Raw genomic sequence first — 144179 nt, 5'->3', positions numbered from 1 at the left:
GGTCCATAGCTGCCAGGCAAGCAGGAGATACTCCTCTAGGGTTCAGTGGGCCAAGTCTGGCATGCAAGGGTGCAGAGGGACTTGGGAGTGGGAACCATGTCTCTGCAGGGTGGTACATAACCTAGAGGGCAATGTCTGTGTCAGAAGCACCAGGGTGCAGGCTGCCTGAGGCTTGTGGGTAGGTGTGCAGAGGACTGAAGCATCTGCTTGCCAACAGGGTGGCAGGAGAGCTGAGATGTGTGGTGTTTGCTTCAGGAGTTCTGAGGAGAGGGTTACTGGGTTGGGGCTGGGACTGTGAACTTGCTGAGGGACTGCACAGTCTTGGCATGAGGCTGGGCCACAGCGCCCCTGCATGTCCACTCACACCTCTCTCTGTCAGAAGGCCAGTGGGAGCAAGAAGAAAACAAAAATGCAGTACACAAGAACCAGGGAAACAGTCCCTTTCTGTGATGTCCCTCTACTGAAAAAAGGTTAGCATTGTGCTTGGCTTGGCTTTTTTGAGTTTTCAGCTTGCCAGCTCATCCTGTAAATCTCAGGACTTGTCAGTCTCCATAACTGTGTGAGCCAATCCCTTACACAAAATCTCTTTTACACACACACACACACACACACACACACACACACACACACACACTGTGTGATTCTGTTTTTCTGGAGAAACGTTACTAATACAGTTGGGTATAAAAGAACCCAAGGAACGAACACCAGACAGTATGGATGGGCAGCAAATGGGAGCTATGTGTATGTTCAGGGAGTGATTTTACTTCTAAAAAGAGGAAATTCTAGAATATATTAGTATGCTAATGGCAATGATCAAGAGGAAGCAGAGTTGGTCACATAGGTTATAAAGGGTATAATGGTATATGTTACGAGGGAGTGGAAAGTTGCTAGGTAGGGCTAGTACTTCAAATCTTTGTAGTAAAATGGTGGTATCCAGCAGAGAACTTCTTGGAGCAGGGGATCTACCAAACCTTGCTTGATGGTGAGGTGAGGATTTGGGTATTGCTCTTGAGAGAACACACTGCCCTTCCCTAGAGGACAGAAGGGGGTAGGTGAACCTTATAAGTGCTGATGACAGGATGCCTGTTAGCACCCCTCATTCTATCTGTCATTATATTTCAAAGAGTTGACAGCAATAGAGTGAAACTGACTTCTTTCCAAATTAGCCATTCCAAACTAATAACAATTAATTAAATTCTTGTCTGACAATACAGGACAAAATATTTGGCTCCAGTTTCTTGAAGTTATTATCTGGAAAGTGATTCGAGAAGTGATTCACTGAAGCTACCTTTTCAATTCTGGTCTGAGTATTCCCATCTTTTTTTTTTTTTTTTTTTTTAAAGATTTTATTTATTTATTTGACAGAGAGAAATCACAAGTAGATGGAGAGGCAGGCAGAGAGAGAGAGAGAGTGAAGCAGGCTCCCTGCTGAGCAGAGAGCCCGATGTGGGCCTCGATCCCAGGACCCTGAGATCATGACCTGAGCCGAAGGCAGCGGCTTAACCCACTGAGCCACCCAGGCGCCCTGAGTATTCCCATCTTGACATGAAACCTGCGTCACTTGGGCAAGTCCCTTTAGCCCCTTTAGGAAATTGCCTTATACAATCCTAACCTTAGAATAACCTTAAGATAACCTTAGGAATGGGACATTAAAGAAATCAAAACCCCCACATAGTATCAGCTCCATAAAACCAACACTCTCCAAAGATATCAAATGATAAGACATTCTTGTGGTTAATAAGTCCCAGCTGTGCAAATCACAGGACTTGAATGAAAGAAATGGGCACAGAGTGGAACACCTTGGACTTGGGACTCTGTAAATTGGGGCTATGTCCTGAAACAGGCTATGTCCTGTGCCCTGCTTCTCTAGGTAACTGAGGAACTTTGTTCTTCTCAGTTTACTGCTTGAAAAGCCAGATGATAATAGCCACTTGGGTTCACAATCAGTTTCTAGAAAGATTCCCTGAAAAAACGTGCATCTCAGAGGAAGAGTCTGTATATATTTATTTGTGCCCTCATAGAACAATACTAATTCATACTTTGGTATTTTCTCAATATGTTACCATCCTTAATGAAATATTTTTATGGCTAGAGTTATCTCTTACAAGTGCAGTTCGTAACATAGAGTGATCACTGAAGAAATGATCTGACTTAAGCATGCTTTGTTGCAAAGATACTTGAACTGGATCTAATTGAATCAAGAGTGAAGTGGAGATTATGGCCACATGTTTGGTCAGGAATCTTGGGTTCCCTGGTCAGTGTTAATCTTCCTCTATGTGTTAACACTTCATAGTTATGAACCTGGAGACAAAGGTTCTTTGTTAAGGAGAAAACCCACACCTAGTTATAAAAGGTTATTTAGCAAGCTAGTGGGTCATTAATCGGAGGAAATACAAGGTTTCTGTCACCCCAGATTTTTTTTTTTTGAAAAATTTAAAACCTACCAAAAAAAAAAAAATGTAAGAGTTGTAACATGAGAACATCCTTCAGCAAAATTCACCAATTATCAACTGGGGCATCTGAGAGTCAAGCTCAAACAGGAAGGTACCTCGGCCCTATTGCTTTGACATTCATCTCCTAAAGTATTGCCCGTACCATCTCCACACCTATGAAAATTAACATCAATTCACTAATATCACCTGTATGTGGTCTGTGTTTACAATTCTTTAACTGTCCCCAATGCAGGGATTGTGTCTTTCTTTCCAACCTAGGACCCAGTTGAGGGTAACACATTACGTTTGGTTGTGACATGTATTTTGTCTCTTAATCCCAGGCTGAATGAATATCCTAATCCCTAATAGCATTTCACCTAGAAGTTTTAGCACTCGTTACTGATCCTTACCTGAACCAGATATTACACCAGTCTTTCAAAATTGATGGTTTTATAATTCCGCCACTTTATCTGTATTTAGTAGCTTGCATTCTCTCATAAAGAAGCATTTTCTCTCTCTTTCAGTATCACTATGGACTCGTGGATATTTTGGGGAATGGAAGTCACAGTCTATTACTACTATTATTTTTTTTTGATGGCCAAATTGTCCCAAATTTAGCAATGGACCTCCTACATGCTACCTCCTCTGTGTGTGTGTGTGTGTGTGTGTGTGTTTGTGTGTTTTACATGACTTCATTAGTATTTTGTGAGTTTATTTTGCTAATTTTTAAAAAAGATTTTATTTATGTATTTAACAGAGACCCAGTGAGAGGAGGAACTTAAGCAGGAGAAGTGGGGGAGGGAGAAACAGGCTTCCTGCCAAGCAGGGAGCCTGATGTGGGATTTGATCCCAGGACCCTGGGATCATGACCTGAGCCGAAGGCAGAGGCTTTAACTTACTGAGCCACCCATGTGTCCCTAATTTGCTAATTTTTTTTAAAAAAAGTTATTTATTAGAGTAATTTTGGGTTCACAACAAATTGAGAGGAAGGTACAGACAGAGCCCATAAAATCTCCAACATGCTTAGCCTCCTTCATTATCAACTTGTTCCTCCAGAGGCAATATTTATTTCAAATGATGAACTTAAATCCTTATCACCCACAGTTCGTAGTATACCTTAGGGTTCACTCTTGGTGTTTTATATCCTGTGGCTTTGGACAAATGTATAATGACATGTATGAATCAATGTAATATCATATGGAGTATTTTTTTAGAAAAGGAGGGAGTGTGGTAAGGAGAAGAAGGAGAGAGAGAGGGAGAGAGAATCTTAAGCAGGCACCATGCCCAGCACAGAGCCTGATGCAGGGCTCCATCTCACATCCCTGAGATCATGACCTGAGCTGAAATCCAGTGTTGGACACTTGACCGACTGAGCCACCCAGGTGCTCCTCATACAGAGTATTTTTATTGCCCTAAAATTCTTCTGTGTTGTCTACTCAGCACCACCCACCCCCCTCTTGGCAACCACTGATCTTTGTACTGTCTCCATAGTTTTGCCATTTTCAGTGTGTCATATAGTTGGGATCATACAGTACGTAGTCTTCAGATTGGCTTCTTTCATTTACCAGTATGACATTGAAGTTTTTCTATGTCTTTCTTTCCATGGCTTGATAGCTCATTTCTTATTAGTGTTAAATAATATTCAGTTGTCTGGATGCACTATAGTTTAATTATCCATTCACCTACTGAAGGACATCTTGGTTGCTTTCAAGTTCTGGCAATTAAAAATAAAGCTGCTATAATCATCCATGTGCAGATTTTTATGTGGCTTTTATGTGCAGATTTTTATAACTTTTCACTTGGATAAATACTGAGTACTGTGATAGCTGGATCGTATGGTAGGAGTGTGTTGAGTTTTGTAAGAAATTGCCAAACTGTCTTCTAAAGTGACTGCACCATTCTGCATTCCCATGATGAATGAATGGAAGTTCCTATACTTCCACAGCCTTGCCAACAATTGATGTTGCCAGTGTTATGGATTTTCACCATTCTCATAGGTATGTAGTAGTATCTCATTATTGTCCTAATTTGTATTTTCCTGGTGACATATGATGTGGAGCATCTTTCATGTGCTTATTTGCAATATCTATATCTTCTTTGGTAAGATGTCTGTTAAGGTCTTTGGAACATTTTTTCATCAGGTTGTTGTCTTACTGTGGAGTTTTCAAGAATTTTTGTGTATTTTGGAGCACAGTACTTTAATATATTTTTGCCTATAAATATATACATATATGTATTTTGTCTTTTGTAGTGAAAGTGAAATATAGGTAAAACTTTGAAAGTTTGGCCACTATTATGCCAGCATAAATGAACCAATTGTGCCAGAGAAAATGGAAGAGAAAGCTTGTGCTTTCCCTTAGGTATAAGAGGAGCATAAATTTGATTGTACTTATAGCTCTATAAAAAATTTTTTCCCATTGCATTCTAACCTCATTAAGATTTATAGAAGCAGAAGGAAGTGCAGGCTGCACTATGGGGTATTTAGGTCAGGTCTAAAGAAGAATTATTCAAATTGATCTTTATTTAGTGGTCCCTAAACAGTACAGTGGTTACCAAAAGAGGTACCCTCCTGGGACTTGCAATTACCACATTAAGCAGCTGCTGTGTGGATGGCGAGAGAAAGTGGATGATGATCATTGAAGAGCCACTCTTACATCTCTTATGGAGGGCTCATATGACCATGGAGAAGTTCTTTGCATTAGTCTGTCCATAAATAACACTGCATAGTTCGGTCTGAAATTTCAAATTGACCCCACTCAAACCCTTCTGCAGCTGGAACAGTAATTATAATCCTGGCAGGTCTCAGAGTTCTCTTTGTTTTTCACTCTGAGCCCAGAACACCCACTACTCTAGGACAGAAATTCAAGGCTCTGGAGTCAGTTCAGCTCTGCTTTCAGCCCTAGGACAGCAAGCCTACCATGCATCCAAGACAAGACAGAATGAACACCCTCCTCTCAGTGGGGACAAAAGGGCAGCAGAACTTCTGGGCCAAGAATCAATAATCAGGTTGGTACCCTCACTCCTCAAGCCACAGCCTGCAGCGTGAGAGACAGGAAGGGAACAGGATGAATGGGCCGCGGAGCCAGGCTGGGGAAGGGAAGGGACAGCCGACCCTTTTTAGTAGGAACTCTCGGGACCTATTAGCAGCGTGACCAACTTGGGCAGGTTACATAGCTTCTCTTAAGCCTCTGGGGCAATTATAATATCTTCCTCAAAGGAATGTTGAGGATCTAATGGCAAAATGGGGGTAAATGTCTTGGTTCAGACACTGGCCTATGGTAAGCCTTTAATGAATAACAACTAAATTATTTCTGTGGCTGTTGCCGTCGTCATTATTGTGTTGTACTTGTAACCACCACCACCCCACCACCGCCACCATCAACGACCTTGTCTCCATGAGCAGCCCCGCCTTGCCCAGCCCAACAGCTTCAGGCTCAGGTGATTCATTCATTCCCAGGATAGCCCTCTAAGCGACCCTTTCCCCGGGTGACTACTTCTCAGGAGGCAGAAAATCCCCTCTGGAAACCCTTCTCTCTTTCTGTGCCTCTTCCCCTCTGCCTCTCTATCAAGCCCACTCTCGCTCTCTGGAGTTCAAACTCCTGCCCCTGGACCCAGCTCAGCGCCGCCGCCCCGGGTCCGCCGTCAGAGGTGCGGCCGCCTTCCTGCACGCCGCTGCCCCCTGGCGGACGAGGTCGTTAGCGCCCTGGCCCCGGGGTTTCAGCGCTCCGTTTCTGCCCGGCGGCGGCGGGCGGACCCTCCCTAGGCTGGCCGCCGCCTCCGCCAGCTCGCGCGCTTGCCCCGCTCGCTCCCTCCTCTCTCGCTGCCCTGCCACATCTTCCTCTGCCTCCCACCCGAGGGACCATGTCGCGGCTCAGCTGGGGATACGGCGAGCACAACGGTGAGCGCCTTCTGCAGGTCCGAGGGAGGGCTTTGCTCGGGGGGCGGCTGTGGGGGACAGAGCACCCACTGCTGGTCCCGCACTTGCGAGAAACTTTTTGGTTCCTCTTTAAATGGGGCGGCTTTCCCCAAAGCTGAATGCAGGAAGTGGAGGGAAGGCTTAGTCTTGTGTAGACTGGAAAAGCGTCTTTTGGCGGGTGTTGATGGTGGGGGTGAGGGTTGGCGTGCGTTACCCCCGTGAAGATTCCCCGGACCCCGAAATCTTCGTCACGCGTCCATTCACTTTCCTTTGAAAAGCCGAGCGCTTTCCCTAGTAACTACTTCTCAGTAAAAGGCACGGAGATTAGAAGTCTGGTGACATACTTTAATGAATTGAGGACAAGTTCGCTTTCAGTTTTTTAATTATTCACCTAGAGGAAACAAATCATGCAAAACATTTGAAGCTATACTTAAGAAATTTTAATAATTGAATTGCAACCCTGGAGATTGAAGTTGCCTTCTTGGCCACCAAAATACCGCAATTTTCTTAAAATTGTTACTACAAAATATTGCCATGGCAATTTGGTACTATTAGCTTTAGGAAGACTTAGGTTCTTTCTGAAAAAAATGAAGTTATACTTCAGGCTACTTCTTCACCCTTTCTCCCTCTCCCACACTCTTTTTGCAGAGACAGGATCATTCAAATTTTAGCATGTTGGTGAACATGTATTAATTGATGGGAGTGACAGTTATAATAAAATGTATACTTTTTTCTTCTATATACTATATCATCAATATAACCATTATTTGAGGGGCACCTGGGTGACTCACTGGGTTAAGCCTTCAGCTCTGGTCCTGATCTCAGGGTCCTGGGATTAAGCTCCCGCATGGGGTGTGGGGGGGGTGTCTTTGCTCAGTAGGGAGCCTGAAGCCCTCCCCACTGCCTACTTGTGATCTCTCACTCTCTGTCAAATAAATAAAATCCTAAAAAAATTATTTGAAATAATTTTTCAATTATTTGAAATAACTGCAAAATGACACCAAGAAAGCCTGATGGTGAATCACTGTCAAAATTAGATCTGTGAATAATAATAATAATACTTCCTTGGATTAACATGTATATTATTGGACAGTACCATACAGTCAAATTTTATAGAAAGTTTATTTTCACAAAGAAACAGAAAAGCTTCATTTGTCATTGTAGCCTTTTTGAGGTTATGATTGACTTGCCAGTTTAAAAATGGCAGCAGGTGAAATTTAGAACTTTAATAATAAAAGGTGTAATTTAGGTGAATTTTTTTTGACTAAAACTATAATTATAATCTCATACTTTTGCTACTTTTCAATTTATGTTTGGGGGAAAAAACACAAAACAAATTTCTTTTAATTTCCCTCTTTGCTGAAATGGTTTTAATTTTTGTTATTTAATGGTTACTGGGTATCGACAGTACCCTCATGATAGTTAGGAAGAAAAAGAGTGTTTTCAATCAGTGAGTATTGGTTACTCTTTAATATGTTTATATATTAGAAAATAGTGGCTCCAATGGAGCTCATCTTCAGAAATTTAAAAAATTTATCTCTGAAAAGCCACTACCAAGGAGTGATTTTATATTTCTGCTAAGAATTATAGGGTCATTTCCAGCTTTTAGATGCAATAACTTTCTAAGGACCATACCTGTAAGTAGATCAACTGTGACAAAATCCTACTGGAAATATGTTGAACCTGACCGGGCAAGTTTGGTTGCTTGTTTTCTGTTTACACTGATAGAAGCAGTGAATTAGCAGTTGAAAGCAAACTTAAACTGGGTGTAGTAGCAATGATAAAACGGAGTTGAGGCATTGGGAAGGGGGGACCACCTTCGCCAAAAACTTAACAGTTCTTGCATTAACCTGTAATAGTTTCATTGGTTCACGTTAGGGAATGTGACACTGAAAACTACATGTCTTGAATCAGGGGTGCCTGGGTGGCTCAGTGGGTTAAGCCTCGCCTTCCGCTCAGGTCATGATCTCAGGGTGCTGGGATCCAGCCCCGCTTTGGGCTCTCTGCTCAGCGGGGAGCCTGCTTCCTCCTCTCTCTCTGCCTGCCTCTCTGCCTACTTGTGATTTCTCTGTCCAATAAATAAATAAAATCTTAAAACAAAAAAAGTTCTTGAATCAGTGGAAGAATCACTATATATCTCTACTTAAGAACTATGTTTAAATGGGTTTAAAGTTGGATGGAAAAATTTTTAAAAAGGTGGTTAAACTATGGCGGTTAATAGATGATATTGAATAATTTATGCAAAATGGGATTATTTTTATATTATTTTGGGTTGCCTCTGCTTTTAACATATTCTTGTTATAAAGGATTGGCAATAGGAGAGTAAAGGAATTAGGAAGAGAAAGAAAAAAGTAAACAACATTTTGTGATATATGCATCACATATTCAAAATCTAATTCTTAACAGGTTAAACCATACTTGGTGACAGTGAGATAGGAAAACTTTTTCACTTAAAGCAAGGACTAGATTGCACAGAGAAAGTACTAGAAAGGTAAACTGGAGTACTTAATAAATCAGGAAACGTAATGCTTTTTCTGTAATAAGTTGTAGGCAAGGGCTTTTGATGTTCAAGTTGCTTTGAAGTCCAAAGTGTCACTTCATAAGAGAAGAGTTTTTAAGTTGTGTGTATAGTTACATAGTCATGCTCTGACTTTTTATACCTGAAGCATATGTGAAGAAAAGAGCATAAGCTTTCTCCTTTGCCAAATTGAAGAGTAATATGGAGCATTAGGTTTGGAGATTGAAGCTGGTGATAATTGTGATGTATTTGCATTTCTTGAAATGTCATTCTAAATCTTACCTTTAAAAAATATTTGTTGTAGGGCACCTGGGTGATTCAGTTGGTTGGGCGATTTCCTTTGGCTCAGGTCATGATCCCAGTGTCTTGGGATCAAGCCCCATGTCTGGCTCCCTGCTCAGTGAGAAGCCTGCTTCTCCCTTTTTGCCCCTCCCCTACTCATATTTTCTCTCTTTCTCTTTCTCCAATAAAAAAATAAAACCTTTAAAAAAAATGTTGTTGTTGTCAGTAACAAATGTTTAATTGTCATGCTGTGTCATTTTAATAAGTACTTGAACGTTAGAGAAATCTAGTGAAACAGGGAGAAGCTTGGTCAGTAGCCCTGTGCTCTGCCGCCCTGGTGGTTATTGCGTGAATTGCAGGCATACTAGACAAGAAGAGCCTCTAAACTATAAAGTGACTACTCATGTCTGAAATGAGTTAGAGGTTACTTGAAGCTGCAATCTTGCTCTTGATTTGGGGAGGCAGAGCTTGAATCAAGTCTCCCAGATAAATGAAGAGTGTAGGCAAGGGAACTGCCCGCTTATTGGTTCATGTCAGTTTACCAAGTATGTCTGGCTTGGGAACTAGATGCAATTTTGACTTTTTGAGTAGAGGATCAGGATGACAATTGTCCCTTGTGTAGGAATTCAAATGTAACACTGGCAAAATAACCTCAGAAGGCCCTTCGAAATGTAGAAAGAAAGAAAGAAATTGTTACCTGACTCCCCTGAAGATAATCAACAATATTACATTTCCTTATGTGGTGCAGCTATTTTATTTGGATTATGCTGTATAAAAAATTTATATATTTCCTTAGTGTTCCTGTTGCACATAAGAGGCAACTGAGTGAGGCTTGGGTGACACCTGAGGACAACAGTGAGCGATAGAAGAAAGAAATAGGAATAGAACTGAACCCTTTTTTTTGCTACACAGCTTTCTCAGTTCCATTAATTCTTTCATCCCATGAACTTGTTGACCACTGGAGCTACGGCAGATCATTCTTGGAGCTGAAACTGAAAGTCATTGTTTTCAGTGATGAATTGTGCTGTTGTTTGTAGTTTGGTAGAAAGGTACCTTTGGAAAGTATTTTTTTTCCCCTAAAGATTTACTTATTTTAGAGAGAGAGAGTGAGAGAGAGCACACATGTGTGCAGAGGGTGGAAAGAGGCAGCGGGAGAGGATCTTAAGCAGACTCCCTGCTGAGTGGGGAGCCCAACAGAATGGGGCTCAATCTCATGACCCATGAGATCATGAGCCAAACCAAGAGTGGGATGCTTAACTGAATGAACCACCCAGGCATCCCTAGAAAGTACTTTTTAAAACGTACATGCTTTTTGTCCATAAGGGTTAATTGCAAATGAATTAAGGCAAACCAGGAGGTTTTCATACCCATAATAAAAGCAACTAGTCTTATTTAAAAAAAATTAGATATAAATGCCCTGAAGATGATGATCTAATTTGTTTTTCCTTCAACTGGAGCACAGTGCACTTGTTTGGTAAAGGAAGTAACTTAATTAGTTCTTTTCTTTTGCCTCTATATATTTAAGGTCCTATTCATTGGAATAAATTTTTCCCTATTGCTGATGGGGATCAGCAATCACCGATTGAAATTAAAACCAAAGAAGTGAAATATGACTCTTCCCTGCGACCTCTTAGTATCAAGTATGATGCAAACTCAGCCAAAATCATCAGTAATAGTGGCCATTCCTTCAGCGTTGACTTCGATGACACAGAGGACAAATCAGGTTGGTTCTTTTTTTTTTATTTTGGTGGGAGACGAGGGTGTTGGATGATTATGATTTCTTATCTTTCATATTTAAAATACCTATGGATTGTGTGTTTCTTATCAGTACTTTACTAGAGCTTGTAATAAAAGTTTTATTAGACTGTTTCATAGGATAATGTCTTTCACACTGTGAATAAGTCATGGACCAACTGAATAAAATTTTAGTTTACTTGTTAATTTGATAATTAGATGAAGTAGAAAAAGAGAATTTCCCAAAAATGAACATTTAATCCTTCTTCAAGCATTATCAACTCCCAAGGAATGGATGATATCCAGTTTAAAGTTTGGATGAGAGAGAAATTAGAGAGAATCAAATTTTGTAATACTTCTTAAGGCTTCTGACAAATTATTTTTTAGTTTAATATTAGGATAATGCTGTATTTGGTCTATTAATGAAAAATATATTTAAATTATAAAAATTCTAAATTGGAAGAAGATTTATTCATTAAGTGATATTTAGGTTAGTAATAATATTCTGTATTTATGTGATACTATATCATTAGCAAAAATTATAAGCCCACAAAATTTCTCATATATGTCAAATTCATAGAAGATATATTTTCATCAATGCATTGAGGAAAAATGCACAAAGAAAGATTAAGACGTATTTTTAACTTGCAGGGGGGGAGAGGGGAACTCGCTTTTTATATACTATATTCAATTGTCTTCAAGCCCTCAGTTTTATGAAACTGTATTAATAGATATGGTTGATGGGTACATTGTAAATAGTCCAAGCTTCCTGAGTATAAAGTTTATACCATCCATAATCATAGTTTGTTACTGCATATATCTCAAGCATAAAAACTTGAGACTATCCACTCCTAGTTTTAGAGTAAGAAGTGATTAATTGTCCTTCATCTAAAGCTTTAAGCTTTTTTTTTTTTTTAAAGATTTATTTATTTTAGAGAGAGGGAGCGAGAACTCATGAGTGGGGGGAGGGGCAGAAGGCGAGGGAGAGAATCTCAAGGAGACTCCCTGCTGAGCGTGGGGATTGATTTTGCAACCTTGACATTATGACCTCAGTTGAAACCAAGAGTCAGATGCTTAACCAACTGAGCCACCCAGATACCGCAAAGTTTTTTTTATTTATAAATGTGAGCTGCCTTAGTCATAAAAAATTCCTGCTCTAATTTATTTGATGATGACTAAGGTTTACTCTCTCCCTCTCTTTTCCTTCCTCTCCCTCCTTCTCTCTTCCTCTTTCTCCCTGTCTCTTTCCCTCTTCCTCCTGTTTTCCCTCTACTTTGGGTTAACCCAGGGGAATCAGTTTGTTTGTGTTTCCAGATTTGACACTGTGTCTGTGATTGGTAATGTGTGCCCTCTCCCCAATGTGAAGGTTTCTCTCTTATCTAGATCACAGTGAAATTACCAGGGTTAATTGGAAATGTCTGTGAAGTACTCAGTACCCTCTGAGACAGAAACTACATAAATATGGGTCACGATTCTCATTCTTTTATCTCAAGATAAAAGAATGTTTCATGGTTATTCTGGGTATTAAATCAGTGAAAAAGTAGAAACCACTATAATTAAAATAAATTGTTAGCTTTTCTTTTTCTTTGGTAAACTACAAAAACACAAAGATACTTTCTGTAGCAAACCACTTTGATTTGAAGAAAACAGTTTCCATTTTGTAAAGAAGACATTCTTGACCAAAATTAACTCTGAATCCCACCAATAAAGAAACCAGACATGAAACCTTCCTCATGGTCCTTGTAGGGCTTCTTTGTCTGGGAAGTTGCATTCCATGTGGTTAACCTCCAGTGCGTCACCCATTAGAATTTTAATAGTCCTTTATAAAGGACTTTATAAATTTAACTTTATAAAGGCGGCAGGGGCGCCTGGGTGGCTCAGTTGGTTAAGTGTCTGCCTTTGGCTCAGATCCTGATGCCAGAATTCTGGGATCAGGTCCCGCATTAGGCTCCTTGTTCAGCAGGGAGGCTGCTTCTCTCTCTCCCTCTGCCTGCCCCTCTGCCTGCTTGTGTGCTTTCTTTCCCTATGTCAATAAATAAATAAAATCTTAAAAAAAGGTAAAAAGGGGGCAGGAGGATATGAAATTCTGGGGGAAGAAGGCCTGTTGGCTGTGGTAGAGGAGAAATAATAATCTGGTAAGGAAAGACAAGGGCATTTTCACCGTAGCTTCTGGGCTTTCCGTACTCAGACAGGATCTCAGCTCTGGGAATCTCACCTGACTGGCCCCACAAGTCTCCCTGTGGCACCTCAGACTTGTCCTATCACAGAACTTCCCACATTGCGTTGTAACTGCTGGTTGGTTCTCTTCCCACTCAGCTGAAGACTCCCTGTGGGCAATAGCTTTGTCTTATTCATCTGTCTAGTATGGTGCCATGCACACAATAGGTACTCAGTAAATGTGTGTTTCAGTTAACATTTTTTTTTTTTTTTTGGTATGATGTTTCATGGAGGACAAAGAAAATTGATAAGGCATTATGGTACAGGACATGTTAGTCTACATAGGTGAAGTCCCAATAAAATTACAAACCACCAGAAGACAATTAATACTTACCATTTGACACCTAAGTATTAGTGGATTATTCGTTGTTTGAATATTTAATTTTTAAAAGCTGTTGTACTATTTATTTATTTATTTATTTATTTTTATTTATTTATTTTTAAAAAATATTTTATTTATTTATTTGACAGAGAGAGAGATCACAAGTAGGCAGAGAGAGAGGAGGGAAGCAGGCTCCCTGCTGAGCAGAGAGCCCGATGCGGGACTCGATTCCAGGACCCTGAGATCATGACCTGAGCCGAAGGCAGCGGCTTAACCCACTGAGCCACCCAGGCGCCCCTATTTATTTATTTTTAAAAATATTTTATTTATTCATTTGACAGAGAGAGAGATCACAAGTAGGCAGGGAGGCAGGCAGAGAGAGGAGGAAGCAGGCCCTCCGCGGAGCAAAGGGCCCAATGCGGGGCTCGATCCCAAGACCCTGGGATCATGACCTGAGCCGAAGGCAAGGGCTTTAACCCACTGAGCCACCCAGACGCCCCCTAATTTTTTATTTTAATAAATGAGAGTTCCTGGCATATAGTAAGCACTTAACAATATTAATAACTACTAATAATAACACAGAACACATAACAGGTCTGTATCCTTACCATATACGAGATATGTTGTGCTGAAATTTTTTAAAGATATCAAAAGGAAGCTGATTTCTCATTAAGAAAGGCCTCCTAGGAATACCAGTGATTTGATGAGTCCAGTGTTTATTCTTTAATTTTCACCTCTAGAAATTATTAATTTCTCAGTTCAGTCTAGTTATCAACGTCTAGTTACGTTGTTCTAGGTAACTACGTGAAATCAACCAAATTCACAAGATCTGAAGTTATACGTTAGAAAAGAAAAGAAAAGAAAACAAAACAAAACACAAAAACATCTGGGGGAAAGATATCTTAGTTGTGTGATCCCTCCCAGAAGCCCAGATCTGCAGGAAACGGAATTGCTGATTTGTGACAATGTAGACATTACAAAGCTTTAGTGTAATGATGTTTCCCTTCACTAGATTGTAAGTTCCTTGAGGGTAGGGATGACCTTACTCAGCATCCCATACTTAATTAGCCTTGAACATAGTCGCAGGCCTGTAAGTAAGCTCTTTAGAATCATTGAATGAATGAGCAATGAGAGAGTAACGTGGTGTGCATATGCTCAGAGCAAAAGAAGCCAGATTGAATGAAGACTTTCCTGGTTCCATAAAGAATTCAGGCCCCGGGGACCGGAAACATTTATGGCCTTGGTCTCTCTCTCACAGTACAATCCTGACAGTTTTGTGCTGTTTAGTTCCTTTTTTCCTAGATGCAAGCAAAATACAGATGTGCTGTTCACGTAGCTTTACTTCAGATAATTGTTTAGTGATTAGGCTATGACTTTCATTAGAGTCAGAGTCATAAGAACATGTTCTTTAGCAATTCCTAGGTCACTTACTCAGGACCCACTTTATAAACCAAAGTCTATGGAGAAGTGCTTCTACAGATGAGGTCTTTTTCCTATTCTATGTTAGTGGTTTTTACTGATGCAGACACTGTCCTAGGCACTGAAGATGCAAAAAGAACAAGAGAGATTCTGCCTTAAGAGAGTTGGTATTTTGGTGGAATAGGCAGTAAATACATGCATAGACAAGTGTGTTAATTATTAATTTTTTTTTCTGATTTTGTTGCAAGCCTTGCCTATCATTTAAGACCACTGACAACAGTGTAGTTTCATGAAATAAGTAGGGTTAGCAAATTTCTGACAAAGTAAATTCAAGGGAGTAACATATACATTTCTAGTTTCACAACATTGTTGGTCTTTGCAGCATATAACAAATGACAAGGACCCTTTTACTAAGATATTAAAAATTTCCCAAACTTTTATGGCATTTAACTCAGGTTTCTTAATCTTTGTAGACCTCTCATATGAGTATTCTATTTGGAATAGACTTAAGAAAAATTCTGAATGAAAGAATAAGTGGACATGTATACCAAGGGTGATTTTGGAGAAATGATTATTCGTTTTCACATATAAGATGGAGACAATAATATTTATTTACTCATCTCATTTGCAGAGGAAGATGAATGATTTGACCCTTGAAAACACGAAGTCATTCTCCTTAAAAATAATTCTTGTTGCCCGTATTGATTTCATACTATAGTTTCATTATTTTCTTACAGACTATCTCAAAGTCAGTGATAAATTAACCTTAATATTTTGACTCACTTTTCCCCAACCCGTGTTTCTCCAAAAGAGCTCTGCTTCAAGAGAATGTCTTCCTTCATAAGTAGACATTTGCTGATTATGGTCCCAGTTTGGATATTGTAGATGAAACACTCACATGTGGAGTAAGATATGTAGAGTGTAAGGCAATCTTTGTTGTTTAACTAGCAGAGCTATGCTAATCTGGCTTTAAACCCTGGATTCTGAGTAGGCTTTCCAGAGATCAGCCATGATCCTTGGATGTGTCCCTAACCCTGTGTGTTTTTGGTATCACTTTCTTTCTCTTGAGCCAGGTTGTTTGCATCTTCTCCCAAAGTTAATTCCACATTGATGACTCTAATCTGCTTTTTATCTGTGAGGGAATGGCTTTTTATTTCAGCTCGGATCTTATTATGCTACAGTAAGTGGGGAAAAAAGGACAATAGAATTGTTGATTTCTTTGGCAATTATCACAGGCTGTCACTCATATGTGAAATTTAAGAAACAAGGCAGATGAACATAGTGGAAGGGAAGGAAAAATAAGATGGAAACGGAGAAAGAGGCAAACCATAAAAGACTCTTAACTACGGAGAACAAGCTGGAGGGGAGGTGGGTGGGGGGAATGAGCTAAACGGATGATGGGCTTTAAGGAGGGCACTGGAAGTAATGACCACTGGGTGTCATAGGTAAGTGGTGAATCACTGAATCCCAATACCACACTATATGTTAACTAACTGCAATTAAAATAAAGAAAAAAGAAAAAATTTTAAAAAATGATTTCTTTTTATTTGGAATGCCATTGTATCCATGCTGAATGGAGTCACTTAGGCAAATGTGCCTTTTAAATTAATTCATCTGTGAATCATCTTTGACTGCCTGTTTAAAGACAGATCAAATATTTTATTCATTCATTCATCAAATATTTATCATGCATCTGCTCTGTGATAGTTACCGTGCTTAGGTGATGGGTCCAGCAGGGACCCAGTCAGAGTTTCTGCCCTCATGATCACTCTTAGTGGGAGACTCAAAGCAGTAAAACTACTCTGTTTATAACAGTGCAACTAACAAAAGAGCAAGTCCTCGAGTCTGATATAAATGCTTCTCTTTTATTTTTCAGAGGTCTTTGGAAATAGCTTTCTTTATTGTAAAGAAATCTGGATCCAAATAGTCTAAAGAAACCTCCAGTCATTCAACATCCTCCCAAATTTTATTGCACATGTTCAGTATTTTTCCTTGGTAATTTTGATAATTATAGAAGTTAAGGAGCATCAGTCCAATCTCCTAATTAAAAATAGACAAACGATCACAAATAGAGACGAAAAAGCTGAGGCCCACAGAGGCTTAAGTGAGTTTTGGAAGATCACATAATTCAGTAGCTGATCTGGGACTATTCCCAGGTTTGCTGATCGCAACCACACTAACTCTTCATCACTGATGTTCAACTTCGCCTGAGTCAAGTTGAGTAAGGAAGAAATGAGTTCAGTTGTACTGGTTAATACAGATAGCAGTCTCGATCATTTCTCTCCCACGAGGGGTGTGCTTTAGACAAATGTATTTTCCCTTTTCCCCCTTGCTGTGTGTAGAAAACTGCACGTGATACACCTTAACATCTTTTGCTTCTGTAGGCTCCCTGTGGAATGTGGGACTTGAACTCAGGACCCTGAGATCAAGAGTCACATGCTCTACTGGCTGAGCTATCCAGGAGCCCTGTAACATCTTTTGTTTCTTATCTAATTAAGATGGGTCATTTCTGACAATTTTGAGATATCTCTAATTCTGTACCTCTGTTTCCCTATCTGAAATCTCTGAAGAGGAGGGTCATTTAAATCAAACTATTATTAAGGCTGCGGCTCACAAGCTAACACTTCTGTCAGGTGTTGATGGGAGATTAGTAATGCGTATAGTATACTGAATACCCAATTCTTTCTTATCCCCCCATATCTTTTAAACATGCCCAATAAAAATTAATTAGGAGGAGACAGTTTAGAGCTATGTTTTCTCTTAAGAAGGTTTCTGTATACTTAAGATATGACTCTGTTGCCAAAAAAAAGAGTTAATTTTGCCCTGTATTCCAGGTTTCCCTGGGAAGTTAGAATTCAAGTACAGAAGATGGGCTTCTTGGCCAATTTTTTGTAGTCCTCCTAAAAACAATAGAATAGTAATATAGCTAACATGTCCAGTATGCTGGTTGTGTACCAGGCATGATAAGTTCTTTGTATTGAACTTTTCTTCTATTTTCAAAACAGCATTAGGAGGAGGGAGCTTTAGTATCTTGAGGTGACAGACATGAAAGGGATAGCTTTGAAGTTAGAGTTGATACAAGATCACAGAGTAAGAGCAGTCTTCTCAGTGCTGGAACCTGTTCTCTAACCATTGCTTCTGGGCTACTTCCCCAAGTTCAAGGTGGCCCTCTTGACATATCACATCCTTATTCAGAGAGGCTGACATCCTCCAATAAACAGACTCATTCTTTACTTTAGGAACTCCTAATTTCTTCTACTTTCTAAACCACTGTGATTTCCCAGATGTCCCATAAAAATCTGTATCGTGGACTCTCCAACCTTTTAAAATGTTTGTATTCATTCCTCGTATACCTAAATTGTATGCCTGTCTGCAAACTGAATGACACATTTGTAAAAAAAAAAAAAAAAAATTCCTTGGTGGACATGGACTTGTTGAATAATTCAGGGAGATGATGTGGATTATAGCGGCATGTATGAATATTTTCTTCTTGCTAACAATTTGAAATATATTGGCGTTTAGTTCTGCGTGGGGGTCCTCTCTCTGGAAGCTACCGCTTGCGACAGTTTCACCTTCACTGGGGGTCTGCTGATGATCATGGCTCTGAACACGTGGTGGATGGAGTGAGATATGCTGCAGAGGTAAGCCATCGGACACATATTCATGACTCAGTGGTTTCCTAGGTGGTGGGATATAAGGAACCCAGCTGACAACTCTCTTGACTGCAAATTGATCCTGAGCCAATTTGGAATCTGTCTGATATTGCTTTATTCCATCAATAGGAGAGTTTATCAGTATGAGAGCTATAAACATGGTCCTTCTGAGCCTTACACCAACTCTGGGAGATTAGGGTTATTGTGCTCCTTCTAGAAATGAGTAAACAGCCGGTTTGGAGAGATTAATAATTTACCCAACTAGGAAGCAGTTGAGATGGTTTTAAACTCACGTCTGTCTGATACCAACTTATAAACTCTTTCTAGAATATCTGTTGTGTTTCCTGAAAGTCCAGGGAGAAGGCAGAGAAAGAGACATTTGATTTGGGTTCAACTGTGTACTTATTTGGTCCAGACACAGGAGTATACTAATATCATATTTTGTAGAAGTGATATTAAGTGGCGAAGTTCCTTACAGGGAAAAGAAACAAAGACACGAACTCTTCTAAACTCTACCGTACAAAGACAGGAACTCTTTTAAACTCAACCGTACCTCTATATATTTACAGGTATAAAAGGGAATCTCTGTTAATTATTGAAGTCATAATGCAATTAAGCATTCATTGACTTTTTTTTAAATTGGGAAGTTATTCCTTTGTAATTACATTCATTAATACTACTCTACTTTTTCTAATCCTCTGTTAAATGACAAAGCATAATATACTTTAAGTTTTAATACTGTTAAATATTGCTAACACCCAACTTTTCTATGAGATGAGAATGAATTATTGTGTGATGCAACCAAAGCTTTTTAAGTGACAGTAATTTGGCTTATGAGTTGTCTAGGTGAAACAGAGCATTACCAGGCAAGTAAAGTTTTTCTTCATTTTCTCATGGCTACTAAGCTGTGGAGTTGAGACACTCCTTTATAGTTCTGCTGTTGAGAGAAATCCAGCCAAGAGAGCTTTCCAGTTTTGCTCTTCCATTAACACGTACATCTATTCTTTGAGCCTATCAACGAAAACATCTATTTGTCTACTTAAAACACTTGTTTGAGGCCAATTGCTTAGGATATGGGACCTGCTCTGTTTTCAGGAGGGAATAAATTGTATATCCAAAGTGTTCCATGGCACTGGATAAAAGATGCCAAGAATATAGAAAGTGGGACTCCTTAATCTGTGTGGTGCCTCAGTTTATATTATCTGCTGAATAGTTTTCATGTTGCTTTCTAAAGTTTTATGTTCTGAATTGAACACGTTATTCTAAATCTGAAAGTTTCTGTGGGGATTGAGCTGGCTTTGGATTACTGCTTTGTAATTTTTCTAAGCAACTAAAAAAACTTAGTCACATTGGTTTATAGTTATACTTCCTCGTGTCATAAACTTGAAAGTATACTTTCTTTTTTTTTTTTTTTTTTTTTTTAAGCAAACTTTTATTGAAGCTTAAATTGTGGTACAGAAATACATTTCAACTGATTTAAATCCAACACCATGAAGAGAGAAATAATGGCACCAAAATTTTCCCTCTTCTATCATACACACTAGGATTAATTTCAATTACTATTTAATCTATAGTTTTAATTTTTCTAGGCTTTATTCCATACAAATTTGTGCAGTTTTTCAACATTAGATAGAAATCTATTAGGAGAAAAAAAAAATCAGACCTCAAGCCAACAAATGTCATCAAATCTACTGGGACACTGTTCAAGAACAAAATCCACTTTGAGCATTGGTCCTCGAAACAGTACCAAAACATCAGGTACCGTGTGCTAATTACAGAATCAAACTGATCCACTGACTTGAAAGTTTCTTCAATGAAACTTCGAATTAACATGCTTAAAATAAAAGTCAAAATTTATGTTCCAACCACTTGATTTCAAACCAAGTAGATTTTATGTTTAGAAACACTAAAAAAAGTGTTTCATTTATAAATACAGAAGGAACAAAAACATCACTGCATCAATCCAGAAAGAATCAAAAAAATTTTGTGAGGACAAGAATATAAAAAATTTATCAACTTCGGTGTTTTCTCAGCTGCTTAAATCTCGTATTTGCAAATATAGCTAAAAGATGCCAACTCCTCAAAGCCTGTATTCCCATTGACCAGTTTGGAATTTTGTCTTATGGATAGCATTCTGCTTCATTGTGTATGTCTGAATAGCCTGAACAGTTCTCATTCTGGGAAGTTTCACCCGATGCTATGAAATCATGGTGAAAGCAACACCAGGAAGAGAAACAGTTCAAGTCAGAACACTATCATAATACATGACAAAGTCCAAGAATTTAAGTCACAAGAGGACAAGGAGAGACTCCATTTTCAACCAAAGGTTATGGTATATTATGAATGAAGAGGACTGGAGATAGCCACTAAAGTAAAAGTCAAGGTGAATGATCTGAGCTGACTTACAACCTTTATTCTTAATTTCTTTGCTAATAAACTTAAGTGGTACAATTATACACGTACGTACTAGCAAGTTACTGAATACACGGTACTCATGAGAAGCTAATCTCATTTAATGGGAACACAGAATGGCATAGTTTCTGGAACAGTTCTGCCAGTATACCCTAATATAAATGGATGTGTCGTCCTTGCTCATCAATAGGTTTATTTCTGTCACTATCTCCCAGAAGAGCCCATGTCAATATAAAAGGAAGCTAAACTCTCTTGACTTTAAAAAGAAAATTAAGCCCAGAGTCCACTCTCCCTTCCCCCTCCCGGGTATAAGATTAGTATAAACCCACAGTGTAACAGTGTATTGCTTTATTGGGGGGGGGTGTTTGGGAGGCAAGACACCATGATGAGAACAAAATCAATTAAAGGAAGTACACAGGTACAGGAAGCAATAATGTTAAAACAGTAAGACACAAAATGGAAAACTGCAATCATTTTCTTAAGAGGACTTGACTCGTGGAAGATAAACTTTAATCGCTGTTGCAAAAAACATCTGTATGAAATAGAAACTGGTTTCAGTAATATTAGTAGAGAATATGTTCTAGAAAGTGGAGGTAACTGGATGTAAAATCCTGGCAGCAATTTAATAGAACAGTCCCAGATGATTAGGCTGAGGCCAACACCTAATGAGGACGAAAGCCTTGTCTGTGGGGAATTTTGGATGAGACCTGGAGAAATATTACACTGTGCGTAAACCAAATTGAATTGTTCTCACAAGTGTTGTAAAGTTTCATATAGTAAAAGTTTTTTTCTACATGCACTTCAATTTCACAGCAAGAGTGGCATAGGATACCTAAACACAGAAGAGAGCATTCATGCAAGATATCTAACTCCTTGATATAATAATGCATACAATTCAAAATGATTACACTATCATTACATCTAGGGCTTTCTGCAGCTACAAGGTGGTGGTTATGGAAAGCATGGCCCCCGATATCAATATCTAAAAAGCAGCCACCACCTCCTTCTATGTGTGTTCTCTTTTTGCGTTTTTTCTTCATTTTTATTAATCAACTCTGCTGTTGTTGCTGCTTCTTAGCAAAACTGGTAAAAACAAAATTGTAATCATTGAACATAGCGCTCTGGCAATCAAGACGTTTAAAGCCGTCAATCTTCTGGGGTGAAGAAAGCACTGTGCGACATTTAGAACTCTGATTTACAAACAGGGTGGTCACAAATTTTCCTGGCTTGAAGACTTCCACAACTTTCCTGATCAGGTCATCATAGGAGGTCTGACTTAAGTTTGTTTCAAAGCTAACATAAGAAAATTCTGGTTCTGGAGTGATGTGAATAGTCCAATAAGTTCCATCCGATTTCATTCCATTCATCGAATACCCACAAGGATTGAAAAGTGTGGCATCAATGACAGAACCTGGTATCAGGTCACGAATTCCACTCTCACGAGTGACATCCTTTGCAGTAACACCATCTTTCATGTAGAACTGGTCCATAACTGCTGGGTCAAGCTCACTCATCAGAATTTCCAGGGTCTGATCTGGCTGACTGATTACCCGAGTCTCTGGGAAATCCAAAGTATACAAGTACCAACAGTCAGAATTCATACGTCCCATACAATATGCTGCTCCATTTGGGAAAATTGCATTAAGAAACTCTATTTCTTCCTGGAAATTCCGGTGTGGGTACCCTTGGTGAGACGGCTTCATGAAATTCTTACGAGAATAAAAGAAGCTTTGAATTGAATCGAACCCACTGTAATCCCTAGCAAGTTTCAACAGGGGAACCAGTGCTTTCAGCAAGAGGGTGGTACCACATGTCTTCAAAATGAAACGTCTCTTGGAGACAAACATGCTACTCTCACTGAGTACATAAGCTTCCTGCTTGTCAGTTTTTGTCACACTTATGATTGAACATTGCACATCCTTCAGAAGAATGTCCCACTCAGATCTGGGGATGGTGCGAAGATCTCCAGATCCTTGGTTTGCGTCGGGCTGCTGCCTGGAGAACCAAACCTCCAGAAGCTTCTCGGTCCCTTCGAAAAAATGTGCAGCTTCCATCACCGTGAGACTAGCGAACAACCAACAACCACAGAAAATCAACTAAATTAAATCTCTTCTCCCGCCGCTGCCGCCGCCGCTGCGGATTGTTCCAGCTGTGTTACTAAAGTTCAGGTTCCTTTTTTTTTTTTTTTTTTGCTATAATTTTATATTAACTTTTTTTAAAAAAAAGGATTAATAAAATTTTCCCGGCTTTTTTTGTGAGCGAAAGTTGAACGTGAGTCTGTTGGAAATAGAGGCAGATACAGTTCAGTCTCTTGTAGTCCGCTGTTTCCCCGTTAGAGAGAGTAGAGCGAGCGCTAGCTAATGTCGCCGGCCATACTGTGGAAGCCGAAAGTATACTTTCGAGAGGTTTTATCTGAGCTGGCAGGTTGTTTCTTGAAAAGGACAGTCCTATCCTGAAATTTTCCAGTGGCTCAGAGTCCTGCCTACAGAACAAGATATCTTCGTAGACTTTCCTTCTTGAAACAGATAAAGCTTTGACTAGAGTTTCGTATATTCTTTAATATGTGTTTAAGGCTGTTTTTTATTTTATTTGTTTATTTATTCATGAATCATTCACTCTTTAAGAAGTCATTGTGACCCCACCATGTCGCCCATCTTTGTCCAGCTTACTCGTGCTGGAAGGAAGTAAGGATGAGCCAGGGAATGTTTTCCTGGGAAGAGGCCCTCAACCCTAAACCTGAAGGATGAGCAAGAGTGAGCCAGGCAAAGGGCAGAGACAGCAGGGGCCCTGCCTAGACTCAAGTGTGAGGACTTGTGTGGGTAGTCACATAATGGAAGAACAGAATGACCAGTGGAATTAGCACACAAAGAACGAAGTGGAGAGATGCCAGAGGTAAAGTTGGAAAGGCTGGAGAGCCTGATTTTACAAAGATCAATCATGGTAAGGCTTGTGAACTTAATTCTAAATGGGTGGGAAGCCATTAACTCACTTTGAATTGTGAAGTGATCATATTTGCATTTAAAAAATATTCATGCTACAGTTTGAGCATGAATTGGGTTGAAGCAGGAGTGGATAAGGAGAGTCCGTGAGGAGGAGGCTTTGTGGGACGTTCCGGATAATAGATGATGGCTCAGTTAATTGGAGTGCTGGTGGCCAGTGCAGCTTTGGTGGGATTTGTTGATTGATTAGGTTTGAGAGAGAGGGAGAGGAGAGGGTCCTTGTTTCTGGTGGGAGATAAGAATGCTGATGGAGAATGAGGAAGTCTGGGTCAGACCTCAGGATTGATGGGGTGTTGGAAGCAGACAATAAACACATAAGTAAATGGTATATGGTAAATTCTTTGTTAGGAACAATACTATGGGATCTGGTAGTATGATTAAAAAGTTAGGAAAACTCACCATGAGAAAATCTATACAGCTTCTCATCAAATCTATACAGCTTAACAGCAAATACAGATGACCTCGTGCAGAAATGAAGTTGGCACATTTAGGAAGTGAAAGGCTTTGGCTCCTGGGATTGGAATTAATGAGAGGAGGTTATAGGCTGTGTCCTAGAGAAGCAGGCAAGGACCATGTCTTATTGGGCTTTGTAGGGCATGGTAAGAAGTTTGGAATTTATCTTTGATGTATTGAGATAAAGACAATAGAAGGCTTTGGGCAGGGGAATGTCCTGTTCTACTTTATATTTTATAAAGTATAACTTGCTCCTGTGTGGAAAAGATGTCAGGCAAATGTTAAAATGGGGAGACAAGTTAGAAGTTTATGGAAGTATTTCAAATGAGCAAGGGTGGTGGTTTGGTCTATGGAAGTGGTGGAGGTAAAGGGGAGTCCGGGATATGTTTGGGAAAGAAAATCCATGGGACTTGCCAATGAAAAGGGTAGCAAGATTGAAGAAAGAAGAAAGAGGAATCTAGAAACATTCTTAAGACTTTGGCTTGTACAAACACGAGGATCTTTCTGCCACTTACTCAGATGAACAAGTACAGGAAGGAGCAAGTTGCAGAGAGAAGCTGACTTTCTCTTGCGCACACATCAAGTTTGAGGTGTCCATTAGACCTTCTAGGCTCACATTCAAGAAGGCCATTAGGTACAGACTTGGAGTTTAAGGAAGACGTCCAGGCTGGAGATGGAGGTATTTGGGAATCACATTTGATTTCAGGTTAAAAAGAATCCCTTTGTGCTCAGCTGTAGAAATGATTCTTAATTAGTTTTTCCCACCACTTTTGTACCTAATTTCATGACTGTCATCGAGTTGTACCCACTTGAAAAAAAAAAAAGAAGAAAAGAAATGAAAGGAAGAAAACATTTAGACTGTACCATATAAAAATTTAACTTTGAGTCTAATCTCATGACCTGTGACATTAACAGAGAGATTAAAGTGTTCTAAATCATGGAAAAACCTTACCCTAAGAGTTGTGTGTCTATAAAAAGTAGGCTAATAATCCACTCCCTATTTAAAACTTCATCTGATTACAGTTTGTACAGATTATATAATAAGCATATTAAATATGTAGTTGATAGTAAAACTATAATTTTAATATTAATGGTGATTTTTGGTAGGTTAAATATAATTTACATATCAATAGTATGCAGTTAAAATGCTAAAGTTGAATAATAGTATAATTTAGAAATTATTGGGGTACCTGGGTGGCTCAGTGGTTGAGGGTCAGACTCTTGATTTTGGCTCAGGTCATGATCTCAGGGTCCTCAGCACGGAGTGTCCTTGAGATTTTCTCTCCCTCTCTCTGCCCCTCCCTGTGCTCCTGGTCTCTCATGAATAAATAAATAAATAAATAAATAAATAAATAAATAAATAAAATCTAAAAAAAAAAAAGATTATTTCCAATAGGGAAGAATCTTCTCATTTCCAGTTTTGTTGTGGCTATGAGTTCTTGCGATTGGCTTAAATCACTGAAGCTGTCATTGTTGGTCTGGAAATGTGAATTTGTTATTTGTCTGAGTTTTAATTCAAATACAAATGGTGGGGCATCTGGGTGGCTTAGTTGGTTAAGTGGTTGCCTTCAGGTCAAGTCCTGACCCCAGGGTCCTGGTGCTGAGCCCCAAGTTGGGGGAGGAGGTATCTATACTCAGCAGGGAGTCTGCTTCTCCCTCTGTCAAATAAATAAATAAAATCTTAAAAAGAAACTCCCAAACGCTGCAAAAACAAATATGAATGCTAATACAAGTTGTATCAGTCCCTCTGAAGCTGTTGGTGCTAATTAGGCAAGGTGTGTGGGAGAGAGAAAGACTTGGAAAAAAAAAAAAGATATTTCTTGCTCTAGTTTCCCATAATATTCTAAATAGCTGTTGTTTTTTATTTATTTATTTATTTTTTAACAATTTTATGTATTTGAAAGAGTGAGTGGGAGCACAAGTGGGGTGAGGGACAGAGGGAAAAGCAGTCTCCCTGCTGAGCAGGGAACCCAACACTGGTCTCGATCCCAGGACCCCAAGATAATGACCTGAGCTGAAGGTAGATGTTTAGCTGACTGAACCCACCCAGGCACCTGTAAATAATTGCTGTTTTTTAACCAAGAAAAGGATATATAGATTCATCTCTCTTTAGTTACATATTCCTTTTCTAATCAGTTGTGAACCTAAAGACATCATTTCACTTCTTTTTCTTTCTTTGGTGTCATCTCTTACAACGTGAGCTGATGGGTTGGCACAGAGCCATTTAAAACAATTGTAATGTTCTTTTCAGCCCCTCCCTTAGAGTGGAATGTCTTGTGAGCCAAATGAATTCTGTTTCATCATCCAGTGTCTTCCGGGTTTCGTTCCTCCTCCAGCTATCTCACACCAACTTAGAACATGGTACTGCAGGGGTCCACCTTTGTATTTTCCATCTGTATATCCCACAGTCTTCCTTGATTGTTTATGGGTGGTGGAGTGTTTTAGCTCACTGGTTGTGATAATTCTTATTTATCCAGAAATTCCCCCATATTAGTTGCCTATGAAATAGGAAGTTGTATTTAAAGCATGGGATTAAAACCATGACTTTGAACATACTCAGTTCTCTCTTTTAAGAGACAGCTAGAAAGGTGACTTGTGCATGAAGCCCTTCATCTGTGTTTCCCCCTGAGGTGCCCGAAGGATTCACTGAAAGGAGATTGTATCTGAGGTCAGTCCTTAGTACAGGGGTTCTTGGACAGCATGGCATGCTCCTGATTATGGCCAAATTGTTTGAGTGTGGCACATTGCCCTTTGGTGTCTATTGTAGTGTGTTCTTCCCCTTAATCAGGAATGAAGATCTCCCCAGGGTGGTTTTCTGCCTTATTGTTATTCTTTCACAGTTGTTTGTGTGTTTGGGACACGGTACTGTGTACAGTCGCAGAACTTTTAGGACCCCTTTGGATTTTGTAGAACGCCACTTGCAAGAGGGCAGAGTTATGAAGTAGGTGTATTTTCTATTTTCTAGAGTTCCAGGTCCTCCAACTCCTTCCCTTTCCCCTTCTTTCCTTTCTCCCCCCTCAGTAGCACCAACTGCCTCTCATTTTCATCCTCAGATGTGCCTGGTTCCTAATTCCTGTTCCTAGACAAAGTCTCTTTGTCCCCGTTAAAACTTGCTATCAGCAAAGGATTGGAACATAATTCTAGAAGGTAACACATGTGTGAATACTGCTTAAGATAGTTCTGTTAAGGAGAATTTGCTTTTTCCAGTCATAAAAAGTCTTCGGGTATGGAGATGAACATCTGACTAGGCAGTTTCAAGAACAATCAGTACTGTCCTTAGCAGCAGGATTGTTACTACAAACCATCAGTTGACTTCTCCCCCCTCCTGTGAGCCTAAGCTTGTTTCCTGGACTCTGCTACCAGCCGAGATCTGACCCAAGGCTGCTCTGTTGCATTTCCACCCGTGGGAGGAGACTTAAGTCACTCAGGAGCAATGGTTGGAGATTGCTTGGACCAGAGGGGCTTGGCAGGATGCTCCAGAATGTTCTAACTAGTGCTGTAGACCTTCCTATAGTATACCACAGACTCCAAGTGGCCATGGTACTTGTCTTTGGCTTTTAGACAAAAGCAAAAAGGAAGATTCTGTGAAGAAGACATTATACACATGTGTGCACAAACCCAGGATATCTATATAAATATTTCATTTTCATTTATGTTTTTAAAGATTTAAAAAAATTTTTTTGAATTGTGTCCCTTTCAGCTCCATGTTGTTCATTGGAATTCAGACAAATACCCCAGCTTTGTTGAGGCAGCTCATGAGCCAGATGGACTAGCTGTGTTGGGAGTATTTTTACAGGTGAGAATCTACCAATTTCATTTTAAATAATTCCTCAGCCATGTTGGATAAAGAGTTTCAGTCATGGAAAATGTAACCTTACCATTTTTAATAGTAAACTCCTTCTAAGTTTAATGTTTTTCTTTGGAAATTATATTAAACATTTATGTTTTAGTTTATGATTTATCTAACAGCCCAGAACTACCTTAGAAGTATTGTCTTACATCTTCTCTTATTGTCCATTGATCATTTTTATGTGAACAGAAACAGCTACAGCCGCAGCCACAACAATAGTAGCAGGAGTAACAACTGAGATTCGAGAAGGAAATCTTTATTCTAGTCTCTTCCTGATGACACAGTATTTAGAGATACAGGACCGAGTGAAGTTCAAATTCCTCAATCTTGGAGCACCAGTTTTACCACAGTGGTCTGTTGTCTCAAACACACTGATCAGTTTTTAAAAACTGTTGTTGTCTTTTCCTTTGTCTCATATTCACACGTGGTGAAGCAAGTGTCCTTGTTATGATCCCCGTGGGTGGGTTGGGCCGTTCAGCTCCCACTGTGACCGCATTCTTGCAGGGCCGGCGCTTTTGCTCTGCCACTGACTCTGTGCAGTGTTGTAACCCCTTGGGGCTGGGCTGGCACTGGGAGAAATACAGGGCAGAACAGAGGGTGGGATGAATGGCAGCAGCTGGCTTCTTCCCTTTGGCGGCCAAGTCCGCTGGTGGCAGTGGAATGCGAGTGAGGCAAGAGATTATGTTTTAATCCTGAAGGATTTAAAAGCTTAGTTAGATTCAGGACATCCATAATAATGAAGAGAGGTACATATATTTTTCTGATGATGATTTCTACTCATTGATAATATATCATGTTGGTTCAGGAACTTAAATCATTTTAGGTGGTAAGTGGGAGATTTTTTTCTTTTCTTTTATTTATTTGAGAGAGAGAGAGAGAGAGAGCACATGCAGGGGAAGGAGCAGAGGGAGAAGGAGAGGGAGAAGCAGGCTCCCCGCTGAGCAAAGAGCCCCATGTGGGACTGGATCCCAGGACCCTGGGATTATGAACTGAGCCAAAGGCAGATGCTTAATGGACTGAGCCATCCAGGTGTTGCTGGAGATATTTTCTTTTAATGCTTTGATGTCTCAAGAGTCAGTTTGGTTCTAGGATCTGAAGGTCACATCTGGTTGAATAGTATTATGTTAGAGTTTCCTAAGGGAGTTTTCTCTTAAGTTAACCTGTATCTTAAACATTCACAAAGCTGAAAAACTATGTAGCTATTAATACTAGTTTTGGAATCAAGCTTAAAATTCAGCCAAGGAACCTGTAACATTACCTTGTTCAGATTCTTCTAGCATGATAAAGTCAGCAGGTGAAAGGCAGCTTCATTATAGAACAATCTCTGTTTGTTCTGGGCTGGTGTAGTTTTTTTTTTTTTTTTTTTTTTTTAAATTCAAAACCAATTATTGAAATGGAGTGAACCAGACCTGTTCTGCTACAGTAACCATTTCTTCTGAAATTTTGTGCTTTCAGATTGGTGAACATAATTCTCAACTGCAAAAGATTACAGACATTTTGGATTCTATTAAAGAAAAGGTAAAATGAAATATTATTTGCTAATGACTAATATATTTGTTGTTCTCTCCTGAAGTTTTTTACTTTCTTTTAATAACTTAGACATATGTTCACATGGAAGATATGCTATCTGCTTTGAAGCAGGTTTGGAATACACTTGATCAATAGAGCAGAATCAACCTATTACCATTTGTCTTTTGAAAATTATGAGGGGGGTCTTAAATTACCTAAAATCATTACTAACAAAACTATGCATGATTAGTTTCTGGTATTGGAGTGTTGCATAATCAGCATCTAAAACTTGCAACACATTTTAAACAAATCTTTTGTTCTTAAATAAATCATAAATCTAGAGAATGTGCTACTTCATCTAAAATATTTAGGTTAAGACAGAAACCTTTTTTTTTAAGATACAAAGGCAGATACTAAATAATTCCACGAATTAAAGAATTCTAGCACAATGGTCTTTCATTGGATTTTTTTTTTGGGGGGGAGGGCAGTGTCAAACTCTCCCATTTTAATTTGTGGGAATTCTCTTTTCTCTACTAGGGTAAACAAACTCGATTCACAAATTTTGACCCATTATCTCTGCTTCCTCCATCCTGGGACTACTGGACATATCCCGGTTCCCTCACTGTCCCACCTCTTCTTGAGAGTGTCACATGGATTGTTTTAAAACAACCTATAAATATCAGCTCTCAACAGGTATGTCGCTTCTTCAAGGTAGATCCTGATTTACCAGAGGAGAACTGGATCAAAACTTAAAAAAAAAATCCTGCCCTTAATTTCTGGGACATGATGAAGGCTGTGTTTTCCCTTCATTAATCAGATAGGTAGTTGGACTGGGTAAAACTCATGTCCCTTTCTTATTTGACCTTCTGTGATTAGATGATTGCTCTCCCTGTTCTTTGAAATGTAACGTGCATACAGACACTGAGGAAGGTGACTTTAAAGGCTATACTTGTTTTCTTTTATGGGCTGAGATATAAGCAGGCTGGTAGATAAACAGGGAAATTAGGAGAAAGGCTATTCTTAAAAGGGGACTTTCTTCTTTTTGACCTCAGTCCTGAGACCTGTTCCTCCTACAGATGATGTCGCAGTCAGAAAGTGAGCAGTGTGGGGCACCTGGGTGGCTCTGCCTTCGGCTCAGGTCATGATCGCAGGGTCCTGGGATTGAGCCCCGCATCGGGCTCTCTGCTCAGTGGGGAGCCTGTTTCCCCTCTCTCTCTGCCTGCCTCTCTGCCTACTTGTGATCTCTGTCTGTCAAATAAATAAATAAATAAAATCTTCAAAAAAAAAAAAAAAAGAAAGAAAGAAAGTGAGCAGTGACACAGCAATGGGTTTCTTGGCTTTTGCGGACAGAACTTTTGTGGGTCTGCTTGAGGGGCTGTAAGCATTTCCTGAGATGCTGTTGGGTGCCTACCTGTGCTGTTCTAGTGAAGACAATGCTTCACTTGTTTTTCTGATAAACGTACGGAGTCCCCACGAGAAGCCATGCCATCTGCAGACTCGGACTGGCTTGGATGCCCAGAAACTCGGCTTGGGTCTATGACCCATGTGACTGACCTACCAGACAGGTGGATGTGATGTTTTCTGTGGATGTTGTGCTGAGTGGGTTTTCTTTGCTTTTTGTTTTCCTTTTTAAATTACTTGCCGCACCATCTTAGCAAGAACACAGGCTGGTAACTTTTGCAGGTAATCTGTTCTGGGCTTGCCCACCTGCCTAGCTGTTTCTGTTTGACCCCCAAAGACTAGAGCTCGTTCACCTTTGCCAAGGTCATGTTAGGTAACATTTTTCCTTGGCGTGTTGAACACATCCAACTTATGTTGGCCTTATCTTTAGGATTAAAGCCAAATAATAATCTGGAACATATTGATCAAAACATTTTGTAAAAGTGTGGATTGAAGTTCAGAGCTTGACAGACATGGAAATTCCTGTGACTTTTCCCCTCATGAATAAGGTGCCTCGTGTCATAAGAAAAAGGACCTGTCACTGATCCAGTGGCTTTTCTAACAGAGTAAATTTTTCTTTCCTCCATGTGTTAAACTGTTCACTTTTACATTCCTTTCTTAAATTTGAACAGGGTAAGGGCAACAATTAATAAATTATATCATCAAGGTGGTAATAATAAGAGTTCATGTTTTTCCTCATATTTCAAGGATATTTTTATCTCTTAAAACCAGTTGGAAATTAACTTTTTAAAATCCACTTGCCATTTAGAACAGAATATATCAAAATATATAATTTAGTTCCTTAAAATACTTAAAGCTCTTAATCAAAAATGACTCTCTCTAAGTTTAGGAATTATGCCTGCCTAGCTGTGGTTTCACTACTGTATCTAATTTGAGGCTCAGTTAATTAAAAATAATTATTAATGTGGTTTTTATAAGGTAGAGTATAAAAAATAATAACTATACTTTAGAGCTTTAGTTTGATTGATAATTCACTGAGATCTACTTAAATTCACTTACATCTACTCTAGCATGGATAGTTTTAGACATTTTCATTTTTAAAAAATATTTTATTTATTTGAGACAGAGAGAGAGAATGAAAGAGCACAGTAGGGGGCGGGGCAGAGACAGAGGGAGAACCAGACTCCCTGCTGAGCAGGGACCTGGACATGGCCCATCTCAGAACCCCAAAATCATGACTTAAGTTGGAGGCAGACTCTTAACCATCTGAGCCATCTAGACAGGTGCTCCAGACATTTTCATTTTTAATCAGATGGAAATGATTATCTGAATAATAATTCAAATTATTTTAATATGATATTATGGTGATTTTAAGAGTTAAAGAATGAAGCAAAAGATATTTCAGAAGTCCAATCCCAGTTTAACCATGAGAAAAACATCAGATAAAGCCCAGCTGAGGGAGGTTCTGCAAAATAGCCGGTCAGTGCTCCTCAAAACTGTCGAGGTTATCAAAAGCAAGGTAAATCTGAGAAATTGTCATCATCAAGAAATGCTCAAGGAAATATGATTACTGAATGCAATGTTCTTTCCTGGTGGGATCTGGAACAGGAAAAGACATTAGGTAAAAACAAAGGAAATCTTAATAAAGAATGGACTTCAATTAGTGAGAATATATTAACACTGGTTCACCAATTGTGAATAATGTACCACCCTAATGTAAGAGATTGGTAATAGGGCACATGGAGTGTGGGGCTTATGAGAACTATTTGTACTGTCTTAGCAATAATCCTGTAAATCTAGAACTATTCTAAAATAATAAGGTTATTAAGAAAATCTAAAACATGAGAGGGTTGAGATGATTATTCAGTGTTTATCTCTTTTATATAAAGTGAAATGAACGTGTCTTTCGAGTATACCATGTAATTAAGAATTAATTTCTGAAAGATAATTTCTGATCCCAATTTTGGCTTCTCTTTATTTTTGAAGTCCCTGAAACACATTGTTTTGTGTATTTTCCAATTCTACTATATAATGTCACTAGCTATGAAGATTAAATTCTTTTTTTAGTTAGTTAGTGCCAATTTTTTTTCCTAGGTTTTTTTCCACTGCTATTTCTTGCCCAGTCACTGTTTGACCAGAAGGGCAAACACATGGTTTTCATTTTCTTTTATTTGATTCAAGCCCATTTTAGTTCCCAGAGTCATTTATTGGAATGCTTAATTTAACTGCCAGACCAGTAAACAGATATGCTGTTTTCAGATAGTTTTGATAATAGATCTGTCATTCTCTTTGGAAGGCTAGCTGTTCTGCTAAGTTTCTTTGGGTTATCCTAAATTATCTAAATTGGCTCTCTGCTGAATTCAGTGTGCGAAATACTTGGTTTTAATTCTATGCTCTTTTGAAAAAAAAATTCTCTTGGTCTTTTGTTATGAGATTGCCATACGGTAAAATTCATGAGTTTAATGTGCAGTTGATGGTTTCTGTTATCGTATATTACCATGCAGCAACCACTGGATCAAGATATAAAATAGATCCCTCTGCCAGAATATTTCCTTATGCTTCTTTGCATTCTACCTCCTTCCTCACCCATGGCCCTGGGCAGTCTCTGAGATGCTGTCACAAGGATTCTGCCTTTTCTAGAATTTTATTTAAATGGAATCATATAGTGTGTAGATTTTTGCGTTTGACTTCTTTTACTTAGCATAATGTTTTTGAGTTTCACTGATAATTTTTGTTACTGAGGAATATTCTATATCCCTAGAATATTCATATTCTATGATATACGACCTTACTTTAAATTTATTCATATTCCATGATATACCACCTTTTAAAAAAATCTATTTACCAATTGATGGATATTTGGGTTGCTTCCAGTTTGGGGCTATTCTGAATAACAGCTGTACATTTTTGTAAGTTAGGGATAATTGACACGTACAATTTTGTGTGGGCACATATTTTCATGTTCTATGGCCATAGCTAGCACTTACATGTTTAATTGTATAAGGTACGGCCATATTGTCCTTTAATGTGGCTGTTCCATCTTCCATTGTTACCAGCAATAACATTAGAACAGGTATTTCTGCTTACTGGGGTTGCTCTTATCTTGCCCATCTGTACCCCTCGGAGATTTCTAAGTTCCTCCACATCCTTATCAGCACTTGGTGTTGTCAGTCTTTTGAATTTTGGCCATTCTCTTGGGTAAATGTGATTTTTCAAATTTGCATTTGTCTGGTGAGTAGTAATGCTGAGCTTTTTTTCAGGTGTTTGTTGGCTGTGCGCATATCTTCTTTTGTGAAATATCTGTTGAAATCATTTTTTCCTTTTTAAAAATTGGGTGTTTGTGTTTTTTTTTTTTTTGACAAGTGTTCGTGTTTTTATTATTGAATTGCAAAGGTTCTGTATACAATAAGGATAACACCCTTTTTAAAATACATGTTTTGCCGAAGTTTTCTCCTAGTCTATTGGTTGCCTTTTTTTAAAACTGTCTTTTGAAGAGCAAAAGTCCTTAACTTTGATGTAGTCCATTTTTATCAGTTTATCGCTTATAGTTTGTGCTTTTGGTGTCCTGTTTTAAGAAATCTTGCCTAACTATAAGCCACAGATTTTTTTTTTTCATACTCTAAGTAATGGTTGTAGCTCTCACATTTCATGATGATTTATGAGTTAAATTTTAGGTATGCTGTGCCCCATTTTCTCTTTCCTTTCCTTCTGATATTTCAATTACACATATATTTAACCTTTTAATAACATCTAACAGATCCCCAAGATGCTATTTTAAAAGATATTTTTTATTTAAATCCAATTTAATTAACATGTGGCATATTATTAGTTTCAGAAGTAGAGTCAGTGTTTCGTCAGTTGCATGTAACCCAGAGCTCATCACACCACGTGCCCTCCTTAATGCCCATCACCCGCTTACCCCATCCTCCCACGACCCTCCCCTCTGGCAACCCTCAGTTTGTTTCCTATAGTTAAGAGTCTCTTATGGTTTTTCTCCCTCTCTCATTTCACCAAGACTAATTTTTAGATAATTTTTTAAAATCTCTGTTCTTCACTATGGGCAATTTCTATAGATCTATATTTAAGTTCATTTGCTCTTTCCTCTGTCATGTCAATTTGACTGTTAAGTCTACCAGGTAATTTTTTGTTTTAGCAATTCTCTATTTTAGTTCTACATTTTCTATTTTCTTCCTTTTTATTATATTTATTTTTCTGCTGAGACTTCCCACTACTCTGCATTAAAGATGCTTTGTTTAATATACAAACCTCAGTTAGTTAAAGTAGTCATTAAAAACAAACAAACAAACAAACAAACCCTGTGTGTGCCTGAGTGGCTCAGTTGGTTAAGCATCTTGCCTTTCAGCTCAGGTCATGATCTCGGGGTCCTGGAATCAAGTCCCGCATCAGGCTCCCTGCTCAGCAGGGAGTCTGCTTCCTTCTCTTCCTCTGCTCCTTCCTGCTGCTTGTGCTCTCTTGCTTTCACACATACTTGCACTCTCTCACACATAAATAAATAAAATCTTTATTAAAAAAAACAAGGGGCGCCAGGGTGGCTCAGTGGGTTAAGCCTCTGCCTTCGGCTCAGGTCATGATCCCAGGGGCCTGGGATGGAGCCCGGCATCAGGCTCTCTGCTCAGTAAGGAGCCTGTTCCCCCCCACCCCACTCCACACCTGCCTCTCTGCCAACTTGTGATCTCTGTCTGGAGCCCGCATTGAGCTCTCTGCTCAGCAGGGAGCCTGCTTCTCCTTATCTCTCTCTCTGTCTGTCTCTCTGCCTATTTGTAATCTCTCTCTCTGTCAAATAAATAAATAAAAAATCTTAAAAAAACAAAACAAAACAAAACAAAAAAACAAAACAAAACCCAAAACCAAACAAAAAAACCTTGTAAGTTCCTAATTTGGTTCATCTTGGGTCAGGCTGTTGATGTTTCTTTTTTTGAGAATGTGTTCCATTTTCTTGCTTCTTTGTTAAGTAATTTTTTATTACTTAACAAAGAAGTGGTAGAGATTCTAGATTTGGTTATTTTTTTCTGATGAATATTATTTCCCTTGTGTGAGTAGGTTGTGTTTGTTTGTTTGTTTGTTTGTTTTTCCAGCACTTATTTTCTTTCTTGTGCAGCAGCTCTGGTCTCAGTACAGCCGTGTATGGTTCTTGGGTATAGAGTTTGAGGATCCTCTCTCTGCCTCTGCTGCAACTTTGTGCACCTTGCAGACTCTACTCAGCTCAGGTGAAAAGCTGGGAGAGATAGAAACTCACTTGTAGAGCTCCCATCTGCCCTTCATGTGAGCACAAACTACCCACTTGAGTCCCCCTGCTTCTCTTTACTCTCTAGGACCTGTGACTTGTCGCTTTTTTGTATTTATGTCTGGGTTTTAGAGTTTTCTACAGGGAGGCTGTCTGTAGGATCTTAGTCCAACAGATTTGAAAGCAATACCTAGTGTCCTTTTAAAATAGTAAAATGCTATATTATGTAATTAAAGATAATGATCTAGGAATACTCTTCTTAACTTCTGCATCTTTAGACTAACTGGGAAATGGGGAAAGAATTCATTCACTGGAACATTAATTTTGACTTACATTTTTAAAAAACTAAAGTTCTAAATTATAGGCGAGTGCAAGTCAATTCTGGAGTTGTTTAATAATTGCTAACTCTTGCAAGGCATAATGCAAAAGATACAAAGAAGTGTTAAAAATGTCCCTTGTCCTCAAGTAGTTTATAATCTAACAGACAAGATAAAATAAATGCGTAAAAAACAGTAACACAGTAGCTGTGCTTGATATGTAAGAGAAATAAGGTGTAACGGAAGTTCAACAGGGGAGAGACTATTTTATTGGAGAAATCAGGAAAAGACTTCTTGAAAGCGCTGATATCTGGGCTAGGAAAAGGGCGGTGACGGGTTGGAGGTAGTAAAGGAAAAGGAGCAGTTTCAAGAAAGGACACCGTAACTAAAGGCAAGAAAAGGAGGTGCAGAAATTGTGGGTGCCTTTGTACCTAAGTTTCTCAGACTCTATTGTATACAACAATCACCTGGGGAAGCTTATCAAAAATGTGAATCCTTGGGCGTTATCAGAAATTCTCACACAGAATGTCTGGGGATAAGGATCGGTAACCTGAAGTTTTAAGAATCTCCCCAAAGTCTCTTCATTCAGGTACTCTGGGATCGCCCTTGACAAAATGGGCTCCGAGTGTCTCTGATTAGAGACAATCTAGTCAGTTGGCCCCTGCTGGTTCCAGAAGCCAGGCTAACTAGTTTTGGAAGCCTTATTAGAGTTAGACATATTACCTATTTTAGAGATCGATTTTGAAGTGTTTATACCTAAAAAGACATGATATTCAGGATTTGTTTCAAAGTAATCCAGGGTGGGCCTGAGGGGAGGCGGGAAGAGGAGAGTGTGGATGCAGTGAAGGTGCCTGTGTGTTCTTGACAGTGAAGCTGGGTGCTGAGTGTGTGGTGGCTTACGTGGCTGCTCTTTCTAGCTTTATGTGTGTTTGAAAGTTTCCATAATAAAAGGTTAATGAAAAGAGATTAGGGGAAAATAGAAATAAAAAATAGAGATGCAATATAGTGCTGTGTTTAGTGTAGGACTTACTTGCCAGATAGCTTCTTTACTGAAACTTCTTAGCTGTCCCTCAGGTGCTTCATCTTTAAAATGGGGATACGAGGTGTGTGTGAGGGGACTTGGTCCCATACCTGGCCCACCATGTTCTGGAAGGGACATTTTACTTTTATTATCCAGCTTTGGGAGGGAGTGGAGGACTATTAGACTTTTAAGCTCTAGAGTGGCATAAGCAAAGCGATTTACAAAACATTAGACAAAGTATTTCTGCTTACTAGGGTTGCTCTATAAGGATGTTAAATTTTCAGTATTAGAGCCAAGAAAACCAGCAAAACAGATCACACCCTCCTCAGCCTTCAGGCTCATCTGGGGAGACTCCTGCCAGGACTCGTGTAGATGCTATCAGCCCTCGTGACAGAGTGGTAGATTTTTCTGTCTGCAAGAAGCCCAGGGGCCCAGAGAGCGGCGAGACTGGTAAGGGCCAGCCAGCGGTGTGCAAGTTGGTGGTTAGTGCGGTGGTGAAGGACGCCAGAGCCGAGAGAAGCAGATCTGAGCAGGGACTGGCGGACGCAACGCTACCTAGCCTGACTGAGTGATCCAGAGGGAGATCCAGAGCCAGAGAGGGAAGGAGTTTGGTGAGACATCAGGATTGGCTCAATGAATCTCACCAAAATGTACAGGCAGGTCAGAGAAAGAACTAGAGAAATTCCTGTGAGGTTAAGGTGTTACGGAGGTAGGGAGCCATGACCAACTTGCAGAGGACTCAAAGGAGGGTGGGGGGTGGGTGCCTGGGTGGCTCAGTTGGTTAAGCATCTGCCTTTGGCTCAGGTCACAGTCCTGAGATCCTGGGGATCCCTGCCCCTTTCCCTGCTCCTTCTCTCTCTCTCTCTCCCCTGCCCCTACCCCTGCTCTCCCTTTCTCTTTCTCAAATAAATAAATAAAATCTTAAGAAAAAAAAAAAGCCAACCTCTTCAGAGGAATGGGCAGCATCACTGGGAGGCCAGCTGTGCTTGCTGAGGCCAGCAAGCTGGTGCCCTGATTCAGGCCTTGGGATTCCTGCATGGCCATTGGGAGAGGCCATTTTGGACAGACCTGATCCCCATGATCTGCAGAAGGCTGAGTGTTTTCCCTGTGGCTCTAGAGGTTAGATTTTATTTACCTCCACTGCTTGGCTTTCCCAGAGAATTATTCAAGTCTCATCTGGCTCTAGCTATAATCCGGTCTAATGAAATATGAATAATAGTAGGTTGTAAATATTTGTCTTATCTTGCCCATCTATACCCCTCGAAGTATCACCTGTGGAAAGACATGGCTGCTTTATATGATGCATGAACCTGTCTCTGTGGAGTGTGCTGACAGACCGTTGCCTGCTAGTTATGGAGGACCTCCATCACCTCTGCCTCCCCTACTGGCTAGTACTGTACAAGAAATATTTTAGTCTTCAACTAAATGGTGATGATGGAAATGTAATAGATGTGTCCTAGTGTGAATTTTTTAAAAAGATTTATTTATTTACATGAGAGAGAGAGAGAGAGCACAAACAGGGGAGGGGTAGAGGGAGAAGCAGACTCTCCAATGAGCAGGAGCCTGATGCGGGACTTGATCCCAGGGTCCTGGGATCATGACCTGAGGTGAAAAGGCAGATGCTTAACCAACTGAGCCACCCAGGTATCCCTATCTTAGTGTGAATTTGCTTGATTCTGCAATTAAATGACTAGCATAGATTAGAGAATGGAGACTAGTTTTTAAAGATTTTTTTTTTTTTTTTGGTTGGAGAAAGAGCAGAAGCAGGGGAAGCAGCAGACAGAGGGAGAAGCTCCTTACTGAGCTGGGAGTCCAATGCAGGAATTTTATTCTCAATAATTTAATAATTTGTCTTTGCTCAAGTGAAATAGGAAAAGAAACACCAGAAACATAGTTGAGTTAATTGGTAATACATTTTTGGTGAACATTTACCCAGTCTTCATTTTACTACTGTAGACTGGTGCTAAATCTTGATAAATAGTATTAACTCACCAAGGAATTGTTAAATAATTTATATAACATGCCTAGAGTAGAGAACTTCAGCAATTAAAAATAGTAGTGTAGATTTATGTTTATTGACATACAAAGATATATAGGATATCTATTAAGTAAAAAATAAGGTTTCAAAAGAGCATGATAGTTGAGCCATTTTTATAAGAAAAATTGTGTGTGCATTCACGTGTTTGTATACACAAAAACATCTGGAAGAGTGTACTCCATAAGGTTAACTGTGATTATATCCTGTGATGTGATCACCAGTAATTTTTATTTTCTTCTTGATGCTTTGTGTGTTGTATGAGTTTGTAAGACAAGTCAGCATTTTTTTTTGTAATAAGAAAATTTAAGCCCTTTGGATGAGAAATATGCCTATATCGCTAGAATTGTATTTAAACATTATCAGAGGTTGAACAATCCAAGCGTTTACCATAGTTAGCTGTTCAAGGCTCAAGTATGGTGAGAGCAAAATCATTGCTTAACGAAAACAGTACTTGAAAGCTCAATATTCTATAGGATGAACACCACAAGGTTGCCATGAAAATTGAGGTTCTGTGGTACTGGAGTACTAGTACGTGTTTGGTGTGATTGCACTATTACCTATTGAGAACATAGAACCCAATGCTTCACTTTATTGATGAGGTAACTGAAGACCAGCACCCAAGGCATTCCAACTGGTGCCAGACCGAGGACTGGGACTTATCTCTGGAAGCCAGTACAGTGTGACTTTTCCATGGTCCCGTTTTGCCTTTGTAGGTGACATTCTCTGAATCCTAGACATGTCCTCTTTGAACCACATTCTGTTTCCTCATATTACCTCTGTCCTCAGATGAAGAGTGCTTATGTACTTCATTTTTTGAACCCACAGGTATTTGTATAGTGGTGAGAACTTAGCAGAAGTGGTGTTTTCTTATATATATGACTCATAATTTAGAACAGTTTTATGGTAATATATTTTAGTTCCTGGTAGAGGAAAGGTTCTATGTTTCATAACTTTCAGTGGAGGGCAGTTCGGCAACCTTGGTGTGACCTTCTGTGCTGAAGCCAACACTGTTCTTTTCTTTAACAGCTGGCCACATTCCGCACTCTCCTCTGCACGGCGGAGGGCGAGGCGGCGGCTTTTTTGTTGAGCAATCACCGCCCACCACAGCCTCTGAAGGGCCGAAAAGTAAGAGCCTCTTTCCATTAAAAATTGTCACCAGCTGACCACCCCAAACAGGTCTGTGAAGAGAAGACAAAACACAAAAATCCCCCCAAACAGCTCTTTCCTAGAATTCTTATTGATTGGTACCATTTTGCTCTGAGCTTCAGCACCACAAGGAAGATCAGATCTCTGTAATCAAGCTAACTCAACTCATCCATCTCAGACTTGCACTCATGGGTATTCAAACAGTAAACACTGGTTGATGTGTGTTGAGATCCACAACATGCATCTACTTCAACCTGCGTGAAAACATGGCAGGCGTTGCAAAACCTCCGAGTCCATTAAAAATATTCCCTTGCCCTAGAGTTTGAATCAGCCATATCTCTCAGTAATGTTTGGTCAAACAATTAAAATCTTCTCCAGAATGACAAGATTGTGATATCTTTTTCTACATGAGCAAGTCTGCTTAATGTCTTGGTATCATTCCAATTCATAAAAAGTTGATAATATTTCCTTTTAAAATGAATTTTTTTCTGATTACGCTGTTGATCCCCATTGCACGGTACCTTTAATTAGATGAACAATAGAGCGTGGTGGGGGGTGGGATATAATCCTCACTGGGTCTACTCCACAGCTCAAAATCAACCCATCCAGTTTTGTTGGGAATCCCTCAGGATATCAGTGACTGTATAAACGTCAATGAATTATGCCCTATATCACATTCATGCGGTAATGTTAATGGTAAACAGATTAATAATTGACTAAATGCATTGGTTTGAAACTAACAGATTGGAAGGTACCTGGCAAGCGGAGAAGCCCAAGGGCCTGATGGATAGGTTGCTTACTTTTTCCCCGTGTTTTGTCAACAGAACAGGGATCAATCCTGTGTAGGTCACTGTTCTGCCAAGTGGTGGAAAATATTTACTCGGGTCTCATATAAATATACAATCCATCCATAAACCCTCCAACCCATTTCCCTGGCAAAGCCCATCTCGCCTTTTATGCACGTCCCTCAATTGCAAAAGTAATTTTGTAAGCTGGCTCTTGGTAATTCATTTTAACCTATAGTCCCTAGTGTATTTCTGTTTGTTTTTGGTGAAGGGGGTGGTGAACGTCCTTTTGCTCTCTCTGGTGCAAGTGGCGTGACACTATTAACCACATATAAGACTTGAACACATGGTACACTTCTGTCATCTGAGAGAAGTTTAGCCGAGTTTCCTTGATTTTTGTTAATTTGTATCAGACACTATTCCTCCTCTGGATGTAGATTTTGATAATTCAAATTATTCTGCCATAGTCTTCTTGATAGGATAACTGAGTATCAGCAAATTGTGTAATAATGCTGGACTCAGTTGCAGAAGATAAACTCCTGAAGTCTAATGCTGGTACCTTGGCCGTTTTTGTTTTCCCTCACAGCGTCTAGCTTAAGCCTTGCAGGAGATGGCCATCTAGTAATTATTTAATGAACTGAATGTTTTAAAATGTTTTTATTTGATATCTTTGGCGATTATCTTTCTGCTTGTGATTAAATGCACTCTCAGTAAAATAAAGTAAATAAATTTATGTCTTAAAAAATGCTTTTTTTTAAGTGCAAGTAAAATAAATTTATCTCTTAAAAATGCTTTCTTCTTAAAGGTATAATTATTGAATCTACTTGTGTAACCAGATGTTTTAACGGTTTTAAAAATACCAGTGTTGAATGGAAGGGTGTTTCTTTAGTTTGGGAAAGCATGTTGTGAACTATCCTGGTGGGAGAAAGAAGTCTGTTTTCTCAGAGAAAGTACATTGTTCTTTTGGAAGGGTTGTGTAATGAGGATTGTAATTACTTTGTGTGAGAGTGATTACTTTGTAATTTATGGTTTCTGCTACAGTATTGCATTGGTCTGTGCTACAAATTGGACTTAAGTAGACTAAAAACATCTACACAGCACCGATTCTCTTGAAGACTGTTAATTTATCTATCTCATAAGGGCGAAAGGTCTAGGTGTATGCTGCAGTTGTGATCTCTTAAAAAGATTAAAGAGTATAAATACTAGTATAGATCTCTCTTGTTTCCCACACATGTATTGGGTTTATGTTCATTAAACATTTTGTATTTTAAGTTGGATTCAATCACAATAAAGAAAATGAGACAAACTTTGAACTGTATCAGGGACCCCCGTATATACAAGACACAGAATGAGATTATATTTTTACACTTTTTTATATAGAAAATAATCCCAAACTCACAGAAAAAATGTAAACATAGTATATATTTTTATGAATTATTTAAGAGTAAGTCACCAACTGCTTTTGCTCTATCATCGCACAAACTTTAGTATATATTTTCTATGAGTGAGGACATTGTCCTACATAACTACAATATACTAAAACAACCATAAGAAGTAAAAGGCATCCAAATCATCAAGAAAGGAGTTAAACTTTCACTATTTGCAGATGACACCAAAAGACTCTATGTAGAAAACCCAAAAGACTCCACCAAAAAATTCATTAAAGTCACAGGAAACAAGATCAATGTACAGAAATCCATTGCATTTTTATACACCAGTGATGAACGAGCAGAAAGAAATCAAGAAATTGATGCCATTTACAATCACACCAAGAACCATAAGATAGCTAGGAATAAGCCTAAGCAAAGAGGTAAAAGAGCTATACTCCTAAAACTATAAAATACCTATGGGAAGAAATTGAAAATGACACAAAGAAATGGAAAAACATTCCATGCTAACAGATTGGAAGAACAAATATTGTTAAAATGCCTATACTACCCAAAGCAATCTACACATTTACAGCAATCCCTACTGAAATCCCACCAGCATTCTTCACAGACTAGAATAAATAACCCTAGCATTTTATGGAAACACAAAAGATCTTGAATAGCCAAAGCAATCTTGAAAGAGAAAAACAATGCTGAAGGCATCGTGTTTGCAGACTTCAACTTATATCATAAAGCTGTAGTGATTAAGACAGTATGGTACTTACACAAAAAGAGATAAAAGGAACAGAATAGAAGACCCAGAAACAAACCCACAACTATGTGGTCAACTAATCTTTGACAAAACAGGAAAGATATCCAATGGGAATAGGACAGTCTCTTCAATAAATGCTATTTGGAAAAATGGACAGCAACATGCAGAATTAAACTGGACCACATTATTACATCATATTCCAAAATAAATTCAGAATGGATGAAAGACCTAAATGTGAGACAGGAAAGCATCAGAATCTTGGAGGAGAACATAGGCATATTGACATAGAACATAGAACATTGACCTGGGGTGTAACAACTTCTTACTAGACACATCTCCTGAGGCTAGGGAAACAAAAGCAAAAATGAACTGTTGACACCAAATCAAAACAAAACACTTCTGCACAGCAAAGAAAACAATCAATAAAACCAAAAGACCACTATCAAATGGGAGAAGATATCTGAAAATGATGTCTGATAAAGAGTTAGTATCCAAAATCTATAAAGAATTTATCAAACTCAACACCCCAAAAACAAACAAGCCAGTAAAGAAATAGGCAGAACACAGGAATAGATATTTTTCCAAAGAAGACATCCAGAGGGCCAACAGACACATGAAAAAATGCACTGCATTGCTCATCATCAGGGAAATACAAATCAAAACCACAATGAGCTAACATTTCACACTAGTCAGAATGGCTAAAAACAACAACACAGGAAACAAGAGGTGTTAGCAAGGAATTGGAGAAAGCAAAACTCTCTTACACTGTTGGTGGGAATGCAAACTGGTGCAGCCACTCTGGAAAATGGTATGGAAGTTCCTTAAAAAGTTAAAAATAGAACTACCCTATGAAAGAGCAATTGCACTGCTAAGTATTTATCCAAAAGATTAAAAAATACTAATTCAAAAGGATATGTGCACCCTGATATTTATAGCATTATCAACAATAGTCAATATGGAAAGAGCTCAAATGTCCACTGACTGATGAATGGTTAAAAAAATAGGTGGTATATATACACAATGAACTATTACTCGGCCATCAAAAAAAAATGAAATCTTGCCATTTGCTATGACATGGAGCGAGAGAGTATTATGCTAAGGGAAATAAATCAGTCAGAGAAAGACAAATACCATATGATTTTACTCATGTGGAGTTTAAGAACAAAACAGATGAACATATGGGGGGGGGAGGCAAACCATAAAACAGACTCTTAACTATAGAGAACAAACTGAGGGTTGCTGGAAGGGAGGAAGGTGGGGGGGGGTGTTAAATGGCTGATGGGGATTAGGTGTGTTAAATGGTTGATGAGCACTGGGTGTTGTATATAATTGTTGAATCACTAAATCCTGCACTTGAAACTAATATTACTCTGTAGGTTAACAAACTGCAATTGAAATAAAAACTTGAAGAAAAAACAAAGCAAAACAAAACAAAAAAACCCGTAAGATTAACATTGCATTATTATTACCACCTAATCCATTTGAGAATAGCTTGTTCATGCTGTCATGTTTCCTTCAGTTGGGCACCATCCTTTAGTCTTTTGGTTTCCATTACCTTGACATTTTTGAAGATTATAAGCCAATTATTTTATAGAATGCCCCCCCTCCCCATTTAGGTTTGTTCAAGGTTTCCTTGTGAGTAGAGTCAGGTTATGTACCATTGGCAGGAATATCACAAAAGCAATACTGGATGCTGAGCTCTTCTCGTTCCATCATATTAAGCAACCGATTTTGATTTTTCCTCTTGCAGAGACTATTCACTTCTATCACTTGATTAAGACAGTGTCGGGGTGCCTGGGTGGCTCAGTGGGTTAAGACAGTGTCTGCTAAGCTTCTCCATTGCAAAATTACTCCTTTAGCCTTTGTAAATTAACAAATAGTTGTGTGAGGATTTGCCATGAGACTATGTAAAAACCTAGTTCCTCATTAAATCTTTAATTAATTTTTTTTCTAGCATGGACTTAGCAATTCCTAATTTATTCAATGGGCTATAATCTGTTACCATTATTGCTATTATTACAATACCTCATTTATCAACTTTTTTAAAAAAGATTTTATTTATTTATTCGACAGACAAAGATCACAAGTAGGCAGAGAGGCAGGCAGAGAGAGGAGGAAGCAGGCTCCCTGTGGAGCAGAGAGCCTGATGCGGGGCTCCATCCCAGGACCCTGGGATCATGACCTGAGCCGAAAGCAGAAGATTTAACCCACTGAGCCACCCAGGTGCCCCATCATTTATCAGCTCTTATTCACGATTATTTTTTTTTTAATTTGGTCAGTAGGAGCACTCTCAGGATGACTTCTGTGTCCTTTTGACATGTCCCTGTTTCCTGACTTTCTGACAGCAGTTTGATGTTCCTGGTTCATCTCAGTCTTTCCATACCCCAGGCTTGAGATCTACCATTTCTTCAAGAAATCCTGGCTTCTTTAAGTGGAGAATAGTATTGAGAAAACCAGTCTGGATACTAGATGATTTCATTTTTGTTGGAGTGTTACTACTCCTAGATCCTCTACATGGACAGAAGTTGGGAATACACACACATACACAAACATAGTGTGTATATACAGGTTCAACACCAATATTTCTATATTTATCGATATCACACTCATATGTCCAATTTCAATGCAACACTTCAGGGTTCAGTCTAGTTCTTCGTTTCCATATATTTTTTAAAAAAGATTTATTTATTTATTTTAGGGAGAGAGAGGGAAAGCACAAGTTGGCGGGAGGGGTGGAAGGAGAGAATCCTCAAGCAGACCCTGTGCTGAGCTCAGGGAATGACGTGGGGCTTGATCGCAAGAGCCTGAGATCACAACCTGAGCTGAAACCAAGAGTCAGCTGCTTAACTGACTGAGCCCTCTAGGTGCCCCATCCTATTTCCATATCTGTAATTCCCTTTTCCAAAACTAAGAAACCAGACTTCCATTATCCTTAACACTTTACTTATCTGGCCAGTTCTTCTGCATGTAACCAGTATCCCATCACCGCCTCCAGCCTCTCACCCCCACATTGCTTGGATACCCTTCTCACTCAGCTTGGGCTGTAAGATCCTGTGCTGGGCTGTCTTGACTCCTGAAGAGAAGGGAAGGGAAGAACCTGGAAGGGGAGGAAACAGGAAGGAAAGAAAGAGGAAGAACAAGATACATCTTGAAATACTCACTGGGCTGTTCATAAGGAACTCCTTTATTTCTAACACAAGTTATTGAAAATGTAGCTTTACCTATACACATTTCACCATAAGTGGCAATGGAATAGAATAGTTAGTAAAAAAAAAATTTTAATACTTCAGAGTGGGGCTGCCAAAAATGTAAGCCAAGAAATAGTGGTCTTATTACAGAGGCTGGGAAGGCATCCTGGGCCTTGGATAACTACAACTTGCTCTCGATTCAAATCCTACTGAAGAAGATTAAATTTTTTATATTAAGATTTCAACACCCATCAAAATGCATAATCCTCTCAGAGGATAATTGTTTAAGTTGCCACCAGTCATTTGCACTTGAAGGTAACTGACTTTGGATGAGATAGTTTTTGGTGGGAATAGAGTCTGTGACAGAAGGAATGTTAACGTGATACAAGACAGCCAATTACCTGAGTGTTAGGATAATCAAGGTGAATTCCAACTACTTCACAATTTTGGCTACAGGTCTCATACTTACTTATACCCTGACACCTCACCCCACAATTGATGTGTAGCAAACCTATTGTGAATAGAATGCATTAGTTGATGTATCATGGCATTAGTGCATGTCGATGGGCATCCCTGTGAATTAAATGGACAAAAACAATTTACAGTTAACCATGAGGAAACTAGGATGATTAAGACATGGCTCTGGGGCGCCTGGGTGGCTCAGTGGGTTAAAGCCTCTGCCTTCGGCTAAGGTCATGATCCCAGGGTCCTGGGATCAAGCCCCACATCGGGCTCTCTGCTCAGCGGGGAGCCTGCTTCCCTCCTCTCCTTCTGCCTGCCTCTCTGCCTACTTGTGGTCTCTGTCTGTCAAATAAATAAAGAAAATCTTTAAAAAAAAATTAAAAAAAAAAGACATGGCTCCTTCTCTTATCTCAAAATCTAAAATGAGTAGAAAAATAAATTGCAACATATGAAATGTTATTATTTTAAGTTCAGCTATCTGTAGAGTGATAAGGAAACATGGAGAAGATGGAAAAATTAATTCCGGATAAATTAATAAAGGCATGAAGATTTGCAAGTGTGATATTTTGGAAACTGGATTATCTAGTTCTCTGTGTAGATTTGCATTTGGCACTAGGGGGTGGGGAGATATTATCAGTGAAGACTCTTCTGTCTGAGAACAATAGGAACTCTAACACTACAGGGCTAAAGCAGTAATGTGAAGCTGGGGCTAAGATCAGGCCTCAATATCCCTCCCTCTTGGCTGTCTCTACCTCTGTGAGCTCCGTTAGCAGTCAGGCTGTCCCTTCGTAATGGAGGGTTGGAAGCCTGCACCTCTGTACCTAAACCACCTGTAAATCACACCAAGAGTAAAGGAGACCTTCTTTCTTCGAAAACGTCAGCACATTTTCTGGATTTCATTCCCATTTGCCTAGATTGAGTCATGTGCTCATCCTTAGTTAAGACATCATGGCCAGCAGACAGAACGTCGGTTTGGGGAAGCAGGAGACATTGGCCCCTTCCCAAGCCACACAGACTAAGAACAGAGGAGGATTGGCTCCAGCAAAGGAAACTGGGATCTAGTACCTGAGAAAGGGAGAAAAGATTCTGGGTGGCAAAAACAATAAATGTCTAGTCTGTACTGAATGAATGGCTGAAGAGAAGTCTAAAAGAGTAAAGCTCACGAGCTCATTGAGACCTTTCAGGAAATCACCATTATCCACCTAAAAGAGAGTGAAATTTCTCAAGCCAAATGCAAGGTCAACATTTGAATAAGGGCACAAGATTTTTTAAAAAGTTTTCCTGCTAGTGCTTTGATACAGTGATAAATCAATACTTTCCCACAGAAGTGAGGAAGGATGGGGATTGGCAGAGCGAAGGAGCCAACCTGGAACTGGCAAACCTGGCAGTTTCAGGGAGGAGGAGCTCCCTGTGGATCCAATTCAGTCGGTGTTCCACATAGGGCTCACAGGTGGCCGTGGGATTCGGATCATTGTGGTCTGTTTGTTGCTGGCTTCTCTCCAGTTCCAAGGGGGCAGAGAGGTCTCTGTTAGCTGTTGTCCTCATCTCTCTCAGCCTTCTCTTTCTAGCAACCAATGTGGATTGATCATGCCTACGATTCACAGTGCCTCGGTCTTTACAGGTGACTCAGGAAGTATTTGTTGAAAGCATTAATAAAGGAACATATGAGGGGCACCTGGATGGCTCATTCCATTACGCAGCCAACTTTTAGTTTCGGCTCAACTCATGAGCTTGTGGTCGTGTTATCAAGCCCTACGTGGGGCTCCACGCTCAGCAAGCGGTCTGCTTGAGACTCACTTTCCCCGCTCTGTCCTTGCCCTGTCTAAAAGAAATAAACAAATCTTTAAAAATAAATAAATAAATACAAACATGCATAAATAAAACATGAATGAGTATAAGTACTCTGATTACATGTAAAATTAGCACATCTTGGAATCCATTCTTTGATGAAATAACAAGTGTCCTTAGGTTACTCAAGCGGTTTGTTCCCTCAGGAAATGTTAGTTAGTTAGTTAGTTGTGAAAGTAATGCAAGACAAAAGGGGGTAGAGGTATATATTATAGTTGTTGCATTGTGATTAAATGGGCACGCCCTCCCTCAGGAGGGTCTCCAAACACATCATGCCCTTCCTTGTTAGGGCCACGGTCCTTTCTTTCCTCTTCTTTCCATCTTCTAGTGCCGTCATCTGGACAACCAGATAATTTTCTTCCATAACCTGTGCTATGGACCAGTGAGGTTCAAAATGCTTTGCAGACCCCCATGACCCCTAAGACACTTCTAGGAGGTCAGTGAAGTCAAAATTATTTTATAATAGTACCAAAATATAATGGGGCAACTGGGTGGCTCAGATGGGATCTTGGGGCTGTGGGATTGAGCCCTTTGTCTGTCGGGCTCCTTGATGGGCATAGAGCCTGCCTGGGGTTCTCTCTCTCATGCTGTGCCTGTCCGCCATTGCCTTGTCCACGGCTTTGACATTTGCACTGATGGTTAAAATTGCTTGTTTCTTAGCATGATTGAGGCTGTGGCAGTAATGGTGACCATAGTCATTTTTTTTTCTGTACCACCACGTACAGTTTTAAAATGCCAATTTTTCTTAAGAATGTCCTTGTTGTTAAGTAAAAATTATTAATTATACCCATATTATTGAAAGTTAGGTTAACATTAATAGTCACTCTCAATTCCCGAGTACACATTCTTTTACTATTTGGTGTAACATAATGGAAAATTTGCGAGAACTTTTGCTGCAGTTTTCTTTCGGGAAAGCATTTATGCAAAGGTTTGAGCTGCAAATTGAGTTAGACATCCTTTTTTTTTTTTCTTTTCTCTTTTAAGTAAGCTCTATGCCTAATGTGGGGCTTGAACCCATAACCAAGAGACCAAGACTTACTGAGCCAGCCAAGAGCCCAACACTCTTTTCATTGAGCATCATTTCTACTTAAAAGAGCAACTGACAAACTGGATACTCAGACTTGGATAAATGGCAAATATTTTCTTGGAAATGAGCAAAGTGAGCTTCTCATTTCAAGAAAAACAACTAAAGGCATTTGTTGGCAATCATAAAATTAGAACTTTAAAGGGAAAATTAGGATTTTGATAAACATATCTGCTCTTTAAGCATGCCAGCTTCTCAATGCTTAAAGATACTTTTGGTGAGAGCAGTGGTAATTTTTTTTAAATGTGATTTTTTTTGATATTGTATAATAAATTGTGCCAACACTTTGAAGATATGCATAACTTGGTGAACCAATATTTTCTAAATAAACAGTGCATGATTTTACAAATTCATGCACAGATAAAATATCTATTTGCAATGCAAGATAGACCCATATATTTTAGTAGAATAAAGCATGAAGAGTTTATTCATACAGTCTACTTTTATGTAATTTTTAAGAAAATATTTTAAGAAGATATTGTTAAATTTTGGTGTTTTACTAAAGAAGAATATCCACAATTATCCAAAAAGGCTTTTAATATACTCCTCCATTTTTTCTTTCTTTCTTTCTTCCTTCCTTCCTTCCTTTCTTTTCTTTCTTTAAGATTAATTTATTTATTTGAGAGACGGAGAAAGAACAAGTGGGGTTGGGGGCAGAGGGAGAAAGAAGTGGGCTCTCTACTGAGCAGGGACCCGGATGCGGAGCTCAATCCCAGGCCCCTGGGAACATGACCTGAGCCAAAGGCAGACGCTTAACCAACTGAGCCACCCAGGCGCCTCAACTCTTCCATTTTCCAGCTACGAATCTGTGTGAAGCTGGGTTTCCTTCAAGTAGTTCAAACATAACAGCTTATCATGACAGATTAAATGTAGAAACAGATATAAGAATCCAGCTGTCTTCTATTTAGCCAGATATTAGAGAGATTTACAAAACTGCAAGTGGCACTCACTACATTTTTTGTTTTATAAAACATTATTTTCATAAAATCTGTGATGTTCACTTATTATTCATTATATGAATCCATCATCTTGAAATGAATAAATAAACACTTTTTAAGAAAGATTTTATTTATTTATTTGACAGACAGAGATCACAAGTTGGCAGAGAGGCAGGTGGGGAGTGGGGTGGGGGGGAACAGGCTCCTTACTGAGCAGAGAGCCTGATGCCGGGCTCCATCCCAGGACCCTGGGACATGACCTGAGCTGAAGGCAGAGGCTTTAACCCACTGGGCCACCCTGGGGCCCCAATAAATACTTCATAATTTCTCACTTTTACTTCTAATACAGTGACTATCAATAGCTATAAGCCATAGTAACAAAAGTTGTTTGGGGTCTTCAGTAACTTTCAAGAGTAAAGGATCCCAAGACCAAAAGGATTTAGAGTTGACCCCGTGGACAATGCCATGATCGGGATCCCATCCTAAATAAAAAAGTAAGTAAGAAAGTTGTGATCAGATCTAGTAAACAATAGTTAAGTTCTATTAATGCTAAAATAAAACCAGATATGGATATGCATACATATTACTGAGATGTAAAAAGGTAAATTCTAGTCACACAGTCTCACATTATTTGACATGGGATTATTCATGCTACTTCAGGTACTTCCAGATGTCCTCCTTACTGCTCAACATCAGATCTAAGGCCAAGCAACTTGCACTCATTCCTGTTTAGGTGCTGAAGGAACAATGTAATTTCCTCTAAGTTTGGGTCACTTCTTGAATTCAAGTCCAAATGACTTACTGTAGTCACCTGAAGTCCCGATTTCATAGTTCCGTGGGTTCTGCTGATGGAAATTTCCTACCTACTCCTGCTGTCATTCCTCCTGCCATAAGCCCTCAGTTTTGAACAATTTCCGCTCAGCCCTTTGTCTTTTCCCTTTTGTGTATTATGGGATGGTTCTGACCATGAACTCCAGGATTCTTTATCCTTTCCCAGTTTCATCTTTTAGATTGATGGAACTTTCCCTTCCCCTAATCCCTTCTCTTCTACCCTTAGGGTATTACCTCCCCAGGGCCCTGCCTTCCAGTTCTTGCTTCTTCTCTTGGAAAAGAGCAATAATTTATCTTGGCACATGAGTTACAATGCAGCTTTCTTGCCAGGTCATAGCAGTGCAAGAGGGTATACATGGCTACATGTAGGCCAGATGGCTACTTTCTAAGGAGTCTCCTAAGTTCATATACCTTAATAAAGTTCTCCAGGTCTGGAGCCACGCCTTCAAAGTTAGAAGTCTACTTTGTTACTGCAATGAATTCCCTTTTCAGGTGCAGACTCATAATAAGTGAGGTCACAAATTTGACAGTATAAAGCAACAAAGTCAAGTTATCAATTTAGAGTGTTGTCTGCATCTCATACGAGTTGAAACACTCAGAGCACATGATTATAGTCAAAGAACATCTATTGAATTCCACTAGGAAGGTCACCACACAGAGAACACCAAATTGTGTTTGCTCAGCAAGTATGGAATTCGGGACAAAGAAGATAAATAGAAGTACAAGTCTTTTATCAGCAGACCTGGAATAGTTTTAACACAACCAGCTCACTAAAAGGGGTGATTTTCAAAGTGAGACGATAAAAAGGGAATTTTGTTGGCTGTATCTCCTAGCCATTATTTCCAAAATATGGATAATTTTGTCAGGAGGACTAAAATACTCGATCTGTTGGCAAATGGTTTCTCAACATTGGGTCATGTTTAGATAAACCCTATTATTATATACCTTTGTAGTTTTCATTTTCTAATTTTTGTGTGTGTGTGTGACAAATCAACCTTTTCCCTAGTTGGTACATCCTTTCTTTCAACGTGTCAGCATTCACCCAGTAAGAGTTTCAGATCTGAGGGTCATTCTGCCCTTTAAGAAGAGTCTTAAAATGTCTGTTCTTATCCATAATGTACAGATTACAAAGCCCAACACTTAGAGCTCTTTAGCTGATATACAGATTTTTTTTTTTTAATTTATTTGACAGAGATCCCAAGTAGGCAGAGAGTCCGACAGAGAGAGAGAGAGGAGGAAGCAGTCTCCTCCTGCGGGGAAAAGCCTGATGCGGGCTCAAGCCCAGGACCCTGAGACTATGACCGGAGCCGAAGGCAGAGACTTTAACCCACTGAGCCACCCAGGTGCCCCTGATATACAGAATTTTAAACTTCCTTTCCTTATTCTCAAGTTTTTGTTGGAAAGGTCCCAGAAAAACTCCCCAAGGACTGGAAATGGTATTTTCTACTCAATGAATGGATAAAAAAGAACACAAAGAAAGCGAGACAGCGTACCTACAAGAATTCAATATGGCCCTATAGTTTCTTTGTTTCATCCTGTTTCTTTTCATGGGAATTTTCTTTTAGGGAAACTTTGGCTTTTGATGTAGGTAGGTGCACTGTTTTCTCAGCCAGCTGGGACGAGAAGCAGAAGAGCGAAATCAGGGATGCAGATAGTGGCACTGGCTGTGAGAAATACGAGTCAGACCCATCACTAATCCATGACGAAGCAGCGGTCGTGCAGTGATAAAAACTTCTGAAGACAATTTTCAGGGTTGTTACATAATGAAAATCTTTGGGATGCATGAAACTCCTGGAGCCCTGATCCCCAGGGGTCTCCCGAATATCATGTCCCTCACAGAGCCCCTTTCTCTTGGCACAGCGACTCTTCTGGCTTGGGTTTCTCCATCTGTTCCTTGGACATCCTGAGATCAAGCAGTGAAAAAACAGTTCTTAAATCCACATCTATTTGCTCCTTTTATTTGTTGTGTGGTTGATATACTTTCTGTGTTTTTCCCTGTAGAAACTGGAGCTTGGACAAACACAAGCTTGAAGTGCTCCTTCCTTAAACAATGGAGGGTTCTGTGTGCTTTGCAGCTACACAGAGGCACAGTTTAAGCTGAATTTGCTCACTGGTCACAGGAGTGTGAAATTTGAGCCCCAGTTATTCTTTTACTTAAAGGATTCTATTAAGAAAACACAGAGCCAAACCTGACTTTCTAGCCAATATTTAGGAAGAAAGGAAAAGAGAGCTGTCTTTATTTTCCTTACAATTAGGATACATTTCATTCCTATCCAAGCAAGAACTCCTTGTCATATACAGTGAAAATGTATCTTTCTTAAAAATCAGTAAGATTGAGAAGGTTTAAATATTGAAATATTTTTAATAAAGGAACTCTCTCATATCTATTAATTGCTGATGTCCAATTACAGATTAATTCTTTAATTAGTCCCTATAACTGATGTTTATTATAAATGTGTCATTTTATCACCAGGTCAGACAGTATCTTTCAAATGTCTTGGCAAAATTTAATCACATGCTATTGTTCTATAATAACTTCATTTAGGAAAGTTATATGCAAATATTCTCTAATTAAGTCATAAATCAAAGCCAACAAAATATCTTCTTCTCTCCTACCTTTCTTAATTCTCCTTTAGTCTTGGCGTCACAGAATCAGAGAAATAGGGGCCCCTGGGTGGCTCAGTGGGTTAAAACCTCTGACTGGCTCCGGTCATGATCCCAGGGTCCTGGGATTGCGCCCCACATGGGGCTCTCTGCTCAGCAGGGAGCCTGCTTCCTCCTGTCTCTCTGCCTGCCTCTCTGCCTACTTGTGATCTCTGTCTGTCAAATGAATAAATAAAATATTAAAAAAAAGAATCAGAAATACTAAGTTCTTAGTTATGAATTTAATTATTTACTTGACATGAATATACTGGATAGTTACACATACATTCATACATAGATACATATACACATTCACACCTACACACACACCCCCACAGGCATGTACATGTATGTGCTTCTATCTCTTCACTTTTCTTCTGAGACATCCTTCCTAGTTTCTTCCCTCCTCTCCAGGTGCTTTTTTTCACCTTCTCTTTGGGTGATTTTTTTCTAGTCCTATGACTTAAAACAACATTTAAATATACTGATGATACCCATATTTATATCTCCAGCCCCAACTTCTCCCTGAAAGTCTAATACATCCAACTGCCTAGAAGACGACTCCATGGGATTCCTGACACATCTCACAACGAACATTTCCACACAGATCCCTCGAGTCCACGTGCCTTCCTGTGTTTTTCCCTGCAACCCCCACTCTCCCAGGGCTTCATCTCATCTCTCTCCCTCTCTCTCTCTTTTTCTTTTTTTTAAAAATTTAATTATTTATTTGACAGAGAGAGACAGAGAGAGAGGGAACATAAGCAGGGGGAGTGGGAGAGGGAGTGGGAGAGGGTGAAGCAGGCTTCCCACGGAGCAGGGAGCCCGATGGATGTGAGACTCCATCCCAGGACGCCTGGGATCATGACCTGAGCCCAAGGCAGACGCCCAGCGAGTGAGCCACCCAGAAGCCCCTTCCCATCTCATCCCTTATATGGCACCACCAGTTACTCACAACAGAATCATCTCACTCCTCTCTTGAAACCATGTTAACGTGTTAGCAAGTGCTACAGACTCTGCTCTTAAAATACGGCTCCCCACTGGTGTCCTGGCTCTGGTCTTGCCCCCACAGTCTTCCCCATACAGCGGCCAGAGTGAGTCTTTGAAGAGTAGCTCTGAGGGCTTCATTGCCTTGAGCTCCACACTTCAGTGACTTCCTCACGCTCTGGATAACAGCCAAAGCCTGACGATGGCTCAGAGGGCTCCTGTGATCTGTGCCGGCTGCTGCCTTTGTCCCCTGCTCTCCTCCGGTGTCCCACCCCTTGCACTCCTGGGCAGACGCTGGCTATTTTGCCAACGGGCCTTTTCAAGCCTTCACATTTGAGATTCTCTTCACCTGGAATGGCCTTCCCTGATCTCTTCACAGATCACTTCCTTAATCATTCCGGTGTCACCTCCTCAAAGAGGCTTTCCCTGACCCTACTCTCTGAATTAGCCCTCTGTTACTCTCTTTCTCCTTACCTTGCTTGGCTGTTTTTGTCACTGCACTGAACCTACCATAATGGTATTTATTTCTAATGTCATCCATCCGCTGTTCTTTCTAGAATGTGCCCTTCCTAAGAACAGGGTTTTTATTTTGTTAGCCAGTGTTTCCAGCATCTAAATATTGATGCTAGACATGCTAGACATCTATAAATATATATTTATAATTAATATGGCACATGCTAGACATCTGTAAATATTTATTCAGTGAACAAATGAATATATTTTCATGCATATTTAAAACAACACAGTTTGAAAAGTTAAAATTTTTTTTAAAAAATTAAAAAATAAAATAGTACAGTTCATCAAAGTTTACTTCTGGAAGATAAATATGTTCTGGAGATCAAATTCACAGTCTAGTGATGAAAAGACAACAGGGCTGTATTTTACAACTTAAAGCTGCTTAAAGCTTAGACCTTAACTGTTCTCACCGCAAAAAAAGTAATGATAATTATGTAATGTGAGAGTGGCGTTAGCATATCTAAGGTGGGAATCATACTGCAATATATAAATGTATTAAGTCAACACATTGTACATTTCAAACCTTCTACAATGTTACATCAGTTATATCTCAATAAGAAAAATAAATAAAATAACAGAGATTCACAAAATAAATTTGTTTTTCTGGATTAGTTTCGTGGTTCTGTAGAAAGCCAGGTGTAAAATTACATGTCAGTTTTGTTACTCTATATAATGTGCGTTCTTTCTTAGAGATTTTTAAAAAAAGATTTTATTTAGTTATTTGAGAGAGAGAGAGAGAGCCCTGGAGAGAGCTTGAGATGGGGGAAGGGCAGAGGGAGAGGGACAAGCCGACTCCCCACTGAGTGGGGAGCCCAAATCCCAGACCCTGAGGTCATGACCTGAACTCAAGACAGCTGTTTAGCTCCCTAACCGACTGAGCCACCCAGGCACCCCAGAAAACTTTAAAAAATATATTGCAGTCTTCAAGATGTGAGTTGATGCAGCAACATACATATTAACAGACTATTTTCAGGAGTGCTTTAGTAATTCAAAAGGCTTCTAAAAGTTTTCACGCAGTGTTCAAAGGTATACATTTCCTGTCAAGTAGTTGATTCACTCAAAGACGCTCACTCAGTTTAATAGATGCCATATTTCCAAACTCAGGTGGGCGCTTTGCCCCGGACTCCTCATCTTCCAGAGCGCTGCCTGAGTGAGACACGAAGAGGAAGGAAGCACAGGAGAGAATGGTGAGAAGGGAAACGATGTTCTTGCAGTCAATGGTGTTTGAAAGGGAGAATACACAGAAGAAGAATGAGAGCATTTTTACAGGTATTAAAGAAAATCTAAACTAAAAAATTTATGTGAGGATAATCTCTGTGAAATAGGAAGTTGGACAGCCATGAGTTGTTCCTCCTGTTAACCACCAGGTGGTGCTGCTGGAAAAGAAAAGCCGTTTTACCTTCCAGGGAGTGGACGGGCCAGCGCCAGATCTGGCACCACCGGTCTTTGAAACGCATAATCATTGCTTTACTCTCTTCTGCTAGTGCCGGATTCCAGTACTTTCCAAAGACTCCCACTCCTCCTTTACTTCTACGTGTTTCCAGGGAATGTCTCATTGGTGCTCGGAGTGTCTCATTGGTGCTCATGAATAAGACAGGTCGACTCATGCTGTCATTTCTTCTATTCTTACACTTTTCTCTCCTCCCCCAGGAGCATCTTCTGGCCACCAATCCCTCCGGGGGCATCTCTGCCACCTGCTCTGGGTGTTGCTTAATCCTCTGGGCACCATACAGATTCCACTGGGCCCTGTATGTGCCGCTGCCAGGGGAGCGAAGGCTGAGGAAGTATTCACTAATAGTAAACGTTTTTGTATGCGCCCTCTGTTGTATACCTCTATTTAGCACAAAACCAGGGAAAGTGGTGGAAGCAAATTTGGATGTAAATATCCTGGAGTCAAGTTTGCTTTAATGCTGGGTCACCCTTCTCTTCTATAAATATGTCATCCTTTCCTATGTTTTCTTTTTTTAAGATTTTATTTATTTATTTGACAGACAGAGATCACAAGTAGGCAGAGAGGCAGGCAAGAGAGAAAAGGTGGGAGAAGCAGGCTCCCTGCTGAGCAGAGTCTGATGCAGGACTCGATCCCATGACCCTTAGATCACGATCCAAGCCAAAGACAGAGGCTTTAACCCCCTGAGCCAGCCAGGTACCCCTTTCCTATGTTTTCAGATGGGGTAGAGTCCCATCTGTGAATGTTGTTCTCCTTCTTTGCAAAGGAAATGGACTAGATTGAGGTCTTAAGCAATGCTTACGCTCTGTCAGTAGATGTGGAGGCCTTATTTATTAAAAGCTTTCTTATCAGAAACTTTCTTACAAAGGTCTCTTTGTCTTTTTTACCACACCCTCCTTCTCTTTCACTTGCCTCATTCTTAATGAGATTCACAGTGGCCTTTGGAAACAAGCTTGTATTCTTTCTTCAATCCTCATTAAAGTCTAGGTTTTCTATTGGGTCAGGACTACACTGCTGCCTTCAAGGGTGGGAGATTTCATTAAAGACAGTCTACTGCCTTGCGCAGTTTGGCTTTCTTCCCTTAGATCACCTGTATAACCTTCCATCACCCACATACTTCCATTCCTCAGAGGCTATTCCCAAAATAAGGGGAATCCAAAAACACATTTTATTAAAAAAAAAAAAAAAAAGTCATGGGAGCATGAACAGGATTTTTCTAGCTTTAGGATTCTAGAGAAATCAGGTTACTGCTTTCTTGTATAAGAACAAAGTAGGGGCGCCTGGATGGCTGAGTGGGTTAAGCGTCTGCCTTAGGCTCAGGTCGTGATCCCAGGGTTCAGGGATTGAGTCCCACAGTGCTGGGATGGAGCCCCATATTGGACTCCTTGCTCAGCGGGGCACCTTGCTTGCTCCCCCGGCTTGTGTTCTTTCTCTCTCTGTGTCAAATCAATAAATAAAATCTAAAGAAAAATTTAAAAAGTAATTTTTTTCTTTGTCTTCCCTCAAAGATAAATATTTTTTTTCTTTTTGAGAAGCCTTGGGGTTTCTGGTCCTACCCTCTTGCAACTGAATCATCAAGGTCAAATCTGAGCACTTTTTTCCTGCATGTTTTTAGATTGGTGGTGAAGGGCAGTGACCATGAAGGAAGGAAGGAGGGTGAAGTGCCCTGGCTTGTGAGCATGGGCAAGTGTCTTCACTTCTCCAGGCCTTACTTTTCTAATCCATGCACATGTGCACACGTGCACATGCAGAGCTAGCATCAAAATAAACATTTTTGTGCGTCTTAGATGAGATTAGGCACTTAGAGGAATTATGAGAGGTCCTGGCATACGTAATAAGTCTTATTGTTTGCATGAGCATAATCTGTCAATGTATGAGATACAAGTATGAACCATCGAGCACTGCCAAATTCAGACACTAGATGTTGCTGCTAATGTACGGTACTTTTCATATGAAAGTTTTTAAAAAAGTTCTAAAGAAAAAAGGGGCAGGGTTGGGAGGGGGATCCAGAGATTGCTTTCTTGAAAACATAAGCTGGAAGCATTTTTAAAATACCATATCAAAAGTGAGTAGCTTTACAAAAATTGTTAGGCTTTAATCAACATATTTAGACACCAAGTAACGCAGTAGGGTCTGCTGATTAACTGATTGAAATTAATACAAAAATAAATGCTACTTCTGTATTTAAGAAGCTGCTACGCTGATTGAAGGCTGAAACAACAGAATCAGCCTTAGAAATTAGAGGCTTGGATGAGGAGGGTAGAGAGGGGACGTTAGCCAACAGCATCCTACTGACCTTATTTTTATATGGCAGAAGACATTTATGTAGATGCAGATCTTTCCTGCCCACTAAAGATTTGGTCAATGTACTTAAATATTGGAATCTTTTAAAAGTAGCTTCTCTGATCTGTGCGTGGACAGAGCATCAGAGTACATGAAAATATACAGCCTGAAGTAAATTCAGTATATATGCAAGAAGAATGGCACTTGAGGTGTGCTGATTTTGTGAATCACATTATAGATTCCAGAAGGAAAGAGCTATTTTTACCAAGTATGTAAGAAGTGGAGGCATAGGGACCTACACACAGTCCTCGCCACTGTTTTCTGGGATTTTTCCACAGCTGTGGGGAGCCTTAGCTCAGGGGCAGCCGTCTAGAGCCAGTGTGGGTGGGCATTTACTGTGCTGTGCCAAAATCAAGCCGATAGACTAAATCTAAATTTTTCTCCTTTTCCCTCAAAAATGTTTACAACTGGGTTGCTGGAAGGACAGTATTACCACGGACAGCTAAAATTTGTATAAAACTTGTTCTGAGCACTGTGTACAACTCATCTGAGGCTCGCAGTCACCCCACAACACAAATACTGTAACGATTCCCATCTCACAGATGGGAATGTTGAGGAAGGCTGAGCTAATTGCTTAAAGCATTAGTGCTAATCTTGACTTTGATAAATGCCTTTCCACTAAGGAGAGGTGTAAGTTCCTAAAACAACCTTCAACAGTAAGGCCTATTATATTCATCTATACACCATCTTTCCAATCTTCCTAATTACTCACATTTATACAATTATATGTGCAGAGGTGTGGATAGTGTGGGTGTTTTGCACTCCTCCTGCTCAATGTTACTTTATACACATTATCTCAAATATTTTGTTTATGTGGCTACACACTTATTTGTAGTGATGACGGAAAGGATGCCACAGTGGTTTTCATGTTGCTTCCCAGTGCCCTGTGAAGTTTTCAGAGGTGGTTTGGGGGTAGGGGCACAAACAAGCAGGCCTCCAGCCTACTTCTATTTCCTGCCTCACCTCAACTTCCTAGAGTAGTTGCTCTTTAAAATATTTTATTTTATTTTATTATTTTTAAAATAATTTTTATTTATTTATTTGATGGAGAGAGAGAGAGCACAAGCAGGAGGAGCAGCAGATAGAGAGAGAATAGTAGGTTCCCTGCTGACAAAGGAGCCAGATGTGGGGCTGGATCTCAGGACCCAGGATCCTGACCTGAGCCAAAGGCAGATGCTTAACCAACTGAGCCACCCAGGCACCCCATAAACTATTTTAAATCCATTGACATTTTTAGCTTATATCCATGAGCTAAAATATATACATATACATATATACTAGTTCAGGCCATATCCTAGTTCACTCATGTTCTCACTTCCACACCAATAACAACTCTGACCATTTCAACTTTTAGGGATTACAAAAAAGAATCTTTATTTAGTATATCTTGGTCTTACAAAAACCAAGGAAATGTTTCAGTGAAGACGGGGTCTCACTGTCTTGTCTAAGTAAAGTTTAAGTATCACAGATTATACCAGGATTTATAAATCCACTATTGTTGAACACTTAGGCTAGTTCCATTGCTTCTTAGTGTTGTACCGATGTGAACATCTTCGTACATACCCTACTAATCCCCCTTTTTGTTTCCTTACTTTAAATTTCCTGGAGTTGATTTAGGCCCAAAGGGCATGGAGGTTATAATCATTTCACACAGCATTGCCAAGCGACCCTGCAGGAGCCAATAATTTCCAGTGCCAAGGGTAATGTGAGCATACTTGCCCTTTGTCCTCAAACCACAAGTGACTGTTTGGGAAAAAAATAAAACAACAACAACAAATACCAAACAAAACCCAAAACAAACTGCGAGTTAAATGTGGTTGAGCTGGATTGGCAGCACTGAATTTCTTCTCACTGAGAAAACGGTGTTACTCTGAATTCCTATCCTGTTGAAGCAGAATTTACTTCATCCACAAAAGATTATGCAAGGACTGTGGAAAAGGTAAGAGGCCAGGGTTCTCCTGGAATTTGAGGGGCCCTGGCTTGGAGAACTGGACCTCTCCAGAAGAGATCTTACCTCTGAAAGTCAGATTGGGAATTTAATTGGGGCTGCTCATTCATAAAGTTCAATTAAGAAAATGTAATATATTCAACACATGCAAAGAGTGGCTTTAGAAAACCACTTATTAAAGACAAGAAAAATAAAGACAAGAAAAAAAATCACTCATGTTCTCACTTCCACACCAATAATAACTCTGACCACTTTGTCTTTTAGGGACTGCAAAAATGAATCTTCAGTATATCTTCGTCTTATAAAGTTTTGATAATTTGTTTTACTTTTTATCCATTGAATAATGTGGCAGAAAATAAAGAGAATCAGATAAGCTGGGGGGGGGTGTCACTCGATGCTTGTAAATCACAGAGTTGCAAAAAAAAAAAAATCACAGAGTTGCAGCAATTTACAATGTACTTTAGAGTATAAAGGGTAGCGTTTGTTTTCCATCCAGAAGCAAGCATTTATTTTCCTTGTTCAAACATATAAACCCTCCAAACGGCATTTCTGCCTGCAAGCTCAGCAAAGAGGTCTAGGAGCAAGTGTGCCATGGCCTCAGCTCCAAATAACATCAGGCATTTCAAAGTGGTGGCAAATGGTTGAAGAATGTCACACTCTGCCCGATGCTGCTAAAATGTCTTCTCATAAAGCAGAGATAATTCAGTTTATGGTGTCACACAGATGCCAACATTAAGGTTGGAGCAAACAAAGACAAAATCCTTATTAAGTGTGTGTTTAAAGAGATACCAGGATCTCTAAACTCTCAAAAGTCATTTGTTCACCTTTTGCCACAGAAAAGTTCATTTTAAGGTTGGCTTTATGAGCTGTGGTAGGGACTGGATGGATGAGACATAGAACACCTGAGCTCCCCCATTCAGACACAGATCCATGAATCTGGAAATGGTGTGTGTGCTGTGAGAGTCTCTGGAGGCTGGAACCCTTCCTCGTGTCCATTGTCCTAGTTCAGGCCATAACCACCCCCACCCCCACCCCAGCTTTCTTGCTTTCAGTCCAGCTGCCTCCCTGCTGTACTAATCATCTGTCCAAGATACAGTGGTGTTCTTTTCTGGCCATACACCTTGTTGGGGATTATGTGGCCAACAGAGTAGAGCCCCCGCATTCAAGAGCTCCTGCATTCAAGACCTTGTGCTCTCGGCCTTGACCCCCTTTCCAGTGCCATTTCCTGCTGCTCACTGGCTGGTCCCGCCCTGTTCTAGTCTCTCCACACATCCTGGCCATTCTCCAAACAAGCTCTGTTCTTATCCACCTTTGGTCTTGCTCACACTTTCTTCATTTCCATTAAAGTCTTTGCTCTATCTCTTTGCTCTTTAATAGCCTGCACAAATGTAACCTCTTCTCTGAATACTTCTTTGACCATCTCTTTCTCTTTGCTGGGCATGACGAAGGGCTTTTCAACTCTGCTCTCATGTATTTTGTTCACAGCACTGCCCACCTTATAATATAGTTCTTTGTTTTTGCCTCTTTCACACCTGGCAGACTGCTGCTGTATTTCATGTATTTTTAATTTTAAAGAAATTTCATTAAAATGTATTTGACATATAATACTATGTAAATTTACGATGTAAATCACGTTAGTCTGATACATTTAAGGGTTGTGACATGATTGCTGATGTAGTGAAAATTTGTACATCTATCATTTCACATAATTGTTATTTCTTTTGTATGGTGGGGATAATTAAGATGTAACCTCTTTGTAGGTTGTATAATTATGAAACAATATTATTTGCTATATTCACTCTACTATGCATTAGATCTCTAGGACTTATTTTCTTTTCCCTTTTTTTTAAAAAAAGATTTTATTTATTTATTTGACAGAGAGAGCGAGATCACAAGTAGGCAGGGAGGCAGGCAGAGAGAGAGGGGGAAGCAGACTCCTTCCTGAGCAGAGGGCCCTATATGGGGCTCGATCCCATGACCCTGAGATCATGACCCAAGTTGAAGGCAGAGGCTTAACCCACTGAGCCACCCAGATGCCCTCTCCCCTCTCCCTTTTTAAAATTGTATTTATTTATTTGTGACAGAGAGAGAGAGAAAGCGAGCACACAAGCCAGGGGAGTGGCAGGCAGAGGGAGAGGGAGAAGCAGGCTCCCCACTGAGCGAAGATTCTGATGAAGGACTCAATCCCAGGACCCTGGGATCAAGATCTGAACTGAAGGTAGATGCTTAACTGACTGAGCCACCCAGGTGCCCCTCCACAGCTTATTTTCTTTTAATGTATCCATTTCATGTTTTTATGCCCAGAGCTAACACAGTTTCAGAAACACAATTGTGCTTGTTAAATAACTTTGAACAAATTCATCTGTTTGTAAATAGGCTCAGTCACTGGTAAATTAATAAAAAAGCAAGTGATGGTTGTTTACCAATATGTATTATTTATTTATTCAGCCATCTTCTACCAGGTCCCTACTATGTGCCAGACCTTGTGGTGGGCACTAGTACCCACTGAATAAGACATTGTTCCTGATCCAAAGGGGACCACAGTCTTGTGAGGGAGATAAATATATAAGGTAATTTATGTTCATTTATTTAATTGGTAAAATAGAAAAATGTTCTTACATTTCAGTGTGTTTTCCATTATGACATTAGAGTGGATATTGGCATTTTAAGAGTGTAAGTAGCAAAAAAAAAAAAAAAAAAAAAGAGTGTAAGTAACAAGACTACATAAATTATATCTAATTTCTGGTCTGTTCTCCTCAGAAAAGGTATGTTTAAGAATGATTCCTTTCTTTGCCAACAAAGGTACAATCCTGGGTATTTCTGCTGGATGTAATGGGGGTTTTGATTCTCCCTTTGATTCCCACTGTGGACCATCCTGTCAGGGAGAAGAGCTGTGGTGTTAGAAATACAGAGAGAGAGGCTACTTCCTGCACTTCCAGACCCTGTTGAGACTCTGCTGTCCTAGGAATCCATAGCACTAGCAACAAAGCAAAGGTGTCTACAGAAACCTCCTTAGCCTTCCTCTGTAAAGTGAGAAGAGAAAGAGTTTAACAAGATAACCAGAAGAAAGTCTTGCATCCATCTTTAAATTTCAATATACACCTGCCTCATAGGCTTGGAGTGAGGATGTACTGTGGCTTTCCTCTAGTCTGGACAAGTGAGACATTAATGAACTATGACATGGAAAGGGGACCACCTGAGATAGTCAACTAGCATTTTACAAAGGTCAACTTTTTTAGATTCCATCTACAAGTGAGATCATATAGTATTGTCTTTCTGTCTGGACTCTTTTACTTAATATAATATCTCCTAGGTTCATCTGCATTGTCACAAAGACAGGATTCCCTTCCTTTTTATAGGTAAATAATATTCCATTGTATAAATTGTAGACCACATTTTCTTTATGTATTCATCATCCAAACATCGATGAATGTTTAGGGTGTTTCCACCATCCTGACTGTTATGATTAATGTTGCAATGAACGTGGAAGTGCAGGTATCTCTTTGAGATACTTATTCATTTCCTTTGGATATATATACCCAAGAGTGGGATTGCTGGATCATATGGTGGTTCTATTTTTAGTTTTGGGGGAAAGTTCTATACTGTTTTCCATAGTGGCTTCACCACTTTACCTTCTCACCAATAATGCACAATTTACATTCCCCTTAATAGTGTTCCAAACCCTCACCAACTCTTGTGAACCTCTTGTCTTCTCGACGACAATAGTCATCCTAACAGGTGCAATGTGATATCTCATTGTACTTTTGTCTTGCATTTCCCTGAAGATTAACACCTTTTCATATGTATGTTGGCCATTTGTATGTCTGTGAGCTGAAAAGATGGAGGAAAGGGGCCATGAGCCAAGGAATGGCTCTAGAAGCTGGAAAAGTTAGAGACAGATTTACTCTTAGAGCTACCAAAAAGGGAACTTATCCTGCTAATAATTTGATTTTAGCTCTATGAGAACCATGTAGAATTTCTGACCCAGAGAACTAAAAGACAATAAATTTGCTTTATGTTAAGCCACTAAATTTGTGGTAGTTTGTTATAGAAGCAATAGAAAACTAATACAGGAATGCATTGTGACAATAAATATGAATACCTGACAAGAAGAGTTGAGTCTGACTCACAGAAGAAGGATGTAATGAGCAGCCATTGTTGTTCTTTATGGCAGCCATCTTTTGGCATGTGGCTTCCATTCAGTAGTGTGGCTCAGTTGGAGGGAATTAATGGCTTTGTTGGAAGAAAGAGAAAATAAAATCTTAGCTCCTGTCTAGGGAATCTGGAAAACATCATATAAATTCTCATGAGTTGAATTTCTTTATTCCTATTTCACCTAAGAAAAACTGCAGGTAGGAAGTTAAGAGAAACTAGAGGTCAGATGTTAAATGATCTATTCAATAAATGGAGGAAGAAGGATCATGAAGCTTCTCACTCATCCTCAAAACAGATGTGTTGCACCATAAAGACTGAGTCATTCTTTTTTGGGTCTTATTCCATATTCTTGAGTATTGAAGCACAATAAAGATTTCCTCCAAAAGTTGGGTTTTCTTTCCACATATAGAGCAAAACTGGCTAGGTATTATTTCCCTCAAGTGTTTCTGAATATATTTTTATTTTATTTTTAAATTAACATATAATGTATTATTTGTTTCAGGGCTCCAGATCTGTAATTCATCAGTCTTACACAATTCACAGCACTCACCATAGTACCCACCCACCCCCTAATGTCCATCACCCAGCCACCCTATCCCTCCCACCCTCTGTCCCTCCCTCCAGCAACCCTCAGTTTGTTTCTTGAGATTAAGAGTCTCTCTCTGGTTTCATCTTGTTTCATTTTCCCCTCCTTTCCCCTATGGTCCTCTGTCTTGTTTCTCAAATTCCTCAAATCAGTGAGATCATAGATAATTGTCTTTCTCTGATTGACTTACTTTACTCAGCATAATACCCTCTAGTTCCATCTATGTCATTGCAAATGGCAAGATTTCATTTCTTTTGATGGCTGCATAGTATTCCATTGTATATATACACCACATCTTCTTTATCCATTCATCTGTGGATGGACATCTATGCTCTTTCCATAGTTTGGCTATTGTGGACACTGATGCTATAATATTTTTAATATGAAGGATCTGCTGTTATCTCAGCTTCTGGGTAGCTGATTTTTGCTTAGCTTCGCTGAGAATGGCTTTCACCCTGTCCCAGCAGGAACCATCTCTGATGGAAACCATCAGTATCAGCTGTTGTTTCATTCAAATAATGTAAGTTTAGCAGCTACATACGGGAATGCGCACCCTTGTAAGTAAATATAGTCAACATGGAGCACAGTGCAGGTAAGGAATTTTTCTATACTACCAGGAACTATATCTAGGAAAAAGGAAAATAAGTCCCTGAAACATAATTCCAAAAATTATAAAATATATTTCATGTTTATTTGTGCCTTCTTCTTAACTATAGTAATTCAGATGCAGAGAGGGAGAATTTTTAGAAAAGAAGTTTAAAAAAGAACAGTTTTATTGAGCTCTCATTCATATACCATACAATTTACCCATTTAAAGTGTACAACTCAATGGTTTTTGGCACATTGCATTATTGATTTTTTTAAAACTATGATAAAACATATACATATATAAATCATGATAAAATTTTAAACCATTTTTAAGGGTACAATTCAGTGGCACTAATTCCATTTACAGTGTTATGCAACCATCACCACTATCTATTTCCAAAACATTTTCATCACCCCAAACAGAAACTCTGTAACCATTAAACAATAGCTCCCCATTCCTCCCTCCTCTCAGTCTCTGGTAACCTCTAATCTACTTTTTGTTTTTAATAATTTGCCTATTTTAGATAGGTCCTATAGTGAAATCATACAATATGTGTCCTTTTGTGTCTGATTTGTTTACTTAGCATAACATTTTCAAGGTTATCCGTGTTGCAGCATGTATCAGACCTTCATTCCCTTTTATGGCTGAACACTATTTCACTACAGAGATACACCACATCTGGTTGACTCACTTATCTGTTGATGGATATTTGGGTTATTTCTACCTTTTGGTTATTGTGACTAATGTTAATGAACACTGGCACGTAGGTATCTGTTGAGTCCCTGATTTCAATTCTTTGGGTATATACATAGTTGTGGATTTTTGGATCCTATGGTAGTTTTTTGTTCAACTTTTTGAAGGATGCCAAACCATTTTCCATAGTGGCTGTAGCATTTTACATTCCCACCAGCCATGTTCAGTGGGTTCCAATTTTTCTACATCCTCACCAATACCATCCTGGTAGGTATAATGTGATATCTCATTACGGTTTTGTGTAAATAAATTTTTAAAAAATTTTAAAAAGGACTAGAGATGCTTGGGTGGCTCAGTCAGTTAAGCATTTGCCTTTGGCCCAGGTCCTGATCTCCGGGTCCTGGGATCCAGCCCCAGCATCAGGCTCCCTGCTCAAAGGGAGAGTCTGCTTCTCTGTCTTCCTCTGTCCCTCCCTTATTTCATGCTCTTTCTGTCACTCTCAAATAAATAATCTTAAGAAAATAACCTTAAGAGGATTAAAAGTCAAATCCTTCCTGCCCATTAATTCCCCACAGTGTTGTGCATATTAAATCATTTTTAGGTGTTTCCTACCATTCTCCAAGTCACTCCCAGAACATCAGTGCTCTAGTTCTTGCCCTTTCTTAGTAGGAGCCAGGTCGTCTAGGAGGGGACTCAGACAGACTAAACTATAGATGGAGGAATTCTGTGTAATAAGGAAATGTGTGTGGAATGTAAAAGAGGGTAAGAAAGGAGTACATGTAGGAGGTATATCGTTTGTAAAGGATTATGAAAATTATGTAGGAGAGATAACATGGGTATATTCATGGAAAAGTGCTGAAGAGCAAAGCAGTTGTACTCTGTGCCTAGAAGCCATAACTGGAAGGTCCATGGTTCAAAGTTGCCATGTCTGTGACTTGAGGCTTCACTGTAGAAAGAGAGAGAGAATGGATCTGAATTCCTTACACTCCATTTGCGGAAGGATGATCATGCTGTCCCATTTCCCCTAGGACAGGGGAAAGCTCTTGAAATTAAAGATGAGGAACCCATTTCCCGAAGGTGCCTTCAGCTGCCACCGATGATCAGACCCAAGTACATAATGTATTGGCCCAATGGACTGGCTGTGTTTGCTAAGGTGAGTCTGTGAGGTTTTGGAAAGCTAAAGTTTTCCTCAAAAGAAAGCAAAAGCCTTGTGTTATTTTTTTCCTAAGCGGATTCTCTTTATTAAACTATTAGATGCTTATTTATCAAAATATTAGACCCCGTTTTTGGTTGATTGTTCCTGAGCAATGGTAAATGTGATTCCCATGTGGAAGAGCACTCCTCACTGTCCGTATGATACCACATCAGCCTTTCAGAGGAAACCATACCCCAGGAGTTGAAGATATGCACCCTCTTCCATATTTTGTAAATCCACACCAGGAAAAAAACATCGAAGCAGTGTACAAATATTATGTACATGTTGTGTAAGATGATCAGCACAAATCTGCCTGTCAAGAGTCTATTGACAACAATCAAATGTCTAACTGTAAGGTCTTTATTAAACGAATTTGGCTCACCCTCCTGCTAAACTACTATTTTGCTATTAAATACTATTTTTTAGAAATGCATTAATTGACATGGGGGAGTATTAGTAAATGATTGACAGTCAAAACAAGCAAATTACAAAAGAATAAAGACTCAGTTTGTACTATCTTCTATTTATCCTCCCCACTCTGGAAGACCACAGGTCACAATAGTGGTCTTTGGGTGGTAAGATTATGGGTAAGTTTTAGTTACTCAGTGGGGTCATTTGTATTTTATCATTTTTATACAATAAACCTGTATTGCACCCCCACATCCTCTACCCACACATCCTGGAAAATGCCAGAGGGTGGCAACTTCACAATTCTATTTGTAAAGGGGGTTGCTTCTCCGGCACATAACCAGCATCATACCTTCCTGCCCCCCATATTGGGAAGAGTAGTATGGCATTCTGGGTCTTTAAAAAAAAAAAAAAAGAGTTCTAATTTCTTCTTAGAAAAGACCAATGAGATACAATTCTACAAGGCAGCAAATGCTGCTGGGAACGAAGTGGAGATGGTTCAGCAATGACGAATCTTCTGGTTTGGTCACAGAAAAGGAAAGTGTTGCCAGTTCCCGCTGTCGGGATGCCTTTTGTGTTCTGCATCTTTTTTTTAGCTCAGGGATTATCAGGGCAGGGTTTCCAGGCCAGAGCATTCAATACGGCTTGCCCACCCAGATTCAGAGCTCAGTGTGCTTACTACCAGCTTTTAAAAACTTTGCTAGATGCGAATTTCGCTCTTGCCAACAAAATCTTTCCATATGGATGACTTGTTTGTTCAGAGAGCCAGCAGACAATGCTGTGGTGACATTAGTGCACCACAAAGGCATTCACTCAGAGTTAATTTCAGCAGAGGATAATCTTACAGTTGCTTTGTTAATAAAATGTCCAAATCGTCTTTTTCCACATTGACACTTTACATACTTGGCTTGCACAGCCTATAGGCGTCATGGAGACTGACAAAACCAGATGATCTAATTACCAGGTATGCTGTCAATAATGAAGTCCTAAGGTCAGAGCTCAGTATCTCTTAGTTCGTCTATCTGTTCATTTTTAAGATCTAAATAAAATACTAAAACTGAGTTTTCAAAATGTTATACCACAGAGTGAAACGTGTAGGCTTTTAAAATTAGTTTTTGAAGTTACTTCTGAAACAAATATTGGGCTGAGCAGGTGTTTGGTCTCTAAGTCCGTTTTTCCAGAGGCTTCCACTAACAAGGTCCTGAAGGGAATTATAACAAATCTAAAAACATCAGGTCACAGATTGAGAAAGCCATTTAAAAATTGAAACTATGCAGAGACAAGAGTTAGGTTCTTTACTCAATCAAGTTAAAAGTGTGCAAGAAAAGATGACTATCTTCATCCCAATAAACTAGAAAATGATTGAAGAGATTTTTTTTTTTTTATACCCTGGTTAATTATTTAAACTTGAGACATCTTTCTTTTTCTTTTTTTTCTCTCCTAGAAATCTCATTTCTAAAAGACAATATTCACCAACGTTGCTGAACCATTTCTACTTCTACCCTCCACTCCCCCCCACCCCGCCCCAGCATTTGCTGCCTTGTAGAATTATATCTTGCTGGTCTTCTCTAAGAAGTTGAGGACTCTTTTTTTTTTTTAAAGGAGGCCCAGAGTGTGTTATGCTATTCTTCTGAATATGTGGAGGCAGGGAGGTATGATGTGGTGTGCAGGAGAATCATCCCCCTTTGTGAACAGAATTGTTATGGAGTATGGGCTCTGCCTCTGGTTCTTTAATATTGGGTGCCTTGGGATACTCTTAAATCACTGTTGTCTCAGAAAAGTCTCAAAAAAAAAATCACCAATTTGTACATAAGGAAAAGGTCCAGGGTGCCTGGGTGGCTCAGTCAGGTAAGTGTCTGCCTTCAGCTCAGGTCATGATCCTGGGGTTCCAGGATTGAGCCCTACAATGGGCTCCCTGCACAGTGGGGTGTCTGCTTCTCCTCTCTCTGCCCCTCCCCCATGCTCTTGCTCTTTTAAATAAATAAATGGAATAAGAAAGAAAGAAAGAAAGAAAGAAAGAAGGAAAGAAAGAAAGAAAGGAAAAAAGTCCAGAGGGCTGCTTTAATCTGCCAGCCAGTTGGATTTTCCTCTTCTCGTCTTGTCTAATTACAATCCATCCCTTTCTTGCTGGTCATATGACTTTAAGTGGACTTGTCCCATAGAAAAGTTTGGGAATTTGGAAATTTTGGAAATTAAAAAAGAAAAGCAGTGTATTGTCTAAGTAAGCCTTGCTAGTGTGATATTAGAATTCTGGCAGACATTTTCTGTATGTTTCCATAAATCTGCTTTTCTTTTTCCCTCAAGAACAACAACATTTCACTCAGAACAGAAACAAAACACACTTGCCTTATTGACAAATGAATTGTCTGTTATCAATAAACAAATACTCATCAAGGACCTACTACATGGCAAGCAGTTGGAATGTGGCAGTGAAATGATAAGGAGCCTGACCTCATGGGAATCTCCGACATTAATCAGTAATTGTAAGCGTCATGTGTGCTGGGAAGAAGGGCAATATGGGAGCTCTATTACGTTCTCTCTGTTCTTTTAATACCTTCCCTTAAAAATAAATGCCGTCACTTGATCCTCTGTGATCCAGGACCTACGCTGAATACATGCAACAAATGAACTCTTAAACAGTAGAACAGTGACTATATAAACAGTATAAAGTGTGCTCAGCCAATAGAAAAGCAACGGCCTGAGGTATGAAGAATACATTCCATTTCAGGCACTGTGATTTCAGGGGTGGGGGGAGCAGAGGGGATCTCTGACCCTTCTATCTACCCTTCTTTCTTTTCTTTTTTTTTTAAAGATTTTATTTATTTATTTATTTATTTTTAATAATATTATTTTTATTATAATAATAATTTTATAACATTATAATAATGATTATTTATTATTTAGTCATTACTTATTTATTTATTTGACTCACAAGTAGGCAGAGAGGCAGGCGGTGGGGTCGGGGGTGGGAAGCAGGCTCCCTGCTCAGCAGAGAGCCAGATGCTGGACTCCATCTGAGGACCCTGGGATCACGACCTGCAGAGGCTTTAACCCACTGAGCCACCCAGGCGCCCCTACACTTCTAATTCTAGCATACATCCTCAACTTTTCTGTTGGTAAATTATCACTCTATTTCAGTACGAATCAATGGCATTTCTAGTATGACGTCACCATCTCGACCAAATCGACCTCTGTGTACGTTCTTGCATCAATAAGGCGAGTGGCCTATCATCTTCTATGTATGATTCCTCCACTACCACTGCCTGTATTTCTTGTACGTTTTTCCAACTATCTTGTCTAGTTCAACCTGTGAGGGCAAAAACAGCATTGTACAAACTCCCGGGGGAAATGAACTTAAACCTCTCTCATTTCTGGCCATGTTAACAGGTACATATTATAAAACCGGTGCCTGACTATTTTGTTTTCTTATGAGATTATACAACCCTTGAGGGGAGAGGATGTCTCATGAAAAGTTTATAAACTCAGTACTATAAGACACCATGGGAACCCCCTCAAATGCTATGAAGTCACTTAGTAATACATGTCTATGATGCCAGGATAATTCTAATTTCATTCTTGAAAGGAGCATTAAAGCCATTGTCTCAGCTCCAAAAACAACCTGCCAGAAATGATTTTATTTCTTTTTTTCACCAGGAAAAACTCATGTACTTCCTGTAACCATAGAATAAAGACCATAGTGCTCATAAAATACTTTAATATCTGAGGTCATTTAGGTGCATGTTGTATTTTTAAGGACTAGTGACTTCTATTTGAGCTCATTGCTTTCAGTCATATTTAGCAATAAAATAGTTGATCTTTTTTGATTTATTGCCTGCCAAAAGTCTATTGCTTTTTTGTTTAGATTCATAATACTTTTTTCCTTGAAATCTTTTTAGGGCATTATGACAATTTAAGAAAAAGTAAATAAAATTTAGCATTAAAAAAAAAAAAAAAGTACTATAGGGGTGTGTGTGTGGCTCAGTCAGTTCAGAGTCTGCCTTTGTGTCATGATCCTGGGTCCCTTCCCCTGCTCATGCTCTCTCCCCCTTGTTGTCTCTCTCAAATAACTAAATAACACCTTAAAAAAGAAAAAAAAAGAATACTGTGTTTACCCACAGGTACTTTTCCCCCTAAAGTCCTTGAAGCCTCAACTCTTTCAAATGTGAAGGGAGGATAATAACTGTATGTGATTCATAGGGTTGTTGTGATGAATGAGAGGGTGTCGACTGTAACTTAAAGAGGTGTTCTTGAATTTCATTTAGGGATTTATTTAGTAAATACTGCTTCACGTGTAGCCACAGTTCTAAACTTTGTAAATATGACCTTATTTATTACTTTTAATCCTTCAACCCTAGTGACAACTGTATGAGGGGGGCACTCTTATGATTTCTATTTTATGGATGAGGAAACCGAGGGCTGAGAGGTTAAGGGAACTAATCTGGGTTAAAAGACAGTATCAGAGCCAGGATTGCAAATCTGGGCAATTAAGCTAGATAAATCCATGCTCTTAAACAATGAGGGCCTGTTTTATTTATGTATTAATTCAGCCAATTTACTTAACTCTGACTATGTGTGAGGAATTGTCCTAGGCACATGGGCTACAAAGCTGAAGAAATCTCTGCCCTTGAGATCATCGGTTAGTGGTTAACAAAAAAATTGTGAACAGATAATGACAATACAATGTTGTACCTCCATAAGAGACATAAGTTCAGTAGCTGTGGGAGCCTCTGGCTCATTATTAACGCTTGGAGGACTTGGGAGGAGGTACAAATGAAGGTCCACATCCCATATGTTCAAATATCTAAACATTATAAATCAAATGTCACAAAGATATTCTTATAATGACAAAATTGAAAGTATGTGCATTTTTTATTACTAAGGGCTGGTACGATATCAAAGACAACTGAATTTAAATATTCATGGACATGTCAGTGTATCCCATTGAAGGGCTAGCAAGGTTTGGGTAAGTAATAAAATAACAATAAGCATAATTCATAAATAAAATTCATTTACCCATAAATATATTTTTCTGACCTTAGTGTTATTAAAATAACTAATTATGACTTTATAATCAAGATTTTCATATAACTTATATATTATTTTTTAAAGATTTTATTTATTTATTTGACAGATAGAGATCACAAGTAGGCAGAGAGGCAGGCAGAGAGAGAGAGGAGGAAGCAGGCTCCCTGCCAAGCAGAGAGCCCAATGTGGGGCTCGATCCCAGGACCCCGGGATCAGGACCTGTGCCAAAGGCAGAGGCTTTAACCCACTGAGCCACCTAGGTGACCCCATATACTATTAATAGTAGTAACCTAAGTATCTAAATAGATGCCTACTCAAAAGTTTATAAAATTTGAACATATTTTCATCAAATTATAAATAAAAACAAATGTGCCAAAGTTAAACTATTTTTATATTTTTTCTAAAAGTTCTCTTTATATAAAATATTCAGTTATTAAAATAAAATACAAAGTAAAACATTAAAATTTTTAAAAAATTAAAGCTGAAACTTATAATTCAATTTCTTGAATATTTAAACTGTATTGAATATATATATTTTTTGAACATATTTGACACATAATATTACATTAGTTTCAGTTATACAACATAGTGATTCAACAACTTTACATGTTGTGCTATGTTCACCACAAGAGTAGTTATACCATCTGTCATTATGCAAAGCTATTACAATCTCATTGACCATATTCCCCATGCTGTACTTTTTATTTCCATGGCTTATTCCTTCCAAAACTGGAAGCCTGAGTCTCCCACCACCCTTCATCTATTTTGCCCATCCCCCCATCTCCCTCCCCTCTAGAAACCATCAGTTCATTCTCTATATTAATAGGTCTGATTCTGCGTTCTGTTTGTTTATTCATTTGCTTTGTTTTTTATTTTTATTTATTTATTTTTTAAAAAGATTTTATTTATTTATTTGACAGAGATCACAAGGAGGCAGAGAGGCAGGCAGAGAGAGAGGGGGAAGCAGGTTCCCTGCTGAGCAGAGAGCCCAATGTGGGACTTGATCCCAGGACCCTGGGATCATGACCTGAGCTGAAGGAGAGGCTTTAACTCACTGAGCCACCCAGGCACCCCTGCTTTTTTTTTTTTTTTTTTTTTTTAGATTCCACTTAAAGTGAAATCCTATGATGTTTGTCTTTTTCTGTCTGACTTATTTCACTTAGCATGATACCCTTTAGGTCATCCTAAAGTATGTTAAATGTTTTATACAAATAAAATGATTCTCAATTCTAGTTACCAATGCCCATGTAGTAGCACATTGGATTGATGAGTCACACATGTTCATCTATTTATATACAAATGTAAGAGTAATGTGAATTGTTAAAGGTTGCAGAATGTTCCTCAGTGGCCATGTGTAGCTGTTGTGGATCCTTGCTAATTCCTGAGCAGCTCTGGAACCATAAATTTGAGCACATACACAAACAAGAAAATGGGTATTTGGCTCTACTGGGAATAATGGTTTGTGTTGCAAGAATCTGTTGCGCATATGCTATTTGAAAAGCATGATTATTGTTGGCCTTCTCTTGCCTAAACACGATCACTGCTCAAATTCTCCCCACACCCTACAGCAGGGTCTGTCTCCCACATCAGCAGTGGCCTGACCAACAAACATTTATGTGGCCCAGCTGCAGTTGCCTTTTGTTTCAAGGACGTACAGCTAGAGATATAAAGATGTATTTCTGTGGAGTCTGAATCACGAGTCATGGAATAGATATTTAGGGTTATAAGTCTTGCTCTGCTGGTGCTAAACACCAGACCCTGAGAGAAAGAGGTGTCCATATGTTCTTTCATAAATTTATTTTTGTGTTTCTGATGTATGAGGTCCTCCAAAGTGCAGTGTCCTTCTTGCTTTGGTCTTAGGGTAATACTGTGTAACTACTAGCTCCAGGACCAAGGAATTTTTATATGAGACAGATATTTGGTTGAGTCTTGAAGGAGATGAGCACTATGGGACACTTCACTGACAGCATATGCAAAGGCACTGAGGCACTTAGTAGTATAGCCTGCTCAGTCAACTGCAGACATGTCTGCATGGCTAGAACACAGGAGGCTTGAGGGGAGAGGTGGAGGTTCACCCTGAGGTTCACTCACTTATAAGAGATAAGTGAGGACACATCACACACGTCTTAAGAGCCATTAGGTGTTTATCTTAAAACAAGGAGGAGGGGCACCTGGGTAGCTCAGTGGGTTAAGCCTCTGTCTTTGGCTCAGGTCATGATCCCAGGGTTCTGGGATGGAGCCCCACATCAGGCTCTCTGCTCCGCGGGGAGCCTGCTTCCTCCTCTCTCTCTGCCTGCCTCTCTGCCTACTTGTGATCTCTGTCTGTCAAATAAATAAATAAAATCTTAAAACAAAACAAAATAAAAACAAAAAAACAAGGAGGAACATTAAAGGGTTTTTACAAGGGAGGAATTGGTTTAGATTGAGTCCATGTTTGGAGAAGGGCAAGAACGTAGCAAATAGGATAGCAATTATCCCAGGGAGGAATAATGCTTACCCAAACAAAGTTGGGGTAGTGGTAATGGAAATGAGAGAAGTTGAGAGAGACTAGGAAAGTGGCAAGAAGCTGGATGGACAGGAGGACTTAGAACATTGTAGTTGTTTAAATGTTTGCTGAAGTGAGTTGTATTCCTGTTTCCAATGCCTCCAGCATTTTAACTGCACTATCACATGCCTTTGTTTAACTGTGAATTAATTTGAATATATTGTTTTAATACTTGGAATTGCAAAGTGAGTACATTCTTACCAGAGAAAGATTGATACCAAAGATAGACATATCAAGTTCTCAGTTCTCAGAACACAACGATGTTCATTTCCAATAGGAGCCGTTTCTTGGCTTATTTCACAGTTCCATCAGGTCATAGACGTTTGGGTTATAATCTATATAGCTCATTAACAAGTTTTCTGTATATACCACACTGCCCTTCAGTTGGATTCTGTGTCTACTTTGCCCAGTGGGAAACGTTTGGAATCCTTGAGTTTTCTGAGTAGACTGTAAGTTTGTAGAATGCTCCCTTTGTTCTTTAAAGTGCTGACTCATTTATTTGCAAATCAAGTTTAACCTAAAATAACTTTTTTGTTGTTGTTTGGTTGTGCTTTATTTGACTTCGGGTAACCTTTCAAAACTGATTGGGGACAGATTTATAACAAATGTAGCTTGAAAATTTGGAAATTGGACAGTTGCCGACAATGGGGATCGTGCTGTTTTTCTCTTTAAAGGTCCCTTTTAATTCATGCTTCTTATATCTGTTTTTTCATCAGAGCTGGGTCCACTGGCCCCCCTGATGCTCAGTCCTGCTTGTCTCTAAAACTTACCCTGACTTTATTTTTTATTTGAGATTTTATTTATTTATTTGACAGACAGAGATCACAAATAGGCAGAGAGGCAGGCAGAGAGAGAGAGAGAGAGGGAGAGAGAGAGAAGCAGGCTCCCTGCTGAGCAGAGAGCCTGATGTGGGGCTCAATCCCAGGACCCTGGGATCATGACCTGAGCCAAAGGCAGAGGCTTTAACCCACTGAGCCACCCAGGTGTCCCAGAATAAGCGGTGGGGAGGGGCCGAGGAAGAGGGAGAGAAGTAGACTGACATCTGAGCAGGAAGCGTGATGTGGGGTTCGATCTCAGCTCCTGGAGATCATGCCATTAGCTGAAGACAGATGTTTAACCTACTGAGCCACACAGGCACCTTAAAACTTACTATGACTTTAAATCGAGGGAGAAGTCCTGCCTTAACCTGGGTCTCCACACCTACTCTGGGCCACTGTTGCTAGTATGTGCTTTGGTTCTTGTAACTGCTGCTTCTGCCTGGGCTCTGTGTCTGGGTCTAGGCATCTATAGCCCACTTTCCCCAAGATATGGACAGACCGCAAGTCGCACTTAGCCATTTTTCACTTTACCCAGGAACGGAAGCCTGGCTTCTCAACTTCAGCTTTGATTTTGTGACCACATTCTGGATTTCCCAAATGGTCCCGGATTTCTTTAGGAAATGCCATTATCTTGTGCTTTGTGAGGTCTATTATTTTTTGTCTGCTGCCTTTACTCTTACATATTTTGCTTTGAAATCAAGACGGCTTTCCACTGAATTTCACTATTCTCCTAGTATATTCTTCATATCAGGACACAAGGTTGATGATAGATTTCAAACCCTACTATTGGGCTCCAACTTGTTGAAGTAGGTGGGTTGTGTCCTGAAAGACAGGTAAATTTGTAGCTCATACATGGGTAGGAAAACCTTGCTGGATAAATAGCAAGAAGAAGTTAAGATTAAATCCTTTTTCCCTCTGCCTTCCTATAGCATTTGATCACGTGTATATCAGTATAAATTTAATTCTATTTTGGTTTACAGTTATTGACATGGGTATGTCTGCCAATAGATTATCTCCTCTGTGATGGGGTCTATTTTTATCTATTTCTGTATTCCTAGTAACATTGGCATAGTGCTCTTTGAGTGGTAAATACTTAGCAAATGACTGAAGAAATAAAGGAATTATAAAACCAAAGTGCATAAGTGTTGTGCTATCCGTATGAACTACTTAGTATACATTTGAAATAATAAATAAGAATAGAATTAGAGTATCATTTTTCAAATGTCTGTGATAATTATTTATTGTTTGTGATTTTTTCCCTGCATACAAACCAGAAACTGCTGTTAGACTGATTGTGCTTAATTTTCTGAGACAATGTATTATTTTTTTTTTATAGTCAGAATAGCTACATCTGGGTTCAAGTCAAATACACAAAGCACTCATTATATCCTCTAACTTTTTGAGTTCTTCAAAGAGATACAAAGATGAGTGATAAGATGGATCACTGCCTTCCTGCTTTTTTTTTCTTTTCACTTGTTTTTTGTAGTGTTTATAGTCTGAAGGAAGAGCTCAATCAGGTAGTTAAGAATTATGAAACAAGACAAAATAAGAAGAGTGTGGGGAGATGCTCGCATAGTGTTCTGTGGGGCACTCCGTGCTAGGGAAGGCTTGTAACCAGCTGTGGGAATTCTACCATTTAACTCTCCTTCTCTACATTGAACCTAGTGTTTCATTACATGGTTTTTATTTTTTAATTTTTTTTAAAGATTTTATTTATTTATTTGACAGACAGAGATCACAAGTAGGCAGAGAGGCAGGCAGAGAGAGAGAGGAGGAAGCAGGCTGCCCACAGAGGAGAGAGCCTAATATGGGGCTCGATCCCAGGACCCTGGGATCATGACCTGAGCTGAGGGCAGAGGCTTTAACCCACTGAGCCACCCAGGCGCCCCAGTGGTTTTTATTTATTTATTTTTTTAAGTGGTCCCTACACCTAGCATGGAGCCAGCATGGGGCTTGAACTCATGACCCTGAGATCAAGACCTGAGCTGAGATCAAGAGTCAAATGCTTAATGGACTGAGCCACCCAGGCACCCCACATGATTTTTGATAATATTTGTTCTGGAACACAGCTTTAGCATTGTTCATGAACAGACTGCACTACTTTATGCTCTTCCCAACAACGTATGACAGTTTTTAGTTCCTTGCATCGTTGACAACACTATGTATTATTTAAAAAGTATTTACTAATTTTATATGTAAAGAATCAGAGAGTGTTGGGCACCTCGGTCAGTTAAGCATCTGCCTTTGGCTTAGGTCATGATCCCAGGGCCCTGGGATCGATCCCCACATTGGGCTCCCTGATCATTGGGGAACCTAATTTTCCCTCTATCTCTGGCCAATGCTCCCCCTGCTTGTGCTCTCTCTCTCTCTCTGTCAAATAAATAAATAAAATCTTAAAAAAAACAACAACAACAAGAATCAGAGAGTATGGTTTTGTTCTGTAGTTCTGTGATTACTAAGATTGAGAAGTTTTCATGTATTTATTGATCATGTCTTTTCTTTACTGATTGCTCATTCCTATCTTCCATTTTCTCTTGGGAATTTAATTTTTATCTTAATGTATGAGAGCTTTTTCTACGGCAAGGCTGTTGTTCCTTTGGATAACATTACACTGAAAAAATTCCCCCATTTGTCTTTAAAAAAAAGGCTTTATTTATTTATTTATTTATAAGAGAAAGAGAGAGTTTGAGAGAGAGCTAGAGTGGCAGTGAGGGGCAGAGGGAGAGGAAGAAGCAGCCTCTCTGCTGAGCAGGGAGCTTGATGTGGGGCTCGATACAGTACCCTGGGATCATGACCTGAGCTGAAGGCAGTCACTTAACTGACTGAGCCACCCAGGTGCACCCTCCCACTTGTCATTTTTATTTTCATTAATTTTATTTTTTTTTTACTATTGTTAGTTACCTAGATATTTAATTTTTTTCAAAGATTTTATTTATTTATTAGAGAGAGAGACAGTAAGAGAGAGCATGAGAGGGGAGAAAGTCCAAGGGAGAAGTAGACATCCTGGACATCGGAGCTGGGAGCCCGATGCAGGACTCGATCCTAGCACTCTGGGATCATGACCTGAGCCAAAGGCAGTTGCTTAACCAACTGAGCTACCCAGGGGCCCAGATATTTTAAGGTTTTTCATAGTTCAATCTACTATTCTGTTATTTCTTGGTTTCTACTTTTGGTGTCTTGAAGGTTCTTCAATCAGGTATTGAAATATTTACCTATTTTTCTAATATATGGAATTCACTGAAAAATTTAATCACCTTGAATTTATTGTGATGTATGGATAAGGGTCTTTTTTTTCTGAAGTAGCTAAATATTATTCCTGCCTGATGTGATTCTGTCGTGCATGTTTGATTTTGCTGATAATTTAGGTCATCTGTTAACATGCTGGAAAAATAACACATCCAAATAGCTTAACATGTGGCTGCCTCTAAAGGGTATTAAAATACTTATTAATGATTTGAAAAAAGCATATTCTCTAGTCTTTGAGGGGAAAAAAACCAATGCCACTTAAATACTACTCCTCTCTCACATAATTGCTATTTCTACTTCTCATAGCAAAGGCATTAACATCCCAGATGCCATTGTGATAAACTTCTAGCAAGGGCACTAGTGTTGGGAGCATTCTAACACCTTCAAACATGACCTTTTTGTCCATCAGTTCACTCTTAGTATGAAGATACTAAAGATACTTGTAAAGATACAAGATGTGAGTATGCTTGTATTTTTTTCCCCTAGTTTAGGGCTTTATTCTTTTTAATGCTTTAATTTTAATTGAGTATCATTTTCCCCTAGTTTAGGGCTTTATTCTTTTTTATGCTTTAATTTTAATTGAATTATAACTGACATACAATGTTATATTAGTTTCAGGTGTACAACACAGTGATCTGATATTTTTGTACATTACAAATTGATCATCTCGATAAGTCTAGTTTCTATCTGTCATAGGTAACGTTATTACAAAGTTATTGATTATAGTCTCTATGCTGTGTATTACGACCTCATGACTTATTTATTTTATAACTGGAAGTTTGCTCCTCTTAATCCCCTTCACCTCTTTGGCCATCCCCCTGCCCCTCTCTCAGCTGGCAACCACCAATTTGATCTGTGTGAGAGTAGACACATACATACCTTTAAGCCTCTAAGTTATTCCCATGAGTAACTTCTCTATTGAAATCAAGATTTGTAAGCAAGAATGCTTATGGTCATTTCTCCTAACTTGCTCTAAACATGGTATATATCTATTCAAATCTCTTTTATTTTATATGTATTCTCCTTAGCTTTATAAATATGTCCATATAATGAACCGTATTCTTGTAGTAGATTAAATATCTGCATTTCTATTTTGTCAAAGTAGACCAGTCTTGCAATAACGCATTTATTCATTTATATCTATATGTGTCTGTCTCTGCCTACCTACTGAGATTGAAAACAACCAAATCTAGTAAGAGTAATGAGGAAATCCTAATACAGTGTCTCACCGAGAACAGTATATAAATAAACATTTGTTATTTATGGTTAATCATCAAGTTTATGCTCATGAAATAAGTATTTCCATATGTGTTAAAGGCCTTAGATACAAAGAATGCTGATGACTTTCAGAGAGATCGGGCTTATTATTAATCTGATGAGATCTTCAATTGAATTTTCTACGCCTTTTGTACTCTCACATGTAAGCTTTTGTTAGTTTACCCACTAATAAATGAAACAATTCACTAAAGTTTAATTTCTCTTTCTTTTTTATTATTTTATATCTCTTCTGCAATGGGACCCTATACCAACTCAACATAATATTTGTAAAAGAGAAAAACAACAAAAAGATAATTCATGAACTATACTAGATATATAACTCATTCCATCTAGAAACCTCCTATAAAGAATTACATAGAAAAGCAAGAATAAATGTTAAAATAGGAAGCAAGATCGAGAGACCTGGAGTCCGATTGTAGTTCAACTTATTTTTGTCGTTTAGAGCCAGAATCCTCTCCGTGGTCTAGGATTGACTTTGTAACGGCAAAAGGAGAAAGGGGTTGAGTTTCTAAGTACTCTGAAACTCCATGCTAAATTTTGATTGTACCTAATTATTTACATTTTCAGGGGAGGTAGAGAGAAGTTTCATTGCTTTACTTACATATTCATAGAATCTGTGACCACAAAATGGTGAGGAACCACTGGATATAGTGTAACAAGTGTTATAAGAAATAGAAATTTCTTCCTTTGAGTCATGTACAAAATTAAATTTAAAGAATATGTTTGTTTCCTTTCCTTTCACTTTCCCTAATTCTGCCCTTGATGAATTTAATGTTCTTAGAGTTATTTTCCAAAACATACAGAAATGAACACTTTGGAAAATATCTTGGACTCACAAATCAGCAAAAGGATGCCATCAGTGTTCAGCACAACATTTCTGAAAGCGAGGGTAGGAATGTTGGGATGCATAAGACAGAAAATGGCAGGGAGTAGATGCACCTTTTTACCCTTGAGCCTGGTGCTGCGCCTTTCAGCTGTCATTGTCATTCTGGATGACTGGAAGAAGGTCAGCTGCCAAACGTCATGGAAAAATCAGAAAATCCCTGAAGGATGTTCAAATCTTTTACCTATGTTGGCAAGGGAAGAGGGCGCAGAGCAGGAGGGTGAGTCAAAGAAACATACGAGTTGCTTTCTCAGATGATCCAATGTCTTGTCCACGTATCTCAGCAGCTGTTTTCATCGGCTACTTCAGAGACACATGGAAAGCCCCCATAATGCACCTCGTGAGTTCTGCCAAATAAATGAAATTCTGGCAGAAGAAGTAAGGGGAAACATGCTCCCCAGTTGGCATTCAGCTTAGGGAAAAGTTTGATGGTCATCATATATCTTCTGTCACTTTGTTGTCTTCTCCATAGCATGACTTAGAGATTTATATTTAAATTCAAGAATCCATTTTAACTTTCTTAAAAATATACATATATATATGGGTGATGAATTTAAGTATTTTTCAGGCCCCTCCCTGTTGTGAAATTTGTTTTTTTAAGTTGCTCAATTTCTTTCTAGAAAATATTTCAAACACTGTGTGCCTTGAGTGGCTATATTTTGCAGGTATCTTTTTGTAAAAATTTTTTATACCTTTTATATCTTATGCAGATACATGTCTCAAATTAAAATCATACCACTCTTTCTTTGGCTCTCATGATGATTCTTGATAACTTTAGAATTAAAGTCCTTTCAATGTGACTCATGTGAAATGAGAAGATCATAGGACACGTGTAACTGTTTCAGGCTTTTTCAGTATCTGGCAAATATATGGTAATATACACAAATGACTTTTGCAAAGAAAGTATTTCCTATTTATATGATGCTTATGGGAGCAGGGCACAAGTATTGTTTGGATCTATTACATTTCAATAAATAGGATTCTTTAAATTCTGGGCCCCAGACCAAAAATTCAAAAGAAGTCTTTTAGTATGGTTTTAATACAACTTTTATAGAAAGGCTTCTTCAGAGCAATGAAGAACCTGCTTGATCTGTCTTTTTAAACTATGTTTATGTTTATTGAGAAGTTTTGACTGATTATGTAACATTAGACAACACTAAGATATTGGAATGTTTACTGCTCTGGTCTCTAATATGATATCTTATATTTAGTCAGGGAGGAAGAAACTAAACTAAATCACAAGACGACACACAAGACACAAGACCCAAGATTTAAATTTTGGATGTAGATATGACTTCAGAAACAACTGACTTCAGGTTAAGGGCACCTCTGACTAAAAGATTATATGATGTTTTTATATGATTCTAAGTCCAAATGACTCTATCATTTTTATAAACCATTCTCTGGTGAATATTCTTCAGCTTCTTCATTATAGATTCTCTAGTCAAGCTAACTTGTTATAATAATGGGGGGGGGGGACCATTGGCTTTGCTAATGGGAGGAGGGAAAGTGGAAGCAATAACCAGAAGCAACATCTTCCCATGTAAGATACCATTTTTATCACAGAGAACACAGATGATAGCAATATTGGGTCAGTGTAATAATATTAATTACAGTTGTAATCTTAGCTGTATAGCTGCCTTCAAGAGTAAGAAAATTAATTTCTCAATATTTCATCTCAAGCTACTCTTAGGTTATTACATTTAAGGCAAAATGATATTACAAATAAGGCACTTAAGATTTTTGGAATGTACATGGGCCACTGATTATTTAACATTTAAAAAAATAGAGTACATACCAGACAAGAAAGGGATAAAGCTATTTTACTGGTCAACAAAACTGAATAAAATGGAAACAGATACAAATCACTAAGAAATTATTTAGTATAATTTAATTGCAATTATAAAGAATTTCACAAAAATAAACTTGAATTTAAGGACAAGTTTTACAAGCTTATGGATTATTATTTGAATTAAACATTAAGAATAAAAATTAAAACTTTGCTCTACAGATTGAATTTGCAGCTATGCTGCCTTGCTAGTATTGAAATGAATGCGTTTCTTAAAAACTGCTTTACTGGGTTATGTCCGAAGCAGGGCAGTGTTCCTGGAGTAAGAAGTTCCTTCCTGGTCCCATCAGAATGAAGCTCTCACTACTCTGCTGTTCAGAGGCTGGGGTGGCCGGTTGTTGTGATGAATGGGGACAGCTTTGTCACCTTCAACAGTTGATAGAAGGCTTCGGAACTGTGCCAGCTGGGAGGGAGGATGAAATATTTAAAGAATCAAAGGTTATTAAAGTTACACAGAACACTTTATTTCCAGTATTATTAATGCACTGATTTTTAGAAAACGGAGTTGCTCATTGCAACGGTCTCGCCAGGGGGAAGGGAGGAAGTAAAAAAATACCTTCACATTTATTTGAACTAGGTATTTGGTTTAGATTATTAATGATGGGCTGGAATAGAACACCAACTTTTTCAGAATATCAACTGGGCTACTTTGGGGGAGTGACATTCCGCTTGTTACCTCAGTTTCCGTATGATAAAATTACAATAACATTGCCTGTTTTCACTGTGCTGTGCCTTTTATTCCCATAACTTACTCATTTCATAACTGTACCTCCCACTCCCTTTCATCTATTATGTCCATCCCTAACTCCTTCCCATCCGGCAACCATCAGTTTGTTCTCAGCATTTATGTCCTATTCTGCTAAAAATCTAGCCTATTTAGAGTGACTTAAGCTATGGCTGAAGGCTTATTTTGTGGACCACAATGTGTGATAACTTATCAACTCTTACGATAATCACTTTGCCACCCAAAATATATTCCTACCTTTTACTTAAGACGTCACCTTACCAAAAAACCTGTCATTTAATATAGACAGATTTTTAAGAGATCCACAAATACAACAACTGGCTTATAAAACTATGGAGATGTAAAAAGAAAAATCACTGGCTCCATCAAAAGTGAAAATAATGATTGCACCTGAAAAAAACCTGGCATGGCCTCAACATTTCAATACTAAGTACAGGTTTAATATAGGTAAGATTTTATATGGATAGTGCAGTACGAAGCAGACTCCCTAAATAGCTAATAGGAAAAAATATTAAACACTATCAGCTATTTACCTTGGGTTGTTGTGAAGATTAAATTGGTTAGTGCGTAAAAAGTTCTCCAAATGGTACTCACCATGCAGCATACACTCAGTAAGCGGCCATTACCAGTGGGCTACGTTCATTGCCTGTCCTATAGGTTTGTTTTGAGAATTGGTTGACAAAACCTAGGTAAGGCACCTAATGAAGGGAGTTGCTCCATCAATGGTAGTTATTAATATAATTATAAACTATAATTAAAGACATATCTTGTTGGAGAGTTAATAACTAAAGCTTCAAAAAAAGAACAACAACAACAAAAAAACCCTTTGTCAGCTCTCAGGGTATGAGCGTTGGGAGGCATAGTTCCCCAAATTCTTAGTAGAAGGTCCTGTGACAATCTTTTCTTTGTTTCTGAAACTTTTAGGATGACACTCAACAGAGTTGGATTTTTCCTTAATAAGGTGTAAAAGATAGTAGGACTTCAGAATCTCATTGTTTTTTTCTATATAAAGTAAAAAGCAGTATTACAATGCACATTTCTTTATTATTCTTTAACAGACTTATGTCAGAAATGAATCTTTTTTCAGTAGGAATGGAAAACAAACTCCTCAAAAATCTATTTGAAATCATGATGTCCCCCATTAATACTAGGAACTGAAGTGGTGTTAGTGTTTTGCACTTCTAGTTCCCACTCTTCCACCTTTGATGTTCTACCTGCTCTGGGCTGATACTGATGCTGTCCTTGCAGATGATCCAGGTCACACTCTCATAAAGGGGAGGATGAGTCAGAGAGCCAGAGTAGGTCCAATAATCCAGGGATGAAGGAAGGAGAGTAGATGGGTCAAAATTTGTGAATGGGGCTCGTTTGTTCTGGAGGAAAAAAGAAAAGTAATATAATTATACCATGATATAAAATACATCATATACATATATGATGTCTGTGTTATATTATTTTGGCATATACACTGTCTTGAGATTTTAGCTAGGACTTAAATTAATTTTTCTACTATATAGTATATACTGATGTGCTTGAAAATACAAACAATAAAAGTAATAGAAGACTGGGGTGCCTGGGTGGCTCAGTGGGTTAAAGCCTCTGCCTTCGGCTCAGATCATGATGCCAGGGTCCTGGAATGGAGCTCTGCATTGGGCTCTCTGCTCAGTGGGAAGCTTGCTTCCCCCTGCTCTCCGCCTGCCTCTCTGCCTACTTGTGATCTCTGTCTGTCAAATAAATAAATAAAATCTTAAAAAAAAAAAGTAGTAGAAGACTGAAAATTTGCAACACTGACATTTGGCCAAATAATCTTCTTTCTTCCTCATTTGGTGGAACATAAACAAAGGTTAGATAGTTTTTAAATAATCTATTCTCTCTAAAAGATATTTCATTTCCAAAATAAAACCCTTATTGTTTTTTAGGAATGAAGTCAGATACTGTTCCAGTGACAAATCTATTATTGACATGCTTATTGGTTAAGTTTTAGCCCTCTTCTATTTATTCTTATATTCTTTTTTGATTGTTTATGTGTGGCCTATTAATTATATCTCAGAATAATACCCTTAACTCCTGCATTTTTTGTACTGCTAAAGAAGCAGAGATCATTTTCTTTGTGAAATTGGAAAAAAAGTCACATTTTAGTTAGATATGTTTTTTAAAGAAAATTTGAATGGCTATGGAACCTGTTCTCCAAATTTCATGCTGCTAAAATAGATTTAAAAAAAACTGGGAAAAAGAAAAGTATAAAACAAAACAAATACATGAGTGAGAGACCTTCTCAGAAGCAAGTAATATCTAGTAGTACCTTGATTTTTCAAATTGGTAACTTTTGCTCTAGTCTTCCTACTCCTCACATCAAATACATAATCAAATGATTTCAATAGTTCTGTGAACTCTTGTTCTCTGTTTTAAACCGATGTATCTAATCTATTGACCTTGGTTTTAACTGCGTTTAGGGCATCAAGTACTTTCTGCAGTCTTGGGTTGGCCCGATCAACCTGAAGATTAAAAAAATAAATAAAATGTGAGTTAGATATTGTTATAAAGTCAAACTATGTATAGCTAATTTTTTTTTCAATTAAAAACAGTAACTGAAGAAAGGTAAGGTATTTTATCACTGTTTTAGGAGAAGGAATTTTGCTGGGCGTATGTCCTTGTGGGCCCTTGTCCTCTATAAATTGTTCATAACATGTAACCCCTGTCAACCTAAAAACAAGAAACCAGCTCAAGAGGCAAAGTGTTTATTTAAGAGCAAAGAACTGCAATTCGTGGTGCACATGGTGGGGTAGAAAGCCAAATAACATTCCAATTACAGGACACAGACTCAAGGATTTTATAGAAGAAAAGGGAGATCATGTCAGTGGTTTTGAGAGGAGTTCATTGGTGCTGACAAACAGGACGGCATCCGTACTTCACTGATGGGTCATGTGAAGTGGGCACTATGCAAAAGTTCAGTCTTATCAGATCTCTCAAATGGGATATTCTTGTTCTTGCTGACTTCTTGGAATGTTGGCCATTTGGCCCAGTTCAAAGTTTTAGAAAGCAGGGTGTGCAAGACAGTTCTCTTGGAAATGTTATTATGGCTGCGTTTTAAAATGGCTCTCTGTGTGTCATTTTCCATAGCACAGAGAAAGTGGCAAACAAAAAGCTCAGTTTTAATTTAATATGGGCAAGATGTTCAAGGATATACAAGTCAAAATCTAGGAACTTAGCAAAACTGTGACACAAAATACAACCTCTTACTTTTGGCCCGTTTTATTAGTTATAATTGGTACAGTGTATAATGTGTTGTAAGTGTCCAATAAAGGTTAACTAGAATTACTGTAATTCCAAAAGTTAGCCACCTAAGTGTGACATTTATAATAAGAAACATGTTTATGACACAGAGCTCCCGAGCCCTCAGGATTTCCTAAGCAATGAGAGCAATAAAGGTGTCTTCTCTTATGTTAATTAGGGGACTTAGGGACTGAATCTGAGGATGAGGGCTGGTCACCAGGAGAACCAACCATGTGATTAGAGGGTTGGAACTTTCAGTTCCACCCTCAGACCTTTGGGGATGGGAGAGGGAAAAGGGGCTAGAACTTGAATCAATGGCCAATGGCCAATTGAGTAAATCATGAGTAAATTGACAATGAGTAAATAATGAAGTCACCATAAAAACCCACAAAAACTGGATATAGTTTCCAGATTGGTGAATTTGGGGAGATACAGGAAAAACAGTGTGCCTGGGCAGGGCGAGGAAGCTCTTTGCCTTTCCCCATACCTTTCCTTATGCATCTTTTCCATTTGGGTAATGCTGTTATATTCTTGTATAACTAACTAGTAATCTAGTAAGAAAAATGTTTCTCTGAGTTCTGTGAGCTGTGCTAGCAGATTAATCAAACCTCTTCAAACCCAAAGAAGAGGTCTCAGGAACCTCTGACTTATAGTCAGTCAGGCAGAAGAGCACCTAACAAACAGGGCTTGAGAATGACATCTAAAGTAGGGTGGGGGAATTGTAACCTTTGCAAGTCTGAACCCTTAGCCTGGGAAACCTAATGCTATCTCTGTGTAGACAGTGTCAGAATTGAGTTGAATTCCTGAACACGCTGCTGGTGCCCAACAGTTGCTTGTTAGTGGTGGGGGAGGGAGGGGAAAACTGCACATTGGGATTTGGTGGATAGAACTCAAGAGGATCCAAGTATACACAATTTAATGAGAACTTCCCTACAAAACTTTTCAGGGACACTCCCATAGAGAATTTAAGTAACATCTGCCACTTTAAACATTAACTGAACTTTCTTCATGGAAAAATAATCCTCAATATTTTTCCCCCAATGATACATTAATTTGATAATAAGTTCAGGAAAGGGAATTTAGAAAATAGAAACTCACCTTCCCATTCTTTCCCTACCGGAAAAACTTAATTCTCTCTTAAAAAGGGAAAGGCCAAGAGAAAACTGTAGCAAAATACCGTAAAATGGAAAATTTTTAAAAAGAAAGACTCAGATATCTTTCTGCCTTATTTTATGCTATTTTGATATTTGATTGGTAAGAAATAGTGTTAGCTGAGCTCTGTAACTCTCTGTAACTCACCTTCATCAAAACACCGATAATTGCCAAACCATCAGCCTGTGAGATAGCTTCATTAAAGCTGGAGTACTTTGCAGAATTCCAGTGAACTAGGTGAAGCTAAAAATGATAATGTGGTCAATTAGTTATTTATACCACTGTGAAGACAAAAAATTATAAATTAACTTGTTAATGTATGAAGATGTGTCTTGGCTTAGATAACATTTATGTGAACATTTATCTAGTGGATAGGAAAGGTTATCTTCTCACTTTGTGGAAGGATTGCGGACATTGAGTAGAGCAGGCAATTTGCAACTTCCATGGAACCAGTGAGTAAAATTTCTTTTCCCAAAATATCATAACTATTCAATATACTCCTTTTTAAAAATTTCTTTTGAATGGAAAGACAAGGAATTCCAACTAACTAGCTTTCAACAAATCTGAAAGAATTTCTGTCAGGCGAGGTCCTTTTTAGCAACTTTATAGGAAGGGATTCCTGGACAGTCTAGGAATCTTGGCCAAGAACACATTTTCTTAAGAACCTCTAGACACCTGTCAAGACATTATCTTTAGCCTAAGCTCTTTATGGAACTCTACATATGAATATCCAATATGTATGTCTGTCATCTTGTTATCTTCTTGATATCCCCACATGGATGTCTAACAGGGTTCTCAAACTTAGTAGGGCCAAAGTACAACTCTTGATTTCCTCCTTGCCAAACCTGTTTCATTTTCCTATCTGTGGAAAGGTACTACTATCTACCTAATTGCTCAATCAAAAAGTACAATAGTTACCATTAATTTCTTACTTTCCCCACTTATCAACAGCCATCTCTCAGCACATCTCATAGATTAAAATTCTTTGCTTGGTTCACGACTTGAAGTCTTTGCATTGGTTGCTGATTTTCTTTGGCATGTCCCTCCCCATAATCTGTCAATGACAGCCTTTTGTCTTGAATTAGGCCACTTCTGAAAGAATCTTTTTCTGACCTTCCAATGTAAAGTGATCATCTGGTCAATCATATCACTTTAAATTAATTAATTCTCTACATACCACTTACTTAATCTCTTTCGCTCTCTCTCTCCCTCTCTCTCTCTTGCTTTTCCTTCTCTCTCCTCCTCTTCCCTTTGCCCCAACTCCTGCTCCTCTCCTCTCCTCCCTCCTGTCCTCAGTTGAATGTTGAATTTTGTGGCTAAGTGCCTTTCTTCTCTAGCCGGGATTATTTTTATCTTTCTTAAATTAGGTGAGGAGATTTCTGATGATACTTCTTAGGTGCAACCAGATATGCCTCTAAAAAGGTAGTATTAATTTAGGCTCCCAACCCATTTGACTTTAGTCTACTTTCAATTTTTTAGGGAAAAAGGGGAAGAAACATTTAATGGATTTATGTAGTATTAAAAGTTATTAGCCAAGCTTTACAATGTAACATAAAGCCAATTATATTTGTGTAAAATTCCCAAATCTTCTATTAAAATAAAAAAATGCACATACGCTGTAACTTATCAATCCCTCTTACACAAACATCTGCCCTACTTAAGTGCTTTCACTAGTGCTTAAGGTATATGTACAGATGCATTTGTTGAAGCACATTCTGGTAAAAGTAAAAAACCAATAAAACAAAAAGCAAAGGGCATAGTAATTGTCCATCAGTGGGGGCTAGTTAAATAAATTCCAATATATTCATATATTGAAATAAAATTAAAAGAATGAGAATTAAAAGAATGAGGTGGAATTAACTCCACTGACTTGGAAAATGATTATGATAAATTGGTAAGTAGAAAAAGAGGCACAAAACCACAATGTATTATACATTTGTTTTTGTAAAATTAAAAAACAGTCAACCTGTATATATGGGTATATATATATACATATATATGTATATATATATATTTAATATTCATACATATAAAGAGCAAATATTCTCTCTCAATCTCCCAGTTGCTTTATTGATAGATTGATATAAATATTCTTGATTTTTGTATGTGTATATAGACAAAGTGTCTTGAGAGGGATCGCTGACTTCCACGGGAGGGCAATTCAAGTGGCTGGAGGTTGGTGGCCAGCAGCAAGAACCCTCAGAGCCTCACTGAGGTGTACGCTACTCTCTGTGTCCATTCCTATGATTAAACTTGCACTCTTGGTAGAGTCTGACTAAAGTGTTCCAGCCCGGCCACACCCATGCCACCAGTGTGTCCTAACTTGAACATTTGAATAAGAAACAAATGTTATGTTTACTTTAGAGTTAGAGCTTTAAAGGAGAGCAGCACCTCCTCTTGAGGCTAGCCTAATGTTAAGACAACAGTTTTTTGAGTCATTTTGAAGACAGATGATTCCTGGGCTCAGGACATCAACTCCAGGTTACCTTTTTCACATGAAAAATTCCCTTCTATTACCAAACTTGGTATGTGTGTGCTTGATTTTAATGGGGCCTGGGAATTCCTTATAGGGATGAGAATCCTCATTCCTTTGGAGCCATTATAAAGGTGACTTATGTAATAAAGCAGCTGCTTCTGAAAGTAATTCTCAGTGCATTTATCTCTTCTCACTTACTAAGTTACATTACCTCTCCAGAATATTTGACTCCATCCACTGTATGTTCAGAACCATAGTCATTTGTGCTGCCCCAGTGAAAATGGAACTGACAGAGCCTATAGGTTTCAGAAAGAGGACCACCTCTCAGCACTAGAAGAAAAAGGAACCATTATTAGTTTTATGATCATAAGCTCCTGCTTGTTGTTGCATTTAACATAAACCAACAATAAATTGGATTAAGTAGAACTGAAAACAAACACCAGTGCCAAGGTTTTTTCTTGTTGGATTCCCCCCAACAACCATGATGATGGTGTTCATATGTACGGTGTGTCTCTGAGCATTCCATTGATAATATACAGTTCTCAGCACATGAGTTGTAATTTCATTGTTTCCTTTTTTCTTTTTTTTTAAAGTAAACTCCACATCCAGTGTGGAACTCAACATGGGGCTTGAACTCACAAACCCAGAGATCAAGACCTGATTTGAAATCAAGAGTCGAATGCTTAACTGACTGTGTTACCCAGGTGCTCCTAATTTTACCTTTCCCTGCTGCCAAGGAAGTATACGGGAAGGTGAGTGAATTATAGTTTTACCGCCCTTACCTTGAATCTGCTTTAATGTGCAAGTTCATTCATTCTTTCAACAAAGACTATATAGACAATATGCATTAAGATCTTTAATTATTTATTTTGAGTAACAAGTTACACATGACATACTTTGTAACGAGTCAAGTAACTAGTCAAGACACAATGAGTATCTTGACACCTTTGTGGAGAATGCCTGTGCAGGAAAAAAGAGAAAGTGCCAGGGGGGCAATGGGGTCACTCTAAAAATTTCAACATTGAATGACTGTGTCATTTTCAGGGTCTATGTAATCTTATGATTAATTAAACACTCATAACACCAGATCTAATTTAATATTAAAAAATGGATATACCCCCAAGTTGCCTAAAATTCAGACTCAGAACCTTGTAGGAAAGAGGTAAAACAAGTTTTGTCTTTTGTCAATAGAGCTGTCTTATGAAATTGTCATTTGGTAAATTTTTCAAGAAACAGTTATGAAAACCTTACCATGTAGCAGGAAATGTGCTAAGCCTGGGGTATGAAGAATTCAGTCACTACAGTCTAGTAGGGGAGGGGGAGATAGCTAAGAGTCCTTATGCACAGAATAAATCTTGCAAGATTTATGTAAGCCTCATTTTCTTAGTGGTACCCAAGCACTTTACAGTGATAGACGCATTTTTCTGGACACAAAAAATAAATTCTTCAGTCCATTTGTCTTTCTTACTGTGTTCCTCCATCCTCATTCCAATTAGAAAATATTTGCCTTTTCAGTTTCTATATTCACTATGATGGAGCATTAGACCTTCTTGGAAAAAATACTGTTTATTCAAAAAGTATGAAGTGAGTATAAAGATATTAGAGACCAGAAGAGATAGGATGGTGTCATGGATGAGAAGGGCTGAAAAAAGACAAAGCTGGGAGTTCCAAAAATCATCTTTACCACTTGGCGGTTTTCCAGAAGTCCAAAATGCTTCACCAGATTGCAGCAAATTTACACACATGCACTACGCATGTGACAGAAGACTGAGGATGGCATTTACGTTTCTTAAAGTCCTATTGTTTAAATTTTCTTAGTAGGGTCAAAGAAAATATAATCAGAAGGGTCTTTTCACTCACCTGATCGGTTATCATTGTCCTCATAGTTTACATGGAAAGAATGCCCCACGTTGATAATTTCTTTGGCTGTGGCTGGATCATAGGAGATACTGATAGGTTTAAGAGAGGTGTCATGTTTCGTTTCGCTCGTTTTAATATCAATGGGAGATTGCTTATTTCCATTTGCAATGGGATACAGCTTGCCCCATTGTTCAGGACCTACCAAGGCAAACACATGCATACAATCAAAACTTCATCAAATGTTTGACTCCCTGTTTTATGACTCCCACTAAGCATTTGCTTATTAGATTATGATTTATTCAAGTATCTTAAATGGTATTCTTTTTTTTTTTTTTAAAGATTTTATTTATTTGACAGACAGAGATCACAAGTAGATGGAGAGGCAGGCAGAGAGAGAGAGAGAGAGGGAAGCAGGCTCCCTGCTAAGCAGAGAGCCCTATGCGGGACTCGATCCCAGGACCCCGAGATTATGACCTGAGCCGAAGGCAGTGGCTTAACCCACTGAGCCACCCAGGCGCCCCTTAAATGGTATTCTGTTTAACTTAATATAAATTCAACATTTGAGAATGCATCTTTTCTATAAAATATTTGTCAACAAAACTATAACTATTTTACTATTAGTACTAGATTTCTAATATACATATAACATAAATATGTTGTATATTAATATATGTACATATATACATACGTTATATATTACAGATATATATATTAGTACTTTCTCTACAATATATCATATACTATATATATAATATATCTGTATATATATTAGTACTCTCTCTATATATATATAGAGAGAGAGAGAGGAAGAGACAGAGAACGCATTTTATAGACAACCATATCCCAAAGGACAAGTGCTAAGATTACATGTAAAGTTATTATAATTATTCAAGTCAGGCCATTCTAACCATTAACCTATGACTATATAGTTACTTTATTTAATTTATTTTTTTAAATGCTCTATACCCTTTTTTGTTGGGAAAAGCAATGAGCTATTATTTTGATCTACATGAAGCAGAAGCACTTTACCGTTTTTGTCGTCATATCCCCAGTTGGAACTCGCCATGATCTTCTACTTAGTTTTCTTTTCTGCAAAGATAATACCTGGAATAACTGCCTGCAAGCCAGCATGCAGTAAACAAGTCAAACCGCCACTTGTGGGTTTTTATAGGAACTTCTCTGCCTTTAATAGGCCACTATTTCATCATCTCTGCCTATCAGGAAGTATAGATAAGTAAAAAAAAAAAAAAAAAAAAAAAGAAGAAGAAGAAGAAGAAAGAAAAGAAAAAAAAAAAGAAAGTACTAAAAAAAGCCCACAGAGGTCAGATCAGTTCCAATTATTTTATTTTCTTATATTGTAAGGGAGAAATATCAAAATTGTAGGCTTTATAAAACCAAGCCCTATTTCTCTCATGTTAGTAAATGATATGGCTGAATATTATCATATATGAGTCTTTGGGTTTCCTAAATTCAAAATGGATTTGTGCACTTGATATTTCCAGTGTTACCCTTGCTTGAACTTAAGCAATACTACTCCTTACTATTTTAGTAAGGAGAATAGTTCATACATTTACAGGATGATTGTAACTAATATCATGATGTTAATTTAAAATCAGATAACAAAATTACTAACTCTTTGTGATGTATATTATCCACAAAGTACATTTTCATAAAGTACATTTTCAGAGACCCACAGGATGAAAATAAAGTATTTCATTTTAGAGCAATATTGGAATTCATAAGTGGAGATGGTTTTATTAATATTGAAATTGAATATAGCCTAATATTTATTTACACATCAAATTCAGCTCTCCTGGAATAGAAACCTTTCTTTTGTATACTTCTTCATGATTTTTTTTTCAAAGACTTTATTTATTTGACAGATAGAGATCACAAGTAGGCAGAGAGGCAGGCAGAGAGAGAGGAAGGGAAGCAGGCTCCCCACTGAGCAGAGAGCTGGATGCAGGGCTTGATTCCAGGACCCTGAGGTCATGACCTGAGCCGAAGTTCAGAGGCTTTAACCCACTGCGCCACCCAGGTGCCCCTTCTTCTTGATTTTTAAAGCAATTTCACCACCACCACACACACATACACACACAAATCCTATCGAGTAAGAATTACCATTTTGTAGTTGAGAGATATTGAGGGACTTCTCCACCACTAGCAAGAAGCCAAGACTTCCTCAGCCCAATGTCCAGTTGCTTTCTTCAATATACCCACTGTGTGAGCTATGAGATGGGTGATCCCCTAATTCTCCTCTTACACCTACAGTTCTCTTAAGCCCAACCTCAGCCTGAACCAAGGTGAGAATTGCCACCTGGTGAGTGGCTTTCCAAGTAGGCAAAGAAAACCAACTAGGATGTGTTAGACTCTGGCTAGGTCTACACACCCAAGGCCCTAAACATGCTCAAAGAAAATACAAGCAGAAAAATGAGCTTCCATAGTAATGTTTTTTTTCATACCGTGGTAGTCATTAACTCCTTTCACGTTCTACAGTTGTCTGAGGTGCCTGGGCTTCCTGAAGGAAGAGGAAGATTCGGTGTCATTTTTAGCAAGGTTGACTAGAGACACCGTGTTTGTCCCTTTTTGGCTAATCATGGTCAGCTGCCCCAGACACCGAGTGGACTGTGTCTTGTGAACGTTGTGGGGAGAGGTCTAAGCTCCCGTTTTAGTAGATAGAAGGAGCTATTATTTAAAGGGAAATTTTTGGGGGAGGGTTACTATTTATTGAGGGCCCAGTATATCTTAAATGCTATGCTGAAAACTTTACATGCATTAATTCATTAAATTCTCACAATAACCAAATTAGGCATTACAATCTGTCTTCTGCCTAAGAAGAAGGCTTTATAGAGGTGAAGACACATCTTAGGGTTACAAATTATAAATGGCTGCTCACATCCCATAAGCCTAGAGTTTAAATCTAGACCTGTTAACTAACTCCAGAGCTTTTACTCTGTCTTTACTGTCCACTGCCAGTAAATGCCCAATGACCTCCACTTAATTCTATTTTCTGGATGATCAGATTAGTTGATCTTTTCTGGTCTGGCTCAACATGACCATTAGCCAGACTTGATTGTTGGGCTCACTTCATTCCAGACTGTGAGTCTCAGTTTAGTCCAAAGTTGTAAAAGGCACACTTTGCTTTGTACTTGCTTCCTAATAGTTGCTATCTTGTTAAAGATAACTAAAAACAGAACTACCATATTGATCTGCATATTTGAAAAACATATTTGAAAAAGACGACCTCTTTTCATTATATGATTATGTGGTGATTCATCACATGGATATTTTAACATTCATACGGGATGGTAATTCCTTTAACGTTTTTGGCACAAAATTACTTTGAGCCCTGTTAGGATCTTTTGTTCCAATACATGCCTGGGTGTGTTTGTGTACAAGGAGAAACTATACAGAGAAAAGATGGAAAACTGAATGAATACCCCTTTACTTTCATCCCCCTTGTTCTGCTTACCAGCTTTGCCTCTTTCAGCTTAATACCCGTACTCAATCCAAGATGTCTCATTTTGTACTCATTTCACTTTCACGTATAGCCTCCCTCCCCCACAAGTGTCCCATTTCAGGGTTGTGATCCTTGCACTGCTTTTCACACCAAGAGTTCAATCTACACAGCTTCTGCTCTTCTAAACTAACACTTTATTTCCTCAGGCCATCAAGTATTGAAGAAGACTATGTGTTTTTCCTGATAAAATACTCTAGATAAGCATAAACATACTTCAAAATGAATCAGGAACAGCTAGGCTGATGGAAAAATATTTTTTTAAAAAGTAATACAAAAGTACATAAGTAATTTTCATAGAGAATTGCTTAACTAAGAACATTAAGAAGTATCAAGTCATATGTCAATTATATCTCAATAATGCTGAGAAAAAATAAAAATAAAAAATATTTTAAAACTTTAGAGATTTTTAAATGTTGAAAGTATGAGGCACAGAAGGTTTAACTTTAATAATTTATTGGTTCAGTTAAAAAATTTGATGAAAACGTACTAATGGGCTGCGGGGGAGAAAGGAAAGCTTTCCTTCGTTACCTTATGAAATGGAATTTTAGAGGCCAAATATTCTAGAAAAAAAATGTAAAGATGAAATGTTAATTATCCTAAGGGGATCCACTCTTAAACTCTGTGCTACAGTTTTATCTCTTGACCTTCTTAATAAATAAAATTCATGCAATAAACAAACAGAAATATCAACTGTGCTGGAAGATTGACTGTTACTGGAAGAAGTGTTTCCCCGAGCACTCATGCTAGGGGTTAGTAGGCTAGCTAGAAAAGACTTTGTATAAAGAGCAATTTTCATCTGCCAAGTCTTTGAAATAATGACCTTCGATCCTCACAGTAGACCCAGTGGTTAAGTTAGTCTCATGTCACTTTTTTTTTTTTTCCAAGATTTTGTTTATTTATGAGACAGAGAGAGAGAAAGAGCATGAGTGGGGGAAGGGGCAGAGGGAAAGGGGCAAGCAGATTCCCCACTTAGCAGGGAGCCCTACATGGGGCTCATTCCCATGAGGGGCTCTATCCCAGGGATCATGACCTGAGCTGAAGGCAGATGCTTCAGCAGATGCGCCACCCAGGTGCCCCTCACTACCTCACTCTTTTTTTCTTTTTTTAAGATTTTTATTTATTTATTTGACAGAGATCACAAGTAGGAAGAGAGGCAGGAAGCAGGCTCCCTGCTGAGCAGAGAGCCAGTTGCAGGGCTCCATCCCAGGACTCCAAGATTATGACCTGAGCTGAAGGCAGAGGCTTTAACCCACTGAACCACCCAGGTGCCCCCCACCTCCCTCACTCTTGAAGAGAAAAAACTGAGGGTCACAAAACTCAAGGAGAAGAACCAAGATTTTAACCCCTTTCTGATTACCTTGAAAGCCCGTGTGTGCTTCCTCTTCTCAATGCCATCATGCCTTTAACAATCTGCCTATAAACATTTGCTTTAAAGTCAGCTAATTATTATGTTTATTTATTGAGCAACATCAATTAACTTTGATGAAGGCTTTTCAGTGCCCTGAATTGTTTTTTAAAAAACCAGCATCATTTCCTCAGTGTTTTACAAAATTTAGACACCATTTTTAGCTGATTTTACATTATATTTTAAAGTCTTAGCATTTCTTATTTGAACTTTTCCCTTCTTGTTTCCTAAATGACCATTTTCCTCTGATAGGTTCTTTAACATTTTTAAAGCTAAGATGTAGGTGAAGAAATTGTAGGGACTCTCGAACTTAAGTTTGTGACTAAAAAGAATTCTCTGATGTAGAAGGATGTAAACTTGGGAAGATTGTACCTCCTATGGTAGAGATCTGCTAAATGTCCCTGGAAAGAAATTCCAAAAGGATATGGCTGTTCTCTAAAGCTTCAGAGTTCCAACAACGATGAGTGGCTTCCCTGGGATCCCTATTTCCCCCCAAATAAGAAAATCAAGTGTCATTTCTATTTTTTAAAGATATTTATTTATTTATTTATTTATTTATTTATTTATATTTGAGAGAGAGAGAGAGAGAGAGAGAGAGAGAAAGCATGGGTAGGGGAGGGGCAGAGGGAGACAGAGAAGCAGACTCCCTGCTGAGTGGGGAGCTCATCCCAGGTCCCTGGAATCATGACTTGAGCCGAAGGCAGACGCTTAACCACCCAGCTGTCCCTCAAATTTGGCATGACTCTCACATTGCTTTCTAACTTCCCTGCCCCTCCAGAAGGGGTACTGTTCAGGGTGGCAAGATAAACCTTATATCTAGTGGAGAAGAGGGTCATGCAGAATGGTGATACTCGTTCAGATGTTTCTGCAGTAAGACAACTGGAAATTCTGATCTATCAATTTAAGTGGTTTATCTGGACTTCACAGCTATCATTTCCCTCAAACTGGCCTTTCTCTCCTCTTGTAACAAAATGTCTTACCAACTTTATTCTTTCCAGTGGATGTCTTTATTTTCATCCATATTAAGCCTGTTTGCCTGTTTAAAAACTTTTGCATCTGCTGTCTCCTCTGTCTGGATTGTTCTGTATCTAGACTTCCGCACAAGATCACCTCCTCAGAGACCATTTTTCCTGACCTCCAGATCCAACATATCTCTCCTCTTCTCAGTGACTCTGGTATATCATTCTGTCTCTTTCATTGATATCACGTTTATTTGCATTCTGACACTGTGTGCGTTCTGAAATTTATTTATTTATTTCCTTAGTGTCTATAACCATCTCTACAATGACACCTCCATAATGATAGGTCCGTTTTAGTTTTTAAAACCCACTGAATTCACTTACAACATGCCTGGAAAACAGTGGTGCTCAATAATATTTCACCAAAGTGAAAGGAGAATGATTAACCTCAGTTACTGTGTTTTTATAAAGACTTAGAAGGGCAGAATGCTTAGCAGGGACTGTGCCTTCCCAATGTACCATCTGACATGTCTCTGTCAGTCATTGCCGGGAGAGTGAGAATATTGGTCTTTATAAGTGTCAAATTTTTGGACATTTTGTAAGTGTCAAAACTTAACTCTTCAAATGTGGTTTGAACTTTTGATGTAAAAATTTCAAAGAACCATACTCTCTTTGCTTTTATTACTGTAATTAAAGAAAAAACTTTCAACCTTATGTTTCCTGTCTTGGAATATATATATATATATATATATATTTTAAAGATTTAATTTATTTATTTGAGAGAGAGGTAGAGAGCACAAGTAGGCAGAGTAGCAGGCAGAGGGAGAAGGAGAAGCAGGCTTCCCACTGAGTAGGAAGCCCAATGTGGGGCTTGATCCCAGGATCCTGGGATCATGACCTGAACCAAAGGCAGTTGCTTAATCGACTAGGTCACCCCAGGCACCCCTTGGAACACATTTTTGAGTGCAAATTTTTAATGCATAAGTCAATTTTTTTTATTAACTATCAACTCTACATCGGAATCAACTCTACATCGGTAACTATTTTAATTCACAGCAAACAGTATTTACAGTTTCTTACAATTTCATATTTTTAAAAACATTAAATTTTAAATATATCTAGTTGGCTGATGTGCTTATTGAAATTACAAGTTGGAAAGATATACTGTGTATATTAAGAACATGGGCTTGTGCATTTTTAAGCTAATGGTTAGGAAGCTCTTTCACTGGATGAGTGGGTAACCTGAGCAGGTTAATTGTACCATCTTTATATTTATTTTTATAGCTGACAAAGCACTATTTATGTCTCATCTCTTGTCATTATTTGGTGAGATTATTGAATACTTTTATAACAGATGACATTTTAAACAATATTTTTCACCTAAAAATAAAATAACATGAATAATGCTTTGTAAACCATAAAATATCATGCAAATTTAATGTATGTAAATTTTTGCCTTCAGCCTCAAAAAAAAAGTTTGATTTTAGAAATGGCTGGGTGGCTCTGTCCATTAAGCATCTGCCTTTGGCTTGGGTCATGATCCCAGGTTCCTGGGATTGAGTTCCGCATCAGGCTCTTTGCTCAATGGGGAGCCTTATTCTCCCTCTGCCTACCGTATTACCCACCCCCCCACCCCCTTGTGAGTTCTCTCTCTAGCAAATAAATAAAAACCTTTTAAAAAGTTTGATTTTAACTCTCGGATCAATACCTGATTAAGTAAAAAAAAGTAGTTCAAGTGATTGCGTATGGCCTGAAATTCAAACAATTGCGTAACAAAAATCTGCTTGCCACAGATTAAACTAAATCCTACAGGTAAATATGAAAGAAGATAAGTTCTCAGAGGTAAATATTAAAGGAGGTTAAGGTCAGTCATATAAGTCACCTTGTCAAAATATCTGTCATGCAAACTTTTTTGGGACCATCTACCTAAAATTTACCTTAAGATTTTAAAAAAGTTTCTGCCAATGCTCTTAACAATTTCATTAGCTCTTAAGCTCTTTCATTAAAGACTAGATTTTAAAAATACATTTGTAGGGGAGCCTGGGTGGCTCAGTGGGTTAAAGCCTCTGCCTTCAGCTCCGGTCATGATCTCAGGGTCCTGGGATTGAGCCACACATCGGGCTCGCTGCTCAGCAGGGAGCCTGCTTCCTCCTCTCTCTCTCTCTCTGCTTGACTCTCTCCATACTTGTGATCTCTATCTGTGAAATAAATAAATAAATAAATAAAATTAATAAAATAAAAAATAAAAATACATTTGTAGCTGAATATGTCCTTTTAAAATAGTGTTTTGTAATGTATAGTCTGTAGGTCACCTGCCTTAAATTCATGTGTGTGAATTAAATTAAATGCATCCCTTATTTTTGTGAAAAGACCTAAGTTGATTTGGATGACTAAGAAATATCAAGTTCTGTTAGGAAGTATTATAGGATTTTTTTTTTCAAGATTTATGTATTTGTGTGAGAGAGAGTGAGAGAGAATGTGAACATGGGAGGGAGGGGTAAAGGGAGAGAGAGAATCTCAAGTAGACTCCCTGCTGAGTGTGGAGAACTGAAAGGGGCTGGATCTCATGACCCTGAGATCATGACCTGAGCCGAAATCAAGAGTCAGAGACTTAACCTATTGAGCTACCCAGGTGTCCAGGTATCATTAGGCTTTTTAGCTACATCTGAGGGTTATGTGAATCTTGCTCTGCAATCTAATTATCAAAAGATACGTTTCAATATGAGCAAGTCTCTGACCAGTCTCTCGAACTGTACATTCATGATTAGCAAACAGGCACAAAATAAGTCATATGACTTGTCTGTCTCACTGAGCACTTGTATGCCCAGTGCTCATTATATCACATGACCTCCTTAATGTCCATATGACTTCAGTCAAGAAGACCCGACTACAAGTGAGGCTCACCCACCAGCCACTCGTATGAAGGACTCACTCTAAACAGGCTTCAGTGACATCATGACGGGTGTACTTTGTTGTCGGATCAGGTGTCTGGGTCCACCGGGGCCGAGTGGGGCCTTCACTTACAAAATACATTTATGGTATTCAAATACTAGACTTGCCCATTAATATATCTTGTTTATGCAAGAGCTATAGGTTCAGCAAAATTTCCCTACTCAGTTACAAATCTGTTACCACTAATTTCATGGGCACAAAATTATATCTAACATATTTTATAGTAAACTACAAGCCTTTCAGTGTTGATTCAGTTGCAAATATGCTGAGTAGCCACTTCTGAAGATGCCAGCGTCTAATTAAGACTCTGTCGAGCATTCCTCTTAAACATTAGATTATGGGAACAAATACATTATTTATGCTAAAAGAGTATATAACACCCGATGAATCAAAATCTCTGCATATGAGGCCCTGGAATCTCTATTTTTTGCTAAAGCTCAGATTTTATTAAATTTAAATATGATATGAATTTTATATGAACACATAACTTAAAATTTCTAGAACACTAATGAAAAAATAATTGCCTTAACGTTTTCTTTTCCAGACTGAGAAGACCCCTATTTTTCTTCCCATTAAGCTATCTGTAAACTATACCAATTTGGTTAAAGTGTTTCCTTACAACAAAGTTTGAACTATTTATCTTTTTCTCCCCACCTGATCCTCCAGAATTCTGAAACCTATTAACTATTTTTATTTTTCATAACAATGTATGTATTTACATAAGTCTAGTAAGTATCTATTGGATGCCCAATACATCTAACCCTGCTTTTCTAAAATTGTAATTTTTAAAATTTAAATTCAACTAATTAACATGTAATGTATTATTAATTTCAGACACAGAGGTCAGTGATTCATCAATTTTATATAATGCCCAGTGCTCATAATATCACATGGCCTCCTTAATGTCCATCATCCAGTTACCCCATCCCCTCACCCCTTCCTCCTCCAGCAACCCTCAGTTTCCTAAGATTAAGAGTCTTTTATGGTAGGTCTACCCGTCTGATTTCGTTTTGTTTTTTTTCCCTCTCTTTCCCTGTGATACTCTGTTTTGTTTCTTAAATTTCACATATGGGTGAGATCATATGATAATTATTTTTCTCTAATTGACTTATTTTGCTTAGCATAATACCCTCTAGTTCCATTCAACTTGTTACAAATGGCAAGATTTCATTTTTTTTGATGACTGAGTAGTATTCTATTGTATATGTATACCATATCTTCTTTATCCATTCATCTGTTGATGGACATCTGGGCTCTTTCCATAGTTTGGCTATTATGGAGATTGCTGTTATAAACATTGGGGTGCAGGTATCCCCTCAGATCACTACATTGGTAGCTTTGGGGTAAATACCTAGTAGTGAAAGTGCTGGGTCATAAGATAACTCTATTTTCAGCCTTTTGAGGAACCTCCATTCTGTTTTCCAGAGTGGCTGCACCAGTTTGCATTCCCACCAGCAGTGTAAGGGGGTTTCCCTTTCTCTGCATCCTCAGCAACATCTGTTGTTTCCTGCGCTGTTAATTTTAGCCCTTCTGACGGATGCGAGATGGCATCTCATTGTGGTTTTGATTTATATTTCCCTAATGATGAGTGATGTTGAGCATTTTTTCATGTGTCTGTTGGCAATTTTTATGTCGTCTTTGGAGAAGTATCTGTTCATGTCTTCTGCCCATTCCTTGATAGGATTATTTGTTCTTTGGGTGTTGAGTTTGGTAAGTTCTTTGTAGATTTTGGATACTAGACCTTTATCTGATATTTCATTTGCAAATATCTTCTCCCATTCTGTCAGTAGTCTTTTGGTTTTGTCAACTGTTTCCTTTGTTGTGCAAAAGATTTTTATCTTGGTGAATTCCCAATAGTTCATTTTTGCCTTTCTTTCCCTTGCCTTGGGAGACATGTCTAGGAAGAAATTTCTGTAGCCAAGGTCACAGAGGTTGCTGCCTGTGTTCTCTTCTAGGATTCTGATGGATTTCTGTCAGACATTTAGGTCTTTCATCCATTTGAATCTGTTTTTGTGTGTGTTGTAAGGAAATGGTCTAGTTTCATTCTTCTGTGTGTGGCTGTCCAATCTTCCCAACACCATTTGTTGAAAAGTCTGTCTTTTTTTTTTTTTTCCCACTGGATATTCTTTCCTGCTTTGTCAAAGATTAGTTGGCCATAGAGTTGGGGATCCATTTCTTCGTTCTCTATTTTGTTCTATCAATCTATGTGTCTGTTTTTGTATTGGTATCATGCCATCTAGGTAATTATGGCTTTGGAACAGAGCTTAAAGCCCAGAATTATGATGCCACCAGCTTTGGCTTTCTTTTTCAACATTCCTTTGGCTATTTGGGGTCTTTTCTAGTTCCATACAAATTTTAGGATTATTTGTTCCATCTCTGTGAAAGAAGTTGATGGTATTTTTTTTTTTTTTTTTTTTAGATTTCATTTATTTATTTGTCAGGGATAGAGGGAGAGAGAGCGAGCGAGCATAGGCAGACAGAGAGGCAGGCAGAGGCAGAGGCAGAGGGAGAAGCAGGCTCCCTGCCAAGCAAGGAGCCCAATGTGGGACTCGATCCCAGGACACTGGGATCATGACCTGAGCCGAAGGCAGCTGCTTAACCAACTGAGCCTCCCAGGCGTCCCAAGTTGACGGTATTTTAATAGGGATTGCATTGAATGTATAGATTTCTCTAGGTAGCATAGACATTTTAACAATATTTGTCCTTCCAAATCCGTGAGAATGGAACGTTTTTCCATTTCTTTGCGTTGTCCTCAATTTCTTTTTCTCATTTATTGTCAGAGAGAGTAAGAGCACAAGCAGGAGAAGTGGCAGGGCAGAGGGAAAGCAGGCCTTCCACTGAGCAAGGAGTCTGATGTGGGACTCAATCCCAGGGCCCTAGGATCGCAACCCAAGTGGAAGGCAGAAGCCCAAATGAATGAGCCACCCAAGTGTCCCTGTGTCTTCCTCAGTTTTGTTTTGATGAGTGTTCTATAGTTTCCTGAGTACAGATCATTTCTCTCTTTGGTATCTTGTGGTTTGGGGTACAATTGTAAATGGGACCAACTCCTTAATTTCTCTTTGATCTGTCCCATTGTTAGTGTACAGAAATGCAACTGATTTCTGTGCATTGATTTTATATCCTACCACTTGGCTGAATTCCTGTATGAGTTCTAACAATTTTGGGGTGGAGTCTTTTGGGCTTGCCATGTAGAGTATCATGTGATCTGTGAAGTTTGACTTATCTGCTGATTCGGATGCCTTTTATTTCTTTTTATGGTCTGATTGCTGAGACTAGGATTTCTAGCACTATGTTGAACAGCAGTGGTGATAGTAGACATCCCTGCCATGTTCCTGACCTTAGGGGAAAAGCTTTCAGTTTTTCCTCAATGACAATGATATTCGCTGAGGGCTTTTTGGATATGGCTTTTATGATATTGAAGTATGTTCCCTTTATCTCTACACTATGCAGAATTTTAATCAAAGAATGCTGTATTTTGTCAAATGCTTTTTCTGAATATATTAAGAGGATCACATGATTCTTGTCCTTTCTTTTACTAATGAAGTGTATCACATTGATTTGTGGCTGTCAAACCCACCCTTGTAGCCCAGGAATAAATCCCACTTGGTTGTGGTGAATAATCCTTTTAATATACTGTTGTATCTAATTGGCTAGTATCTTGGTGATAATTTTTGCATTCATGTTCATCAGGGATGTTGGTCTGTAATTATCCTTTTCAGTGGGGTCTTTGTCTGGTTTTAGGATCAAGGTAATACTGGCCTGCCTCATAGAAAGAGTTTGGAAATCTACCTTCCATTTCTCTTTTTATGAAAGAGCTTTATAAGAATAGGTATTAACTCTTCTTTAAATGTTTGGTAGAATTCCCCCCGAAAACCACCTGGCCCTGGACTCTTATTTGTGGAATTATTTTGACTACTGCTTCAATTTCCTTGGTGGCTATGGGTCTATTTAGGTTTTCTATTTCTTCCTGTTTCAGTTTTGGTAGTTTATATATCTCTAGGAATGCTTCCATTTCTTTCAGATTGCCTAATTTTTTGGCATATAGTTGCTCATAATATGTTCTTACAATTGTTTGTACTTCTTTGGTGTTGGTTGTGATCTTTCCTCTTTCATTCATGATTTTATTTATTTGGGTCCTTTCTCTTTTCTTTTTGATAAGTCTGGCCAGGGGTCTATCAATCTTATTAAATCTTTAAAAGAACAGCCCCTAGTGTCATTGATCAGTTCTACTGTTCTTTTGGCTTCTATTTCATAGATTTCTGCTCTAGTCTCTATTAATTCTCTTCTCATTCTGGTTTTAGGCTTTATTTACTGTCTTTCTCCACCTCCCTTTGGTGTAGGGTTAAGTTGTGTTGAGACCCTTCTTGTTTCTTGAGAAAGGCTTGTATTGCTATATACTTTGCTCTTAGGATCACCTTTGCTGCATCCCAAAGGTTTGAACCTTCCATTTTTCATTTGTTTCCATGAATTTTTAAAAAATTCTTCCTTAATTTCCTGATAGACTAATTCATTCTTTAGTAGGATGATCTTTAACCTCCAAGTATTTGAGTTCTTTCCAAATTTCCTCTTGTGATTGAGTTCAAGTTTCAAAGCATTGTAGTCTGGAATATGTGGGGAATGATTACAATCTTTTGGTACCAGTTAAGATCTGATATGTGATCCAGTATGTGATCTACTCCAGAGAACATTTCATGTGCACTCAAGTAGAAAGTGTATTTTGTTGCTTTAGGATGGAGTGCTCTGAATATATCTGTGAAGTCCATCTTGTCCAGTGTGTCATTCAAAACCCTTGTTTCCTTGTTGATTTTCTGCTTAGATGGTCTGTCCATTACAGTGAGTGTGGTGTTACCCTACTATTATTGTATTATTTTTGATATGTTTCTTTAATATCATTATTAATTGGTTCACATAATTGGCTGTGCCCATGTTAGAGGCATAAATGTTTACAGTTGTTAGATATTCTTGTTGTATAGATGCTTTAATTATGATATACTATCCTTCCTCCTCTCTTATTATAGACTTTGTTTAAAATCTAATTTGTGTGATATAAGGATTGCTACCCCAGCTTTCTTTTGATGTCCATTAGCATGATACATGGTTTTCCGCCCCCTTCACTTTAAATTTGAAGGTGTCTGAAATTACTCTCTTGCAGACAGCATATTGATGGATCTTGTTTTTTTATACAATCAGATACCCTGTGTCTCTTGATTGGGGGTATTTAACCCATATACATTCAGAGTAAGTATAGAAAAATATGAATTTAGTGCCATTGTATTACCTATAAAGTCACTATTTCTGTATATTGTCTCTGTTTCTTTCTGGTCTATGTTACTCTTTGGCTCCCTCTTGACTTAAAGGATCCCCTTTAATATTTCTTGCAGGGCTGGTTTAGTGATCACAAATTCTTTTAGCTTCTGTTTGTCCTGGAAGCTTTTTATCTCTCCTTCTATTTTGAATGACATCCTTGATGTATAAAGTATTCTTGGATGCATATTTTTATTATTTAGTACACTGAATATATTATGCCAGTCCTTTCTGACCTGCCAGGTCTCTGTGGATAGGTCTCTCCCGATCTAATGTTTCTACTCTTATAAGTTATGGACTTCTTGTCCCAAGCTGCTTTCAGGATTTTCTCTTTGTCTCTGAGATTAGCAAGTTTCACTATTGTATGTTGAGGTGCTGACCTATTTTTATTGATTTTGAGGGGGATTCTCTGAGCCTTCTGGACCCAAATACCTGTTTCCTTTCCTAGAATATCAATGTTTTCTGCTGTAATTTGCTCCAATAGACCTTCTGTCCTCCTCTCCTCTTTCCTCTTCAGCTGGGATCCCAATTATTCTAATATTGTTTGGTTTATTGTCTGACTTATTTCTAGAATTCCCCTTTGTTATCCAATAGTTGTTTATCTCTCTTTTCCTCAGCCTCTTTATTCTCCATCATTTTATATTCTATATCACTAATTCTCTCTTCTGCCTTATTTATCCCAGCAGTTAGAGCCTCCATTTTTTATTGCATCTCATTAATAGCCTTTTTGATTTTGACTTGATTAGATTTTAGTTCTTTTGTATCTACAGAAAGGGATTCTCTAGTGTCTTCTATGTTTTTTTCAAGCCAAGCTAATGTCTTTATAATCATTATCTGAACTCTTGTTCTGGCATCTTATTTACATCCATACTGATTAGGTATGGCCCTAGAAGTCAGTACTGACTCTTGTTATCTCTCTCTCTAAGATTTTATTTATTTATTAGAGAGAGAGAGAGCATGAGCAGAGGAGAGAAGGCAGATGGAAAGGAAGATGCAGCCTCCCCACTGAGCAGAGAGCCTGACGCAGGACTCTATCCTACAACCCTGAGATCATGACCAAAGGCAGATGTTTAACTGATTGAGCCTTATTGTTGTTCCTTATTGAGGTGAATTTTTCTGTTTTGTCATTCTGTCCAGAGAAGAATATAAGAACAAAAGAACAAAATACCAAAATGGCAACAATGACCCAGAGGGATATACACTAAACAAATCAGAACAGACCTGAAAACAGAAAAAAATATGTGTGTGTGTGTATATATATATATATATATATATATGTATATGGTTAAATACAATGAAAGGATAGAATATAACCATAAAGAGGAAAATTTAAAAAGACTTTAACTAAAAAAATTAAAAATGAAAGAAAGAAAGAGAGAGAGAGAGAATATGAATATGATCAGACAGGTGAAGAGAGTAGAGCCATACACTGGATTCTGGGTGTATTTTGTTCTGTTTGTTAAGAAAAACTGCATCCCAGGGCACCTGGGTGGCTCAGTGGGTTAAGCCTCTGCCTTCGGCTCAGGTCATGATCTCAGGATCCTGGAATTGAGGGCCACATCGGGCTCTCTTCTTGGAGGGGAGCCTGCTTCCCCCTCCTGCTCTGCCTGCCTCTCTGCCTACTTATGATCTCCGTCTGTCAAATAAATAAATAAAATCTTAAAAAAAAAAAGAAAAAGAAAAACTGCATCCCAAAATTATAAAGAAAGGAAAATTTACACATATATATAATTAAATACAATGAAAAGATACAATGTAAGTGTAAAAATGAAAATTAAAGCAAGATTTTAAAAAAGAGCTGATAAAATAAGAAATTGGTTGAAAAAGGAAAGAGGAAAAAAATTAAAATTGAGACTAAAGAATTGTGGGGAAAAAACCATGAATTCTCTATACTATTTTCCCCTTGTGCTGGAGCTTTGAAGTTCTTATTGATCGGTAGTCTTGGTCTTGGCTGATCTTCTTGGGGAGGGGCCTGTTGCTTTGATTCTCAAATGACTTTGCCTAACAGCCTTCCCCCACCCATGGAACTGCACTGCCCTTTGCAGGGTGCCAGGCTGAGTAAGTGGCTCTGGATTGCTCTATGTGGCTTTTGTTCCCTGAAGGCTTTCTGTGCCACTTTAGAGGATGGGAATGAAAATGAGGGCCTCCTAGTCTCCAGATCTGGAGTTGAACCTTGGATTCCCACTCCTCAGTGTGCCCTAAGGGAAAAGCAGCCAATCACTCTTGTCTCCCTGGTCTCCAGCTCACTCCATGCCCCCTCAGCCTGTGACCCAGCATTTCTATCCCAGGCATGCGAGCCCGTCTGAAGTCTACAAACCCTGCAGACTCCTATGTGCACACCCATGTTGTTCCTCTCAGGGGAAGGAGGAAGTGAGGGTCTCACTGTAGTTCTGCCTTGCTTGGAAAGCAGTTGCCAGACTGTGCCACTGTTAATGGTATATGGCAATCCCCAGCAGAGACCGCATTCCTAGGCTCACTGATTATAGCTGGCTTCTGTATTCTGATGCCTGATGCCTGTGACCCTGGGGTTACTGAGACCACATTATCCCACCTAGCATTCCGCCCCCTTTTGCCAATTGGGCACTTTTCAGGCAGAGGTGTCTCTTACAGGAGTAGACTTCTAAAAGTTCTAATTTTGTGCTCTGCTGCTGTATCACTTTCAGGTAGCTGGCTTATGGAGCCTCCTCACCCCACAGTGGGCTATCTTCCCATATATCACCTTGGATTCACTTCTCTGTACCTCCTACCTTGCAGAAAGTGGTCATGTTTCTATTTGTAGAGTTACAACTATTCTTTTCTTAGATCTCTGGTTGAGTTTGTAGGTGTTCGGAATGATTTGATAGCTACCCACCTGAATTCCAGGGACCAGAGGAACCTAAGATCTCCTACTCCTCTGCCATCCTGGACTATCTCTGGAATCAGTATTTTTAAAACAAAAATTCCCAGGTGATATATATTTTTCAAAGATTTTATTTATTTATTTGACAGAGAGAGATCACAAGTAGACAGAGAGGCAGGCAGAGAGAGATAGAAGCAGGCTCCCCGCTGAGCAGAGAGCCCAATGCGGGACTCGATCCCAGGACCCTGAGATCATGACCTGAGCTGAAGGCAGCGACTTAACCCACTGAGCCCCCCAGGTGATATTTTTCATTTAGATTCTTTTACTGACACTTTTTTGAGACCCTGAATGCTGTTTTCCTGACATGCCTTTTCCTTTAGAAAAATACTAAATATTAGTGTCTACTTCAGAATATACTATTTTATGAATTAGTCTTTTTTCCTTGCAAGATTTCTTCAATCCTTTAATGCTTTTACTAGTATGTAACTCCAGGAAAGAAATTTTTTTTTTTTCCCCTGGGACATCTGTGTTGGCTCAGCAGGTTGAGTATCTGCTTTTGGCTCAGGTCATGATCCCATATTCCTGGAATCAAGTCCCACATCAGGTTCCTTGCTCAGCGGGAAGTCTGCTTCTTCCTCTGCCTACCCCTCTTTCACTAGTGCACTTGTGCTCTCTCCCTTGCTCTCTCTCTGGCAAATAGATAAATAAAATCTTAAAAAAAAAAAAAAAGAAATTCTTTTTTGTTAATTCACTTTTTTTTTTTTTAAAGATTTTATTTATTTATTTGACAGATAGAGATCACAAGTAGGCAGAGAGGCAGGCAGAGAGAGAGGAGGAAGCAGGCTCCCTGCGGAGCTGAGAGCCCGATGCGGGGCTTGATCCCAAGACCATGGGATCATGACCTGAGCTGAAGGCAGAGGTTTTAACCCACTGAGTCACCCAGGTGCCCCTTTTAACTCATTTTAACTGTTTTATCTGTTGGGTCAACTTGCTAAGTACTGAATGGTGAACTTCTCTACAGCTCTTTTTTTAATTAAATGCTCAGATCAGATCCATGGTAAGTAGAGACAGGTACATTAACCAAAATGCCTTTTAGTAGTGGAAATTTTCATTACTGCCGACATGGGTTTGTTTTTTAATTCACTCTTAACTAGTGACTGTCCCAGTAGGTCTATAAAAGGAAAATGGCAAGAGCACTGATTGCACCAGTGGTTTGCAAAATGACTCATTCAAGGGCAGAGTGCACAGAAGTACATTACAGAGACCCTCTTTATTGATCTCAATAGAGTGAACAAAGACACCTAATGGGGTGAAATAGTATCTACAATGCTCCTTCAGTTTCAAAAGACTTTCTTTTCCTTTGCAGCTATTTTCAGGTGTTAGCATTAACTATAAAATCCCTTATCCAGGCACCCCAATTTATTTGAGTCATGCTCTTTCTTTGTTGTAAACTAGGTTAATAATAATACTCACCTTGAAGTTTTTTTTTTTTTAATGATTATTAGAGATAAAGCCATATAGCAGATACACAGTAACAAAGAGTTTTTTTTTTTCTTTTTAACTGAATGTACTACTAATAATGGAACACTGCATGGGCTGTGGTTAAATAGGATGAGAGAGTCAAATGCTGGGGTGAATTGAGGACACAGGGCTGGATCAGAGTTTCTAAGACTTTGATTGATGAAATATATTAGCTAATCAGCTTTGAAACCATGAGACATAAATGTCCCCAGGGCATTTTCTAAGAAATGAATAAGGAATAAAAGGAATGTTTACAAGTGCTTTTCAAGAAAGAGATTCTTTTAGATTAGCTGCCTAGAATGGGGGCTTTTATGCATATGATCTTATTTATAAATTTTAAGACTTTTGTGGGTGGGGTAGAACCTGTTTTAGTATCTTCAGTTCAAAATGAAGAAAGAGGTTTTCATGGATGAGGAAATGAAACCATGTATCCAAACTCCAAAGTAAGTGTTAGAACTGGAACACTGAGTCTTCAAACTCTGCTAAGTGTTCTTCCCACAATGACAAATTGTAAAATCAAATTAACAGCAGCTTTCCTTCTATCACTTTTTACTTCATTATTATGAGGGTTCACTGATATGGTGAGCTCTTACCCCAAAACAGTCAGTATAGTTTCCCTAAATAGACCCAATAATGTAGGATTTGGTTTTGTCTGAGGGGGTTCAGGGTGTGATAAGGACCATCATCGCTCCTGAGTAAATGGAAGCTGTGGTTTTTTGCATTTCTACAACCAGTCTAGTTAGGCCCATAGAGTCATCCCACACACCCCTTCTCAGACTCTTTCAATGCCCACCTTCCCTACATTTCTCTGGAGAAGCCGCGCTACATGTGATTCAAATCCCCTAGTTTCAGTATAACTGGTGAATGCTTATTTCCACATTTCTACAAAAATTTACTTTATTTCTTCTAGTCCTAGGGGTGAAGCATCAGAGCACAGGATAGAGCATAACAGCTCCTCTTCCCTTATATTTCTAGAGCTGGAAGAAGAAAACAGTAAATACATATTAGGCTACCCACAACAAGATTTCAGAAAAGATTCCTGTCCTTTTAGCTGAAGATGAAACAGCAAGCTCTTAATGAAAGTCCTTCCTGAACTTGTCTCTTTTTATACAAAAGTTTACTTGGGCAATTGATTTAGCTGTTAGAGGCCATATGTCTTATTCTGAGTCTCCTCTATTTTTCTTTTAAGATATTTTTTCAAGTTGCTCCAGGCAATTGAGAGCTACCTAAATATACAACTTACACTATGCTGATATCTTAGATGAGTTTGGCTGTAAATGAAGAATTTTAAGGACTTCTAAAGTCTAATTCTTCCTTTAGCAACAACTCCATAGAGAGAGTGCACAGGGTTTCTCCTATGCAGTCTGAGGGCTCCTTCAGTTTCTGGAATCAGAAAAGAGTAGAGAGGTTGCTTGAACTGTGGCCTCAGACCTCAAAACACCAGAGGTAAGAGTGAAAGGCTATTGAAAGAAAACCTTCTGGTCGCATTCCCTTATACCTAGTTTCTCTGATCCTGTGGTGGAATTCTTTAACATGCAATATTTGGACATTGCAGTAGTAGTCCTAAATCCTTTAAGACTGCCCCAGCCTCTGCATTTCACTAGTTGGTAAAGTTCCACATAACATTTGGCCAAGTGCCCAAGGATTACAAAATGAGAGGATGACATGTTGGCAAGTGCCTTAGTTTTCCATCATCACCCAGGAGGCAGCCGGAACCAGTCTGGTGAGACAGAACTCCAGGAAAAACACCTCCTCAGGTTCATATCAACAATGCTTTTAAAAATGGAGACCCAAAGAATCCGAAGGAGTCCTTAAGAGGCATTGTGACTGAGAAACAAGCTCCAGTTAGAATGAAGCTTGTGAATTTGGACTTCCTAGCACAAATAGAGTTGATTTTATACAGTGATCTGATCTGGAGAAGATGAATTCCTGGCAGTATTATCAATTCCTCCTGTTGGTAATTCCTGAGGGTGCTAGCTAGCTAGGTTTACATTCAGCGTTCTTTCACTGTGATCTTTCATTGGTCCTGTCTAGGTTCCAAGAGTTCCCATGGCTTGCCTCCCTGCAGAGTTGGATGAGATTCTACTGTGTGGTTGCTTGCAGCTGGCATCAGCTGGTCATACACTTTTCTATCCTAATTTTGCATTTTGGTTAAGATTGTGTCTCTAGTCCTCCCTCAGCTTTTGATACCACCCATATAACCCCAAGTTCTCTGCTGGTAAACATGATATTGTTAATAAAGTCCAGTGGCTTCTTCCAAAGGAGCCTTGACTATAACATAAAGTCACTTCTGGGCATGGGGCTGACTGCCATTTGTTTTGGTTACCATAATGGCTTCAAAGGAATTAGTGTCACTTTAAAATAAAAGGTGACAAATAAAACTTTTCCTAAGGTTTCAAGTCCTTAAAACATAAAGTTGGAGTGTTGAGGAAGAAAAGAATCATTTTTAGCAGCAGGTAGACATCATGAAGTTTGAAGAGAAGAAAGATAGGGTATCTTTTATTAGATCAGATATTAGCATCATGTTCTGGCATGATGAACATACCTTCTGTATGAGATGAGTATGACATACACTCAAAAAACAGCCTAGAGAGGAGAGAAATGCCAACGATAATAGATGTGACCTTTCAGTGCCTTGGCCACTGGCATGGCGTGAAGGTAATCCTAGATCCCCCATTTTTCCATTTGGATGTAGCAGAGACTGACAGGGCAGGTGTCCTGCCCAAGGCAACTGATGTATGATTTGCCTTCAGTCTCCTTCCTATTTGCCTCTTGCAAAGCGAGCTTGAAAATCCAGTTCTTTCGCTAGCTCTGCAGAGAACCTATGGGTGAGGACCTGATATATTATCTGTTTCTTGGCTGCAATTTTCCCAATGAAAAGATTGATGATAAATAGAGGCACCTTAGAGATTTTTATACCGTTATTCAATTCCAAAGGATTGAAATGCAGCTCTGACAGATGACTTGAACTGCAGTGTCTAGATGAAGCTAAATTGAGCACAACTTAATCCCTTCATCATAATATGAACAAGGAACAAAACAAATGGCACCATGGCAGTCAGGCACTGCCTCAGGCACCACAAGTCTGGTTGTTGAAATTAGCTGTGAATTTATTTTGTAACTCACAGTTATTCACCTGCTGTCACTGATGTCACCAGCCTGCCTCATTAAACCTCAGGGCTGCCATCAAAATTATTCAACCCAACTCCATGTAGGGATGGGAAAAGTTTGCTGGGAACTCAGTGACCCATGCATGGCTTCCTTGGGGATAAAATCAGGATAAACAGCACTAAATGTAAGAGGGGAGAGCACCACATTCTGCCCTATTGTATGTTACCAAGTAGCCCTTATAGAATCTTCCTTCTCTCTCTTATCTGTCCCCACCTGGGAAAATGCTTAAAAGCAGGCCAGGGGGAATGTTATCATTCCATTCTGCAGTGACTGTGTGTGAACCTATCTTTTCTGGAAGCTGGACTCTGTTTCTGGTGCCTAGCTTGAGTCAGGCCTACTCTGGTATGCTTGGTTTTAGCTCTGTCTGGTGCCGTCTGGAGCAGCTTTTCTCCCTGGACTTCCGCCCCAGTGTTCCCACATGGACTCTAGCCTTGCCTTTGACTTGCAGTAGATGTTCCACCATGAGCACTGATGGCGACCTGCCTAAGGATGCATGCTCCTGCCCCACCCATCCCTGCCTGTCAGCTCAGCCCCCCTTCCAGCCGAGGATCCTCTTCTACCCAGTTCTGTGACTTGATACCAACCATTAGTTGAGCTCAGGTTCAGGTGACCGGAGGCCGAGAGGTTAGCCCAGAGAAGAGTTTAGGTCTCAGGAGCGAAGAAACAGGAGAAAATACAGGTTTCCATGAGCCGGGAACAGAGGCCAGTGTGAGCTCTCCAGTGATCAGAAGTGTGAGGAAAAATGTCTTGCCTAAATGAGAAAAAAGTGCAAGTAAGAAGTACATGAGCCATTATTAATTATGTGCCACACTAATGACTAACACGTGGCTATGCGTGACTCAGCTAACTTGGGTAGCATTTACGTTTTGAGTTTCTCCACATTGTGAAAAATCATTTATGAACATTTTTATTTATAACTTTCATTTTGGGGAGTAGTAAGTTCAGGTGGTTCTAAAATCAAGGATATAAAAGAGTACAACATTAAAAAAGAAAAAAAAACCAAAAACCCTTTCCCATTCTCTATCCCAGAGAGAACCAAAGTTATCAATTCTTTTTATACTCTTCTAGAGATACTTGATGTAGATATGTGGAGATAATTGCATATATTTTCTCTTTTTAAAGAATACAAGTAGTGTTATACTATATGAACATTTTTGGCCCCTTTTCTACTTACTGTGTTGGAATCACTCTGTAAAGAATATTTTCTTTGGGTTTTTCAATATTCTGTTGCATGGACTGTCATTGTTTATTTAGCCATTCCCCAACTGAGAGACATTCAGATTACTTCTAATCATTGTAAACTGGTAATATAATTATGTTATAATTGTATAAAGTCATTCATAAATATGACTTACTACAGATTCCTGTTGTTTGTATGAAACCCTCGGAGCCACATGTGTTTTAGAATTCAGAATTTTTCAGATCTTATAAGAGCAATACATTTCAGATAGTACATAAGTAATGGGGTCTAGAGGAGCATCCTATAATTTAACACATTACAATTTTTACAGCAAAATGTATGAATAGTCATAGTAAGTGGAATAAATAAGGACCATAAGTAGCATCACATCGGTTCAGGTCAAGTTTCACTCACATGTGAGTTCTGGACAAGTCAGTTCAGGTTTCTTGCAGAAAAAAATTTGGTTTTCAGGAAGTTTTGGATTTTAGGGATGAAGCGAGGCATAGTGGACCTACATTTTCCTCCCCTATGTTAGGTGTGTCACCACAATGGCAATATGGATGAAGGAAGATGATCAGATTTAGACTTGGAGAGACTGCCCTTGGGGACAATTTACTCCTTGTGTGACATTGTAGAAGTTGCTTGTATCTTTAAGTCTCTGTTTCCTTGCCTGAAAAATGGAAACAAGAATTCCTACTCAGTAGGATTGTAGTGAGGGTTAATGATATCATGTTTCAGGTGTCCGGCCTGGGATGCCCGCTACGTTTGGTAGTTGCTATCATTCTTCATGGCGGGGGGTGTCTAATATCAAAGAATTATGTCATTTTCTGCCGTGAACATTTGAAGATAGCAGGAGGAAAAGACAGGAATTTTATATAAGATTCCTAGGAGAGTTTTTAAGGAAAAAGGACCAATACCCAAACTTTGTCTTTATGGTTTAAGTTTATTAAAAATCTTTGGGCTGGACAGGGCAGGGCTGACCTAGGCTCAGAGTCAGGGAAATTCCAAAGACCCTTTGAAAATAAAACCTCCAGAAAGAACCTGCACAGTGGACTGGTCCCAAACCCAACAGGAGTCTGGGCCCATCAAGAACTGGGCCTAAGAACCTATCCTGCTCCAGACATCTTGTGGTCACACTTCCAGTCTACGGGACTTACTATTTTAGTTTATTTTTTTCGTCACTTAACAATTATCATTGATTATCATTGAATAATCACACGAGACTACTCAAGAAATTTACAGACATGGCTAAATCTTTGTAGGCGTAATAGTTTATTGGGGACTTATAAGAAAGAAGTAAACAACAAGCAAATCACTGAAAACTGTAAATTCTCTAAGGGAGTAAACTAAGTGGGAAGCAACAGGGGCAGGAATGGGCTATTGTAGATTAGGCAGACCGAGAAAGTCTAGGGAAAGAAATGCTCTTCAGGTTGAGAGGAGAAGGCACCAGCTATGCACAGAGGCAACCAAGGAGGAGGAGGGGGCAGTAGGGCAGTGGTAGAGGTGTGTGAGCCATTTTTTCTATCTGGAACACTCCTTGCCTATAACATCACATGACTGGTTCTTCTCATCTTTCCAATTTCAGATCCAGTGTCATCCCCTCAGAAGGCCTTCCTGACCTCGCTAAACTTAACTTGTCCTCTTTTGCTAGTCACTTGCTACCATCCTGATTTATTTCTTCAGAGCTCTAATCACCACAAAAATTTTCTTGTTTAGTTTTGGATTTGCTTATTGTGTGCTTTTTCCCTTTAGAAGGAAAACTGCATGAGAGCCCTGAGCATTTTGCTCAGTATCTGTGGGTGTCTAAATACTTGTTGAAAGAATAAAGGAAGAAACTTATGCAAAGATGCTAAGGTAGAAAAAAAAAAATCTCAGTTCACTCTGGGAAACAAAATTGGCCTTTGGGTCTTGTCCCATGCATGGCCCCCAGTGAACCCTGCTTCCTGGTATCCATGCCCTAATGTAGCCCCCTCCCATTATTGGCTTTGGGCTTAACCTTGTGACTTTTTTGTCCATTGGGGCCTCACCATAACACAAGCACAGGCTTGATATGTGCTTGTTTAGGACAGAGAGGAGCCACGAGGAAAGTCCTACCTGGTTTTGTCTCCTCCAAATAGAAATATTACTTGGAGAGCAAAGCCTGCTCATCCCAGAGTCCCAACTGAACTTAGTTGCCTGCCAATCCTCTAACTAACTACAGCTACATGAATGAGTCCAGGCAAAACCAGTAAACCAACCCTCCTATTCCTTTTACCCCTCATTGCCACTCCATAGAGTCATGAAAAAAAAAAAGGTTGTTTCAAGTCACAGAGTTTCTGGAAGTCTGCTACATGCAAAAGAGCTGAAGCAGAGCTGAGACATAGTTGGGCGGGGAGTGGTTTGAGGTGAGTTTAGAAAAGTGGACGGGAAGCGATCACTCAGGGTCTCCCACATATAAAGTTAGTTTATATTAAATGTGGTGGGAAGTGTTAACAGTTGGAAGGAAGAAATTATTTCTGAAGAGATGAGCTAGGAGGTTATCTACTGCTGCTTCAACAAAGAGGAAAGTCTCTGCACCAATTTCAAGCCTCAGGCCTTGAAACTGACAAGTTCTTTTTCTATAAGACCCTGCTATTATCTCTTACTCCTCACAACAACACTATAGAGTAATAAATAGTATTCTAATTTTAATGGATGAGAAAAATTAAGTTTAGATGGATTATACAACTTTGTTTAAGCTTTCATAGAGGTAGAGGCAATATTTTAACTCAGATCTGCTTAATCCCCAAAGCAGACTATTTTCACTATAAGAGATTGGATGGACTCTTGATTGACCATAAAGGGGGCTTTTGGTGCCAGGAAAATGAGGAAGTAAAAAGTTGTGAGACTTAGGGAGAAGATAAGAAGAAAGGAAGGGATGTCCCAGGAAAGCAACTCTGTCCTCCTACCGCATTTCTCCCAAACTCTACCCAATTATTGTGACCTTGAGCAAAAACGAAAACTATGATCTCTGAAGAACAATACTTCCTCATTCTAAATTTTCCACACTTACAAATTTTCACATCCCTTTACAAGCAAAAACAAAATTATTGAAGCATTTCTATAGTAGTTAATAGCTAAAACTTTCCTGGAAATAACTTAAATATCAACCAACAAGAGACTAGACATACATTGTGACATTATCATATGAGGGGATATAAACAGAACTACATGTATCAACACATAAATCTTAAAAACATAGTTAAGCAAAAAAAGTTAAATTGAAGAACAATGCACATAGTATAATACAAATTGTACAAAGTTTAAAGCATGCATAACAATGCAACATATAATTTATGGATCTTTACTATGTAGTAATCACAAAGAATATACTTGAGAAAATATACATCAATTTCAGGTGATTGTTGTCACTTTTAGGAAGGAAAACAGGGAGGGAATGGGAGTTGTAGATTAAAGACTTTAACTATCAACAAGTTCTTATTTTCTTAAACAACAACAACAAAAAAATACAAAAAACAAATATGGCAGGTAAAATCAAAGGGGTTATCTTCAAGATGGATTTTGTGAGATCCACAGGGCAAAGCAAAGTTGGTTAAGGGTCCAGGTGACAGACTGCAACAATTTGGGCACATTGAGCCCATCAGGTCACAAAACACTACATAGAAACTTGAACACAGTGAGAACTGAAAGATGTCAAGTGTCACTAGATACCTTGAAGTTGGGAAAGAACCACCAATTATACCCCTAGTCAGGGAAGTAGCCTTCCTGGGGGATTGCCAGTAGCCAAGGTGGTGGGGTGGCACCTCTTTCAAATTGCATTCAAACTGAGTTAACTAAGGCCACCATAGGAACAAGAGCAGCCATGTTTCAGAGCATCTGAAACCTCTTGAAGGATGCCAAGAATGAACAGGGATGAGGTTTCGATTGGCATAGAAGGGTGGGGGAATCTAGTCCAGCAAGTCAGAGCAAGGGACCAGTCACTTAATTTGTCCTTATAGGTTGGTGGGTGGAACCTGGGGAAATACAAGTTACACTTAAAAATAAGAAGACCTGGAATAGCTAACCCATAACCAAAAATGAAGTTCAACCAAATGCTAATGCTAACATCAGGATTTTTCTTATCTTAATTGGTGGAGAAGGTTTGAAAGGAGAAAGACACTACTTGGAAATTGAGGTGAGGCAGAAAAGGAAAGCCTTTCAGAAAGGAAAAGAACAATTTTTTAAAGGGTTGTTTTCTGTTTCTCTTCATCTGTGCAAAACCCCGTGGCAGCTGCTTGCAGTGGTACTTCTCAGCTTGTGGACAGCTCAGTGGGAGTTGCAAGGAAGCTCATTCAGCCAAGGCCCATGATAATGTGAGCACAGGTAGTATCTCTGAGCTCTGGCCTCTTTTAGATACCTCTTTTAGATACCCAGATTCTTGGAAGAACGAGTTCCAAGATAAACATAACTGGCTCGAAACCAGTTACTGGTATTATATATGATACACCAATAAAATAAATTCCTTGAAGAAATGTGGAAGTGTGTGCTGATGTTCCATACACAATATGTTTCCTGGTTGTAACATTTGATTAAAAAGAAGAAATCAAAACAAAACAAAACAAGAGATAAAGATACAGAAAGAACAATTTAGGTCTCCTGACATCCCGTTACATCAGCTAGTCTGGGGGACAAATCCCATAGCCATTCTTTCATAAATCCTTCCAGAAAGATTAAAAAAAAATTATGGGATTTTGAAAATTTTATCTTCTTTAACCCTATAATAATTCTGAGGCTTGGGTCCCTGGAATCTGAACCCATGATTCTCCTACTGAGCCAAGTCTCACAGGAGAGCTGAACTGTTTGCTGATGGTCATTGTCTACTGACCTCTCTGAAGGGAAGATGGCATAATTTAGGACTTCCACAAATAACAATCAAATAATGAGCTCACAATTTAAAGATCATTAACACTCATGAAGACAAGCAGTGGACACCTCAAAGGTATTTAAAAAGATAATAAAGAGAAAAAGCTAAAGAGATAACATGTGTAAAGCATTTAGCACAATACCTGAAATGCAGTGGGAGTTCACTGCTAGAAGCTCCATTCGGATTCCACTTCCTTTCTTCTCCCAACCTGCACTCTTAGCACGTGTTCTCCAACTACTATCACCCTGAGGTGAGCAACTGATCATGCAAATTCCCTCTCTCTGAACAGCTTTATGGTCCAAGGTTTGCGGCAAATGATACCTAGAGGGAACATAGAAGTTTCCTATTGGTGCTGCAACACATAGCAAAAATTTATTGGCTTGAATCAAAGCAATGGATGGAATTTTATTCTCTTAAGAGTTCTGATGGTCAGAAGACTGAAATGAGTCTTGGTGCTAAAATCAAGGTGTTGGCAGGGCTGTGTTCCCTCTGGAGACTCTGGTGGCCTTCTGGTTTCTTGCCTTTTCTAGCTTCTAGAAACTGCCTGCATTTCTTGGCGTGTGACTCCTTCTCCATCTTTAAAGCCTGCTGGCTTAAAGCATCTTCTCTCTCTCTGCTCTTCCCTCCTATATGGAAACTTGGGATTTTATTAGGCCAACCTGGATAATCCAAAATAATCTTCCCATCTCAGCATCCTTAATTTATTATCACTTCCGCAAACTCTCTTTTGTCCTGTAAGATCACAGATTCATGGGTTCTGAGAATTAGGGTATAGGCATCTTTGGAGGTCATTACTCAGCCCAAGGTAAGTGGAGGCAGAGAGCACTTTTCAAGGAGTCATTAAGTAGTGGTGGAGATTGGTGGTGGTAGATGGGGCTCTGAGGAGGAAACTGGATAAATGGGAATGAATTTCAGCCCTGGGCATAACTGGATTGGCACATTTAGGAAAAAAGATTCAGGGAAATTAGCTTCATCTTGAGCTGAAAAAGATCTAGGGATTTTGCTTTTTAAAGTGCCAGTATAGGGGTGCCAGGGTGGCTTAATCGGTTAATTGACTGCCTCCAGCTCAAGTCATGATCCCAGAATCCTGAAATTGAGCCCCGCATCGGGCTCCCTGCTCAGCGGAGAGCCTGCTTATCCCTCTCCCTTTGCTGCTCCCCTGCTTGTGTGCTCTTTCTCTCTGTCAAATAAATAAATAAAATCTTAAAAAAAAAATAAAATGCAGGTGTAATTGTGTGTGTGTAGGCGGGTATGGGAAGAGAGGGAAGAAGAGGAAGTTGAAATAATATTATAAGCTAGTAGTTTTATTATTACTGTGAAGTATATTGTTCTTTGGATATTCTTCAATTGATTATGGTTGATATAGCAGAAAGAAGTGGATTTTTCCACACTGTTATTTTATCTGGTGATCTTACTGAATTTTCTAAATTCTGATTGGCCACCCACTGATCCTATTGGATATTTTAAGCAGATAACATGAAGTATATTATTTTGAAGAAAACGTCAATCAATGCTGGTGTCAATAATGGACATACACACAAAAAACAGAGTGATTGAGAAGAACTAAGAATGTGTGGTTTGGCAAAAAGATTACCAATAAAATCATCCATGGGCACTGTTCACATTTATTCTCCTGTGGCACAATATCATGAAAGTGAGTCAGACTGATTTGGATGTGAGTCACATTTAATAAGAGCTATTAAGTCTATATTGATTTGCTAAGTCATTATGATTGGTACTTTGTTGCACATCTATTCACTCACAATTAGGAATGAAAGTAAAGGAAACATTTTTCTTTCTCGACATTTTTGCTTCAAGTCGTCCCTTGTTGCTTTTACAACTAATGAAAAAAAACTCCAGTTTCTTAACTTAAAAACTAACCTTTGCCCATCTTTTTCCAGCCCCGGTAGAGTCCTATGCACAAAGGCACAGCACAATAAATATTTCTGTTCATGCAGATAATAGATGCTGTCAAATGTTCTATCCGCTGGTCATTTAAGAAATGCAGATTTACATACTTTCAAGTCATATGTGTGGAAATGTTACTGTGTTAACTAAAAATTCATCTCGTCAGTCTTTCTGCTAAAGCATCGGCACTGAGTGACTTGCTGGTACTCTGAGCTCTTCTGTCTTTCAATGAACTCATGACTGTTCCTCCTGCCTCCAATATGGCAGTTAATATCGGTCTCATCACTGAGGGGCAGGGTCTAAGCCCACTAGTGTCTGGCCACTAAATGGTAAGATTCTAGGAATCTTCCACTACCTTTAGCAGATACTCAATCATACTCAATAAAGAGTTGTTAAAAGTTGGGATAGATCAACAAATGAGGTGAGTTTATTCATTTATTTCCATGTATCACTTGTGATATTGTGAACAAGGACTTGGAGCCCACCAGAATAAGCCCCACAAAGAACTGGAATAACAGAATTTTCAATCAAGTAAGACTGCTCTAATATGCACGAAGCTATGAAATATCTCATCTCTGGAAAATGTGCCAGAATCTTAGTACACCATTTTCGGGAAGAGATATCATCTCTCTACCTAAGACTTGGTCTAATCTTAGTACCAGAAACTTGAAACCTTCTAACTGGAGAATAAATAAGTTTCAATTTTTAATAGATCATAAACTGTGACAGAGAGTATCAAATTAGCCCAAGCATTAGCTACTCTGCAGTGGCAGCAGAGGGGCCTGTGGATAGAGAGCTGCAGAGAAGCCTGGGAAGGAGGTGTGTGCTCAGTGTGTGCTCATGGGACTGGCAGCAACAGCTGTCCCTGGGCTTTGTAGGCAGCCCTCTGCCCTCCCTCTAGGACCAAAAGATGGATGAGAAAAGCTCCAACAGCTCAGAAGTCCAAGAGGAGATGGTGGGAGGGCAGATGGGGCAGGGGCTTTGGGTGAAGCAGGATAATTAGATCGTCAGTCTATAAAACGGCAGGGATCTCTGAATTGAGTTACTGTATCTGCTTGAGAGTCTCATTGACATCAGTTATGAGAAAGGATAACTCCTATTATCTGGGGAGTGCACTTACTGGTGCATCACTTCAGAGCAACATGAAAACATGATGGGCACATAAATCTAGAATTAGATACCTTCAGCTCCACCATAATGGTTGATGAAAGGTGAGATTAAATGATTCTGAAACTTTGCCTGACCTGATAAACCTCCATGACTTAAGAAAGTGAACCCTGCTTGGCTGGACACAGCCGCCCTCATATTATTATGGTAAAAGGAATTTCTCACATTGCAGCCTGGGGAAGCCAAATATGGTCTTCATGCCGCAGTGTTCTGCACGCATCCGCACACAGAACTTTCAATTGAAGATTTGCAGTTGGAAGAATTGGTACAGCACTTAATAGACTTTGCAGGTGTTTTATTCTAAATAAAGTTATAAGCGTTGATCCACTTTTAATATTTAATTTTTTTTCCTCTTTTATCTTTAGTATAGCCTGGACTTGTTAATTTATTTTTTAGCTCATGGAGAACAACTGTGGCCATAATCTCTGAGCACACAGATGGAGAAAACTTAGATATTGGGAAAGATGACAATCTGATTGCATATCCATGAGCCCTCTCCAGTTAAGCCCAGTAGATCCCCCTTAGTCTTTGGAGAGAATATGCCTCTGCCATCTTCCAGTGTGCAGCCTTCAACTCCATCAGGCCCAGGGGAGAACTGCAACTCTGAGCTGCACCTGTTAATCCACACAGCAGAGGAGGAAAGAAGCCTACCGTCCCTTTCTTCTCCTGGAACATACGGAGGTCACCCCTTTCCCCCTTTGCCTCCAAAAAGAGACTTTTTAGGCCCTTTGCTCACCAATGGCCCCTAGTATGTGAAAAGATATTCTACGTGATCATTGTGTAGGAAGATTGTGTAGGAAGATGAAAATCAAAACAATGGGAGACCACTAAGATGGGGGAAAAATTCAAAACCTAGGTAGTATTCTTTAAATACTAAACATGAATCATTGGTTTAGCTCGAATCATTGGTTTAGAATATTTATTTAAATTATAAGTGGACATAGAATTGGGCCCCCAAATCTCATCTTCAGATGAGATTTCGGGCTACTGAAAAACTAACAGGAGAAATTTGAAATATAGGTACAAGGATGTTAATTGAATCAGGGTGTATAAAGGCAGGCATTTTGAAATAACTTTAAGGTAGATGGATGAAATAATGACAGTAGGCAGTTGTGTTTATATTATTTTAGATGTTAAAAAATGAATGGCAGAACAGCAGCACCATATGAGGTTGATTTTGTATATAATTTTTTTTATATATACACATGCGTTCAGTGAAGAGTGAGAGGAAGGATAGACCCCAATCTTATATCATGTGTTGCCTCTAAGGGAATATGATTGAAGGGAGGAGAGAAGAGAGAGGCAATGAGCTTTTATTCAGTGTATTATGTCTATAAACATTAACTACTTTTGTAATAAAATTATTTAATAATTTTTAATTAAAAACCTCATATTTAAAAATTCACAAAAGGAACAAGAACCATTTCTGCAGTTTTCCTCCATCCACAGACACATGTGAATCCAGCCAATGTGCTTCCTTCTGAAAACTGTTTTATCACCTTAAAAAATGGGGAATCTCCTCACCAGATGAACACTTGGAAAGATATTTTATTTCACCTGATCGACATGACAATTACACTCTTAGGTGAGAAAAAATGTCTTTGAAAAAACCAAGGTGAAAAAGTCCCACTCAGCTCCATGGCATAAGAAGTGAAAACATTCATATTTAGTGATTAGGGAAAAAAAAGGAGTCATAGTTCTGCAACACATAAAATCTTTGTTCCATGGTTCCTTTACATCACTGGCTCAAAGGTTGGCATGCATCAGAATCACCTGGAGGATTTATTAGAACACGGATTGCCTGGCCTCACCTTCAAAGTCTGATCGGTCTGGGGCAGAAGCTGAGAATTTGCATTTCTAATGAATCCCCAACTGCTGCTATTGGTGTAGTTCTGAGAATTACACTTGGAGAACTGCTGCTTTAAAAATATCCCTTATATGCCCTTTTTCAGAAATGACCGAGATCTCCAGAAGCAAGAACAGAAATAAAAGCAAGAGATACACAGGTGCTACCTGATACTGGATTGGAAAATAGGTATTACCCGCCGTTTAAGAAAAAAACGATACTGCGGCTGAACTCTCTGTTACCCTGCATTTGTTGTGATACTACAAATGCACTGAACAAATCCAAAGCATGCAAGCAAAATAGAAAGTTACTTATATGTCATCAAGTTTTATCTATTTTCTCTTCATTGTTTTTAAGAGAATATGAATTGTACGGTTTCCAGCTAGTTAGTCACATTAGAAAATTAAAAAACAAAAACAAAAACAAAAAACAAAACCAGAGCATATTGGAAGAAAAGAAAAGGGAGAATATTTGTAAATTGCACTTCTAATTAAAAAAACTTCTGTCTTTTGTTGCGGTATTTAATTCCTTTAAGCATATGGAAGTATATCTTCCCATTTTCTTTGCATAAAACAAACCATTAATGCCTTTTTGATGATTGCATTTCACTATGACTGAGACACTTGACATGCACAGTGTGTTCTCTTGGGTTTCTCTACAATTTTTTCAAGACCAACCCTTTGTCTTTCTTAAAATAAAACTGTATTGAAAAAAAGAAAAACGATGTTAAATATAATTTTGAGATATTTTGGGCGGCAGCATGCTATCCCTAAGATGTTGCAAGAGCTATGCCTTCAAGCCAAGAGGTTCCAGACTTGTCACCATCATGTCAATCTTACAACTTTCCCAACAAGGTCCTGCCTCCCAGAAATGAAGCCAGACTTTCTCCCCAGGCCAATACCAAGTCCTGGACAGAACTTCAACGGGAGGGCTTGGGGTCATGGGTTTTCTCCAAGGAGGCTCAAAAAATGCTTCCCTTGCAGTTGGAATCTGAAATGTGCAGCTCAGTGGCAGACCAGGACACCTACGGACATTTTCAACAAGTAGCCACTTTCCTTCTCCTCGAAAAGATTTGTACTCTGATCTCGGGCCCTTCTCCCTAAGTTTCTGTCCTGTTGCAATTAAATGGTACATAATAATTGCATGGCCATCTTAGATACTACTTTAAAATAACATTGTGAAAGCTCTTACTCATTTTAGGGGAAAGCAGAGGTCAAGATTGCCGTTTGTTAACAGATCTGTGAAATATCCATTTTCTCTTTCATGGTATTCTCTTTTATAGGTTCACAGATTCCTAACATTACCACTTGGCTACACTACTTTCGAAGTCATCCCAGATTGCCTATAATATATCTCTTACAACTTCCAGCCCATGTCCAAATTTTTCTAACCTTGGTTAGTTAGCCATCTTGAAACAAATTCACAAATTCTGTATTAATGACAGAAAATAGTTTAATAACCATAATTAACTTCTCCCAGTCACATCTGTGTTTTACATGGTGATTTTAAAATGAAGAAATACATGTAAACAAAGGAATGTCATGAAACAGTACAGGACAGCAAAGAAGAGATTTTTGGCCAGAACATCTTCCCAGGATCCCTCATTCCAACTTGACATGCTGTAAGAGTTGTACTTAATAGGAAACAAATGAACAACCTGTATTCTTAGTCTCTACCTGAAGGGCACTCTGCACTCTGATGGATTGATCTTTTTAAAAAAAAAAAATTTTATTTATTTTTTGAGACAGAGAGAGCACAAGCAACAGAGAGGGGTTGAGGCAGAAGGAGAAGGAATCCCTGCTGAGCAGGAAACCCAACACAGGGCTCAGTCCCAGGGCCCCAAGGTCATGCATGACCTGAACTGAAGGCAGATGCTTAACTGGCTGAGAGCCACCAGGGCACTCCGTGTGATGGTTTGAGCTTGAGGTCCTCCATTCGTCCTCAACTCCTGTAACTCATGTTAGTGTATTCCTTACGATTTGTAAGTTACATTTGCTTATGATTAAGAAACTGTGATAGTCTTTGACCTGTATTAGAGGTCAGGATTATAGTTCTATAAGTAGCTTATATATGACCAACTAACTAACTTATATATGACTAAACTTAGTATCTTTATATGACCAGCTAAGCTAAGGTCTTTGGGTTTTGGCTGCATAGATGTTGAGGTATCCATTTCCTGTGTGGTAAGAAATCACATGCACTGATGCTTTTGGAATTAGACTGAGAACTGAAAGGCAAGGGAGCTGAACCAGGTGCCTGTGATGTACCTTCCTTAGGGCTAGATGGTATGTAGAAGGGGTGAAGACTATGAAACAGAATGAGGCATGGTTGTACATGAAGTGTGTCACAAGCCCATCAGGACTTGTGTTTCATGTTCGTTTATATTTTTTCCCCTTCTCTTTGAAAATCCCTTCCTAACTCAGGTCTGCAGGGGAATAAGTTGAAGGTAAGCTTTGTTCAGACTTCACTAAGGTTCCTGCAGAAAAGAATCACAGTGACAGTGTTACCATAGGAAGAGTGAGAATCAGAGGAACCAAGTCAAAGTCCTCCAGACTTAGAAATTTCCCTTCTAGGACAGAAGCTTCAGAAGTTCTTTAAAATTTTAAAAACGAAAGTTTCTCTTTTTTCTATTTTATTTTAATTTTTAAATTAAGGCTGATGGAATCCTTATGGTCACTTTGGGTGATTTTATTGTAGTTAGTGAAACATCCTCACTTATTTCTATAAGCATGGAACTCAGAAATCATTTCTCGGTCTGTGTATTTGGCTTGGCTTGCTTATAAAAGTAGAGTTGTTTGTAACTTATACAAACTAAATAGAAAGTAATTTCAGCTTTCTAAAAACATTAAGTACTATCTCTATAATGTGTACAGATACGCTATTTTTTTTATGTCTTAGGATTTTTTCCTTTTTTAGTCAATACTTATTTTTTGTCCTTTTCCAGAAGTTATTTTATCAGTCCTATATTAAGGATGCACAATGTCATAAATCAATGAAACAGAACAGAAAGCCTGGAAATGGACCCACAACTATACGGTCAACTAATCTTCAAAAAAGCAGGAAAGAATATCCAATGGAAAAAAGAAAGCATCTTCAATAAATGATTTTGGAAAAATTGGACAGCCACATGCAGAAGAATGAAACTGGACTACTTTCTTACACCATACGTAAAAATAAGTTCAAAGTAGATGAAAGACATAAATATGAGACAGGAAACCATCCAACTCCTAGAGAAGAACACAGGCAGTAACCTCTCTGACCTCAGCTGTAGCAACTTCTTACTGGACATGTCACTGGAGGTATGGGAAACAAAAGCCAAGAATGAACTATTGGGACTTCATCAAGATAAAAAGCTTCTGCACAGCAAAGGTGACAATCAACAAAACTAAAAGGCAGCCTAAGGAATGGGAGAAGATATTTGCAAATGACATATCTCATGATAAGTGATTAGTATCCAAAATCTATAAAGAACTTATCAAACTCAACACCTCCCCCCAAAATGATCCAGTTAAGAAATGGGCACAAGACATAAATAGACATTGTTCCAAAGAAGACATCCAGGTGGGTAACAGACACATGAAAAGATGTTCAACATCACTCATCATCAGGGAAATACAAATCAAAACTACGATATCACCTCACACTAGTCAGAATGGCTAAAATTAACTACACAGAAACAACCAGGGTTCGTGAGGATGCAGAGAAAGGGGAACCCTCTTGCAACATTGATGGGAATGCAAACTGGTGCAGCCACTCTGGAAAACAGTGTGGAGTTTCCTCAAAAAGTTAAAATTAGAACTAACCTACAGTACAATTACACTATTTGGTATTTACCCAAAGGATACAAAACTATTGCTTTGAAAGCATACATGCACCCCAATGTTTATAACATTATCAACAATATATATATTATATATATATTATATATATATATATAGTACACACACACACACACATATGCACACACACACACTGGAATATTAGTCATCAAAAAGAATGAAATCTTGCTATTTGCAATTATGTGAATGAAGCTAGAGTGTATTTTGCTAAGTGAGGTAAGTCAGGGAAAGATAGATATAATATGATTTCACTCATATGTTGAACGTAAGAAACAAAATAGATGAACATATGGGAAGGGGGGAAAACAAATGGGGAAACATACCGTAAGAGACTTTTAATGATAGAAAAGAAGCTGAAGGTTGATGGAAGAAGGTGAGTGGGGGAAGGGATAGATAGGTGATGGGTATTAAGGAGGGGACCTGCTGTGATGAACACTGGGTATCATATATAAGTGATGAATCACTGAATTCCATTCTTGAAACCAATATAGCACTATATGTTAACTAACTAGAATTTATTTATTAAAGATTTTATTATTTGACAGAGAAAGAGACAGCAAGAGAGGGAACAGAAGAGGGGGAGTGGAAGAGGGAGAAGCAGGCTTCCAGCTAAGCAGGGAGCCGGATGCAGGGCTCAATCCCACGACCCTGTGATCATGACCTGAGCCAAAGGCAGACACTTAATAAATGAACCACCCAGGTGTCTCAACGAACTGGAAGGTGAATAAAAAATTGAAAAGAAAAGAAAAGAAAGATGAACAATTTCAAATTGGATCTTATCAGATCGAAACACAAAAATAGGTTAGTTAAGTCATGAGCGATAGATACAAATAAAAGCCTTTTTCATTTTAATGAATGTTAGAGGTATTAAATTTAGTTTTCATACTATTTTGGATACTTTTGGAATTTTTAATTTGATGTCATAATTCTATGATAATTGGTTTCCTGCATCTAACATATAAAATTTCAGGTGAGTGTGATTCCTGCTGCCTTTTTGTATGGCTGCCAGCTATTATGACCTAACTACCACCTTTAGGATTGATCTGCAGGCTATGGATCAAACTTGTCTGTATGTAGAGGGAGTTCAAAGGAGACTTAAATTATCCTTGGAACTGGTTAACTAATTCTATGGCTTAGTCCTCATAATTGGGGTTCTATCTTGCATAAGACCTGAACCTATATCACAATTTGTATAAAGATCTGGCTTTCTCTCCCTAAACTTATGGCTCTGGCTTAATAATGGATCTTGTGCTCCAGGGCATCCAGATCTGTCATGCTTTTTTTTTTTCTTTTTTTTTTTTTTTTTAAGATTTTATGTATTTATTTGACACAGAGAGAGAGATCACAAGTAGGCAGAGAGAGAAGGGGAAGCAGGCTCCTCGCTGAGCAGAGAATCTGATGTGGGGCTCGATCCCAGGACCCCGAGATCATGACCGGAGCTGAAGGCAGAGGCTTTAACCCACTGAGCCACAGAGGTGCCCCTAGATCTGTCATTCTTAATCTTTTTTTGGTCATACACTTCTTTGAGATTATAAAAGATGTTGTATCTTTGTCCCCCGAAATGCATGTATTTGCAGATACACAGACATAGACATACACACCCCAGTTTTAGGTACCATTTTAGGATTTTTATGAACCTAAGTCCCACCTAGGAATAGGGTATCCGAATATTGCAGGCTTTAATGTCACATGCAGTGGACCTAAGTGGCAATCAGCTCAGCTGAAGCAGTATCTTAAAGTCCATACCATTAATTCCATCTTGAACTTTGAGCACCCAAATCTTGCCAGCCATAGTCAGGTAGAGTCCACCTAGGACAAATATTTGCTTAAAGCAATACCCAGAAAGAGTTCTTCATTTACAACTTTATGAGAAAAATAAAATCACTCCCTGAGCATGAGAGAACATTAGAGAACAATAAAGACTGTACTATATTGATAAGAACTTAATTGCACTCAGTGAGTTACAGAGCATCAAAGTTCTGTTATATGCATTCAATTCTTCTAAACTTAGGAACTTTGAACTCCTATGTTCACAGTAGCTGAAAGAACTGTAGACTGTGGTCTGCAGATAATTTAAAGCTCAATAATCAAATATTTATTAAACACTGTGTGTTAGGTCCCCAAGCTAGGTTTTGATGATAAGAACATGAGTGAGGAAATTAAATAAATAATAACAAAGTTATTTCCACTTTCTCGGTATCTACGCCATGTTAAAATTTTCATATATATTATTTCACCAAAGCTTCAAAACAATTCTAGAGACAAGCTTATTTTTAAATTTTATTTTATTTATTTATTTGACAGAGAGATCACAAGTAGGCAGAGAGGCAGGCACAGAGAGAGGGGGTAGCAGGATCCCCTCTGAGCAGAGAGCCCGATGCGGGGCTCGATCCCAGGACCCTGAGATCATGACCTGAGCTGAAGGCAGAGCTTTAATCCACTGGGTCCCCCAGGTGCTCCAAGAGAGACAAGCTTATTATTACCCTATTTTACAAATGAGGGAACAAAAAGCATAGAGAAATTGAGTAAATCAACCATATAACATGGCGAAGCTGAAATTCAGACCTGAGTCCAGGGAAAACCAGGTTTGGGGGCTTTTCTTTGGGGAAAAAAAAAAAAGAATACACTTTGCCCCCATTAGATGGATATTATTATTATTTTTTTAAAGATTTATGTATTTGAGAGAGAGAGAGAGAGAGAGAACATGAGCTGGGGGACAGGCAGAGTGAGAGGAAGAGAAAGGGAAGGAGACTCCTCCCTGAGTGGGTGGGCTCGATCTCAAGACCGTGAGATCATGACCTGAACCGAAACCATAAGTAGGATATGGCTCTGTCGAGCCACCCAGGAGCCCTTAGGTGGATATTATTCAAAGCAAAGCAAAGCAAAGCAAAACAAAACAGAACAAAGCAAAACAAAACAAAATATACCGCCCCCCCCCCAAAAAAAAACCCTAGAAAATAACAAGTGTTGACAAGGATGTGGGAAAATTAGAAGTCTCTTGCCCATTGTCTGTTCGAATATAAAATGGTGCAGCTACTGCAGGAAATGTATGGTGATTGCTAATTGTATGGTCCAGCAATTCCCCTTCATATATACCAAAAATAGTTGAAAGCTGGGACTTGAATAGATATTTGTACACTCATGTTCCTAGTGGCATCATTCACAATAACCAAAATGTGGAAACAATGCACATGTCTCTTGACATAATAATGGATGAGCAAAATGCGGCATGTACATATAATGAATTATTATTTAGCCTTCAAAAGGAATGATACATGTTACAACATGGGTGAACCTTGAGGACTCTGGTAAGTGAAAAAAGCCAGACTTGAAAAGCTAATACACATATGATTCTGCTTATATGAGACACCTTAGAAACTTGAAAATCGCAGAGGTGCGAAATGGAAGAGTGGTGAGTGGTGACCGGGGGCTGGGGAAATGATTTGGAAATCTGTAGTACTTTGAAAGTCTAATGTTATTGTCATGTTTATTCACTAATTATTTTACTAAGCACTTACTATGTACGTGAGGGCTTACATGTGCAATTAAGGTTCAGATGGTTTGGGGTTTGCCTAAGATCAAAGGTAACATAAGAGTTGAAGGAGTTGGTGTCATAATTCAGGTCAAGGCCTTTTGATTTTACAAATTCCATGCTCTTTTCCTCTCTTACCTCCTTCCATAAATGGTAGAGGAGGAGTTTTTGAATTAGACAGAGGTGGACTTAATGACCTACAAGTTTTGGGACTGTGTTCTGTGAATAACATCACTGACATGCTTTGACTTTAAATAATGCTATGATGGCTTCTGACCCTCTTGGACGGTCCATCCAGGACACCTGTCTGCAAACACTTTGAAGATGGAGCAGTTGTTCTAGAAAGTTTCTGAAATAACTGAGCAGTGAGTATAAACTTTAAACATGCACAGGGAATGTTTTAATATTCTGTTCTTATATAAATGCCAGGATCAGCCTGGCTGAAGGTCACTTCAGAGGACACATAGCTGGACTGAGAGAATCTGACCTGGGCAATATTTGAGAGCCATAGACAACCTGCACTACTCATGGGGGTAATGGCAATGCATTGGCCTGGAATTGCAGACACTCAAGGAAAAAAGGTCCAAGGTCAAGACACTAGGAGTCAGCAGGGGATGAGCATAGAGCTCCAGGTTTACTTTAACTGATCTACAGATAAGTAAGTGTGTGTGTGTGTGTGTGTGTGTGTGTGTGTAAGACAAACTAGATTACTGATCAGTTGATCACCAAAAATGATAAAAAGGGCACTCTGTATTGATTTTTCTCATATTTTTTCTTAAGTCATTTTCATTTTTATTTTTTAAAGGGGAAGTGTGTGCTCACTAAACCCCAAAATGCTATGATTTTATTTAAATTTTAGAACACAAATTTAAATATACTCAAAGAAGAAACCTCTGTAAACTTTTTTTTAAAATCAGAGGATAACAGGCATAGGTAACAAACATGAAAACTTTATAAATAACTAGAGTGCAATTGTGTTCAAGTTCTTTTCTTTTTAAAAATCATATGCAGTTTTCTTCCCCATTACTTTTTTCCTCATGCAGCTTTTAATAGCTGGCCAACAGGTTTATAGGAGAGACATAGAATCTAGATAATTTGTAGATTCTGTGTTCAGCTTTTACTTTAGTTTAGAATTGGTTATGAATGGCTTAGAGGTATTTTATCCTAACTTTTTTTGTTATTATAATATCTTAAACATGCATTATTGTGGAAAAAATATTAAACTCTTTAGTGTTCATAAAAGCTTCTGAGTCAGTCCTGAAGTTAGAGTGACACTAAAGCCATACAGCATTTCTCTATAGGTAAGAAAATGTCCCCCATAAAGTGTTTTCTATAAATCTCAGAGGAAGGAGAGATGAATGTTGATTACCTTGTCATTATTGTGAAAGCATCCAAGTCTGCAAATGTACGATCGGTCCATCTTGCTCTTAGGTTCGTGCCATGACTATAAAATTCAAAATGAAGCTCTTTCTGATCTCAGAGTTTAATTGGCCATTTGGAACTGTCACTCAGGATCCAGGCCTCTGAAGCTGGAATCTAAAAATCCTTATTGGTGACGATGACATTTCTCTCAGCAGACAAGTGGCTCCACCTGAAATCCAAGTCTGGCTGAGGCTATGTTTAATGTCCGGTATCATATCCTTGCTGGCTTTCTCTGACTACCTTGCCTTTTGGAAAGGTAATTTTATATTATGCAACACTGAGTTTGCTTCTGACAAAAAGGAAACCAGCGAAAAGAGATCAGCCTAATCTCTTAGAAGATAAATGATTAAATAAACAATCAAAGATAAATGTTGTGGGGACACCTGGGTGGCTCAGTTGGTAAAGCGGCTGCCTTCAGCTCAGATGATGATTCCAGCATCCTGAAATCGTTTCCCACATTGGGCTCCTTGCTTGGCGGGGAGCCTGCTTCTTCCTCTGCCTCTGCCTACCACTCTGTCTGCCTGTGCTCGTGCTCTCTCTCTCTCTAACAAATAAATAAATAAATAAAATCTTTAAAAAAAAAGATAAATATTGTGGTAAAATGTCCCTCTTTTGTATATCTGACTTTACATTACTTTATTCATATCATGCACTATATTGGTGCCACATTGGCAGGTATCAATTATTAGGAGCCCTGCTGTGTGAAGTCTAGTCATCTGTCAGAGTGATGGGTTCCACCATGAACCAGTCATGACTGTGGGTCTCTGATAAAATTCCCAATATTTCATAGATTAGTTTCTTTATCTTTTAAAATAGTGGTTGTAAATACCAACTGCATAGGATGCTTGTAAAGCTTAAGTAATAAAACATCTTAAAGTACCAAGGCAGTGCCTAGAATTTAGCAAGTTCTCAATAAACTGTAGCTGCTATTACTTTAAAAAATACAAAAATTTTGTATATTTGTATGCATAACTTTTGAGCTGAATTAGATTTTCTATCTAAAATGTTTGATTAATAATAGCCCTTTTTCATGAATAATCACAACTCCGAGCCTGGAGTCCATTTAAAGATTTAAAACCTCCTACATTTTTATTTGTTCATTTGTAAATGTAGTGGTCCTCACTCAATTTTTTCTCTACCTTCACCAAATCTTCTGAAATCTAACATGCTACATGTAAATAAGATATTATATATTTCTAGTGTAAGTAATGATAAGAACTGAATTATAGTTATAATCCTAAAATATGCATATTATGCACTATTCATGTTAAATTCTCTTACAGCTCTTTCTATAAGATTTTTTAAAAACTTTTAGGTGTTAGTCACAGGAAAAAAAAAAAACACAACAAACTTTGTGTCCCCCACTGAACTGGTAAACTTTCTCCTTTCTGGAAATTGGAACTGTCCAACAGATCATGTTTTCCTTTCTGGCCCTGGCTTCCATATGCCCAACTCACTATTCCTTAATCCTGATTTCCCAAGTCTATTTTCTTAAACTCATATCCATACAGTTTAATGTGAGCAATTTTCAAAGTATTGGAGGATTTTATAGTTACTATCAATTCAGTAATATAATATGGGCTTTTAGGGTTTCCAGGAAAATTTCAAGATTTTTAGGACATCTGGGAGAAGTCCTACTGACTTTCTCCTCCTCTTTCTCTCTCTCTTTTTTTTTTCTTTTAAAAACAGCTCCATTGGCTATAATTAGCACAGTGTGGTACTGGCACATGAATAGGCAATTTAGTGAAATCAAATAGAAAATCCAGAAATAGACCCAAATACATGCACAAATTTAGTATATAATTAAGGTGACATCTTAAATCACCCAGAGAAAAGATCTACTTTTAAATAAATTTCTGGGTAAAGAGGAAAGCCATTTGAAATAAAGTTATGGTCAGATTAATGCCTCATTCCTCACACAAGAATAAACATCAAATGGATCAAAGATTTAAGAAAAAGAAAGAGAGAGAGAGAGAGAGAGGAAGGAAGGAAAGGAGGGAGGAAGGAAAGAAATGAAATGAAACATTACCTTTAATTTTTCTTACAGATACTCTTCTTTGTTTCATAGGACTCTCCCTCAGGAAAACAGTTTTTGTAATAATTAAAAATGAATAGTTGACCACTCTGGAAAACGACATGGAGATTCCTCAAAAAGTTGAAAATAGAGTTACCCTATGACCTGCTTACTGCACTAATGGGTATTTACCCTAAAGATGCAAATGTAGGGACCCAAAGGGGCAACTGCACTCCAGTGTTTATAGCAGCAACGTCCACAATAGCCAAACTATGGAAAGAACCTAGATGTCCATCAACAGATGAATGGATAAAGAAGATGTGGTATATATACACAATGGAATACTATGCAGCCATCAAAAGAAATGAAATCTTGCCATTTGTGACGACGTGGATGGAACTAGAGGGTGTTATGCTGAGCAAAATAAGTCAATCGGAGAAAGACAATTATCATATGATCTCCCTGATATGAGGAAGTCAAGAAGCAACATGAGGGGTTTGGAGGGTAGGAAAAGAGTAAATGAAACAAGATGGGATCAGGAAGGAGACAAACCATAAGGGACTCTAATCTCACAGAACAAACTGAGGGTGGCCCGGGGGAGGGAGGTAGGGAGAGGGTGGTTGGGTTATGGACATTGGGGAGGGTATGTGCTATGGTGAGTGCTGTGAAATGTGTAAAACCTGGCGATTCACAGACCTGTACCCCTGGGGCTAATAATACATGATATGTTAATAAAAAAAATACGAATAGTTGGACAATAGTTGGAGGATAGAACACAAGAGGTCATTAGCAAAATGTATCACTTTCCTCCACTTTATAACATAATCTTATTCAGAATATTGCAATGATCGATAAAAATGTTCTTTTCTTAACATTGTATTTTTGTCTCAACAGAAATATATTTATAGGAAGGAAAGTTACAAAGCCTCACTATGCTGTCTGATGTGTTGGTATAAGGGAGGTCTGAATGATACCAACATTTTGGGTTGTCCTTTTTTAGCTGTGGTGATGCATGATAAAATTGAAAAGGGTAAGAAAGATACTTTTCTTTTATAAAGTGAGAGATGGTCAATTATGAAAGTGGAAACAAGAAAGGGTATCAAAGTTTTCAACCACAAGAGCATTCTTAGACAAATGAGTATTAGAGAAAGCACGCATTGAATGTAAGGGTCTGGAAACTGAGACTTTTAAAACTCATGTCATTGAACTTACTCCTTGAATTATTTTCATGTGTTCCTAAGTCCTATGTACTCCAGCTGGAAGACATGAAGCCATAATACAATTTGTCAAACTTTTCATATAAATTAAAAATTAACTTAAATAGGAAGGAGAACATAGATTGGAAATATTGCCTCTGCCAGTAAATTACTCAGACTTCGGGCAAGTGACTCTACATTCCTAGGCCATGATAGTTCATCTTCGATAAAGTTGCAAGTGATATACCTAACTCCCTTACAGGTATGACATAGTTATATACATAATTCTGCATGGGCAAATTTGTTCACTTAAGAGGTCTGAAAGGAATCAATTTTTTTAAACAGAGGCATCAGAGAGATTATAGACATGGCAGGTGGGCACAGAGCTGTAGATAATGCATTACATTCAAGAACCTTTCAAATTTGCACAGTTAAAAAGCTGAAGGAAAATAGTATCTAGACCCAGAGTTGAGGCAGTAGACATATGGCTATCAAAAAAACAGTAATTTAGGAGGGAAAATGAGAGAACAAATTCTTATTTTACTTATTGTATGTATGACCTCTTCCGTAGTTTGTCTATGTTTGCCTCAGCTCAAGATGATTACTCTGATACACGTTTGCAGTATTTGTATGTCAGCTCATTTTACAGGACCATAGGAATTTATATCTGACTTTTGTTCTCTCTTAAAGCTGAATTAGGAACCAGTAGTATGCTTCTCCAAAGGGATCTGAAAGTACCAATTCGTCCAGTTCTTTCTTTCTTATCCATCAGGTTTCTTCTTTTTATGAAAACCCTTTTTCTAATACTTTCTTCTCGTATAATCCTTATTTAGAGAAAAAAGAGAAAGTGCTACATTTCCTCATTTAATTCACTATAATTATGAAAATAGAACTGTACTAAGGTACTAAGTACTCTATTTTTGGATTTATGAATAATAAAGCATAGTCTTTAATCAATTGAATAAAAATCGAATTGAGAAATGATTAAGTAATTACCAGGAATTATGTCTTTTTTTCAAATGGTGAATTCCGTTTTTAAAAATATGTTATAGTTGGAGAAAAATGAATTTATTATTTTCCAGGTGTTTTTAGTGCAAAGCAGTTCATTTTTATGTTTTTTGTTTTTGGTTAAGGAAAATGGAACTTCATTGTATTCACTATGAATAGTTGCTAAAATGGCTAAATTATTTGCCTTATCCAAACCAGCTATGCTTTGGCCTTAGTTTCCAAAATATACATTACTCACTAGGTATTTCAATGACAGGTTACTGAAGACAAAACACGTTAGTTCAAAGGTTTCCGTCTGTTTGTTCCTCTGAAAGTGAAATACTGTTGAAACAATGATTCCCAGCCTTACCCCACACTCTTCAAAATACTAATCTGAATTCTAGAACCTAGGCATATATGAAAACCTTGTTATTTAAAATCTGTTTAGGTCAGAAACTAACACTTCAGTTTATAACTTCTATTCAGGGCATTATAGCAATATAGATTTTTTCACAAAAAGGCACCTTCTGGTCCGTCTTTTTCCTTTCCTTTCTTTTCTTCCCCCCTTCCTTCCCTCCTTCCTTCTTTCCCATTTTCCTTTATCCTTTTGCCCTTCTGTCCCTCCCATGCTTCCTTTTTAAATTTGTTTCCCAGAGTAGAACTCTACTAATTAGACGTTGGTCCTTGGGTAAGATCATATTTTCCAAGTGTTTCTAAAAAATAACACATCTTAATATCACCAGAATATACACATTTGTGAAACAGAAGACCCATTTCCCCCCTCAAATTTAGTATATCTCATACCCCATTTTTTTGCTGAACCCTAGTTTTGCTGAACACTGAATTTTTCTGAAGTGTCACTTCCTTGTCTACTCATCTCTTAAGAATTTATATATTTTTCTTTGCCAGACACTTAATGACTGAGCCACCTAGGTGCCCTAAACAACATTTCTTATTGAAAAGTGTATAGAGAGCAGCTTGGAAATTGAAAGACCAAGAATGTGGGAGAAGTCAGTATGGCAAAGTTAATGGGTTAAGTTGCTTTTGGAGATAGTCATAATTCTTGGAACTGTCTTAGCAAACTGGAAGAGAGGCAGAAAAATCACTTCTTTTTGTTATCTTCTGGGAATCCATGTGCTAAATTCTTCATCAATTACCTCTTTTAAACCTCACAACAAGCTTGTGGAGTAGGTACTCTTACTGCCCTATTTAGTGTATGGTGAAAGCAAGGTTAAACAACTTGCCATGGTCAAACAGTTAGAAAGTGGTAGAGTTGAATTCAAAGCAAGGCAATCTGACATGAGAGACTAAATGAATACTTTGTGTAACTAGAGAAGGCTATGAAAGACCTCCCCAACCTGGATAAGACACAGACTGGTTATAAAGTATTTACAAGTTTGGGAAACTGGTAGGATTTGGAAGATTTTTCTGGTATTTTTCACTTTTGCAGCTACAAGTCCCAAAAGAAAAATTTTAGATTCTTATGTCTGGTAAAGACCTTGAAAATTATTCAGGAAACTGAGACACAGAGAGGAATAATGATTAGCCCAAATCGCCAAACCAGTAGGTTGAAGAGCTAAAACTAATGAAATGTTCATTTTTGGACCTTCTTTTCACTACTTTCACCTGCTTAAATGTAGTATACTTGAAGCACCAGATGGCACAGGAAAAAAATGTAAAGGAAATAGTTCTTACAAAGGAGCATGATTAGGGCTCAGCTGGGGAAGGGAAATGCGTTATAAACACAGTCTTGAAGAATGGATGGAATATATATTATAAAAGGGGAAGGGAATAGAAGGGATTTCCAAGCAGGAGAAATTTTCTTTTTCTCATGACTCTATCCAACAGACTTATAATATAATCATTAATATTGTCTATAAATTTCCATTTCCATAACCTTGTTTAGTTTCTGTCACTATATGGAAAACTCTTACTCTTTTTGTTAATTCAAATCCTGTCTCTTCGGTTCCACCTCATTATTCTAGACATGAAACCTTGCTCAGGCCAATTGAACCCTAACATGGGTTCTTTTCCTTCTCTGGAATTCCTTAGTCCTCATTGTCAAAATGGACAGAATACTGTCTTGGGCATGACTACTTGCCTTACAGTAACTTTCCAGTTATGCAATGTATATGATTCTTCTCTACTCAGACTTGAAGGCAAGAGTTGTCTTGTCTACCTTTCTTGCATTTTCAGAAATCTTTACGTAAGCGTTCACAAACCATTTATTAAGTGGCTTCTAGGGATCAGGCAGTAGGCTGGGTGCTGAGTTTACAAAGATGAGTAAGCGCCAAGCTGACCCTCAGTGAGGGTGCAGAGTCATGGAAGTGACAAGAATGCAAACGAATGCTTATAATTCAATCATGAAAATTTTATTATGGAGATATGTTCCAGATACAGCAAAGAGAAAAAAATGAGAATATAGCCAATCCTATTATTTTCTGCAACTCTCTCATTCAAGATGTGTTGGGACACAGTAAATAAAATAAGCCAGATGCAAATGATTTACATTGTGAATATGACTATGAAGGGCTCCACCAACTGAACAAAGTATAATATTGGAAGACTTTTGGAATAGTGCTCATAAAATTGCAAAATTTGTACTCTAAGTCCTGCCAAAACTAATCAATCTTTTTCATTTCTCTAGTTTCGGTCCTCTTGAGCCTTTCTGTGGCTGACAAGGTGCCAATCAGTCTTTCAAAGTTCCATTCATTTAAGTATAGTTCCATAGGTGGAAAAGGGGAGAATGAGCCCCACCTCACTCTATCGAGAAAATATAGATCTATTTGCTTTTCCTAGAGAAACCAGAAACAGAAGATTTTTTTCCTCCATTTACACCAGGGTAGTAAGAAGAGGGTAATGAATCCATTCAGGGATACTTGGGCTCAGACTTGAAAGTAAGGGCAAAGTTCTGGGCACACAGTAAATGTTTAATAAACTTTTGGTCCATGAATGCCCTTAAAGCACATGACCCTTAGAACTCTCTCTCTAGATTATAATTTTTAAAAAGGCTATCAGTTCTCTTAACTCTCTGGTTTAGGAGTGCCAAGGCTTGTAGGTTTAAGCTCTATTCTAACATAACCTGCAGAGCATGCTCCAAAGTATCGGCACAAGGATCAGCTTTGTACTCTAGGAAGCTGCCAGCACAGAGTGTCATAGAGGTTGGAGAAATCAGATTTGTAAAAGGGAAAAGGAACGTGCTAGCCCTGGAGATCTTTCAGAACCACCCACAGTTGGCTGTCAATGGCTATATAGGGCATTGTGAGGGTGAGGAGGGACAGAGAAAAATCCTCTAACTACACAGGACGTCTCTGTAAATGGCACATGGAACAGAATCTTTCCTCTACTTTGGGATCGTGGAGGCTCACGGAAAAGGAAAAAGTGATGTTAGATCCCTATATCATTTGTTGTTAAAGGAACCATCAGCATGGATGCAGTGTATAAATATCATAAATATGGATAAATGATAATGCAGAGGACATTGTGAAAAGGAGTCATTTCTGCATTTCTTATAATTTTTTGAAGTCAATGTTTTGATTAATAAACATAACTTCCAGGGAAATATGTGAATGTATTAACCTAATGTGTGTACTGAAAGAGGATGGAAACAAGATTAAGATCTGAGAGAAACACTTGTAACTTTCTAAATATTATGTATTGAAATTTTGGGGTAGCTTGGCCCTGAAGGGTGAATCTTGACACTAATAGTTATGATTCAT

At 38.6% G+C, this 144179-nt stretch overlaps 3 protein-coding genes and 1 long non-coding RNA gene across 6 annotated transcripts; 2 read left to right on the top strand and 2 right to left on the bottom strand.

The window, feature by feature from the left end:
• Window positions 1-6065: 6065 nt before the first annotated feature.
• CA13 (carbonic anhydrase 13) lies at window positions 6066-57548 on the top strand. 2 transcript variants are annotated; one of them, XM_059166098.1, is made up of 7 exons: window positions 6066-6330; window positions 10674-10871; window positions 18363-18481; window positions 28058-28153; window positions 29663-29725; window positions 30254-30409; window positions 57407-57548. In XM_059166098.1, the coding sequence occupies exons 1-7, from the start codon at window positions 6294-6296 to the stop codon at window positions 57491-57493; spliced, it is 756 nt and encodes a 251-aa protein (XP_059022081.1). In that variant the 5' UTR covers window positions 6066-6293; the 3' UTR covers window positions 57494-57548. The 2 variants fall into 2 exon arrangements, with proteins under 2 accessions (XP_059022081.1, XP_059022080.1); XM_059166097.1 differs by lacking the exon at window positions 57407-57548 and adding an exon at window positions 40765-42982 and having other exon boundaries at window positions 6079-6330.
• LOC131826643 (S-adenosylmethionine decarboxylase proenzyme) lies at window positions 20882-23286 on the bottom strand. The gene has a single exon (XM_059166096.1). The coding sequence runs from the start codon at window positions 22957-22959 to the stop codon at window positions 21955-21957; it is 1005 nt and encodes a 334-aa protein (XP_059022079.1). The 5' UTR covers window positions 22960-23286; the 3' UTR covers window positions 20882-21954.
• An 11357-nt stretch (window positions 57549-68905) lies between the features above and the next one.
• LOC131826642 (uncharacterized) lies at window positions 68906-131026 on the top strand. The gene is made up of 3 exons (XR_009351687.1): window positions 68906-69219; window positions 93550-93708; window positions 130415-131026. It is a non-coding gene; the product is annotated as an uncharacterized LOC131826642 (long non-coding RNA).
• Window positions 85314-96009, bottom strand: CA1 (carbonic anhydrase 1). 2 transcript variants are annotated; one of them, XM_059166094.1, is made up of 7 exons: window positions 95846-96008; window positions 94817-95014; window positions 93168-93286; window positions 90628-90723; window positions 88488-88550; window positions 87273-87428; window positions 85314-85716 (listed from the first exon to the last, which is right to left on the bottom strand). In XM_059166094.1, the coding sequence occupies exons 1-7, from the start codon at window positions 95880-95882 to the stop codon at window positions 85600-85602; spliced, it is 786 nt and encodes a 261-aa protein (XP_059022077.1). In that variant the 5' UTR covers window positions 95883-96008; the 3' UTR covers window positions 85314-85599. The 2 variants fall into 2 exon arrangements, with proteins under 2 accessions (XP_059022077.1, XP_059022078.1); XM_059166095.1 differs by lacking the exon at window positions 90628-90723 and having other exon boundaries at window positions 95846-96009.
• Window positions 131027-144179: the final 13153 nt, after the last annotated feature.

Source organism: Mustela lutreola, chromosome 3, assembly GCF_030435805.1.
Source record: "Mustela lutreola isolate mMusLut2 chromosome 3, mMusLut2.pri, whole genome shotgun sequence".
Classification (NCBI taxonomy): domain Eukaryota; kingdom Metazoa; phylum Chordata; class Mammalia; order Carnivora; family Mustelidae; genus Mustela; species Mustela lutreola.
Note: the sequence above shows the minus strand (reverse complement) of the source record. Positions and strands in the feature narration are given on the sequence as shown.

Bases quoted from the DNA above. Each gene is read 5' to 3' on its own strand.
- CA1 (XM_059166094.1), bottom strand. From the start codon at position 95,882: ATGGCGAGTTCCAACTGGGGATATGACGACAAAAACG. The intron at 90,724-93,167 runs GTAATGTAACTT...TATCATTTTTAG, and splicing joins GAGTCAAATATTCTGGAGAG to CTTCACCTAGTTCACTGGAA. The intron at 88,551-90,627 runs GTGAGTTACAGA...TTTAATCTTCAG, and splicing joins TTATCGGTGTTTTGATGAAG to GTTGATCGGGCCAACCCAAG.
- LOC131826643 (XM_059166096.1), bottom strand. From the start codon at position 22,959: ATGGAAGCTGCACATTTTTTCGAAGGGACCGAGAAGCTTCTGGAGGTT.
- CA13 (XM_059166097.1), top strand. From the start codon at position 6,294: ATGTCGCGGCTCAGCTGGGGATACGGCGAGCACAACG. The intron at 6,331-10,673 runs GTGAGCGCCTTC...TATATATTTAAG, and splicing joins GGGATACGGCGAGCACAACG to GTCCTATTCATTGGAATAAA. The intron at 30,410-40,764 runs GTATGTCGCTTC...TTTCTTTAACAG, and splicing joins TAAATATCAGCTCTCAACAG to CTGGCCACATTCCGCACTCT.